Source organism: Capra hircus, chromosome 8 (assembly GCF_001704415.2).
Source record: "Capra hircus breed San Clemente chromosome 8, ASM170441v1, whole genome shotgun sequence".
In the NCBI taxonomy this organism is placed as follows: Eukaryota; Metazoa; Chordata; class Mammalia; order Artiodactyla; family Bovidae; genus Capra; species Capra hircus.
The window spans coordinates 39,467,245-39,611,423 of NC_030815.1; the positions used below are offsets into that span (position 1 = coordinate 39,467,245).

The 144,179-nt window shown below is 41.7% G+C and overlaps 1 protein-coding gene across 1 annotated transcript; it reads right to left on the reverse strand.

The window, feature by feature from the left end:
* Positions 53,127-116,557, reverse strand: RCL1 (RNA terminal phosphate cyclase like 1). Its single transcript, XM_005683699.3, has 9 exons — positions 116,229-116,557; positions 95,589-95,660; positions 93,167-93,342; positions 87,565-87,639; positions 86,522-86,646; positions 72,679-72,804; positions 68,610-68,766; positions 64,687-64,790; positions 53,127-53,898 (listed from the first exon to the last, which is right to left on the reverse strand). Exons 1-9 carry the CDS (start codon positions 116,362-116,364, stop codon positions 53,748-53,750), a joined length of 1,122 nt encoding a protein of 373 aa, XP_005683756.1. The 5' UTR covers positions 116,365-116,557; the 3' UTR covers positions 53,127-53,747.

Consider the following 144,179-nt stretch of genomic DNA (forward strand, 5'->3'; position numbering starts at 1 on the left):
ACCCATGTTTTAAATGAGGCACTCTGATTGTTATGTGGGCAATGGATTGGGAGAATGGGCACCAGGGGCATAGAAGAAGCAAGAAGACAATTTAGGAGAGTATTACATGACTGTATCATATAGCCATGTAGAGGGGCTTCCCAGGCGGTACAGTGGTAAAGAATCTGCCTGCCAATGCAGGAGGTGTAAGAAAGGCAGGTTCGATTCCTGGGTCAGGACGATCCCTTGGAGTAGGAAATGGCAACCTGCTCTAGTATCCTTACCTGGGAAATCTCACGGACAGAGGAGGGGTCACAAAGGATCAGATGCGACTGTGTGCACACACACACACACGCGCACACACACACACACACACCTGTTAGGAAGTAGAAGTCATCACAGTAATATAGTAGTAATATAGTAATTACAGTAGTAGTTGTGGCCACAGTGGTTGGTAGGGAGTTTCCTTAATTCCATGGCACTGGGTTGCCATGTGGTATCTGCATGCTGCTCATCTGCACACGGCTCATCTACATAAGGTCTCCCATGCAGTGAATGTGTCAGACCAGACCTTTAGTGATCTTAGCCCCACACGCAGCTACTCCCATCTCTCTAGGAAATGTTTCCATTTCCTAGTCCAGGGGATCTTCCTGACCCAGGGATCAAACCCACATCTCTTGCATCTTCTGCATCTCCTGCATTGGCAGACAGATGTTGATTCACTCAAAATCAAAAAAGACTTGCTATAAAACTACAGTAATCAAGACAGTGTGGTATTAGTGACAAAATAGACAAATATATCAATGAAATAGGATAGAGAAACCCAGAAATAGACCCACGAAAATAAAGTCTACTAATTTTTGACAAAGGAGCGAGGCAATACAATGGAGAAAAGGCAGTCATTTCAACAAATGGTGTTCGGAACAATTTAACATCCACATGCAGAAAGATGAATCTAGACACAGACTTATACCTTTAACAAAAATTAACTCAAAATATATCACAGACCTAAACATAAATATGCAAAACTATATTCCTAGAAGATAACTTAGGAGAAATGAGGATGAATTTGGGTATGATACAAAATATACAGTTCATGAAAGAAATAATTGATAAGCTGGTCTTCATTAAATTAAAGACTTCTGCCATGTGAAAGACACTGTCAAGAGAATGAGTTGTCAGGCCGCATTGGGAAAATACATTTGCAAAAGGCATAATTGATAAAGGCCAGTTATCCAAAATATACAAGGAACTATTAAATGCAACAGTGTGAACACAGCCTGATTAATAATGGGCAAAAGATCTGCACAGGTGTCTCACCAAAAAATATATATGGATGGCAAAAATGCATGTGCTCAACATTACTTGCCATTAGAGAATAGCAAGTTTAAAAAATAATGAGGTACACTACACCTATTAGAATGGCTAAAATCCAAAAACAAACAAACAAATAAAAAAAACTGGTAATAGCAAATGCTACTGAGGATGTAAAAGGTAACAGGAACACTTATTCAAAATGGTATTTTGGAAGACAGTTTGGCATTATCTTACAAAGGTAAACATAGCTTTATCATAAAATCCAGGAATCATGGTCCAAATTAATTACACAATTTACTTGAAAACTTATGTTCACACAAAACCTGCATATAAATATATATAGGATCTCTATTCATAATAGCCCAAAATTGGAAGCAGTCAAGTTTCCCTTCAAGACACAAATGGCATATCTGTGTCATAAACAAACTGTGGCATATCTAAACAACATAATATTATTCAGCAATAAAATAAGCCATCAAACATGAAGAGACAAAGATGAATTTTAAACTAACATTACCAAGTGAAAAAAGTCAGTAGCAAATGTTATATTCTGTAATAATGCCTTATATGACATTCTGGGAAAGGCAAAACAATAGAGAGGATAAAAATTGTCAGTGGCTCACAGGAGTTTAAGGAAGAGAGGATGGATATCTGAATAGCCAAAGCACAGAGAACTTTTGGGGGCAGTGGGGATTTTGGCTGGTATGGGTTAACAATCCAGATACTGCTATACATGGTAACTGAGCAGTTAAGGAAATGGTTGGCAGACAGAAAAAGTTGACACAGATAAGCAAGCAGAGCAAGCTATAAAGCATGATCCATGCGGTAACAGATATGAGTTAGGGACATAATTATGAACTCATATTTGGCTAAACATAGATATAGTTACATATAGAAATATGTATTATATGTGTATGTATACAGACCATCTATACACGTACAGTTCCTTGTTCAGTCAGCTGAGAGAATCTAGAAACAATGACATCCCGGCGGTAACAAGCACATCTAGTGCTCCAGTGCTGGTTTCTAACACTGTTCTCCAAAGGAAGCAGAGCTCCATAGAGACATGACTCTTTCTAGGAGCAGAAAATATATGGGATGGAACTGCAGCATCTTACAGTGGAAGAAAGTAAGGAAATGCTCACAAAAAATCCATAATGCCACAATAATGAGGATTTGGAAAAGGGACACCAAGGCCAAGTAAAAATATCTTCAAACAGGCAAAATGAATCAATTTAAACAACAAAATAAGTAAGGTAGTACTGGATTATAACCCAAAGTATAAAACAAATATCCATGAGTCCATACTGATATAAATAAAGTACTAAATTAATTAATAAAAAGAGATAAATCTCCCTTGCAGAACAATTCAAAGTAAATTGTAGAGGTATTCTACCTTGAAAGAGGTGAGCATAATTCTGCATTCCTTATGTGTGGGCAGTATTAGCAACTTCCTTCCGCACAGCACAAGGTGAAAGTGGGGAGGAAAGAGTAACTTTACAACTGAGAAACCTGATAGTCCTCAAAACTGTCAAGCTCATCAAAAATAAGGAGAGTCTGAGAAACTGACACAGCCAGGTGAACTTCTGCAGACAAAACAACTAGATGTAATATGGTATTCTAAAACAATAAAAGGACATTAGATAAAAACTAAAGGAATCTAAAGAAAGTATGGACTTTAGTAAATAATGATTCATTAATTATAACATGTATTATATTACTGTAAGATATTAATAATAGGTGGAGACTATATGGGATTTCTGTACTACTTCTGCAATCTTTCTGTAAATCTGGAACTATTCTAAAAAATTAATTTAAAAATTTTAAATTTTATATGTATATAGTTTGAAAATTTTAAATATCCTTCTAAATAACTTGAATAAAAGAGAAAATGGAAAGAAAAATTACAAATAACTTAGAAATATGTAAGTGCACTATACCTGAGAAGTTCTATAATACAGATAAAGCAGTATGCAGAGAAAATTAAAATTTATAGCCTTAAATGCATCTTTTAGAAAATAATAAAATTTGAAATAAATAGCACAAAATTGAAGAAAAACAGTAACATTAAATAATACATAATTTAAAAGTAATAATAAGGAATATAAATAGAAGGAAAGAAAATTTAAATATTTATTAAATTTATAAGATCATTAGGGTTTTCATCAATAAAACCATGTTCCTAAAAACCAGTAATTATAGGAAACTATAATTTTTTTAAGGAATCATTAAAAAATACCATTTAGGGATGAGAAATACTTAACTACAAGGATAGGAGAAATTTTTGAAATTATAAGATATAGAAATAATTGTATTATTTTTATCCATAACTTTGAAAAAATTAGGAGGTTTATTAGTCAAGACTGCTTTGAATGCAAATGTCAGGCACCCATTTCCAATTAGTTGCAACAGGACTTCCCTTGTGGTGCAGTAGATAAGAATTTACCTCCCAATGCACGGGATGTAAGTTCGATCCCTGGTCCTGGTAGATTCCACAAGCCATGGACCAACTAAGCCAGTGTGCCACAACTACTGAAGCCTGTGCACCCAGATTCTGTGCTCCACAAGAGAAGCCACCACAATGAGAAGCCTGTGTACCACAACAAAGAGTAGACCTCACTCACCACAACTGGAGAAAGCTCACACAGAAGCAACAAAGACCCAGTGCAGCCAAAAGCAAACAAACAAATCCATCTGCAGCAAAAGAGATACTGACTGATTCATATACCTGAGAAGCCATAGGAAAGTGCTAGCTCCCAGCATGACTGGGTTCAATAGCTTACTGTCATAAGACTATCTTCCTTCCCACTGTTTTCCCCAGCTCAGCTTATCTCCTAACTCACGTAGGTTCTCTCCATGTATCAGAGAAAATGGGCATCTACAGCCACAAAATTTCATCTCCCCAGTTTAAAAACCAAAGTAGAAAAAGGAAAATCCCCAAACTCTGATGTCTTGTATCAATCCAGGAGAAGATTCCGATTGGCCCTATTTGGAACTTAGGTCCAATCCTATGACTAAGTGTCCTGAGAATGACACTTCCTTAATTTGCTAAAGAGAATCAGAAAATGAAACACCATATTTAGTGATGAATCATTGGAAGCATTTCTGTTAGAGAAACAAGAGGACAAACTCTGTCACCACTATCTTTGAACACTGTACTAGACTTCATAGTCAATGTATAAGACCAGAAAAGGTAAATACCTTGGAAGGAAAAAAAAAAGAACTGTCATTAATTGCAAATATCTAACTTTTAAAAATCTAAGAAAATTAGCTTAAAAAGTTGCACTGATAAAATAATGAAATGACATAGCAAGATTCAAGACAGATAATACAAAAAGCATTATTTTTCCTGTATTAGCAATAACCAGTAAGAATATAAAGTCAATTCTCAAGACTCAGGATTGACCACCAGAACAAAATATAGAGAAATGTATGCTTTATGAAAACTAAGATTTGAAATGGGAGCTTCCATTCCTAGATAACTAGTAACATTCTCTTTGTATTCCATCCCCATAATATTTTGGGTGCAGTAGGCATACTACGATCATCAACTTGAATATAGTCAGAGGGTATGGATAAGAAAAAAGGAAATGGAGAACAATCAAAAAGGAGTAGAATAATAAGTGGTCAGAAAAGATTGGTAGAGAAAAGCCATTTGAGCCTCTATTATGTATTCCTTTCCATGGGTAAATCATCATTATCTGAATTACTTACACTTCAAAAAGATAAAAATTTTAGATCAGAGTATTCAGTATTTGGGAAACTTCTGGTGAAAATATTAGGAAATATTGTCCATACAAAAAAGTCCAAGTATGGAGGGCATTTCTCATTTTTCAAGGACTTAAATTTAATCCTTCTTTTCCCATTCTCCACAAATTCTCCCAAATATCCCTTTCTCTCTCCTTGGCCTCATTTCTATTTTGCTTTTATTTCCTTCTATTTTCCTGTCTTCTTGCCTTTCTTCTGTTCTAAATCTAGATGGTCCTCCCCTTTTTTCTGTTAAACCTGGTGTCAGAGGGGGCTGAGGAGGCCCCAGGTTTTGCATCTAACCTCAGCCATGTCCTCTATGGTGTAGGAATGAAGGAGTCAGAAATGGTCAAATATTTACTGTGTCTCATGCTTGGGAAGAGTGAGCTTTTGGGAATTAAATAGAGTTGAAGTCAGGTTCCACACAGGTTAACAATTTCTGTGCCTTGGTGTTCTCATCAGGGAAACAAAGACAATACAAGCAGCTCCCACAGAGAGTTTCTGGATGAATAAAATAAGATATAATAATATCTATTAGTGAACTATGGTTGAAAAACAAGGAAGGGACTATAAAGGTCATACTCCAATATTTTCTTTCTCCTACTTTCCTGTCCTCTAGCCTAAAATCACAGGAGTGGAAAGAGGAAAGAAGGCTGGGAGGTAAGAATATGGGCAAAGCAATACTAAATCCTAAATCTCAATCCCTAATTTAGCTGCTGAAGCAAAATCAAAGATACTGAGATGACAGTTTTAATTTCATATACCAGATTTATAGTTTATTCCAGAGAACTTATCTAAGCAACAACATTATATTTGGAATACAAATCTCAAAGAGAAAAATACTCTTGGACAAAAATTACAGTGAAACTGACACACCCCAGTTACTCACTGACTTCTCAAGAGAAAAAGAAATCTGGTGATGTCATTCCTGCCTTTGCTCACTCCAATATCAATACAGTTTCAAATTTTCAGAGGGTAATAAGTTCTTGTCTTTCATACAATAAGTAACAAAGCAAACTCCCCCAAACTCATGGAGGTACCGTAGTTGAAGGGGAAGAGCCAATTTTATCTAATTAGTAAATTTTTTAGATATTTAATATTTCTTCTGCATAAAAAATATGAATGTCTGTTGTAGATTACTTATTCCTTGTGGTATGTAACTGTAATTCATTTGGAAAGTATCTTCAAAGTAGGTAGACAAGTTTTTTCAAAACACCAGTTCCTTGTATAATTACTGCTACATTTATAATTACTCCACTGATAAAGAAAAAAGAGGGGAAGGAAGTTTCACCAAAGTCCCCTAAGAAAATGTTTCACTTCTCTCTGTCATCATGTTAGTGAATCTACTACACTTTTAAGTAATAAAGTAAAGAACACATTCCGGTTATTGCTGAAAAGAAATTTCATCAGTCTTCCTGTTAATATGAGTCATAGCAGAGAAGAGGTTGATGATTTGCAAGAAGAAACCACGGTCCACTAAAGCATTCCAAGTCTTCAGGCCACAAGAGAATGGATTGGCAACAAATTTTACTCTAAATTTTTCTTTGAGCATCTATTATGTATAATACTAGCACTCTTCTAGGATTTGTGAACACTCTTTAAAAATACAGGATATAGTGTCTGACATTAAGGAATACTTAACTTGAAATTGTCTTTGAAAGAAATCAGCACTCTTTATGAATCCTCTGATGTGGGGCAATCCAGAGAGTTCAGCCTTCATTCATCATTAGAACAAGGATAATAATAACATTAATATCCACATTTCACCAGCTCTAAGCCTCCCATCAATTTGACCATGGGAAGTCCAAATTCTCAGAATCTCCCTTTTAAAGTCATTTCTCAGAGCCTGCCAAGGTGCCTACAAATACACGCAAATATCCATAAACACAGAGCTAGGGAACTCAGAAGGGAAAGAGGCCTCAGTAAAGTTGCTTGAACCTCACAGTGTGAAGTGGTTAGCCCAGCAAACTCTTTCATTTGTCACCTTATTAGCAGTTTAGGCACTGACAGGCCACCCAGGGGAGCACACCATCCTGCCAATGCAGGACATCTTGTCACCTAAAACTGACCTTGAACAATGAGAAGTTTAGGAGGGGTGGTCCATAATAGTTTTTCAGTGCCTAGTCTTCTCTGACAGCTCACTCACAAGTTAGAAACAGGTATTTTCCTTAGGGCCCTTACTCACCCAGATGGTAAAGTCAGGATGGATTTTGGTAGCAACCCCTACTGTACACCAGGAGCAACCACTCCTTAAGACACCATGGCCTTGCTGCTGGTTTTGGTTTTGTTATGGCAGTTCTTCCCTTATGGTGACTTAGCTCTCAAGAGCCCCAGCACTGACAGGTCACATAGGGGATCACCCGAGCCATTTCTCTCTGTCGTCTGGCCTCTGTGAGAGCTACTCCAGTCCATCAGGCATAGTCTCTGAAGCCAGTGGTATCAGGACTCAAGTCTCGTGTTCCAGGACTCTCCTTGGTCCCTTTGCAAATCAGTGCCAGACTTTCTTATCACAATCACCTGAGCCTCAACTCTGACCTAGCCAAGAAGCTCTGTTACACCAACACTGGGCATTCCACTACTAGGTGAGTGATCATAAATGATGTGACAATGTAACTAGGTAAGCACAGTGAAATGTAAAAGCCTTCTTGGTGCAAAATGTTATTTTTACCTATCAGTTACTCAGTTTAAGGGGGCAGAGGTGGTAGTATGTGATTAGATGGCTATTTAAAGTAAGCAGTAGAAATTCATAATAAATCTACAAGAATTAAGATTTTACATACAGCTTTACCTTTCTCAGAAGTTTAAAATATTTTATTTCAGAATATTATGTGCCCAGAATCAGCAAGCAAGCAGCAACATACCTATCTGTTTAGGGGACTTTAGAGATTGAGTAGGAGAAGGCGATGGCACCCCACTCCAGCACTCTTGCCTGGAAAATCCCATGGACAGAGGAGCCAGGTAGGCTGCAGTCCATGGGGTTGCTAAGAAGTCGATCACGACTGAGCGACCTCACTTTCACTTTTCCTTTCATGCATTGGAGAAGGAAACGGCAACCCACTCCAATGTTCTTGCCTGGAGAATCCCAGGGACGGGGGAGCCTGGTGGGCTGCCGTCTATGGGGTTGCACAGAGTTGGACACAACTGAAGCGACTTAACAGCAGCAGCAGCAGAGACTGAGTACAGCAGATTGGTCATATTTTAGTTTCCAAAGCCCCAGAAAGATGGAGGACTTGATTGGTAATGTTTACTGAGCAGTTACTATATGTCAAGCATTGTCCTAAGTAATTTACATGCATTGTCTCACATGATTAAACAATGCTTTGAGGTAGCTACTATTATAATCTTCACCCTACAGATACGAAAACCAAGATTAAGAAAATGTTCCAATATTATGAGCTATTGAGACACGGAACTGAGAAATGAACACTGGGCCTCTGATTCTGACATCTCTGTGCTCCCTGCTTCCCCCGGGCTTCATCATGGGTTTGGCTGCCAAATTTGGCTTCTAATCCCATTTCTGCTCCTAAAGAGTCACTAAATTTCACTACCTTGTCTATAAAATGGAAGAATGAGGATTCTCTGAGCTAACATTTGCAAAGGCCCCAATGCAAGATTATCATTACCTGAGAGGGCAGAGTTCATCCCTCATGAGAAGGATTAGAGAGCCAGAAGACCCTTCTGTGGCAGAACTGAGCTCTGTGTCGCCAGCAGTAATGTCCGAGCACATTTGAAGAGGGGCAACGCTGTTACCAGGTATAGTGATGATGTGAGGCCTGAAAAGAATGTGGGCACTTTAGTCACACTCCTGACCTCAGACCATCAGTGACTTCTGACAAGGAAGTTCAGACAGACTGGACTTATTTTAATACTTACCTAGACTCCAGTGTTCCTGCCTGGAGAATCCCGGGGACGGGGGAGCCTGGTGGGCTGCCATCTATGGGGTCGCACAGAGTCGGACACGACTGAAGCAACTTAGCAGCAGCAGCAGCAGCAGCAGACTATTTTTGCTTTTGTCCAAAACTGGTCAAGTTGGGAACACAGGGATTATTTGCTTCTTTCATTGTCATGAAAGTTGTCTTAGTTACTAAAGTTGATTATTTTCTATAGATGCTCTCATGCTTCTTATCACCGTGTCTCAGAATACAAAAGCTCAGAGGCCATTGCATGTCTGGGAAACTCTTCCAAAGCTTGGATTCCCCTTTAAATAACAATACAGCTAGTCTATGAACTATTTACTTATTCTCTCTTCAGTGTGAAATTCTTTCAGTTGCAAGTTTGTTATTAGGTTCTCCATCTATACGGCAGCTGGACACAGACTCACTGCAGGTAGCCACTGCTGGACCTTTGTGCTTATGATGAAGTGTAAATAAGGTAAGAGGAAGAGGGAAACAGGTTGAACCCTTAGTCAATGGACTGAGGATTTCAACTAGCTGATGTTTTGTTATCATTTGCCCTGAAAGGTGACTGCAACAGAAGAGAGCTATCTGCTATAGTCTGCCTGTTTCAGAAAGCCCAGTCTCTCTCCATATCTAGTCCATTCTGGGTTGATCAATTAACTGAATATTTATCACCAAGTCCCTATATGCCAGTTAATATTTAAATCCATCATTTGTTAATGATTGCTATTATCATGTCTGTAATAACTAATTGCTATTATCAAGAAGAGGATGACACTGGGTTGACCACTTAACTGAATATTTATCACCAAGTCCCTATATGCCACTTCATATTTAAATCCATCATTTGTTAACTGATTGCTATTATCAACGAGAAGAGGATAACAGAGGATGAGATGGTTGGATGGCATCACTGACTTGATGGACATGAGTCTGAGCAAGCTCCAGGAGTTGGTGATGGACAGGGAAGCCTGGCATGCTGCAGTCCATGGGGTTGCAAAGATTGGACATGACTGGGCGACTGAACTGATAATCACATTTACTGTAAATCAACATTAAGTAATTTCCATATATGGGTTTGTTAGTATCTTATTCATTGTTTGTGGAATTGGAGATCAATGGACACCAACCTCTTTTATTTAATTGTAGGTAGTTTCCACTGACCTCTGCTGGATTTTCAGGGTTCTGTTCACAGGACTGCCTCATTTTCCCTTAGACTAGACTTCCCTGCTGACTATCATCATCAAAATGTCAACATACATTGAGTATTATCCATGCTTGAGATATTGTGTGAAGTGAAGTGAAGTGAAGTCGCTCAGTCGTGTCCGACTCTTTGCAACCCCATGAACTGTAGCCTACCAGGCTTTTCCATCTATGGAATTTTCCAGGCAAGAGTACTGGAGTGGGTTGCCATTTCCTTCTCCAGGGGATCTTCCTGACCCAGGGATTGAACCTGGGTCTCCTGCATTGCAGGCAGACGCTTTACCCTCTGAGCCACCAGGGAAGCAATAACACATGGATACTTCACATGAATGACCTCACTCAATTCTATAGTTTTATCATTATTATTTCCATTTTACAGTTGAGGAAGTTGAGTCATAGAGAAGCTTCTTACCCACAGATCACAAAACTAGGGAGGGTTGCAGCTGGAATCTACACCTGTGTCTGTGTGACTCCAAATACTGAGCCTTCAAGAGCTCCATATTTATACTTCTCTCTGACTAGGATCTGGAAAAAAAAAAAAAAAACGTCATTTCTACCAGTTTCCCTAAAATGGTGGCCCAACGAATGGCTCTCTCTTCGGGCAGGTTACAGTTCATTCACCAAATTATAAGCACATAAATTTAGTCTAAAGTGAATGATAATGACCTGAATGTTGTGACTAAGCAATTGTCTAAATCAATTTCAGGAAAAACTGAGCTGCTTTGTAAGGGAAAACAGTTGGTGTAAGGAAACATGGGCCTCTCCTGTTTTATTCTTTTCTGTGTGCCATTAGGTAAGTCACTTAGCTTCTCTGCACTTCTGTTTCTAGAGTTGGACTGGATATGTTTAAGGCAGTGTTTTTTAAACTGTATCTTACAAGCCGTTAGTGGAAGATGAAATCAATTTAGTGAACCACAATCATTATATTTAAAAAAATCAAACAGGATAGAAGAGTAGAGCATTAATATATTTACAGCATTAAAATTGTGGGAAATAAAAAAGTTACTTACGTGTGGTAAGGTAAGTATTTTTGATCAACCTTTTGTTGCCAGCACGTGGGGTGGCAGGTATATGTGTGTGTGTTAGAACACAATGTAAAATATATTTCTTACAGAGTTTGAATAACTTTGTTATTCAAAATAAATCTGAATAACAATTGACTATGGTTTTCCCTACCTCAAATTGAAGGACTCCATCCAATAGTTATACTTTAGTAACACTCAAATTTGCAGATTATAAGTCACTATACCAGACCACCTGACCTGCCTCTTGAGAAACCTTTATCCAGGTCAGGAAGCAACAATTAGAACTGGACATGGAAAAGCAGACTGGTTCCAAATAGGAAAAGGAGTACGTCAAGGCTGTATATTGTCACTCTGCTTATTTAACTTATATGCAGAGTACATCAGGAGAAACATTGGGCTGTATGAAGCACAAGGTACAATCAAGATTGCCGAGAGAAATATCAATAATCTCAGATATGCAGATGACACCACCCTTATGGCAGAAAGTGAAGAGGAGAGTGAAAAAGCTGGCTTAAAGCTTAACATCCAGAAAACGAAGATCATGGCATCCGGTCCCATCACTTCATGGGAAATAGATGGGGAAACAGTGGAAACAGTGTCAGACTTTATTTTTGGGGGCTCCAAAATCAATGCAGATGGTGACTGCAGCCATGAAATCAAAAGACGCTTACTCCTTGGAAGGAAAGTTATGACCAACCTAGATAGCATATTCAAAAGCAGACACATTACTTTGCCAACAAAGGTCCATCTAGTCAAGGCCATGGTTTTTCCACTGGTCATGTACGGATGTAAGAGTTGGACTGTGAAGAAAGCTGAGCGCCGAAGAATTGATGCTTTTAAACTGTGGTGTTGGAGAAGGCTCTTGAGAGTCCCTTGGACTGCAAGGAGATCCAATCAGTCCATTCTAAAAGAGATCAGTCCTGCCAATAATCTATATTGACACTAAACAATATATATTTTTTTTTAAACTTTATATCAATGAAACTATACAACATATACTATTCTGTATCTAGCTTTCTTCGCTCAACATCCTGTTTCTGAAATTTATTTTGGCACTATATTTTGGTTTGTTTATTCTTTCCAATTAAGGGCCATTACAAACAGTGCTGCAATGAATTCTTATATGTCTGTTGGTACCCATGTATATATAGTCCATTCTAAAGGAGATCAGTCCTGGGTGTTCTTTGGAAGGAATGATGCTAAAGCTGAAACTCCAATACTTTGGCCACCTGATGCGAAGAGTTGACTCACTGGAAAAGATTGATGCTGGAAGGGATTGGGGGCAGGAGGAGAAGGGGACGACAGAGGATGAGATGGCTGGATGGCATCACTGACTCGATGGACATGAGTTTGGGTGAACTCCGGGAGTTGGTGATGGATAGGGAGGCCTGGCGTACTGCAATTCATGGGGTTGCAAAGAGTCGGACACAACTGAGCAACTGAACTGAACTGAACTGAACACATGTATATGCATTTCTGCTGTGTCCTTGAAAGTGTGCTAGTCACTCAGTCATGTCTGACCCTCTGTAATCCCATGGACTATAGCCGCCAGGCTCCTTTGTCCATGGAATTCTCCCGGAGTGGGTAGCCATTCCCTTCTCCAGAGGATCTTCCCAATCCAGGGATCGAACCTGGGTATCCCACATTGCAGGCAGATTCTTTACAGTCTGAGCCACCAGGGAAGCCCACATTTCTGTTAAGTAAATATTAATATATAGAAATGAAATTGCTGGGTCTAGGGCGAGAGTTCTCACAAGATGGTGACCATGCTGGCACCTTGATCTCAAAATTCAGGTCAACAGAACTGTGAGAAAAGTAATTTCTGTTGTTTAAGCCACCCATTTTTGTGGCATTTCATTATAGCAGCCCAAGCCTATAGGGTTTGAATGTCATTTTAATAATTTAATTAGGTTCTAAAAGATAACTGAGAGTTAACTTTCAGAAGGATAACTTAGCCAACTATTTCAAAGCATTTGTTTACTTATTTCCAGGGAAAAAGCATTTCATTTCTGTCTTCATCCAAGAGACAATTCTTCAAAGGTAGGGTTAGGTCAGTCCAAATGCATAGTTTCAGTACCCAGCTTTGGCAATAATGGTGGTTGACGTAGGCTACAGCTCCCGCAAATGAATGATTCTATACATAAAAACTGAAAATGATGAATAAACAAGCTTATGACTCAAATACTAGAGGGCGATTTCAAAACAATACTGACAGTATAATGTGTTTTTTTTTTAACAATAGGTCTAATTACCTATCTATATAGATCTATATGGTCATACCTAAAACAGGAAAAGAAAAGGCCTAAAGGGAAAACAGAGTCTTGTATATGTCAATAGGACTGGAAACTGGTTAACCCTTTGTAGAAGGCAATTTGACCAACAGCTTTCAAATTTTAAATGCATGTGCTCTTTGACCCAGTAACTCTAATACAAGGATTATTCTTACAGATGTATTAATACATGAACCCAATCACAAATGTTCAAAGATGTCAACTGCAGCTTTGCTAGCAATATTTTTAAAAAATGAACATGTATTCCTTCTTTTAAATTGTTTTAATTTTTCATGCATTGTTTTTTAATTAGAAAACAGAATAAATACCATTTTTAATGAAATAAATAAACCCAACAGCTTCCCCTTCAAAAGCCTAGAAATTAGACATACTCTGGGAAAGTGTCTACCTTTGGAACTGGCTAGTGATCTTTAATAATTTATAATGACACTTTACTTATAATAAGCCATTTAAAATATGTGATCATTCAGAGATGGCATGTGATTCTTAGGTTATGAAAACTGATATAACTTGTCTGTTTTCTACCTCACAATAGTAAAGTGAATCTAATCTTAAATTAGTAGCCTTTTTAAGCAGTTATTCAAATTAAAAAGAGTATTCATTTTCAAATGAGTGTTATATTATGCTGATGGTATAAACTGCATACTTTTCCTTAATTTACTAATATTTATTAAGTAATGAGTCTTAATCCCAACACCATTATTATTGTTGAATCATAATTATGAAGACTATTTTTATAAAATTTTATAAAATTATTTTATAAATTACATGAATAGACTTTTTTCCAAGAGATGTACATATAGTTATTAATTAGACAACCCCATTATATTATGAAATCACCTGTGAAGAAGTGTGTTAAGAACTAGAAAATAAAGAGCTTATGATTCCAGCACTTATTTGCTTTGCCTCAGGGTCTGGAGCTCAGTCAGAAACACCCATGAGATTTTTTTACTTCTGAGTTAGGCAACTCCAACTCGAAAAGTTGCTATTAGGCTCCAACTTTTCCTTGGAGCCCATATGAGTGAACTTTGTCAGGTGATGGGTTTGCCAGTCTAGCTCTCAGCAGAGTTCCAGTCTGCATGTAGAGAAGCATAGGGTGCTTTGAACAGAATTTCCTAATGAGGAAATTGCTGCACATTCTGCCATGTGGTTATTTGAAGGATGAAGCAATGACATCCTCCAAAGTGGCATCTCCTTTTTTTTTCCCCTTTTTAACTTAGAAATTGCCCTTAGGGCTGTTAAGAGTGGATTTCCCCAATATAGAAAGCAATCTAAAGTGACAAATAATTGGAAATTTTGAAATTTTTCTTTTTGTGGTCAGTAATCTCAACAGCTTTCTTCCCATTGGGGAGCCACTCATAACTCCTAAGTATTCATTCATTCACTGGAATGTATGAGATTTGGAAATTCCCAACTGCCGTTCCTGTCAGGGATCCATTTCTTCACCATGCCAAGTCTTCTTAACTACAGAAGTCTGCGTTAAGAAGTGGGAAAGTTTTCTATTTCTTTCACACTTCAGGAGCAATAAGTCAAATACTTTGAAGAATGACTATCATCAGAAGATGACGAAGGAGTGGATGCCTTTTAGTATTACCTAATGAGATGTTCTGAATTCTTCAGCAATAGCAGGATTGTACTAAAAAAACATTTCCTTCCCATAAAATTTTAAACTAATATTAGCTGGCTTACATTAGCAATTATCTAAACTTCTGTCTCTATATCCAACTCTACTCAACCTGTGAGGTTAACCATATCTGTCTGCTGCTGCTGATGCTGGTTACTTGCTGGAAAAAGAGAAAGAAGAAATGGCCAATTAATTACCAAGTGACTGAGAGCTACTATTTGTGTTTGGGTTCAATTCTCTTTCATCTTTCAGGTATGAAATCCATCCTATTTCATCCCCAGAAAAAGGAAGCAGGCTTTTTGCTGAGTTCTTTGGCAGGACTGGGGAGGTATCTTGTACTGTTGGATTAGCTGAGGGGGTTCCATGTGGGCAGTCAAGCAGCATGATTTAAATGACAGGGACTGAAAGAAATAGAGGAAGAAGGGTAAGAGGAGGCTGCTGGGCAGTCGTGGGCTGGATGTTGGCTGTTTTTCCTTGTTACATTCTGACAAGCAGTGAGGCTGAATCCCTGCTCACCAACACTATGTAGTCCTTTACAGTTTACCAAGAGCTTCTATATACAGTAACTCATCTGGCTTCCTCAATACTCCTGTGTTTTAGAAATGGCCAGTATACATAGTAGATACTATTTTATATCATACTCCATTAAATTTCCAGGCTTTAGGTCGAACTACTGGGACTCAAATATTAATTCAGTCGGTTTCTGGCTGTGTGACTTTAAGTTATGTGAAGTAAAATATTATGCCAGCCACAGTAGGACAAATACTGCATGATTAGTTGTGTGAGGCATTGAAAACAGTCAATTTCATAGAACCATAGAATCAACTGGTAGTTGCCAGAGGCTAAGGAGAGGAGGAAATGCGAAGATGATAATCGGTGGGTATAAAGTTTCAGTTAAACAAGAAAAATAAATCCTGGAGATCTACTATACAACATTTTATCTAAGGTAACAAACTGTATCATAAAATTAAAACTTTAAGAGGGTGGATCTCATGCTAAATGTTCTTACCACAATAAAATAAACTATGAGAAAGATGAGAATATAAAACATAATACTGCTAAAGCAAATATGAGTGAATGTATCATCTTAGGGAGGGAAAGAACTTCCTAGGCATGATAGCACAGACAGAAACCATACAAACATTACGAGTAAGAGCTAACATCTATTGAGGTCTTACTATGTGCTGGCTATGTACTGAGGACTTGAGTTACCTTATTTAATCCTCAATCTTTTAATCCTTTAGCTACAGTTCAAGCTGGTTTTAGAAAAGGCAGAGGAACCAGAGATCAAATTGCCAACATCCGCTGGATCATCAAAAAAGCAAGAGAGTTCCAGAAAAACATCTTTTTCTGCTTTATTGACTACGCCAAAGCCTTTGACTGCATGGATCACAATAAACTGTGGAAAATTCTGGAAGAGATGGGAATACCAGACCACTTGATGTGCCTCTTGAGAAACCTATATGCAGGTCAGGAAGCAACAGTTAGAACTGGACATGGAACAACAGACTGGTTCCAAATAGGAAAAGGAGTACATCAAGGCTGTATATTGTCACCCTGCTTATTTAACTTCTATGCAGAGTACATCAAGAGAAACATTGGGCTGTATGAAGCACAAGCTGGAATCAAGATTGCCAGGAGAAATATCAATAACCTCAGATATGCAGATGACATCATCCTTATGGCAGAAAGTGAAGAGGAACTAATAAGTCTCTTGATGAAAGTGAAAGAGGAAAGTGAAAAAGTTGGCTTAAAGCTCAACATTCAGAAAACGAAGATCATGGCATCTGGTCCCATCACTTCATGGGAAATAGATGGGGAAACAGTGGAAACAGTTGTCAGACTTTATTTTGGGGGGCTCCAAAATCACTGCAGATGGTGACTGCAGCCATGAAATAAAAGACGCTTACTCCTTGGAAGGAAAGTTATGACCAACCTAGACAGCATATTCAAAAGCAGAGACACTACTTTGCCAACAAAGGTCCGTCTAGTCAAGGCCATGGTTTTTCCACTGGTCATGTATGGATGTGAGAGTTGGACTGTGAAGAAGGCTGAGCACCGAAGAATTGATGCTTTTGAACTGTGGTGTTGGAGAAGACTCTTGAGAGTCCCTTGGACTGCATGGAGATCCAACCAGTCCATTCTAAAGGAGATCAGTCCCGGGTGTTCTTTGGAAGGACTGATGCTAAAGCTGAAACTCCAGTACTTTGGCCACCTGATGCAAAGAGTTGACTCATTGGAAAAGACTGTGACGCTGGGAGGGATTGGGGGCAGGAGGAGAAGGGGAACTACAGAGGATGAGATGGCTGATGGCATCACCGACTCGATGGACATGAGTTTGAGGTCACAAAGAGTTGGACACAACTAAGCGACTGAACTGAACTGAATCCTCAAATCAATCCTGTGACGTATGTATGATTGTTATCACCCTTTCATGAATAACTAAAACAAAGCACAGGAAAGTGAATACTGACGATTGTCTTGCCAGAATCCATTCTCTCCTTCATCATTTCTAAGTGAATTTCAATTTTGTTCAGGTTTGTATCGCTTCCTCATGAATAACTTGTGACCTGAGAGGTGAACTACTTAGTATAAGCCAATCAGTGATTGGTTCAGGAATGAATACATGATTGACTGATATTTGCTATATCTTCAAGTTAACTGACTCTTCTGCCATCTCTAATCTGCTGATAATATTTCTAGTACATTTTTATTTAAGATATTACATTTTTTAGTTCTAGCAGTTCCATTTTGTTTTATAATTTCTATTTTTCTACTGAGATTTTCTATTTGTTCTTCTATAATGAGAATATTTTTATTTCTACTTGTTGTTATAATAGTTATAATAGCTACTTTTAAATATGTATTTTCCAAATCTAATATCTGAGTTATTCGACGGTTAGTCTCCATTAATTCTCTTTTTTTTCTTGAGTATGTAATAAGGTTTTCTTATGTGGCTAAAAATCTTGGATTTTAGGGACTTCCCTGGTGGTCCAATGGCTAACACTCAGTGCTCCCAATGCAGGGGACCTGGGTTCAATTCCTGGTCAGGGAACTAGATTCCACATGCCCCAGCTAAGAGTTTGTCACAATGAAGACTGAAGATCCCATGTGCTGCAACTAAGTGCAGTCAAACAAATTAATCTTTTATTTGGATTTTATATGGACATTAAGAACACTGTAGAGTTTCTTGATTCAGCTATATTCCTCTGAATTTAATTGATTTATTTTCTCAATTAACTTAGCTGAGTGAACATCACTCAGTCATGTCCGACTCTTTGCAACCCCATGGACTATATAGGCCATGGAATTCTCCAGGCCAGACTAATGCAGTGGCTAGCCTTTCCCTTCTCCAGGGGAATCTTTCCAACCCAGGGATCAAATCCAGGTCTCCCACATTGCAGGCGGATTCTTTACCAGCTGAGCCACAGGGAAGCCCAAGAATACTACAGTGGGTAGCCTATCCCTTCTCCAGGGGATCTGAGCCAGGAATTGAACCAGGGGGCAGATTCTTTACCAACTGAGCTATCAGGGAAGCTCTTAACTTAGATGAACTTCGTGTCAAATCTGCCTCTCCTTCACTGAACTGTAGCTAAAGTCTATATTCAGTACTTCTGGCTTCAGCTTATCTGTTTGGAATCTACCTCAAGTGAAAATAGTTGGTTGGATATGTATATTTAGATCTCAGGAGTGAGATTTGGAGTGGAGATGAAATGTTGAGAGGAATAAGCATTTAGATGACAGATGAAGACGCTGTAGTACATAAAATCACTCAAGCATAAAGTGAGAAGAAAAGAGGGGTGTAATGGTTTGTTTCACAGCAACAACCAATTCTCCAACTCTTCAGACACCAACTGGGTGTCCAATGATTCAATTCAATGCTGACACTAAATACCCAGAGTTAACAGCTTTTAAAGGCTCAATCTGCCCCCACTTCAGACACTAATTAGAGTCCCAGGCCTCTCCTACTTCTGACCAACTTGCTATAAATTGGTGATTCCCACTGAACTCCTCCTTAGGTTTGATAATTTACTACAAGGGCTCACAGAACTCAGGAAAGCACCTCATTTACTATTACTAGTTTATTGTAAAGAATATTATAGAGGATACAAACAGACCGCCAGATGAAAAGATAAATAGGTCGAGGTCCAGAAGAGCTCCTAGTACAGGAGTTTCTGTCCCCAGGGAGCTGGTGTGTGCCACCCTCCTGGCACATGGATGTGTTCCAATCTGGAATTGCTCCAAATCCCATAGTTGAGGGGCTTTTGTAGAGGTTTCATTAAATAGGCACAATTGACTTGATCACCATTGGCCACTGGTGATTTAACTCAACCGCTTTCCTCTCCTCTTCTGGATGGTCAGAGAGAGGTGGGGAGAGGCTGAAAGTTCCAATCCTCTAAACATGTTTTGGTCTTTCTGGCAACAAATTTCCATTCTGAAGCTATTGAGAGGGTAACAGGCAGGACGGCCAGGGGTCTCCAAATGGAGGAAATAGGCTGCAAGTATCAGACATTTTTATCTCTCTTAAGAGGCAGGAGGAAACAAACTAGTGATTTATTTTTCTTCTCTATATAAATTTAAAAGGAGGTTTCTCTTAAAATACTGTGTAGCCATAATGACACCTGGTTTCACCTGAAGTTAACTATTCTCAAACCTTGAGTTAACCAATGCATTTTTCTTAAGGAAATGTTTGTCTTAAACTATGTTAATGTACTATGCATTTACCCCAAACTCTGTCTTCAAGTCAGTTTCACCTAATGGCTTAGAACCTACTTGACAAACCAGTATGTTATACTCAGACATTATTCCCCTAATCTATGTAAAGGAAACTGTTTGTATGGTAATCTACCCTTCTACAAGATTCAAGTCAATCGTTTTATGGCCCAGGATGAATCATCTGGTGCCAAGATTATCCCAAAATGCATTTTATGGATGGGGGGCTTGGTGCCATTCTGAGTTTTAAGACATTCCTTTCTTTCATTAACAGAAGGCTAGTGACTATGTAACATCCAGCTGAAGACTAGCAGGGGGGTACTCTTTCTGCCCTCTTCTGATGCCTATGTCAGAAGCTTTCTCTATTTCCTTTATATTTTAATAAAACTTTATTACACAAAAGCCCTGAGCGATCAAGCCGCGTCTCTGGCCCCGGATTGAATTCTTCTCCTCCGGAGGCCAAGAATCCCGGGGTCTTTTCTTTCAGCAACAACCAAAGACAAAAACCAAATAAATATTTATTATACCACAATATGACAACCCATGTTCATGAACTGCAAAATGTAGTCATCATTAAGGCATCAGCCCTCCTCAAACTAGTCAAGAGATTCAGTGCAATCTCAATCAAATTCCTACCAGGCTTATTTTTGTAGAAATTGTCTATCTAATTTCAAAATATATACACAAATGAAAAAAATTCTAGAAAAGCCAAGATAATCTTGAAAGGGAAAAAAAGGCAAAACAAAGTTGGAGGACTACAACTACCAAATTTCAAACTTACTTAAAAAGCAACAGAAATACATTCTACCTGCTGATCTCCCTTACATGCAATTGAGACCGATATACCTGTTCCCCATAATACCAAGATGTCTTTTACGCAGTGAAAGGACAGCAAATAGACATGTGCTAAACGCAAAGCCTTCCTACAGATACAAACTGACTATACACCTTAGTGTCATCATTTGGTCATACTGTCCACAGTAGAGACACAGCCAAAGCAATAAGAAAGGTAAAATGATTGGCCTACCACAGACTGACTTTCGATTCTGTTTACCTTGATCCAGTATTTCCTCAAATGTATTATTTTTACAACCGTGCATCACAGGGAGGGAGGAAGGGAGGGAGGAAGGAGGGAAGACAGGTAAAATTTAACCAAATAAATTTGGGGATTGCTGATTTCAACAAACTTTAATTTTATTTGTTGCAAGACTTTCCAGAAACTTTAATATGCTAATGTGTATTACAAGACTATAAGATCCCAGACACTGGGATTTTGTGTTTGAAACATTTTTTAAAATTAACTAGTGTTCAGTGGAACAACATACTTTGAGAAATGCTATCTCAGGCCAACGCAGAAAGGCTACAAATATAAATTTATTATTTTTCTCTGAAAAGAGAAAAGAACTATACTTCAAGCTTATTAGGGGAACCCTTATATTTTATTTTCTTAGGCTCCAAAATCACTGCAGAAGGTGACTGCACCCATGAAATTAAAAGACATTTGCTCCTTGGAAGAAAGACATTTGCTCCTTGGAAGAAAAGTTATGACCAACCTAGATAGCATATTCAAAAGCAGAGACATTACTTTGACGACAAAGCTCCGTCTAGTCAAAGCTATGGTTTTTCCATATGGATGTGAGACTTGGACCATAAAGAAAACTCAGTGCCGAATAATTGATGCTTTTGAACTGTGGTGTTGAGAAGACTCTTGAGAGTCCTTTGGACTGCAAGGAGATCACACTAGTCAATCCTAAAGGAAATAGGATTTCCTTTAGGAAATCCTGAATATTCATTGGGAGGACTGATGCTAAAGTTGAAACTCCAATACTTTAACCATCTGTTGCAAAGAACTGACTCATTGGAAAAGACCCTGATGCTGGGAAAGATTGAAGGCAGGAGAAGGGGATGACAGAGAATGAGACAGTTGGATGGCATCACTGACTTGATGGACACAAGTTTGAGCAAGCTCCAGGAGTTGGTGATGGACAGGGAAGCCTGGCACGCTGCAGTCCATGGGGTTGCAAAGAGTCAGACACGACTGAGCAACTGAACTATATTTTAAGGGATATGAAGCATCTACTTTGGAACAAAAGAACGATTAGGAGGTTGAAAATGTGCTCTTTTATAAACAGCCATGTGACCTTGGGTTAACTATCAACTTTAATCCTTTCTAATCCAATTTCTCTCCTATAGCTACAAAAGCAGAAATCCCCTGGTCACAGAGGTCTTTGCAGTAGCCAAATATAAATATATTTGAGTAACACAGAATTAAAGAGGATACAAATGTCAGGATGGAAAACCCCAGATTGTCCAGTTAGAAATTCCCTCCAATTTATCCCCGTTTTTGTTCTCTGAGTAGTGACCACAGTTTGATGTTAGGCTTGTTTCCAGTGTCCCCACAGGCAGAGCAATTTCAAAGGTGCACATTGTTGGGCAAGGCCATCATGGATGTCAGTGATGGGTCCACTTTGTAGGCCTTCGCACTTACGGCTGCGTTTATTCAAATGTTCCTTCCCCACCCAGGCCTGTGGTAACAATTGAGTGGAAAGAGACAGGGAGTGATCTTTAAAGAACATGAAGTTATAAAAATGCAGAATAATCCAAATGATCAACTCCAGGGGGCAGGGAGTGTAGTTTGAAAAAAGACTGAAGAGTTTTGGTGAGAATACGTGCTCCAAAACATCTTTCACCATTTTTTTTTTCATTTGTATCTTGTTACAGTGAATTCCACTAATTAGAGACTGATTTACTATACGTTGACTTTAGAAAATTGGAAATACCTTTAGGAGGGTTAAAGAACCAAGAAGCATTCATCTGGGGTGTGAATTTCCTCAATCAGGCCACTTTCCTCTTAATACCTGAAGTTATTTGTACTCAGGGAACAGGACTATGATTGGCATTAAGAGAATCTGGTGGCAAGAGGGTTACTGTACTTGGGAGAGGGCCTGGTGGGGAACAGGCACAGAGAAAGCATTCGTAAATGGCAGAAAAGTGAAAAAGTGGAAGTAAGAAAATAGAAGATGTTAATGATAACTTATTGAATTCCAAATGACTCCAAAGGCCTATCCTTTTTCCATTTCTTTTTTCTTCCTTTGCTGTATGCTCTCCTGCTCAAAGGAACTAGGAAAGCTGAGACTACTGTTAAACTACATCAGAGATGAATTTGTTTTTTATATGTTAGTAGACTATAAGCTAAAAACCACCTATTATTGTGATGGCCAAATATCTTCCAAATTCCACAGGGCCTCCTTATAAGAGAAACTGTTTGGGATATAACTTGTTCATGACTTGGAAGTTTCCAATAATATCTAGTCAGTAAATATTTACTGGGTACCTCTTGTGAGCAGGTATTGCTAGGTTCTGAAGTTACAGTGGAGACTGAGAGACAGCATCTCTGTTTTCACAAAACTTAATCATCATGTTTATATTTCAAAGGTCATTCATGTGCAGAAAGTGGGTTGGAGGAAAACAACATTGTAGCCAGAAGATCATCTTGGAAGCAATTTCAGAAATGTAAGGAAGGAGGAGGTCTATAATCTTCACTGAACATTTCTGAGTGGAAGGGCATTAAAAAGACTTTTTGTTGTTGTTGTTCTTTTGTATTTTCAGCAGAACTTGTATTTTGATTAGTGGAATAATGGGGACTCTTTGCCTCTTTGTAGGTTTATAACTGGTTTGGTTTTAATATTCTACACCAACATCTGCTAATCTTTGGCTGAGGAATGGACAGAGAGAGCCCTCAGGCAGAACATTCAGGTGCTGGCAGTTTGAAGTTCTATCCTGCATTGAAGTGATAAGGGTAAGATGGTATGGTTAGGGCACACATATCTACTGTCCCCTATTGGGGCAGGCAGTGACTTTGAGATTCCCCCTACAAGTTCTGGGAAGATCATGGAAGCAAGGACATTGTCTTAGCCTTGTCCACTTAGACACCTCTCTCAGCCATTTCTAATCAACTGTCTGGGTGTATATCACATGATCTGGTGACCCACATTTTGAGAAACACATCTCCAGTCCTTTGCATAGCATTGGTTGAAATAAACAAACCATCAACATTGATTTAAATGGTAGACATACAGTTTGTTTATGGAACAAGTTTGTTTTCATATTCTTTATCATGTCTGTCTTCATTTCACACTTTTACAAGTCTGGCTTCTCAGACTTAGAGGTTAGTGAACAAATCAGTGGGTACCAGTAGGGAGGGGGAAGATGGGAGTGGAAAAATAGGGAAAGGAGAGTAACAGGCAAAAACTATTAGGTATAAAATAAGCTACAAGAGGGACTTCCCTGGCAGTCCAGTGGTTAAGGCTCTGCACTTCCACTGCAGGGGGCATAGGTTTGATTCCTGGTCAGGGAACTAAGATCCCACATCCCACATTCCATGTGGTATAGGAAAAATAATTTTTTAAATTAATTCATTAAGCTACAAGGATATACTGTATGAGCGGGGAATATAGTGAATATTTTATAATAACCATAAATGGGGTAAAACCTTTAAAATTGTGAATAACTATATTATACACCTGTAACTTATATAATATTGTACATCAACTATACTTCAATTAAAAAAAGAAATCTGGCTTCCTTTAGTACATTATCATTTAGCCATCCTTCCTATAGGTTCTAACACTTTAGAGTATCAGAGATACTTTGATTCAATTTAGAAAATATTCCTGAGCACCTACCTTGTGTAAAACTCTTCCTTGAGTGCTGCGGGGGCCACAAAGATGACCAGGAAGAATGCTGGTCCTTCCTTCATAGCATATTTCTTTTAACCTATTCTGATTTTATTGAAATTTCTTTAATCTTCTCTTATTAATTCCCTAGTTCTACCCTCTCTAGCTCCCTACTGCCTCTGAAATATAAACTTCCAGGCTATGATAGACTGTTACACTAACAGTCCCTGAAGAATCACACCATTACTAGGACAGCCCCCTCCCACACTGATTCTGAGTTTGGCCATGCGACTTAGTTTTAGCCAGTGGACATTATCGAACACAGCGTAAACACAGACTTGATAAGTGCTTGTGCATTTCAATATAGTCTTTTGGAACAGTGCCACTGCCACATGGGGAAGTCTGGTTCAGACTCCTTAAGGACGAAAGCTCCTGGAGAGAGAAGTCCAGCTGAGCCTAGCATCTAGTGGTCCTCCCAAGAGAATGGAGCCATAAGAGAGCCCAGGCAAGATCAACAGAAGAACTTCCCAGCCTTGCCACAGAATCATAAAAAATAACTATTGTTTAAGCCAAAGATTTGGTTGTTTTGTTATGCAGCAATTGGTAATTGAAACACATGCCTTATTTTCAAGGCCGTTCTCTGACTCTGTCATGGAAGAATTCCATTTCAGTCCTAAAGGTCTCCAGCCAACTTTCCAAGCTGCTATACTAAGGTCTATTCTGCAAGAAGGAAGAGCCTGGGCTCTGGCATCAAGTGTTTCTTGGCTATGGGGCTTTGGACAATTTACTTAACCTTTCTAAGCATCAGTTTTTCTGCATTAGAGCAAAGTTTCTTAAAATGCAGTCTACTTGCATCAGAAATACTAAGTGCTTCTATTAAGTTTTAAAAAAAAAGTCTTGGGATTTCCCTGGTGATCCAGTGGCAAAGACTCCATGTTCCCACTGCAGGGAGCCCAGGTTGGATCCCTGGTCAGGCAACTATTAATAGACTCCACATGCCCCAACTAAGACCTAGCACAGTCAAATAGAGAAAATAAATAATTATTTTTAAAAAAATAGTCTTAAGCAGCTACTTTTATAATATCTGGAACAATGGCTATTAAAACAGCTGGAACAATTGCTTATAACTGGAAACAATGTCAACATATATTAACTGGTGAAAGCCTATGATATATTCATATAATGGAATACTCCTCAGCACTAAAAAGGACAGAACTACTGATACATACATGATTGAATCTCTCAAATATAATTTTGAGCAAAAGGAGCCAGACACAGAAGAATATATATTACACAGTTCTATTAATACCTATTTTAAGTCTCAGAACAGGTAATACTGATTTGTGATTATCAGATGAAATAAACTAATGAAATCAGAGTAGTGATCACCTCTGACTGGGAGGTGGGAAGGACTGGCTGAAAAGAGGAACAAGGGGACAAGATGTCATGATGGAAATCTGAATCTTGATTTGGGTGTAGGTAACAAAAATTCAGGTATCTGTCAAAATATTAAACTGTACACTTAAAACCTCTGCATTTTCATATGAAAATTAGACTTCAATTTAAAAAATGGATTGCAGAAATCATGCAGATTTGGGCCTGCTTTTTGGGCTGAATGGGCTTCCCTGGTGGCTTCAATAGTAAAGAATCTGCCTGCAATGCAGGAGACCTCGGTTCGATCCCTGAGTCGGGAAGATCCCCTGGGGAAGAGAATGGCAATGGCAGCCCACTCCAGCCAGTACTCTTGCCTGGAGAATTCCATGAACAGAGGAGCCTGGCTGGCTACAGTCCATGGGGTCAAAAAGAGACGGACACAACTGAAAGACTTTCACTTTCACTATTGGCTGAATATTTAAATGGCTTTCTCAAACTTATTTCATCTCTTCTATGGAGAAGTTGGAAAGCTGAGAATATATTTCCCTGGCATCCTCAAAGTTAGGCTTCTGGGTGTGAATTAGTTGTGTCAGTTAGGTGTATTCATGAGAGATTTGGGAAGTGGAAAGAAGGTAACTCTATTTTGCCATCTTTCCACGGAGCTTCAGGCCAATAAGTGGGCTCCGACAAATGCTGGCAGGGGCCAGACTCCACACTCTACTGTGGCTGGTTAAGGACAACAGTGAGAGCCTAACAAACAATAGGGGCAGACTGACAGGCCAGCAGACCTCTAGATCTCAGCTACACTGGAATGACCTTGAGTCCAAAAGCCAAGCGGCTTCCTCTTCTCCAGCCCTTTCAGTGATTTTGTAAAGTCTTCATTCCTTATCCTAAATCTCCTTCTGCTTGATACACCTGGAGGAGTATTTGCTTCCTGCACTTGAGACAGGCTAGGGCCTGGGACCCTTTGTTGCAGTGCTGCAATGCTTGTACCTGGACAATCCTTCCTGAGCAACAAAATACAAAGCAACTACATGGGACTAAAAATACCTGCATGCAGCTGGGGCAAATTCTGGATAAAAGATACAGAGACTAAAAAAAAAAAAAAACAAAAAAAACCAACTGCCACTTTTGAAGAGCAGGGAACAAAAGCAGGATACAGTGGATGCCCCCTATACACATCACCTAAGGGGTGGGCAAACCACCTAAGCCACCTCTCTGGCCTGACCCCTGGACACATCTCTACCTTCAACCCAAACAAGGAATAAGCTCCAAGCTTGCCCCCACTCAGGGAGAGAGCAAACAAGGGAACCTGTTTGTTCTTATTTCCCCTGCCACAGTAGGGGCCCCAATAAAGCCTGGCCTGAATTTCTTAGGGCCCCAGAAAAGCCTGGCCTGAATTTCTTGTCTGGCCTCTGATCCTTCTCTTAAGGCGGCCAAGAACCCTGGTCAGTAACACACTGAACCCTACTACAGAGCCCTCCACAACCCAGACCTAATAAAGTAATGATGGAACCTAGTGATTCTATCACAGGGAGTGACTGAGGCTCACATGAGATCTTACAGTTTAAAAGAAGGCATGTGACAGAGTATATGCTCAGAAAGTCAAGTAGCAACTAATTATTGGGGTTACGGAGTTAAATTATTGAGATTGTTTAAGTGAGTGAAAGTCACTCAGTCGTGTCCAACTCTTTGCAACCCCATGGAGTGTATAGTTCATGGAATTCTCCAGGCCAGAACACCAGAGTGGGTAGCCTTTCCCTTCTCCAGGGGATCTTCCCAACCCAGGGATCAAACCCAGGTCTCCTTACTGGACAAGAAAAAAATTTAGGAATAAATGGAAGCCTAGGTGCATGGTGCAAACACATACTTCTTTTTGAAACAGGGCAACCAAACTCATTCTTCCCTGCCTAAATTGTCATGGCTTGAGCTACTGCCATCAGGTGAAGCCAAATGTGCTGCCTTAGCCATTGCTCTTTGGACCAGAGACGGGTGAAGGTGCCAAAGGGCACCAGACTAAGGCTGAGCAGAAAGGAAGTTGCCCTAGAACAGTCTGGTTGGATCTCAGCCAACTCTGCCCAACAGCCTTCTGACGTGGTCTCTCACATCAGCTCTCTGCCTAGTACAGTTCCATCACCAAAAGCTTTGAAGTCTCACACCCATGCTTCAGATTAAGCTGGGTTCCTTACTCCCCTTGTGCTTTTTCCTTGGAACCACTCTCACAATTGCAATTGAATATTTAATAATTAGTTAATACTTCTCTCCCACACTAGATGTAAGCTCAGTGAGAGCTGACATTTGTATATATTGTTCATCACTCTATCTCTAGTGTCTAGTTCAGTGCCTGGCACATAGAAGGTGCTCAGTGAATTTTTATAAATGAGCAAACTAACCAATACAAGCTCATAACATCATTGCTAAGCATGGTGGCTCCTTGGAAAAGCATCAACCAGGGCAATCTTAGGTCTTTGTGGTGGCGCATTCCGCTCAGAACTAATTTACCTATTTAACCTGCAGGTTGACAATGTTCAAGATAAAAAAATAAAGTAAGATCCTGGCACTTGTGATGGGCAGACAGGAGATTCTAGAGGTCCTGGGGCTACTGGGCTGAGAGATTAGATTCAGGTGCAGTTTTTGTCTTACCCCCAAAGTAATACTATACATGTTATTTTCACAATGTTTTCTGCACATATCATCCCCACTGTTATGTTAGTATAAAATATATAATCATTTGGTAAATTAGACCAAAGGCAATAAATTGATCATTGTTTTGGAACAATCTAAATTTTATCTCAGTAAAGACTAAATGTGAAACATCTTGGGCAATAGTATGAGCCATATCCTAGAGAACCAATTATGAAAACCTGGGAAAGGAAGAGAAAACCCCTCAAATTTAGAAACATTTCTGTTAGGCTTGCTAAAACTACTTTACTGTGCATAACAACCAGAGGTTGACCTGACAACTGATAACCTTACAATAGAACCTTCTCATTCACATATGTGAGAAGTTTCATCATGAATACCTTACTGACAAATTGTGAATTTAAAACCACATTTCTTATGTTAAAAAGGATCAAAATGTTTTAATATAAATTCCCAGGACTGAAGATTTTAGAAATAATTTTGTATACTCAAAGAAAGGAAAAAGCTATTTAAGATTGCCTAAACTAATTTGGAAAAAAGTACAGTGGGAAATAGAAATTAATTAGCTAGAAGACAATTGCCCTCTGTAATTATAAGACTTAACCTGTTAGGAGAAGGCAATGGCAACCCACACTAGTACTCTTGCCTGGAAAATCCCATGGACGGAGGAGTCTGGTAGGCTATAGTCCATGGGGTCACAAAGAGTCGGACACAACTGACCAACTTCACATTCAAAGTAAGAAAGACCAGAAACAAGTCCTACTTGGTTCTCAAGCTTCCTTGTCCATTCTTGCAGGTACCCTATCTGGTACTTTTCACCCGCACCTCAGGTGGCTGCTGCTACAAGGACTGTGTGAGACACTGGGCACACCAAAGGGTCTGAAAAAAAATTAACCAGTTTCTGGTGGCACGCTTGGTAAAGAATCTGCCTGCAATGCGGGAGACCTGGGTTCAATACCAGGGTTGAGAAGATCCCCTGGAGACGGGAACAGCTACCTACCCCAGTATTCTCACCTGGAGAATTTCAATTTGGGCTTAGTTTGTTATTACAAGTACACATTTATCAAGAACAGATTCAGAAAAATCAAATAAACTGTCACTTTTGTGTGAATGGGAATTTCAAAAGATTTTCATTTACAAGGAAATAGCAGCACCCACATTTTCCACCCAAAGCAAAGTCAGTTCTTATGACAGCTTAGAGCATCCCAGAAAATTCCCTTGGCCCTTCTGAAGTTTCTTAGATAGTAGAGTCTCATCTCCAGTGAAAACACTGGTCAGTACCTTCCTGCAAATTCTATATGCTCCTGCTCTGGAGCCAGAGGAACTAAGTAAGGCTCTTGCTTTCTGTGGGAGCTACTTACATACGACTCCCTTTTCTGTGCATGCTGAGTCTCTAGCCAGTCTCTAAATGGGTGCAAAGAAGAATGAGACCCAATACTCTCTTCAAGAGACCAGTCACTTGACAGGATATTACTGCTCTGGATTAATAGGTTCAGAGCCTGTAGTACCAACTCCCTGGGAGGATTAGAAGAGAAAATGAACTTAGCCCAGAGCCTGGGAGATGATAGCTGTTCCAAAATGTTAGCCATTATCATCATTATGGAGGTTGAAAATTTTGGAACCTTATCTCTGAAATCATTTGTGATGTAACTTTCATCTCAGAAGCTTTATTTCTAATCTTTTAGAATTCACAGGAATAATAAGCAAATAAACTGGTTCTCAAGGAAACTTTTCTTTCCTTCTAAAGAAAGGGTGGCAGTAGAGGCTCACATTTTGTTTTTCTCTTCCCACTCTTTATGGTTTTCCTGAAAACTATTCATTACATGACTGAGCAACTGAACAATTCATCACACTACCACTGTGAGACATTATGCTGAACACAGAATATTACATGGTCTTGGTTCCTGTAGCACCTGTGACTCAAGGGTGGGGAACCTACTGAAGAAATTACACAAACTTTACTAATAATTCAGTGACAAAAGAAGGGCTTACAGAAGCACTATGAAAACACAAAACAGGGTAGGAACTGAGCCAGTTTGACAGGTCAAGAGAACATCCTTGAGCAAGTCATGGTTAAGCAGAATTTTGAAACATGGGTAAGAATTAACTAAACCAAGACTTAGGGAGAGGTTGACGCACCACTGCAAGCAAAGGGAACAATAGGAGCAAGGACTGTGAAGCAAGGCGAGTTCACTGTTTGCCAGTGCTTGTGCGCATCTTTGGTTTTATTTGTTGTTTTTACTTTTCTTTATGGACTAAAATCATGGGGCTTATTAAGTCTAAAGATGTTACAGAAGAAATTAGAATGGAAATTCTGGGCACTAGTCATTATCTAGACAAGTTATTATCACTTCTATGTGTATATATGACATCTTAAGTCTTTAACATTTGGGGGCTCCCATTTCTTCACATGGAAAATGAAGGCCTTAGAATAAATGATTTTTAGGAAGATTCTAGGAATCTTGTACACTCTTAGGGGATTAACAGCGATGGTTTACCATTTGAGCCACCAGGGAAATTGACAGAAATATACTGGGTATTTACTAGACCTTCCTCTCTTGGGTATACTGTGTTTCTAGGGTATGACCTCCCCCAGCCCTCATGAGCATAAATGATTGGTTTGAGGGTGTGAACTTACTCAATTGGGCCAAGCAGATTTTATCACTGGGGAATTTTAAATGAGGCAAGTTCCTGGAATGAAGGAGATAAAAACTGGGAAGCTATAGGGAAACTACTTTCTTCCCACGGGGTAGACTAAGCAGAAAGGAGGATTTCAGAAAGAAAAGAAACATATTGGCAGAAAGAAGCTGTCTGGGCACTCGCCCTAAGGCCAGCTATATGCCTGTCCTTATATTACACGTGATACCTCTATATCCTTTTAATAAATTCCTTTTTTCTCATAAGCTAGCTTGAATTATACAGTGGATCACTGCAGGTATTATGTTTGTCTAACAACGTGTTTCCCCACCCATTCTTTGGATTTCCTAGGGAATTCCTCCTCTAATTTTCATGAGTAGGATAAATCATCATGAATACTCCCTTCAAGGCTGAGTCCATGATAACAGGGTAGCCAATCAGGGCATTCTATCTGCATGGCACAATGATTGGTTGGTATGTGGGCATATGGCCCAGGGAAGGCCAATCAATGTCTTTGATACAGAAAATTGGAAAGTTCTTTCCACTTAGGTGGGTAAACTGAGATGATGTGCATTAGGGACTCAGCCACCATTTTTACTTCTTTGTGAAGAGGCCCTGTCTGCAGAAGGACACACTGAGCAGAGACAAGCAAAACCCAAGAGATGGCAGGAGAGCAAGAGAAAAAGACCTCTGAAACATTGAACCTTAGATACTACCCTGTCTAAAGCCAGATCCATTCCTAGATTTTCCAGTTATGTTAGTCAATTATTGCTTTGTTTAAGCCAACTAGAATTGGATTTCCATCACTTGCAGTCAAACAGCCATGACTCACGCAAGTTCACTTTTATTAACTTGCCTCCAAAATCCTAACTAAAGGAGCAATATAAGAAAAGACAATGTTTAGGAAGTCTTGGATTAAGACAACTGTTTGTAAAGAATTAGAAAGACCACTATTTTGGCAGGGGCTCCCAACCCCATAGCTCCTTCCAGTCCATTTTTGGTCTCCATTATGGGTTGAACTGTGTCCTCCCCCACCACCATCCCCCTCCAAAAAAAGATATGTTGAAGTCCTATTCCAAAGTATCTCAGAATGTGGCCTTATTTGGAATTACAGTCACAGAGGATATAATTGGTTAAGATGTGGTTAAATTGCAGTAGGGTATGCTCTGAATCCATTATGACGAGTGTCCTTATAAGATGGCCATATGAAGACAGAAACCAAGAGAGAATATCATATGAAGATGGAGGATTAGAGTGATGCATTTACATGCAAGGAATGCCTAGGGCCACCTACCTAGCAGAGAGGCATGGAATAGATTCTCCCCTAAGAGCCATCAGAAGGAACCAAATCCGCCAATTTGGTTGGCAATGAGTTTCTGTTATTTTAAGCCTAATTTGTGGTACCTGATCGTAGCAGCTCTAGAAACTAACACAGTCCCCAAATAACGACATGCTATTTGGAAGACAGCTGCAGGTAAAAAAAAGGTGCTGCACTCACTGCCTTCCATCAAGGTTCTAATTTTATGTAGGTCAGAATAACTTGCATGTGTGCTCAGCTGCAAAGTCGTGTCCAACTCTTTGCGACCCATGGACTACAGCCCCCTAGGCTCCTCTGTCCATGGGATTTTCCAAGAATACTGGAGTGGGTTGATATTTTCATCTCCAGGGGATCTTCCTGACAAAGGGATTGAACTTGCATCTCCTGCAATGGCAGGCAGATTCTTTACCACTGAGACAACTGGGAAGTCTTATCATGACAGAGGAGCTTGCATAACTCAATGAAGCTATGAGTCATGCCTTGCATGGCCAGCCAAGACAGATGGGTCATAGTGAAGAGTTCTGACAAAACATGGTCCACTGGAGGAGAGAATGGCAAACCACTCCAGTATTCTTGCCGAGAGAACCCCATGAATGGGATGAAAAGGCAAAAAGATATGACACTGGAAGATGAGCCCCACAGGTTGGAAGGAATCCAATATGCCACTGGGGAAGAGCAGAAGGCAATTACTAACAGCTCCAAAAAGAATGAAGTGGCTGGGCCACAGTGGGAATGACACACAGCTGTGGATGTGTCTGGTGCTGTAAGTAAAGTCCAATGATGTAAAGAACAACATTGCACAGGAACTTAGAATGTAAGGTCCATGAATCAAGGTAAATTGGACATGGCCAAAGCAGGAGATGGTAAGAATGAACATCAATGTTGTAAGAATCAATGAACTAAAATGGATGAGAATGGGCGAATTTAATTCAGAGGACTATTATATCTACTACTATGGGCAAGAATGCCTTAGAAGAAATGGAGTAGCCCTCAAAGTCAACAAGAGTCTGAAATGCAGTACTTGGGTGCAATCTCAAAAATGACAGAATGATCTTGGTTCATTTCCAAAGCAAACAATTCAACATCACAGTAACCCAAGTCTATGCCTCAACTACTGATGCTGAAGAAGCTGAAACTGATGAGTTCTATGAAGATCTATAACACCTTATAGAACTAACACACACACACACGATGTCCTTTTCATCATAGGGGATTGGAAAGCAAAGGTAAAGTCAAGAGATACCTGGAATAACAGGGAAGTTTCACCTTGGAACATACCAGGGCAAAGGCTAACATTTTTGTCAAGAGAACACACTAGTCATAGCAAAAACCCTTTTCCAACAACACAAGAGAAGACTCTACAATGGACTTGACCGATAGTCAACACTGAAATCAGATTGATTATGTTCTTTTTACATATATAAATTAATTTTTAAATTGAAGGATAATTGTTTTACAGAATTTTGTTGTTCTCTGTCAAACCTCAACATGAATCAGCCATAGGTATACATATATCCCCTTCCTTTTGAACCTCCTTCCCATTTCCCTCCCCATCCCACCCCTCTAGGTTGATACAGAGCCCCTGTTTGGGTTTCCTGAGCCATACAGCAAATTCCCATTGGCTATCTATTTTACATATGGTAATGTAAGTTTCCATGTTACTCTTTCCATATATCTCACCCTCTCTTCCCCTCTCCCCATGTCCATAAGTCTATTCTCTATGTCTGTTTCTCTATTGCTGCCCTGTAAATAAATTCTTCAGTACCATTTTTCTAGATTCCATATATATTTGTTAGAATACAGTATTTATCTTTCTGACTTACTTCACTCTGTATAATAGGTTCTAGGTTCATCCACCTCATTAAAGCTGACTCAAAGTCATTCCTTTTTATGGTTGAATAATATTCCATTGTGTATATGTACCACAACTTCTTTATCGATTCATCTGTCAATGGATATCTAGGTTGCTTGCATGTTCTAGCTATGCTTATGTTCTTTGCAGCCAAAGTTGGAGAAGTTCTATACAGTCAGCTGGAATAAGACCTGGAGCTGACTGTGGCTCAGATCAAGAGCTCATTATTGCAAAATCCAGGCTGAAATTGAAGAAAGTAGGGAAAATAACTAGGCCATTCAAGTATGACCTAAATCAAATCCCTCATGATTATACAGTAGAGGTGACAAACAGATTCAAGGGATCAGACCTGGTAGACAGAGTATCTAAAGAACGATGGATAAAAGTTCATAACACTGTATAGGAGGCGGTGATCAAAACCATCCTAAAGATAAAGAAATGCAAGAAGGCAAAGTAGTTGTCTGAGGAGGCTTTACAAATAGCTGAGGAATGAAGAGAAGTGAAAGGCAAGGGAGAAAGGGAAAGATATACCCAAATGCACAGTTACAGAGACTAGCAAGAAGAGATAAGGAGGCCTTCTTAAATGAACAATGCAAAAAAAAAAAAAAAAAGAGGAAAACAAAAGAATGGGAAATACTAGAGATCTCTTCAAGAAAAATGGATATATCAAGGGAACAGTTCATGCAAGGATGGCACAATCAAGGTCAAAAAATGGTAAGGAACTAACAGAGGCAGAAGAGATTAAAAAGAGGTGACAAGGATACAAAGAAGAACTATACAAGAAAGGTCTTAATCACCCAGATAACCATGATAGTATGGTCACACACCTAGATTCAGACATCCTACAGCATGAAGTCAAGTGAGACTTAGGAAGCATCACTACAAACAAAGCTAGCGGAGGTGATGGAATTCCAGCTGAGCTGTTGAAAACCCTAAAAGATGATGCTGGGAAAGGGCTGCATTTATTATGTCAGCAAATCTGGAAAACTCAGCAGTGGCCATAGGACTAGAAAAGATCAGCTTTCATTCCAACCCCAAAGAAGGGCAAGGTTGCATTCATTTCATATGTTAACAAGGTTATGCTCAAAATCCTTCAAGCCAAGATTCAGCAGTATGTGAAATGAGAACTTCCAGACGGACAAGCTGGGTTTAGAAAAGGCAGAGGAACCAGAGATCAAATTGCCAACATTTGTTGGATCATGGAGAAAGCAAGTTAGTTCCAGAAAAATACCTACTTTTGCTTCATTGATGATGTGAAAGCTCTTGAGTGTGTAGATCACAAAAAAACTGTGGAAAATTCTTAAAGACATGGGAATATCAGACCACCTTACCTGTCTCCTGAGAAACCTGTATGTAGGTCAAGAAGCAACAGTTAGAACTGGACATGAAGCAAGTGATTGGTTCAAAATTGGTAAAGGAATAAGACAAGGCTGTATGTTGTCACCCTTCTCATTTAACTTCTATGCAGAGTACATCATGCAAAATGCCAGTGTGGATGAATCACAAGCTAGAAGCAAGATATCCAGGAGAAATATCAACAACTTCAGATATGCAGATGATTCCACCGTAACGGCAGAAAGTGAAGAGGAACTAAAGAGCTTCTTGATGAGAGTGAAAGAGGAGAGTGAAAAAGCTGGCTTGAAACTCAGCATTGAAAAAATAAATCATGGCATCCAGTCCCATCACTTCATGGTAAATAGAAGGGAAAAAGTGGAAGCAGTGACAGATGTTATTTCCTTGGGTTCCAAAATCACGGCAGATCGTGACTGCAGTCATGAAAATAAAAAACACTTGCTCCTTGGAAGGAAAGCTATGACAAAGCTAGACAGCATATTAAAAGGCAGACAACACTTTGCCAACAGAGGTCCATATAGTCAAAGCTACGGCTTTTCCAGTAGTTATGTACAGATGTAAAAGTTGGACCATAAAGAAGGCTGAGTGCCGAAGAAATGATGCCTTCAAACTATGTTGCTTGAGAAGAATCTTAAGAGTCGCTTGGACAACAAGGAGATCAAATCAGTCAATCCTAAAGGGAATCAATTCTGAATATTCATTAGGACTGATGCTGAAGCTGAAGCTCCAATAATCTGACCACCTGATGCAAAGAGCAGACTCACTGGAAAAGATGCTGATACTGGGAAAGACTGAAGGCAAAAGGAGAAGGGGGTGGCAGAGGATGAGATGGTTAGATAGCATTACTGACTCAATGTATATGAATTTGAGCAAACTCCAGGAGTCAGTGGAGGACAGAGGAGCCTCACATGCTGCAGTCCGTGAGGTGGCAATGAGTCAGACATGACTTAGCTACTGAACACCAACAGAATAACTGTCCTTAGACCACTTTCCTATTCCACTACTCCCGTCTCACAGTTTTTCTCTGAAAATAACTGAAAGCCTAGATGGAAATTCTGATAGGGTAGCCTAGACTAAACTCCAGTGGAATTGGGTTCAGAGCCCAGTTTCCAAGAGGTTCAAGTATTTGAAGAAGAGGGCATTCACAGACTGGCTGCAAGGTGGGAAAACAGAGACAATGAGAACCATGTGCCTTGGCAGAGTGGGGAGCATGCCAGGCACCCAACATCTGGCACCCACGGCCCCATTCCCAGCCTTTGTCTGGGCAGTTTGTCTGGTAACCATCCTGGAGAACATGGGACTCATCCTTCTCTATTCCCAACAGCCAACCCCACATTCCAAGACTACCTCTCAGGGCACAAGAAAGGGAGAGGAACAGAGAGACAGACAAGAAGTAAAAGAAACTGACATCTTTGTCTCTAGGATAAGACACACAGACAGAGACATAGCTTGACTGCCTGTTCTCCATGGCAAACTAATAGAAGATGGAGATGGGTGGCACATCACCAGTACTGGATGAAAGGCACCATGCTGAGAGCCACACTGTTTCCTTGAAAGTGCTGTCTCGGAGAACTGGGGAGATGTTCAGAATATGAACTGGAATTTGTTACTCAGATATTTCTCCTCTAGAGGTTTTCTTTAGAAAAGACCATAATCTTCTCTTTCCTTCTCTAACTCCTCATTCTACATGTTGGGAGAATCTCCTGATCTGGACACGATGAGCCCTTCCAGATAATTGTGGGAGCAGCTATTCAGTGTGTTTTCAAGCCTCCTCAAGGGTGGGAGCATGGAGGGAAGACGGTGGGAAGCCACCTTTCCACTGAAAGAGAATAACCCAAAGGGCAACAAGGAACAAGTTGTGGCTTTAGGAAAAAAAAAATCTTCTATTTGAGATGTCAGATACTTGATTCCCAGCAACAGCTCCATTAAATCATCATTTATTGATTTAGCATTCAAATGAGGTCAGCTCTAAGGATTAGATCAAGCTGTTCTAGTCCTTCAGTCCAGATGGTTTTGGTGATTGAGATCCCACAGGAAGTAAGTGAGTCCAGGTCAAGCCTCTCTGCACAATGCGAGTCTCCCCTAGGCGCTGTCAGGGGCCAGCAGCCTCGTCTCTCCTTCTCTCACCCCAACCCAAGCCCGCCCATGCCTCAGGGCCTATCCAGCCCCAACTCCTCCCTCACTCACCTGTAAGCCCAACCTGAGCCCTCAGCTTCTAGAAATCTCTGGGCACCTGGCTATAGGGATGAGGGTGCTGTAGGAGAGGATCACATCACACCAAGTTCTTCAGCTTGAGGAAGGCTGGTGTCTTCACAGTCACTAAAGATGGTTCTTCAGTGGAGACTGTCTTGAGGAGGAGAAATAAAATCCTGGGTCTGGGATTTTTTTTTTTTTTTTTAGCATTACTTTCAGTCTTGGATATACCACTTGAAAGGGTGTCAAGTCTTTTTTCTTTCTTAATTGGAGTATAATTGCTTTACAGTTTTGTGCTAGTTTCTGCTGTACAACATGAATCAGCTATAAGCATAGATATATCCCCTCCCTCCTGGACCTCCCTTCCTCCCAGCTTCCATCCCACCTCTCTAGGTCATAACAGCTGAGCTCCCTGTGCTATACATCAGCTGCCCACTAGTTGTTTTAAGTGTATCAAATTTTGAAGGTGGGGTTATCTTTAAAGATAACCCACTCTCACACCATGCTATGTGCCAGCACTGCTGTAGACCTGTGAAAATTTAATCAAAAGACCCCAGTGGGGGCATGGTAGAGATTTGGCTAGCTGCCCCATCCCTAGCTTACTTTCAAACTTCTGTGCCCACCCATCTGGGCCTCTGCCCACCTCTCCTCCACTTCACCTCCTCCATGGGCATTTAGAGTTTCATCTTATTCCAGGTACATCTCTTCTGTGGTTTTTTAAAGGGTTTGCTTATGGTTGATCAGAAAAACAGGAAAGGAAAAAAATGACTCAATTTTATCCAACTTTACCATTTCTTCCTTTCTTGTAATACAAGAAAAATTTCAGTGGTCCAGAACTACCAGCATCCTTAGATGTACCAGTGCTTCAAAAGGATACCACCATGGCCACTGCCAGTCGAGTCTCTGCAGATTTCACTTGGTACAAGAGAAGAAAGACAAAGTAAAGGTGGGGATAGTCACAGGCCCATTCTGAGAAGCAATCAGCAGAGGGAGAGAAGAGTAAGAAGGACAGTTCCAAGTATAGCTGGGGCCACCAGTCATTCTCAGGCAACAGTGTAAGGTGCTCCCCTGCTTGTGTAAATGAACAGGAGCTTCCCAAAGTAATCACCTGGGAAGGTGAGATCTTTATTTCCACAGAGAAGTCCTGTGTAGTAAATACTTAGGAAACCCTCTTCTGCTATAGGATTTACACAGATTTATATTTTAATATAAAAGTTTCCCTGGTGGTTCAGACAGTAAAAGACTCTGTCTGCAATGCGGGGGATATGGGTTTTATCCCTGGGTTGGGGAGATCCCTTGGAGAAGGAAATGGCAACCTACTCTAGTACTCTTGCCTGGAAAATCCATGGACGAAGGAGCCTGGCTGGCTACAGTCCATGGGGTCTCAAAGAGTTGGACACGACTGAGCGACTTCACTTTCACTATACTTTATTATGCTGGATATCCTTAGCAATGGCAAATCTTTAGCATTTCAGGACACATTTAATGACAGGAGCGAGTCATGTAAAGCCTTACAAAGAAGCTGGGCAAGTCCCTTTTCGGCCAAAATCTAGGTGAGGTTGGTTTAACAATTATCTTTCTCTTATTTGTAAATTCCCCAGAAGTGAGGAGGCTAGGTTGGCTGGACCATGATCACCATTGCTCACCAGCCAATAGGGTCTTAACACTGTCAGGTCCAGTGGACCAAGTACATTGCCCAGCAGGGTCAGTGTCACTGCAAGAGAAAGTTCTTATCTTTGGAACACCTTCAGTTTTCTGGGTCTGTAGCAGACTCAAACATTTGGGTCCTTAATTGTCTCTCCAATCCCCAGATCTCACCCAGTTCCCCATCAGTGGTATTCTGCCAGTTTTCTTCAACCCTGTGTTCAGGGCTAAAAGTGACTCCCCCAGATATCCTACTATGGCTTGGTGCCTCCTCCCAAATCACTTAAAAAGATAAAGCAAAAAATTAAAGTCTCCTCCCCAATCTCACAAGCCTAGGCTACTCCTAGTGATACCTAGCATGTTTCTTCCCACATGGTTTCTTTTTGGGGACTCAAGCATGCTCTTTTAACTAAATCAATGCACATATTTTGAATGACAGGAAGAATACCCTGCAGTGAGCACAGTGACCCACCACCCTCTGCAGAGCCTTAAGTAGGCTATGATTATCTCGGGCCAGGATGGCTTAATTTCTAAGTCTATAGATCTCTCAGTGCAGCTACAACCTATACCAATCTCAGGTCCTAGGTAGGCTGTGGGACAAGACAGGCTGTTCTGCTGGACTGCTCAAGTGACACAGTCAGTGGTAACTTCTGGTCCAGCAGCCAAAGGTCTAGGGCCAGGATCTGATCTGAACTCTGCCCTGTCCTGGATGAGTCCCTCTGCTCTCCAGCTACCTCACCTGGTAAAGACAGACGTGGAATGAGAGGGAGCCAGTTGTTAAGATGCCCAGGGAACTAATCTGTAATGTAATGGAATAGAGAAAATGGTATTAATTAGCACTCTGCTCAGGGAGCATCCTGAGTCTAGTTGAAAGGAATATATTGATAAGCTGCCAGATATTCAGGTGGAAAGTGAAAGTGAAAGTCACTCAGTCATGTCTGACTTCTTGCAAACCCATAGACTATACAATCCATGGAATTCTCCAGGCCAAAATACTGGAGTGGGTAGATTTTTCCTTCTCCAGGGGATCTTCCCAACACAGGGATTGAACCTAGGGCTCCCACACTGCAGGTGGATTCTTGACCAGCTGAGCCACAAGGGAAGCCCAAGAATACTGGAGTGGGTAGCTTATCCCTTCTCCAGCGGATCTTCCTGACCCAGGAATCAAAGCGGGGTCTCCTGTATTGGAGGCAGATTCTTTACCAACTGAACTATCAAGGAAGCCCATTAAGGTGGACAGAAGAACATGTCTATAGTCCATATTTGTTGCTTTGCCTGCCCAGTATCTATCTTCTTGTGTTTTGGCATCAGAAGCAGTATTTTCTGTGATGTACCACCTCCCCTACCCTCAGTGCAAATGGTTTGGGAGCTTGACTCCTTCAGGCTGTAAGAACTGGCATGTGACCCAGGCAAGGACAATCAGAGCAGTGAATTCCTCTGGTTATAATCATTGATTTCTGGTTGGGCAAATGACACAACTCAATTCCATGATGCTCAATTCTTTGGGGACATTGTTGGGAACTGTTAGGGAGACTCTGTTCCAGCTGCTCAAAGGATAAGGATGTAAGCCAAGAATTGACAGCCTTTTGCCACCATCAGTGTGAAGATCCTGGTGAGAATGAAATAGAACAGACATATGGAGCGAACATGATGTGTTTTAATGACATTATTCAAGTCCATGGATCCAGCTATGCCCAAAGTAAGTTAATTCCCTAGAGTTTAACGATTGATACATTCCTGATTTTGCTTAAGCCTATTTTTTTTTCACTTAGTTACACTTACACACACACACACAATCCTAACACCACTTCCAACAGGAATGCTTTGGCAACTAAGATGATAAAGCAGGGCTTTTGTTTTGCTGAGATGAGCAAAAGCTGGGATGTTACCTCTAGAATTCTCCTTTTCCACCCTTTCCTCACAGGAATTACTTCTGTTATTTCTTCAACTCTAAGAACTGGACAAATATTTAAGAATACCCATTTAAAAGGGCACAGAGATATGACTGGCTAGAGACACATGCATACCATGGTTCAGATATAATGGAACCAAATGCTTTGTGTTCATGTTCCAGTTTCTCCACCAACTGTGTGAACTTGATTTAGTCTCACAGCTTCTCTAAGCCTAAATATACGTGCCTGTGAGGATGAAAGGAGATAATGTTCATGGAAGTGTTTTGAAATTCATAAAGGAGTAGGAGTTGTGAGTCAGAGAAATCTGAACACTTGCTACCTTGCAAGGCTGCTACATTACAGAAGAAAACATCCTGAGGGAAGAAAGCAGCACTTTATCTCAAAGCAAGGAGGCTGAGCTGGGACACATTTTAGTATCAGCAGATCATGATGCCAAATGGAACTTCATCTTTTTGAATGAGGATTGAGAACAGCTCAGTAACTGATATGACCTCCAGTCTTCCTGTTACTAGAAAGTAAGTTTATGTGTCCAATGTACAGTGAGGCCAAACAATACCAAAATGTGGGAGTTTGGAACAGAGAAAAGTTTATTGCAGGGGTGTGCAAGGAGATGGTGCTCATGCCTTAAAACTCCCAAATCTTGCCCCCAACAAGAGCTCTCAGCAAAGTCCTCTTCTAGGAAAGGTGAAGGAGTATGGTTAGTTGTTGCAGACTTCTTGGTGTCAGAGCTTTTGTTCTTGAGGCCAGGTTATGGTTAGAAAACAATGTTCCTGTAAATATCTACCAAACAAATGTTATTCTCCATTCTGACAAGAAATGGCGAGGTTCCAAGGCTCAACTTTTCCCCTATGAGGTCCAGGTCCTGGCTGAAAAGCTCTCAGTTGATGGTTTCTTCACGGCCGGGTCCCCAGACCCTGCCCAGCTGTCATCCCTGAGGGAGCCAGGGGCCCGGGACCTCTTGCCTTCAGCTCCTCAGGCCGCCCAAATGGTGGGGGCCAGGTCCTGCAGATGACATTTCTAGGCAGATGGCTGCTGCCATTAGGTCACAGGGGTGGGGACAGGGGAGAGGTTCACTGTAGCCTCAAGGCCTGGGTCCAGCCAGCGAATGGCTTTGGCGAGAGCTCTAGAGCCCTCCAGGACATAGCCCCCAGCCTGTTCTCTGGGCCCCTCCACTCACTTACTGGCCTGAAGTCAGGTAAGCTGGAGGGCCACGGGGGAGAAGGCCAGGGTCCGCCTCTTACCTTACTCTCTGCCTGAGGACCACTCCACTGAAGGTTGGCTGAATGGCCTCACTAAGGTTGCTCCTGGACAGTTGGTCGCTTGTGGGAGGGGCCCACTGTGGCACCAACCAATGACTGAGCAGGATCATTAACAGTCACTCACCGACGGCTGCTTGGGGGAGGGGCCCACTGAGGAGACAACCAATGGCTGAGCAGGACCACTAAAGGTCCTGTGCTAACTGTTGCCTAGTAGCAGGGTGGGCAGGCTGGAAGGAGGATGGTGGTAATGGCACACAGCATCCACAGTTTGCTAAGGGCCACTCTTTATTATATTCCCATTGCTTCTCTCTCCTAACCTACCCCTTCCCCAGACACAAGCAGACAGTCAAGATTTGCGCCAAGAAGTTCAAACATTCCAAATGGGTAACCAACAGGAGACTACCACTGGGGAGAAAATAATTACATTCAATATAACAGTCATTCTAATCTTTTCAAGAGAGCATGAGAACCTCTTTTAAACATCTAAAATTTTCACAGACCTCTTTCCACTGAAGGCATCTGTTCATTGAGAAAATACTTTATGAATTATGAATCCAGTGCTACTTTAAAGTGAATTTGTACATTACTCATAACAGTGGCAGTTCCTAATACTTGGAGTCACACAAGAATATGCAAGTCATATGAGGTGCTTGGTGTTCAGTCCCCTCAGGTCAGGGGCAAACAGATGAGACAACCAGGACAGCCCCTGAGGGACTGACTCCTTGCTGTTCCCCTGGCAGCTCCCTGCCCCCGCCACTGTCTGGTTTCTGTGCCAATGTCGTTTTCTTGGTATTCTTAAGAAGGGCACTTGCCACCTGCTCCCTCCATCTGAGATTTGGTTGTTTTCCACTTCCTTTTGTATTTTTCTTCCTCTCAGGTGGGTGAACAGGAGTTCAAGTTTGTTTTGTTATTTCCTAACCTGGGTCACATTCAGGACTCTGATTAAAGCTTTGCGATTTCACCTTCTGAACTCACAGAAGACAAAACTCAGAACTGCAAATAGTACCCACTCAGGTTGTCAAGAGATGCAAAAGCTTTTCCTTGATGTACAGCATCAACAGCTTTAAAAAGCATCCACTTGGGTATCACACTGATTTTTCTCAATGTCTCTATTTGATCACTATCAATTTCAACTGGTCTACCCGACCATGGAGCATTGTCCAGTGAGAAATCACCAGCATAAAACTTCACAAACCACTTTTGACACATTTGATCAGTCGCAGCACCTTCTCTGTACACTACACAAATCTTTTTCTGTGTTTCAGTTACATTTTTACCTTCCTTGAAATAAAAAAACATAACATGCTGGAGGAAAAAAAAAAGAAAGCTCCTACTTAAGCTGTACATTTTGAAGAAGACACTCAGAGAGTATCCAGGGAGGCTCTTTTCTGGACAGCTTATTAACAGAGGAGCAGGGCCAGTAGGGGCTTGTTGCAAGTGCAATTCAAATGGCAACACACTCCAGTATTTTTGCCTTTGAAACCTCATGGACAGAGAAATCTGGAGGGCCACAGTCCTTGGGTCACAAGAGTCAGACATAAATTAACAACTAAACCACCATCTTTTAAAATGCCCGTTTAAAAAGCCCAAGCCCTCTCCACATTCCCAGACCCACTGCCTTCAGGGCCCTGTTTTCACATCTTGGTGACAGCTGCTGGCAAGTGGTGCCCAGGTCAGAGTTCTGAAAATCCAGGTGTTTGGGGGCTCAGGCTTGAATATGGCTTGAAATCTAAAAATATGGCCAATCATTTAATGATGCTCCTTCCCCAAGGGTTTCTCCTTGACCTATTACCAAGATTTGGGCTAAGCCCTCACAGGGTTCTGGCACTCTCCCTGGGCTCCCAAGTCAGTAGAACATCTTCTGACCCCCTCCTGTTGAGAGCTCAGGTGGGTTCCACTGCCATGTTAAGGTTCTGAGCCAAGAAGGAAAGAACAGTCAATGTGATTCTCAAAGAGATTGTGCTCAGTTGCTAAGTCGTGTCTGACTCTTTGTGACCCCATAAACTGTAGCCACCCCCACCTCCCAGGCTACTCTGTACATGGGATTTTCCAGGAAAGAATACTGGAGTAGGTTACCATCTTGTCTTCCAGGGGATCTTCCCAGCCCAGGGGTCGAATTCACATCTCCTGCACTGGCAGATGGCTTCTTTACCACTGAGCTACTTGGGAAGCCCCCTCAAGAGACTAGGGACATTGTAGTTTATCACAACACACACACAAAATCCCAGCCTAGTCCCGTTTCTGACCTTGTAATTCCCAGAGGCCCAGATAAGAAGGTAAGATGGTATGGGACTAGGTGGGGCCCATAATCTGAAGCTCATGGGCGTGGGTGTCAATGCTGTAAGGGGGGGGCAAGGGTTAGTCACTAAATTCCAACTGCTTGACTTCTTATTCCAACTGCTTGCTTCTTACAAATATTCCAATCACAAATGGCAGAGTTTATCTTTTCTAAAAAAAAAAAAAAAATACTACTAGACCAAGTACCTGCCAATTATGATTTGCAGAGTAACAGCACTATATGCAATACTTTTTTGGGAGTGGGAGATATGGAAAGTTCAATGTCCAAGTCAGTTTGAAAAGCAGTAAGTAAAACAAAGACAGTTTCAGCTACAGGACTCCTCAGGGCCTCTGCTATGTTAGTACTCATTGTGGCCTCCAAACCGGTACTAGAGACTGCAACACTGTCTACACCTGTAGTAAGTTGGCTTTCCAGGGAAAAGGGCTTCCCTGGTGGCTCAGACAGTAAAGAATTTGCCGGCAGTGTGGGAGATCCAGGTTTGATCCCTGGATCACGAAGAGCCTCTGGACAAGGGAACAGCAACCCACTCCAGTATTCTTGCCCAGAGGAGCCAGGCAGCCTACAGTCCATGGGATCGCAAAGAGTGGGACACAACTGAGCGACTAACACTTTCTTTTCACTTTTTCAAGGAAAGCATTCTATGATGTTAGTGTACAACAGAACATGCTCTGGGAAACATTACAGCAGACCTAACGTAATCTAATTAAGAGGTAAAGCAGTGCTCTCACCCAGAATCCTGAAGAGAGGCAAGGGTAGAGGGAAGCCACTTAGGCAGTACCATGAGCAGGCCTTGGAGTCCTCTCCATCTGTGGCACTTCCTTCCACAGGCCCCAACCACATCATAAGTAAGTTGCTTGTGTGTGTCTGTGTGTTTTAAGGGAATGTGTAGAGGAGGAGGACAAAGGGGATGCTTGATCTTTTATTTGCCTTGCAGCTGATGAAAAATAATGGCAGTTGCACCTGAGATTCTTAATATAAGTAAACATATACACACAGAGAAACAGGTATGTAACTATAAAAACAAAATCGTGCAAGTTATTTGGAAATAAGAGGAATACCCATCATGTCCCCATCCTAATTCCTGTCATCACTTATATATGTCTTCAGTGCTCTTCTAGGGATAGCTTTTTATGTCGCTGTCATTATCATTTTAATTCTTGTATTCCTGGCAATGGGAAAAAGCCCTGATTTTCCTCCCCACTTCTGAATTTGTCTTTCCAGAAGTGGAAAAAGACAGAACCACGACAGAAAGCACCAATGGACGTTGCATATCCTCCTTTCTTCAAGCTGGCCCCCTCCTACCCTTCCTCCTGTCCACAGCCCACATGGTGTTCCCATGGCCAGTTCTCCTGTGTTATCATCCTGGTATACTTCTCCTTCCAGCCCAAGAATACCACTAGCTAAAATGATAAACTTTTGCCCAATATTCACATTAACTTTGGCCTTCTAGGTACAAAAAGTCTTGCCTTTTGTCAGGAAACACGTGTTAAACTGAATTCATTCTTGCCCACTCATTCTGTTTTATGGCTGTCCTGAGTCTTCATTGCTGTGCAAGGGCTTTCTCTAGTTGTGCGTTATGGGGGCTACTCTCTAGTTGCAATGCACGGGCTTCTCATGGGGGTGGCTTTTCCTGCTGCAGAGCATAGGCCCTAGGGTGCATGGGCTCAGTAGTTGTGAAGCACGGGCTTAGTTGCCCCGTGGGATGTGGAATCTTCCCAGACCAGGAATCAAACTTGTGACCCCTGCATTGGCAGGCAGATTCTTAACCGCTGGACCACCAGGGAAGTTCTGTCCACCCTATTCTATACCATGATCCTGGAAGATTTTGGATGGTGAAAGATGGCAGCAGGCAAGCAGTAATGCAGGATATTCTCCCAAGAGTATTCAGGGAACTAGGTAATGCAGTCTATAGTAGACAACTGTTATTTCTGCCTTCCCAGTGTCTTTTCTCTTTGTAAAAGCATTCAGATTTTCCTTCAGGAATCACTTTTCCCATTCCTCTCAAACTACACAGTTTGGTTGAGGCTGACATCCCTACCACTCCAGGGATGAGAATAGGACCCAGATCTGGTCATTTTGGAGTCAACCAGAGGGAGACACAATTCTGGAGGATTTTTTTTTTTAAATAATGGGTAGAATCTCTCTGACCACAAGATTGCTAAGAACTGAATGTTAAAGAGAATGCCTGATGGAGAAGAAACACTGAGAGCAATACTGGGAGAAGGGAGATAGTGGAGTTCTGATGACATGCAGGTGCTTACATGGTAGTCTTGTAACACTCTCGCATGATGACACTGGAGCTCTTCATTTGGATTGGTGCACACAGTAGCTGAGCAGTGCTGAGCCCTGAGGCAGCCTGCCTGCTCTCTTCACCCTGACCAGGTGGGTCCTGCTAGAACATGGTGAACTTCACAAAGATGCCTGTAGGCACTCTTTTTAACTCTATAGCATGTCATGGGGCAGTGTGACCCCAACCCATGTACAGGTGCCGCATCTTGCCTCTGGTCTTCTGGCTGAGTCTATCCAAGTATCAGATATAAAGATAAACCCTATGACCCATGGAGACATGAACCTGTTAGGTAAAAGACTGCTTTGAATCCTCATCAGGGGTTTAACAGCTAAAAAGACCCTTAAGCATTTAACACATAACCATTTAATAAGTCCTGTCAGTACGAGGGTGGACAGCAGCTATTTCCCATTTTACAGATGAGGTAGAGGATCTGCCCAATGCCATGTGGCTACAGACTCAGCTATTTAATAAGACGCAAACACAGTCTCATTCCTAAGCCTGTTACTTCCACAGTGCTCTACTGAAACTCAAGAAGCCAAAAGCTTTCCTCACAAATGATGGAATTCATCTTTTTTTTTAATAGTCTTTCAAAAAAACATTTTAAAACTACAGCCACACCAAATTGTAAAAGATTGACCTACTTCACATCAAAACAGGTTAACACAGAGAATTAAGCAATAACTGAGGGTGTGAAGTGTGAAGAAGGCACCCAGGGGTGCATGAGAACCTGTAGTCGAGGATGCCCCATAGGCTGGGGGAGTCCCTCCGGAGATGCTGAGGCTCTAACGTTACAGAGGAGGCTCAGCGAGGGGGGAGGACTTACATGGTTTCACTTTCTAGGCCTCTTATGACAGTGTCACCAAACCACACATGTTGAAATACAGCCATGTGGCAAATTTCTGAAAAGCTCCTTATAATTTTGCCTTTTAAATTGTTTGGTTGGCCAAACAACTGGCCATGTAATATATGACTGGCAATAATTCCTTGCAATTACTGTGTGTGCCTGGAAATATATGTGAAGAAACAAACTCATTTATATTGTTTTCAACATTTTAAATTTGGAAATGCTTCATTTTGTGGATATTTATTTTTGCTCTTTTTCTTTGCCAACTTCAAGGCAGTACTTTTTTTTTTTTTTTGGTAAGCCTTCCCATTGGTTCTTCAAAGCTTACAGATATTAGGCACAATGCCTTTAATTGCTTAACAGGTAAAACAGCAGAGAGGTGGAAACAGAGCATTGACAGAGAAAGGAGAATTTGAGAAGTATGAGGAGCCAAGTGTACTCAGCATTTAAAACCTGAGGTCAGTTGTCATGACCTGAAATTGGATCCCTCCAAGCAAAAAGCCAGGCACCATTTCAAAATATATGGTCCCACCAATATCTTCCCTTAAAGACTAAAGTGATATTTTCAGGAGTCCTACCATCCAACATGCACCAGGAATAGGCACCTGCCTCGAACATTCCTCTTCCTCTGGGGCAGCATGCACTCCCAAGAGACCAGTTATCCAAATGGCCACCAGTGAGTCCAACAGCAGGTCCACCACCCTCAGGACAGTGTGGTGACAGGGTGTTCACAGAATAGACACATGAAGCTGCCAGATGTGTCATTGTTGGGCTACTTCATTTAAGTCAGTCTCTGATTTCTAGAAATTCACCTACCTTCATCAGTTTGAATACATGATTTCACAAATCATAGTAGAAATTATTAGCAAACTAATCAACCTGAAATTTTTAGATGTAAAGCTCTTTAAGAGGGTTGGGAATGGGGGGAAAACACAGGAATAAACAGTGTCTAAGAGATCTCAGCAAAACATCTTGATGTTATGAGGATGGGAGTGGCATGGAGGAGGCAATGGAGGTCATCTTTCTGGTTTTGGGGGCACCCAAACCAGGAAACTCTGATGGAGTGTAAATTACTTCTCCCCTACTCTGGAGTCAGGTGAGGAACAGCAGAGGTCCAGGCTGGGTACAAGGCCTCATATATCCACCCTGATTTCTCAAAAGCAATCCGAGTGTGCGGAAGTGAAATACTTATGCCATAACAGCTGGTCAGTAGCTGAAATGGGCCAGAAAGCAAGCTGGGCCTCTAACCTCCCAAGATAAGCATCCCCACCCCTGTAGACTTAACACAAGGGCATCAGCAGAGCAGGATCCACATCCAGAACCACCAGTATCAGAAGAACCAGGAAGACAGGAAGTGGCCCATGTGCCAAAAGCTCTAAGCTCTGCCCCAGTCCTTCTACAGATGCTGACCAAAGGCCAGTGCCTCAGGCATGGAGTCAGGCTATCTAACTATTAAGGGCCAAATGAAAGACTTGGATTAGAGGAGCCCTGGACCTAGGCTGCTCCTGACAAATATGGCAGCCCTATTTGCTTAAGTAAAGGAGTGACGTGGCTTGGCCTCTGTAAGAGGTCAAACGCTGATAAATTTCCCACTCAAATGGCTTCCTAGACCTAGTCAACTAGAGTACAGAAAAACTGCGCTTGCCTATTGACATTCCTCTTAACTACTGGTCACTTCTAAAGAACAGGCCAGGGTGATCTAAACATGGAAACTGATCGACGGCAAGTTACTTCTCCACTCTGGAGTCAGATGAGGAACAGCAGAGGTCCAGGCTGGGTGCAAGGCCTGTGATGCTGCTTTTCTATCCATCACAGACTGTTATAATCACCTACCAGCACATTCACATGTCTCCAAAAAAGCACCAACAGGTAAAGTCAATGAGGCCCCACATTCTAATCCACCCACCATAACCAATACCCTGGAAAATCCACTTCTGCACCCTGCTTTGGCCCCCTGACCTCACCAGCTGAATCCCACCCCCACCTCAGGCATGGCCAAAATTAAAGTAATCCCTTAGTTCCCTGGTGTCTTCTTTTCTCCATCTACCTACGATTTTGTCCACTTCCTTAGGCCTCCACTACTCCAATCGTCTACTTTCTTCCCTGCCTTTTCATACCCTTATCTCTTCCACTTGGCCACCTCGAAACTAACTGTCAGCACTGGCCTTACGCAGGAGCCTCCCAACATAGAAGACCTAGCGGGATGGCTACCTCACCATTTTTCACTGTGGAGTGACCATTAGAGGACAGGCACCACAGTGCAACCTAAGTTTGGGGGCTTTTTGGTTGGGTGTGTAATCAATAATGTCCTTCACCACTTTTTATCAGAAAAGATAAAGACACACAAACAAACCACAAGGTTCAGCTGCCCTCTGAGGGCAATCTGGATTTCAGCAGTGCCTCCTGCTCTTTCCCCATCCACACATCATGTTGCAACACCCTAGCTTCCCCCCCATCCTTATCAACTGTCTTGTTGAATATGGTAAATAATCACGATGGAAGGAGGCTGGCTGGTGTTCACCCAGAATGTAACAGAGAAGGATGATAGAAGACAGAAGCAAAGCTTGGAACATGATAGGAAGGCAAGGCCATGATTCTGTCATGATCCCTAAAACGTGTATATGCCTTAAAAAAAAAATTACTAGTCTTATTGAATTCAGACTGATCTGTCTCTGTCTACAGAGGGAAGTAAAGGGGTCAAGATAGAAAGCTAAGCTCAAAGTACTAGAATCTCTCATCAAACTATACTAGGGGTAGCTGCACCAACCAGCAGCTAAGCTAAGAACAAGGCAGAGACTGCAGGAGCAGAATGTCACTAAGAAGTACCAGTAACCTCTGCCCAAGGAGAGCTGTTGCTTCTCTCCGGCACAGAGAAGGAGCCTGTGAGAAGGAGCCTGCAGCAGGCTGCTTAAATAAATATTAATATTAAATGTGTCTTCCTATTGCCTACAGCATCACTACTACCACTCCAGAAGCAGCTGTACCAGTCAGAGGGTTGGAGACCACCAGACATTTTCATGTTGACAGCAGATGGAGGCTCACATCCCTTATACTAGCTGTAATGTTCTGCCTGGTGTCTACATGTCACCCTAAACTGACCAACAGGACCCATTTCCCAATCTTGTCCCAAGGGACAGAAAGTTCCTGCTGGACACAGCCAAAGCCATGTGGTTCCTCAGTTCTATATCTGAGCATGGGTGGATCTGGGTTCAAACGTCAGCAGCATTAAATTACTTTGCCAACAAAGGTCCATCTAGTCAAAGCTATGGTTTTTCCAGTAGTCATGTACGGATGTGAGAGTTGGACTATAATGAAAGCTGAGCACCAAAGAACTGATGCTTTCGAACTTTGGTGTTGGAAAAGACTCTTGAGAGTCCTTTGGACTGCAAGGAGATCCAACCAGTCCATCCGAAAGGAAATCAGTACTGAATATTCATTGGAAGGACTGATACCGAAGCTGAAACTCCAATACTTTGGCCATCTGATGTGAAGAACTAACTCATTGGAAAAGACCCTGACACTGGGAAAGATTGAAGGCGGGAGGAGAAGGAGATAACAGAGGATGAGATGGTTGGATGGCATCACTGACTCGATGGACATGAGTTTGAGCAAGCTCCAGGAAGGAGCATGACAGGGAAGCCTGGCATGCTGCAGTCCATGGGGTTGCAAAGAGTCGGACATGACTGAGCGACTGAACTGAACTGAACTGATGTGTGGTAGGCATAATTTTCAGATGTCCAAGAGCCCTGGCCCTTGCTATTCAAACACTAACCTAGGTACTTCTATGACCAGATGACCTTAAGATAAGTTATCACAAGAAGTCAGATTCAAAGCATGAGAAGGATTCAATGCACCGTCGCTGGCTTGAAGATGGAGGGAGCCAAGTTACAAGGAATGCAGGCAGCCCCTACGTATAAGCTGAGAGTTGCCCGCAGCTGACAGCCAGCCAGAAACAGGAACTCCAGTTCAACAATTCTGCCAATGATCCAAATGTGGTTGGAAATGTATTCCTGCCCAGAGACCAGCATCTTGGCATTAGCCTTGTGAAGCCATAACCAAAGAATCCAAGCAAGCAGGCCAGGACCTCTGACCTACAGAATTGTGGATGATAAATGGTACTACTTTAAGCTACTAAGTTTGTGGTAACTGGTTATGCAGCAACAGCAATCTAATACAGCATGCAGAGCTCTCAGTAAGTAGACAACCACAGTTCAAAATGGCTTGACCTGTCAGTGTTAGCTCCCCACTCCACATCCTCCCACACCCCCAGACACAAGAGCACAAACTTCCTCTGGACCCCCTTTACTGAAAAAAGAAAAGGATACCAAGAGACCTGGGGAGGTAAAGACCATGCTTTACTTCAAAAGCCCACCCTAGGTAGACAACATCATTTGGAATCCTAATAGAAAAATCAGATATTTCCCCTACCACCAATAACTCTGAACCCCCTATACACACCACAGGTAGCCTCTACTAGCAGCAGGTACAATCGCCACAAGTCCTGAGTGTTCCTGCACATTCCTGCTGGGGAGGCTTTTATCCTGGCCCTTTCCTATCACGTGTTCACAGCAAGCAGTCTTGAGAGGTGAAGTAATGTCCCTATCTGGAACAAAGAGCAGGCTTGTAAGAGGTGGAGCTCCCACATGTGCATGCTCCTTGCCTGTGATGCAAACCACCGGTGTGCATGGCATACCTGCAGACTCTCCACATCTTGTGGGACTTGGAGAAAGAAACCAGTGAAGCTCATGCTGCTTCCTGTGCTCTGAGTAATAAAGCTTTTTGTCTATGACATGAGATTTTCATGTTTTCTGCTAGCATCCGTGAAACAGTAATAATCTAACTTACTAGCTTGCAAGTAGCATAAAACTTCAGACTCTGATACTTAGATCTTGAAATCAAGAGAGCTAATATCTCTATATTATCAAATTTCAAAAGGAACAAAATGTCCTTTTTGAATTTCTCTTGTGGGGATAATCAAATCTACATCACCGGGCTATCGGGAGAATTAAATGAGAACATGCATAGCACACCCGAGATATGGAAAATTTTCAATAACTTTAGTTGGATCCTTGCACTCCCTAGTCATTCATTCCCCTAAAATCCACATACAATGAACCAGATGGGGAGCAGTGTATCTCCAAGATAGTAGTCCATTCAGAAGACAAGGGATAAAAAGTTCTAACACACCAATTTCTGACATTTGCATTACATGGCATTATTCATAAAGGGATACCACTCATAGCATCTCATTTAATCCCTACACAGAAACCAAGATTCAGGGGGGTCAGTCCTTGCAGAAGGAACTGTAACAAACTCCAAAGGTCTGGAAAATAGCCAGACGGCGGAAGCCCAGGGATGTGGGGTCAGGAAGCAGTGCTAAAACTCAGCTGTGATGCTGTAGCAGTCCAATTGGGTCCCGAAGGCACACCCTTCATCCAGGTAAGCCGAGGGAGCTCCCGCTGTGACTGGGCCTCCCGAGGAATGTCTGCCCTGGAGAAATGGCTAAAAACCACAAGGTAGAGAGACGTCCTTTGTTTGGATATCCTGATTGTTTTCAAATGGGAAGCTGGAAAGTCCTGGATGAATCTGGTCCCTTTGGTTCCTTGGCAGCTTCTGCGTTGTCTAGAAGCCTTTGGGCCTTTCATCTTCTGACAGTGTCACTTGAGGGTCTTGCTAAGGTTGGAGAAGCCAATGCCAACACAAGTCATCAGCACTTTATCCCCTCCCTTGAGTTCTTCACCACACGGTTTGGTTTCGATTTTAAACATAATCTGGAAAAAGCTCTTCAAATGCCGCAAAAATTCTATCCTAAAAAATAAAAATTAAAATTTAAAAAAAAGGGAGGGGGTAAAAAAAGGAGGGAAAAATGAAAGAGGAATTCGATTTTACAAAAATTCTCCTCCTCTGCCAACTTAAAACTGAATTTCCCGGATCAGGAGGAAAGATTGAAATTAAGAAATTCTCATCAAAGCCGATTAAATAGCATTTATTTACAGCCTGCTAGATTCCAAAGATGATTTTAGACAGCTTGCAGAGATGTACACTAGACAAACTCAGTAAATAAATGAAAAGTAGGGAGGTTAGTCCTACAAGCACATTAGAGTAGACAGGGATATGGCATTAATCTTCAAGTGGTTCATACAGAGAAACACATGCTTTGATGATTCACAGTATCATGAAGCTAAAACCAAGCAGAGTGACTGCTGCTGATGCTGAAAGAGAGAAGCTACCCTCTCCACTGTTTGATCTTGACAGGCCCTTCATTCATTCAATAAATATTTACAGAGTGCCTACTATGTGCCAGGCACTGTCCTTGGTGCTGGAGACATTGCCGTCAACCAAAACTCCCTTCTCTCATGAAGCTTTCAGGCTAGTGGGGCAGACAACATAAATATCCTTGAAATATATATATACACACATATATATATACTTTTCCCATAATCAGAAATTTAAATAAACAAGGCAAATGAGAAGGAAATGTAGGTATAAAATATTTGTGTGAATATGGCAGAAAAAGTGAAAATGTTAGTCTCTCAATCATGTCCAACTCTGCAAGTTCATGGCCTGTAGCCCACCAGGCTCCTGTCCATGGAATTCTCTTGGCAAGAATACTGGAATGGGCAGCTGTTCCCTTCTCCAGGGGACCTTCCTAACCCAGGGATCAAACCTGGGTCTCACCCATTGTGGGTAGATCCTTTACCCTCTGAGCCACCCAGGAAGCCCATATATGGCAGAAGGCAACAAATTAGGTGACCAGGGAAGTGCCCACAGTAAACATGGAGAGGAGTTCCAAGCAGCTCTCTCTTGTCATCTCCCGCAAGACAGAGTGATGGCTTCACCCCAAGAACACTGTGGGAGCAACAGTTCTGTGGAAGGACCCTGGTTCAGGTATGCAGTCTTCTACTGGTCTGGCCTAGCAGATCCGGCATCACTCCAGCAGACTGATCATAGGACTGACCATAGTTCACTCAACGAGCAACTTCCTGAAGGTTTCAATCAAGTGGCAATTGGTGAAGAGAAAATGTCCATGTTGGAGAGCCCAGAAATACAGGCCACATGTCCCCCTCCATCCTGAACCAGGCCTTGTCTCCCCAGGTAATTCCTCATCCCTGGTGACCCTTACCAGCCCAATTTGGGAAACTCTGGTTTAGTTAAGAACGGACAATCTGCACGTCTTTCATGAAGCACTTCAGCAACCTTGCGTTGTGCTGCCTCCTAATCAAACTGTCCAAACGCTCGCCACCCAGAATGTATGTGGAATCACCCCAGGAGCTTTCAAAATACTGATCCTGACATGTAGGACCAATGGAACAGAACTGAGAGTCAAGAAATGAGCCCACACATTTATGGCCAACTAATTTTCTAAAAGGTGCCAAGGTAATTCAATGAGGAAAGAATAATCTCAACAAATGGTGCTGTAACAACTTCACACACAGAAAGACGAAGCTAGGCCCTTTCGTCATATCACACACAAAAATTCACTCAAAACAGATCAAAGACCTGCATGCAAGAGCTAAAGCTATGAAACTCACAGAATAAAACATCAGTGAATATCTTTATAATCTTGGGTTAAGCAATGATTTCTTAGATACAGAATCAAAAGCAGAGTGATAAAAGAAAAAATAGATATACACTGAACTTCATCAACATTAAAATCTTGTCTGGACATTATTAAGAAAGTAGAAAGACAATGTCCAGAAAGGGAGAAAATATTTGCAAATCATTTAATTCATAAGGGTCTGGTGTCTAGAACATATAAAGAACTCTTACAACTCAATAACAAAAAACCAAATAACCTAATTTTAAAATGAGCAAAGGATCCGAATAAAAATTTCTCTAAAGAAGATATACATATAGCATTAAGCATGTGAAACTCAACATTAGTTATTACAGAAACACAAATAAAAATCACTATGACATACCACTTCACAAACCAACAGAAAGGCTGAAAAAAACAAGGTAATAACAAAAGTATGGGTGAGGATATGAAGAAACTGAACCTTCAAACACTGCTAGTAGATATGTAAAATGGTACCACCACTGTGGAAAACAGTCTGGCAGTTTCTCAGAATGTGAAACAAGGAGTCAGTTGTTTGATCCTGCAGTTCCACTCAGGTATATACACAAGAAAAATGAAAACATATATCCAGACAAAAACTTGTACACAGCATTAATTCATAACAGTCTAAAAGTACAAACAACCTAAATGCCTATCAACTGATGAATAGACAAACAAATTGTGGTTTATGGAATATTATTCAGCCATAAAAAGGAATGAAGTATTGATATATGTGATAATATGAATGAACCTTGAAAACATTTGCTCAGTGAAACAAGCCCGTCACAGAGAATCACATATTGTTTATGTCTATATGAACTGAACAAACAAATCTATTACAGCAGCAGAAAGCAGATTAGGAGTTGCCTGGGGCTGCAAAGGTGGGATGAGAGGAATTGGGAATAACTGTAAAGAGGCAAGACTTTCATTCTGGGGTGGTGAAAATGTTCTAAAATTAGACTATAGTTACATTTATATATCTCTGTGAATAAACTAAAAACCCACTAAATTGCACATTTTAATAAGCTGTGTGGTATGTGAATTATATCTCAGTAAAGCTGGTTACAGGACTGGAAAGGTCAGTTTTCATTCCAATCCCAAAGAAAGGCAATGCCAAAGAATGCTCAAACTACCGCACAATTGCACTCATCTCACACGCTAGTAAAGTAATGCTCAAAATTCTCCAAGCCAGGCTTCAGCAACATGTGAACCGTAAACCAAGATGTTCAAGCTGGTTTTAGAAAAGGCCCAATCGCCAACATCCACTGGATCATCAAAAAAGCTACAGAGTTCTAGAAAAACATCTATTTCTGTTTTGTTGACTATGCCAAGACCACCTCACCTGCCTCTTGAGAAACCTGTATGCAGGTCAGGAAGCAGCAGTTAGAATTGGACATGGAACAACAGACTGGTTCCAAATAGGAAAAGGAGTACATCAAGCCTGTACATCGTCACCCTGCTTCTTTAACTTATATGCAGAATATATCATGAGAAATGATGCGCTGAAGGAAACACAAGCTGGAATCAAGATTTCCGGGAGAAATATCAATAACTTCAGATATGCAGATGACACCACCCTTATGGCAGAAAGTGAAGAGGAACTAAAGAGCCTCTTGATGAAAGTGAAAGAGAAGACTGAAAAAGTTGGCTTAAAGCTCAACATTCAGAAAACGAAGATCATGGCATTCAGTCCCATCACTTCATGGGAAATAGATGGGGAAACAGTGGAAACAGTGGCTGACTTTATTTTTCTGGGCTCCAAAATCACTGCAGATGGTGACTGCAGCCATGAAATTAAAATATGCTTACTCCTTGGAAGGAAACTTATGACCAACCTAGACAGCATATTAAAAAGCAGAGACATTACTTTGTCAACAAAGGTCCGTCTAGTCAAGGCTATGGTTTTTCCAGTAGTCATGTATGGATGTGAGTGTTGGACTATAAAGAAAGCTCAGTGCCGAAGAATTGATGCTTTTGAAATGTGGTGCTGGAGAAGACTCTTGAGAGTCCCTTGGACTGCAAGGAGATCCAGCCAGTTCATCCTAAAGCAGATCAGTCCTGGCTGTTCACTGGAAGGACTGATGTTGAAGCCGAAACTCCAATACTTTGGCCACCTGATGCGAAGATCTGACTCTGGAAAAGACCCTGATGCTGGGAGGGATTGGGGGCAGAAGGGGAAGGGGATGACAGAGGATGAGATGGTTGGATGGCATCACCCACTCGATGGACATGAGTTTGGGTGAACTCCAGGAGTTGGTGATGGTCAGGGAGGCCTGGTGTGCTGCGGTTCATGGGGTCACAAAGAGTCGGACACAACTGAGGGACTAAACTGAACTGAACTGAAAGCTGGTTAAAATTTTGTGAAGTTAAGAAAAAAAAAGAACTGATCCTTGGCTCCCATCCTCACATGGTATTCCAAGCTGAGTCTAAAGTCTACTGTATTTTCCACCATCTCCTACCCCTCTGTCCTCAATCTAGACAAAAGAGGGAAAAGGCAAAAAGGGGAAAAGAAAGCCTGAACAACTGCATATCCTTTCTGCTTGAGACAGGGGTTACAAAACGGAGTAGTAACCACCCTGGAGAGCAGGGTGATGAGTGCACACTCACAGAATAATTCCACACTCCTTTACTCTCTCTTCCATCTTAAATCGTGCTATTTCATTTCCATCCTAGCAGCAGCAGCAGCAGCAGCATTCTTCCCCTGCTGGCTTTCCCATTTTACTGCTAAGTCACTCAGTCGTGTCCGACTCTGTGAGACCCCATAAACTGCAGCCCACCAGGCTCCCTTGTCCCTGGGATTCTCCAGGCAAGAACACTGGAGTGGGTTGCCATTTCCTTCTCCAATGCATTAAAGTGAAAAGTGAAAGTGAAGTCGCTCAGTCGTGTCCGACTCTTAGCGACCCCATGGACTGCAGCCTACCAGGCTCCTCCACCCATGGGATTTTCCAGGCAAGAGTACTGGAGTCGGGTGCCATTGCCTTCTCCGTCCCATTTTACTAACCAATTGAAATTTTCAGATTTTTGCTCTCTGTCCCAGCCTTACAACCTCAACCCTGCCCTAGGGAAAAAAGAAAACAAAGACATCAAAGCCACAGATAAATAGTCCACATCTGTGGGCAAAGCTTCCAGCTGGCAGTAATGAAGAAAAAGCCAGCTATCTCACCCACTCGTCTACATTCTAAGAAGCAAACAGCCTGTTCTCTCTTGCTGCTGCCTCGGTTCTCACACAGGCCCGAAAGCCTCCCCAGGCTACTTCATTCTTCCACCTGAATCACTCAACTGTGCTAGAAAAACCAGACACCCTCCCCATCTGGCCGAATTCCTAAGAGGCCACAGCCTGCTTCTGATTTGTTGGAGAAGGACGGCAGAAACACAGGCTTGAGTGTGCAGGCCTGCATAGTTGCATGGGGTATTTGTAGCCTTTGGAAGTGTTAGAAAAAGCAAAGTCGGTTCCACTTCTTACATAATGTTCTGCCAACCCTCCAGCCAGTCTGAAGAAGACTGTGTAAGGGCTGTATTAAGGTATGTCTTATGATCCCCTTCCCCTCCAGGCTCATTATCCCTAAGTCGCTTGCTGCTTGGGATAACAAAATGCAAATATAGCGTTTTTTTGCTATGAGAAATAACCTCAGACAATATGGAATCCTAACATTAAGAAAATCAAACAGAATAAATTCACCCACCTCTACATGCAGTTGAACAAAGTCACCTTCAGGGCCGGCCCACATCCTCCTCCACAGCCCCACAGCTCAGCATGGCCACAGCCACATGTCAGCCCTTAAGGCACCACTCCCCTTTCCTTCTCTTCCAAACACCATACAATAGACCCACACCTCCTGGATATACACCCCAGCCACAGAGCCAGGCAGAAGAGGTACCCAGGGGATACGGAGGACAGCCCTGCTCCTCTACAGATAACCCCCACATGGTGTGACTGGCAGCTTCTCAGATTAACCATTTTAGGCAACTGGGACTATGCAACTGCTGTGCAGAGAATTTAAATCCTGACTCAGAGAAGTATCCAGAGTGAGCTTCCCCTACCCCAGAACAAAGTGATTTGGCTCCAGTCCATCTGACAAGCAGGTTTCAGAGACTCCTAGAGCACAGAGGTAATTTTTCCTGGGTATTTTCCAAGAGCAGGTTGTTCCCACCACCACTACTGGTCAACAGGTGAAGGCCACTGGGCTCACAGTCATCTGCCCATTTGATCCCAATTGCCTGGAACTTGCCAGGTTGCCTGGCACTGCCCCTTAAAATACAGCCCCTCCTAGCAGGTCCCCCTCTAAAGCCTGCTAGAGCATGGCAGTGAGAGTGAGCTCCCTCTGGCAGCTCCACAGACCAAACCATGCCAGAGGGTCCTGCCTCCTGCTCCACCAAGCCACTCAGACACTGGAATCACCTACCTCTGGGGTCTAAGGAGTTGATCTGCAAGCTGAGGGGTGGGAAGAGAATCTGCTCAATGGGGCCCCCTGAAGTCACTACATGGCAGCTTTTAGATGTATTGGTGGTACTTCTTCTGCCAAAGAGCAACTTTCCCAAAGCCCCACTGACCTCTGCTCCAGGAATGAAGTTATTAAACTCCATTATAAGGCAACAGGAAACAAGAGAGCCAGGTAGGCTGCACTCTCATGAGATGGGGGCCCCAGGCCAAGTTCAGCCAACAACTAACTATGAGCAGGTGACCTCTTTTTCATCTGAAAAGTAAGGATATCACATGTTTTTACCATATTCCAAATGTGTTCTGCGGCTCAAAGAGTATAGTAAGTTGGCAGGGCTTTGCAGCATTTAAACCATTCCCAAGATGTAAATATAGCGGCAAGTGTTGTACTGACTCCTAGAGAGCAGTTAGGCAACGAACCCAAAGAACAGCAGGCTCGACCAGCAGCTCCCAGTACTCCTGTGCATCACTCGCCTTGATCTTCACATCGCTGTGCTACATGCTGGGTGAGCCAACGACGCCCATCAGTCAGCGTCTGACAAGGACACTGAGCTCTCACTCCCCAGCACTTCAAAAATAGTATAAGGACGTCAATTATTAAAACTGGCATAAAACAAAGTGACATGGTTTACTTTAGACTTCCAAAGAAAGACAGAAGGAAATTATCTTATGACAATTTGAAACAAGGACTCTGAGAAGATATAGAATGGCACATTTGCCCAGGCAGGGAGGTACCTGGAGTCCAATAACATGTATGAATCCCAGCTCTACTGAAGAGCACAGTGGGTCAGGGACAGGACGTCAGAGTTCAAAAACCTCAGTTGCTGACTGTATGAGTGACCCTGGGCATGTGACTCAACCTCTCTGTGTCTCAATCCCCTCACTTGTAAAATAGAGTGTGCAACAGTACCTGTCTCTATCTAAACCCTTGTGGAATTATCATGAAACCTGAATGAGTTTGTATTTGTAAAGCATGTAAAACAACACCTGGTGAATGTTGTTAAATAAACTTACAGAATTCTTGGGAATAGTAAGTAAAATATGTGTAATCTGTTTATTAATGTGACTGAAGGAAGCTAAGTCATACATTTTAAAAATTAGTGGACGCAGATCTAGAGATAGACAATTTACAGCTGACTTCAGGCCTGAGATCACCCAAAGCAACTCCTGGCGTTCAAAATAACCTAAACAGGAGACTGGACTTCCCCGTGCGTCAACCACTGATGGAGCTTCACCAGGCATGCTATTTGGAGTGCTAAGTACCCAATCTCGTCTAAAAGCCTCACTCCACCTCCACAAGCCCATGACTTCAGGACCAATGACTATCTCTATGGATGAGACTGAGGCTCAGAGATGCCAAGGACCTTGTCCACGGTCTCCCAGTGCTGCAAGGTACAGCCAGAACTGAAATCCAGATAGGCTGGGCTCCAATACCAGTGCACTGGAAGAACACAGAGAACTGTGGTCACTGCAGTTTCCGATCATAAACATTTTCTAAAAGCTCTAATTAAGACGCTCATTGATATGTACCCATAATTTTAAATGAAGTACAAACTGTCCCTAAACTGTAAAACTAAGCTTTTTGAAGGGAATGTAGAATCACCATTACCAATTGTAAACCACCCAGAACTCCACAAACTGAAAAGAAATAAGATTCTTCACATTACCACCATGTCATCCAATACTATTTCATTTTACTGGGGGAAAAAAAAAAAATCTCTGGCTTTCCCAAAGAATTTCATACCTATTGACTTACTTTCTCAAGTAACACAGAAAATCATTACCAGTCACATCCTGCAATAAGAGAAAAGATGAAAGTAGAAAAACAAGGGACCCTTATTTTCCAGAAAGGGTTTTTGAAAGCAACACTGCTAGAAAAAAAACTATCCTGCCTAATCCCAGTGCTCTGTAAATACATTTTTAAAATTATTTATACAAATAAAAATGTGAAAACTGCCAGAAGAAATACATTTCTTTAAACCAAGGAGGATCTTGCTTCTGATTTTCTTTAGAAATCTGAGGTTACAGAAAGCAGATTTTTACTATTTTAACCTCACATAAAAATAAGTGTGATAGTTTGGTCTCCAAAGTTCCTGAATCCAATTAGGATAAGCTGTCCCCTCAAGCCATCTACCTGACAGTGGATTCTATCCTTTTCACCATTAACATAATGTAAGTAATGCCTGTATGTAAACAGGTGATGATAACTTTGTCTGCCCTGCAGCTCATGTATTTTTCCCCACCTTTGCCCTGCATCACTTTGGGCTTCTGGAGCTTTCCATGATGATTAAGGGAAGAAGGGCCCCAAATAGAAACAGTTTTCAAAAAAACACCCCCTCCCACCACCACCTCATGCTAGTTTACTGAAAGATGAGAGGCTGCCCTTTCCAAGCCCCTGGCCACTCCTCTTGCAGGAGGCCCTGGGAGGCGGGTAACCCAGAGGAACATATCCTGCGAGCTCCAGCCCCAAGGCTCAAAACACAAAATTTTGCAATTTGTCCCACTTCTGTAAAGCTCCATTCAGAGCAGACTACTTTGTTTTCCAGGAGATGTGTAATTTTAGGCAAGGTTTCTGGAAGACAAGACACTGCAATTAATGTTTAGTGAGGGAGTGTGTCAAGGACACAGGAACTTTAAAAAATGTCCAGTCACATCTTCACCATCTCCACAGAGTTTGCTGACTTAAAAAGACTATACAAGGCTCTGTAGCAAACTGAAAAAAATAAAACTCTAAAAGCAAGAGAAAATAAAAAAGTGTCAAGGAAAAATAAAAATATACATTCCATTTTTCACATAATGTTCTGCCAAACCCCATGCCCCATGACCACACACATTTCTAGACGCTGCCTCAGGCTGGGTGAGCGGCCAGGCCCCGAAACCAAGGCTGGGAAAGCAGCAGCGATGAGACTGGCTAAGAAGCTGGAGTGGGCTGTGATGGTCACACAGCTGCCAGTCACTTCCAGCAAACCATCACCGGAAAGCCAATCTCTGCACTTAGGGTGCTGTGCTAACTGTAAAGTCTCTCTCAGCAATGTTGATTCCTCATGTCAGCATGTCATTTAGGATTAGTCAATTTCAGATTTCCTGTCCTGTGAAACATTTACTTTACACAAGTTATCAGGAGATAATGTGGTCCTCACCAGTTTCCTGCTTATCTGTCTTTCCACACTGCTAACAGAATGTATTCTCTTCCATTTCCTTGTTTCAGAGAGCCTTCCACCATCAACTTACAGGGAAAAAAAAAAAAAGCCTCCAGAAGAATCTTCTGGTCTCTGCCCACACCACCATGGTCCAGTGGTGCACCAGTCCCTCTGCAGTGCACACCCTTTCTCAATGTGATGGCACCACCATTCTTCAGTTATCACAGTACTGTACCTTTCAGATATACAGCATCGGTACCATGATAACCGAAAAAGGACAGTTCAGTCTCATATCTACCTGAATATTCCCTTGCACCCAAGGCCCACTCCTCCCAAGCTACCCACCCATAGGTGGCTACAGAACGATCTTCAAGTACACAGACACATGTACAGAGATATCAGTGCTCAGAGGGGCTGTTCACAGCAACCTCACTCACTTTCAGTAATGCTTTTTTTCACTGTGCTGCTTAGAATTCAAGCCTTCTGAGGATCTGCTCTTTTTGGATCTCCTACTTTAATAACCCAGCAGTCAACTTCTGATAACAACCCCTTGCCCTCAAACTCACTTCTGCATTTCCCTCCTAGTCCAGTGGTATTACTATGAACTTTGTCTTTTGAACAAAAAGGCAGTCCTTTTTCCTATAGCTAGAGAAAAGAGGAATGTTGATGTATGGCAAAACCAATACTATATTGTAAAGTAATTAACCTCCAATTAAAATAAATAAATTTAAAAAAAAAATAATTTCATGACTGCAGTCACCATCTGCAGTGATTTTGGAGCCCAGAAAAATAAAGTCTATCATTGTTTCAAAAAACTAAATAAATAAATAAATAAAATAAAAATTAACAACAACACCCAAGCTATATATAATAGTATACCTCCAAAATGGAAATAAGGTCTAAAGCACAGACAGAACTGTCAAATACTTATCACACAGCTTTAAGGACATGGGAGTGACAGATGGACAGGAAGAAACTGTAGGAAAGAAAAGAAGGCCGAATCCTTGAGACACCAGATGAAAACGACAACCTCCAGCTCATTTATGGATTTGTACAATCAAGTGTCCACAGGACAGTGTTCAGTATAACACTTTCGTGGTTTTGTGCAACTGGAGGACAGAAGTGAAGTGAAAGTCGCTTAGTCATGTCCAACTCTTTGCGACTGTCCATGGAATTCTCCAGACCAGAATACCAGAGAAGGTAGTCTTTCCCTTCTCCAGGGGATCTTCCCAACCCAGGGACTGAATCCAGATCTCCCACATTGCAGGCGGATTCTTTACCAGCTGAGCCACAAGGGAAGCCTAAGAAACTGGAGTGGGTAGCCTATCCCTTCTCCAGGGGGATCTTCCTGACCCAGGAATAGAACTGGGCTCTCCCACATTGCAGGCAGATTCTTTACGAACTGAGCTACTAGGGAACAGAAGTGGACAGCATAAGGAGGCTGAAAGAAAACAACTCACGTGTAGGGAGAGAGTGGTCCGAGCAGGACTTTGGAAACATCCTGCTGTCCAAGGGTCATGAGTAATAGAGCCAGGCTCTGGTTGGTCGAGTCCACGCATCCACCCTGTAAATAAAAACACTTTAAAGATTAATATTGTACCACTCAGATAATGGAAAACCAATCAAACAGAGGGAGGAAAAAAAAGACACAGATGCCCAGGGCAGACACACAGAAGAGCAAGCTGCAAAGTTCGAGCAATAATAAAACTGAGTAAGGGTTTTTTAAAGAGTTATCCTCATATTAACAACTGTAGGGGGTTAAACTAACAGTTAATCAAAATAATTGTAAGAGTTGAGACTATCAGAATCAATAGACATTGAAGTTCACTGAGGTATATCTAAGGAAAAATGAAACTTTCCCTTCATAATTAAACCCATAGCAGTACATACAAGCAAAAAGGCAAAATCATTTATAGGCAAAGCACAGGTAATTAACACAGGTTAAGTGAATTACATTTTTACTCATTAATATCTTTCAGAGAACACCACATCTAATCTGACATGAAAGGACCCTTCCCTTTCAAAGGTCTTACCTGAAACACTTAATTAATTACATTCAGAAACTCCATGCCATGTCCCATTAGATTCCCCTCTTCAGCTCTTCCTGTGTGCCTTAGAACTGGAGAACCTCCCAAATCCAATCCCTCCACTCTTACTATTTATGCATTATCTTTCATTTTCCCTGTTCCTTCAAATCAAGAAGCAGAACAGAATTCTTTTCAAAAATTTCTCCTGAAGTATAACTGCTTTGGTTGCCTTTCTTTTTTCATTCTTGAATTTCTCAACCACTTTAGCCATCCTTACACTCGATGTGTGCATTCCTGCTGTTTCCATTTGTGCGTTAAACAATGTCTTTACTTCAGATCATTCTTTCTGGGATAACTCTATTTAAAGCAATTTCTTTAGTCAGTTCGATAGCTCTATTTACTCGTTTATTCGGCTGCACTGGGCCTTAGTTGCAGCATGCAGGATCCTTAGTTGCAGCTCATGGGCTCTAGTTCTCTGCTAGGGATTGAACCTGGGCCCCTCGTGTTGGGAGGATGGAGTGTTAGCCACTGGACAACTTCCCTTGTTCCTAAAACAATTTAAACGTGCACTGTAAATAGTGAAAGCAGGATGGCATCAACATATTTTGCACACATCACAAGAAATCTAGTTTTTCACCATGACACATCATCGTTCAAGGCTAGAATCTCCCAGACTTTGAACAGGTTAGGTGGTCGCCTACTGCTGCTTATGTGAGCACAGCTCTCTCCTTTTTCAGTGTGTGCAGGGTAGGAAGTAAGTCAATTCCCTGATGCAGACACTCATTCTCTGCCATTAAGACTTCCTACATTGGAGTAAGAAAATCAGGAAGTGGATCCTCCAGCCAGGCTTTATGAAAATCTGCTCTTCTTAAATCTACCTGAGTTGATAAAGGACAATATTTATCTCCTTTAGTAAATTTTAGAACAAGAGTTATAGCACATATATTTCCAACTAAAAGGAAAACCTGACCCCATGGAGAATATATGGACCAACAACACTATTTCTGTTTTACAGAACTCACTCGTTTCATAAAATTAAAACTGTTCTCTTTAGTCTCTGCTTCCTATCACTATAGTGCTATTCTGCCATTCTCAACTGATTTTTATTTATTTTACTAATTTATTTATATTTGGCGGCACTGTGTCTTCACTGCCGTTTGTGCAGGCTTTCTGTAGTTGCAGCTAGCCGGGGCTTCTCTTCCTTGTGGTGTGAGGGCCTCTCACTGGAGTGGCTTCTCTTGTTGAGAAGCACAGTTTCTAGAGCACAGGCTCAGTACTTGTGGCACATGGGCTTAGTTATTCCGAGGCACGCGGGTTCTTCCTGGACCAGGGATCGAACCCGTGTCCCCTGCATTGGCAGGCAGATTCTTATCCACTAGGCCTCTAGGGAAGTCCCTCAACTGATTTTTATTATGTGCTGAACCAACACTTCACTGCAATAAATATATTAGGGTCTGTGTACAGGACACCATGGACGGAGTGGTGGGGCCACTCCAAAAGCAGAAGATACAATCCTTATGGCAAGTAGCTTCAGTCTCACTATAAAGATGAGATATGAGCAGGAACCAGTAACAGTTCAAGGTGAAGATGAAGCTATGCTGTTGAGGGCACCAGGACTGCCAAGGTGGTGGGGTAGGGGTAGTCATTCACCCGGCACCAGAGAGAGGCTTTGTGGAGGTGGGGATTTGAGCTGGCCCTGGAGTGATGAGCAGGATTTGGAGAGGGAAGAAGAACAGGAGGATGGGGGAAAATATGACCCAGGGCCAATGAGGAACAGCCAGGAGGCCAGCCTGAAAGTGGCTGAGTGTTCTCTTAGGAGAACTGTGTGAAACTGCAGGGACAAGGCGGAGCAGGGAGGCTAAGGCAGGGCTTTTCTCATTGGGTCAAGGGTTTTGATTTTATCCTGGGAAAGTGAGAAGCTGGTGAAGGTCTCTGAGCACAGGAGTAACAAGATCAGATCACTGTTTTAGGGGGGGAGACTTAGACTGAAGAGGATGTTGGAGAGAATGTGGAAAGGATTTCCTCTCTGCAAGAAGGGAAAGCTAGTACGTCTAATCAGAGGAGGTTGGTGTGGAAGGGGAGAGGGTAGTAGATGGTGCCAGAGAGATGGATAGGCTAGGGTAGTTCCAGAAAGTCTGGAATGGAATCAAGAGGGCTTGGTAACTAATGAGACATAAATGGAACAAGAAGAATTAGATCAGAGGATTAAAACTTTGGTAAAAATAAATGGTACCAAAGGAGATGGATTTTTATTACTTATTTAAACCATGTCACATCACAGACTTACAAAGAATTATTATAAAAACAAGAAGCATCTTGATCCTTTTTAGCAATTAAAGATCACAGACCCACACAAAAGAAGTTTTCTTAATGATTTTAAACAAAAAAACGCAGTCCAGCCACAATTAAATGGCTTAAGGTAGAATTTAACTAGAGTAAAGAAAAAAAAATAATAACCTAATCCAGACTGCATGTTTTCTGTCTTGTGGACTGGTAGACTGTGCTTTCACCCTGAGGCTTATAATCTGCCATTTATGGAGATATAAAACCCACATTCCAGCTGTGCCTGTGGGCTCCCACTGGGCTGTTCTGTAATGAGATACATCCACTTCCCAGGTCCACTGGAAAGAGACAGGAGCGTCGATGAATGTCTAAGCAAAATGACCAGCGGTGCAGGCTTGTCTTCAGTATCCTGTCACCTTTTCTTTGTCTCACCTTCCCAAGCCCCTGCTGTGCTCTGACACAGGCCTGCCTTCCTTAGACAGTCGTCAACACTCCCAAACACTGTGCAAAGTTGAGCCTATTACGCTGTTTTTTATCTGAATTAACTGTCACATACAAATCCAGCTTTCCAGTTTCTCTTGAAAAATCTGAGAAGAACGAGCCCTCACCCATGCCGTGGTAACGACTGGGGGTCTGAGAGAAGGTGCCTGCTCTGGGCAGGGCAGTGCGTGCCCTTCAGTTGGCCAGTCGCTGCCTAACCTGCTTCATTTTTCATCCCCTCCCTCGTGCATGACTCTGTTCTAGTTCTCTGCCCTCCCGATCGTTAAAACTTACCTGCTGTTTGTATCAAACCAATGGGGCTGAGTCTCTGCTCACTGCTGCTGCTGCTGCTGCTAAGTCACTTCAGTCGTGTCCAACTCTGTGCGACCCCATAGATGGCAGCCCACCAGGCTCCGCAGTCACTGACTAGTTAGCTAACCCACTAAGCTAGTTAATGCTGAATTGTCTAAAGGGTAGGAAGAGGTTAACTCCTTGACTGAAGCCCTTAAAAGAGAAAGAAAGTTGCTAATGAAGAAACATGGGAACTGCTTCCAGGTGCTCCTCTCCCCGACCTGCAGAAGCTGAGGACATACCCGGTAGATCTCTTCGAGCAGCAGCCTTGCGCAGTTCCTGCCGAGATCTTCAGGCAGCATTGCTGTGCCCTGGCCCTGTGGGTTGGAAGCCAGCTCAGCACTGAGAAAAGTGCCATTGGTGGTCTCGGCAACCAGGGACAGCCCAAAACCCGGAGACCTGGAGGTTCAAAGGCACAGACACTGAGTAGCGTATGAAGCAGGGTTTGCATTCACCAATCAAAAGAGAAGACAAACATCTTTTGATGGCACTCTGTCTGGTTATATTAGGCCTTATTAGAGTTCCTAGCAGCTCACACTGGGAATACACATGACTCAGTGAGGGCACACACATGGCAAAACCACTGCTTTCCCTTTCAGCCCTCGCTTCCCCGACACCGTACACTGTGAGAGTTTGTAACACTCCATGTGTACAGCCACCCTAACAGCTACCAGATATTGAGTTCTACTCTCAGCCAGTTTCTGAGCTAGGGGCTTGACATGACTCTGCAGAGTAAATATTACCATCCCACCTTAGAACTGAGGAAATGGACAAATCAAGCAACCAGCATCAAGTCCACATGGCCAGAAAGAGATTGATATGCACTTCAAACATAGGTGTTCCAGAAGCCAAAGACCACACAAGTTCTCCACTTGCTTGGCCCTCACTCAACCACCCCAGAAATGCAAGCAGCCTGGGGAGCACCTGATTACAGCTCTTCTTGAGAAACAGCAGGTTGTTGCTCCGTAGCGACGAAGACCACCCAAGGAGAAAGGGCCTAGAGAAGCTACACCTTTATGGTTTTGTCCCCACGGGACATCGGTAACTCAGAATTCAATGAATATAATCCAGAAACCAGTACCATATTCTTGCCCAGGTGTTTTGACCACCAGCAGCCAGAACCTAACACCCTTACCAGTCCAGGACCACAAATGCCTTGTGCACTCCTGCACACAAAAAACATTTAGGAGAAAGTTTCCACATACCCAGGAACTGGGGCACACACAGGCCCCTGCTCTCGTGAGGCTTAGTGACAACCAGTTTGATGTAAAACAAAATCAGTTGACAATAATAAACACAAGCATCTCCCCACAAAACTTCTAAATGTGACCCCTCACATCTACCTTGCTCAGTCCCTTTTAAACAAATGTAATTGATCCTTGAATAACACAGGTTTGAACTGCTCAGGTCCAGTGACACAGATCTTTTTTCACTAAATACGGACCCCAGATACAGAGGAACCAAAGATGGAGAGCTGACTGCTGGTTTCAAGTACAGGGAAGTTCAGCACTCCTAATCCAAGCGTTGTTCCAGGGTTAGCTATATACAGCTCCCAGCAGTCACTCCACATGCAAGCACGATACAGCCCTGCCTCCTTTAACGCAATTCGACATACATGCTCATGAAGCACCTTCTATGTATCTAGCACAAAACTAGCCAAAATACTTGTTTCAGAAAAACTACATGTAAAATTAATAATGTACTATATGAGCTCACAACAAGGGGGAACTATACTGGTTGGTCCTTAACTTCTTAAAAAAAAAAAAAATTTGATTGTCTACGCAGCCAAGGGTTAATAACACCTGCCAAGGGAAGAGGGAGCAGTGAGAACACAGGTTCCAGGGCACTTTGAGTCACACTCAACAATCTAACACTATACTTCCCAGCATCATCATGGGACATTTAGAGAACAATCTCAAGATGCCTATGACTCACTTGACCAGGGGCACCCAGCTCATCAGCAGAGGTAGTGGCACAAAATGACAAGGAGAAAACGGAGGGAGGAAGGGCCAGGAGACAAGCCACCATCACCGCTCTAACCCACTTAACTTGTAGTTCCTAAGCACTTCCAAACTTTTCCATCTGTGTGAAATTTTTGAGGTATGTGTACTTATTACAATGAACTTCACATTTAATCAAGATTGTTCCATTTGATATCGTATTTGTTTTAAAGAAAACAACACGATAACATATTATGCTCTATGCATGTTATGCCGACATCCCCCACCCCCCAATTTGGGGTATGTATATTATCAGGCCTATTTCAAGTTATGCTGACAAAGCAGCTAATCACCAAGTGACCTCACTTAAGATGGCATTAGTACAGTTTATAGATAACGGGCTCCAAAACTTTCTAATTGATAAAGGGTTAGATTTTTCAAAAAGTCACTTTGGGAATCAAAATGGGACCACGCTGGACAAATGTGTACCAGACAAAGAACTGACACAGGCCACCAAGAACTGCTGGCTCCCAAAGCCCCAGGGCATGGCCACATAGGATTCTCACTCCCAGAGTTCAGCAAGCTTAACTTACAAGGACATTTCACTGAATTAGGAAAGGAAAATACCTACTCATGACTATAATTTAATAAGGGAGAAGGAAGATCACTGTTTGTCAACCGTAACTTGTTATTTAGAAAGCAGAATGCAAATTTAACATCGTGCATTGGTTTTATAGGTAAATTTTACCTGTAAAACAAGGCTATATTATGCCTACATCTCCATACACATGTGAGCTTCCTACTCATTATTCGCAAGTATGGGCCTTGCGCAGCCCTAGGGTTGGCTGCTCAATGACGGCATTATGAAAAGCCACATTCTAGCTGGGAGCACAGCCTTTTGGTCTGCTCTGCTTCTTTGTAGAGTGAGAGGCCAGATGACAAGGCACCACAGAGATCAGGCCACTCAGACAGCTGCTGGCACCACCTATCCTCCCCGATCCCTTGTAATTCCCTCCCCCCAGAAAACAGCTGACACATAATTCCAGACCTGCAGCCAAGAAGGGAGGAAAAAGGCAAGAACGGCATTAGCAGCTACCATTTCTGCAGCACCTACTATGTGCCCAGCATTGCATTAGGGGCTTACATATGGGATCTTTTCATCTTTACAGTAACAGTAACCTAGGCATTATCACTCACATGTTAGGAATGAGGACACCACCAATGGTATTTGAGCAATACACCAAAAGTTTGGGACCATCACTGACCTTTCCAATTCCCAAGGAAACAGCCAGCTTCGCACACAAATCCTTTCCCAACTCTAAGCTCTGACACCACCTCCTCTGTTGCTCTGGACAAAGAGCCACCACTGCATTTGTGAAATCTCCTTTATCTTTTAGTTAGGCCTCATGAAGGTCAGAGATCCCATAACATACTTGCGCCCTTCTTTCCCCTCTCTTTCCTTCTTTTCCTGAGGTTAAAGAAAGCTCAGAGGAAGGACTATGAAAGGATGAGTTGTGGTACAACTTAGGAAAAAAACTGATTTCTTATCTCACAATTGTCAGTCTCTAATGTTCTTACTTTTATAAGACACAACCTGAAAAGTTCAGGTCCAGAGTGTAAAGGTACTGTCATTCACACTAAAATGGCTCAGCAAAAACAGAGAAAACTCACATACAAGGAAAGCAAATTTGGCAAAATAATCTCTACCTACAAGTAAGAAAAATATACAGATGTACACTGTATTATCCTTCCAACTTTTCTGTACGCTTAACATTTTCATAATAAAAAATTAGTGGTTTCTAAATATATAACAAAAGCCTAAAACAGTTTCATTACATAGATCATCATTATTAACTTTTTATGTTCTAATGTGAGGTTTTCCACAAAGGCTCTAACTAAACCAAATTAAAATCTGCAATAACAAGTTTCTCTGGCTCCAAGGGTGTCGTTCCCCTTGATGGAGAGAGACGCCGACTGGCACTTAGACCAACAAAGGATTTTTTTCCCTAAATTGTTATTTACTCAGGATGGGAGAACTTTGTTTACTTTACTTTTTAGTGGGAACAGAGTGCAGATGGGATTTAAAGCTGGAGGCACTTTTATTAATAGCTGGGTTTTAATTCCCTGAGGCTGGTATTTCAAACCCTCATCACCCAGCACTGGGCACGGTGATGCTTTCCATGTGATAGGTGCTCAGAATATACTTGGTGGTGACAATGGCAGTAAGTCAGGAGGAAAAAAAATGTGAATCATTCTTCCTCTGGTTGCCCAACCTCAGAGCTGGCAGCTTAAGCTTCAATCAGAGACCAGGAGGATGAAAAATGCTTAGGGAGGCTGCAGAATTAGGCTCCCCAAATGCACAGACACTTACTTCCCAGAGTTGATGCCTTTCATGTGGTCTGTGTAAATATAGATATCGGGTAAAAACTTGTTGAGGATGCTCCTTGCAGAATCCACAATCCGGTTTGCCATCTGAGGTGATACACGTACCGAATACCTGCAGCTCAGAGTTAAGGGTGTCATTCTGCTTGGACTCCACAGCAGAGAAAAGTCAGTCATAAAGCTAGCAAATATTTGTAGTACTGCCATTAAATGATGCTTCTAATTTCATTCTATTCTCCACCTGTATTTAATTACTTAACTTTGTAGTGTCACAACTCAATTTTTACATTATTATTTTCATTATTATATAATTTTTGTATTGTTATAAAAAGTCCTTGATGAAAAACATCCTAACAATATAGACACTTGGAAAGTATAAAATAAAAGCTGCCAACCCTGCTCTAGATTGCCTACCCATTCCCTCTCCCCTAGAAATTGTTCACCTCAATTCTGGAACAAGTAAAGGCAATTGCCCCCTGTATGGCATGAGCCAGACTCCCTTTGAAGTATTCTCTGAACATCCCCACTGCTGTTCTCCGTTAAGTCTTTCTCTTAGAACTAAGATCAGGACAGATACCCCACTGGGACTGACCTGGGCCCCTGGGTGATCCAATCCACCCCATGGTATGCTGACAAAAGAAGCAGAAAAAACATTAGTAAAAGAACATAGTGGGGCTATCTATATAGGTCTAAACAGGTTTTTAGCTTAAGAGCCTATTTTCAATTATTTAAGTGCCGACAATGCTATTTATGGATGATACAGGCTCCTTGCAACTGCTACCTAATGGTCCAAATAGTGATAATTAGCACTTTTACAACAGGACAGCCTCAGACAGGAAAGATATTGGCAACTCAAATCAACTCAAATTTAAAAAGTGCTGCTTGAGGAACTGGAAACTACTGCCTCAAATTAAACTTTATTACAGAGACTGGTTCTCCCCAAATCAACCAACCAAATAAAAAATAAGTATGTACTAAGCACTTCCAATGTCCGATGTATGGTTAGGGGCTGGCTGTGCGTGTGGAACGAGGGGCTAAAGAAACGAAGAAGTAACAACACACAATCTTCCCATTACTCTGATCCAAACCCCAGGCACAAAGTTCCTCAGGAAAAACCAGGCGTGTGGTCTCCTCAGCCCAGCCCAACTGTTCAAAAATTACTGTCAATAACACATTTAATTTTCATTTGAGCTGTAGAAACAAAAAGCAAAGAACCTAACTGGCATCAAGCTCCCCTTTCTGACCCATGCTGGACATTCACCAAAAGATCCAGCTCCCACGTGTGAGGGAGAAGCTCCCAGTAACTCCAGGCCCTCCTAGATCTTGAGATCAGACCCCTAGTCTGCTTGGTTCATCCCCAACCCAACACCACCATCCCCAGTTCCATGAACCGAAGTGTCCAAATCCCTCAGCCTGATCTACCTGCCTCCATTCTTCCAACCTGGAGTTTCCCCTCTCTCCTGAAATCAACCAGGATGCCCCAACTGTGGTCTGTACTTGAACTTACCACACATCTCCCTTCATATACACTCAGGCCGTCCTTGCTCTCCGATAACACTGCACGCTTCATAACGAAAGGGGCTCTACCTCTGTATCCCTCACAAGTCTCTCATACACTACTTTTGTACTCAGAAATACTCGATAAATATTTGACTTGACTCAAAGGACAAACCCCAAATGAGGAAAGAGTAAAGAGGGATTTTTCAATACACACACACACACACACACACACACACACACACACAGCCCAGTTACATCACCACCTCCTCTGTCCAGAACGTACTTTTGACCACAGACAGCTTCGACAAACAGTCCCAGGTCTCATACCCTTTGGACCAGGAGGGTGCTGTCCCTCTGAGGCCTGAAGTGCCCATATTCTGCAGGAAAATAACAGATGTCACTATTCTGATATATAATCCCATGGTGCTCGTGGCTTTCAAAGTTATTTCAGGTACATGATCATCTTATTTTATGCTCATAGTAACCTTGAGGTAAGGCCATGGGTTTCTGCTTCAGGGCTCTCACTGAGGACAACAAAACCAAGATTTAAAATTAAACAGATGCGACTTCCCAAAGGCAACCTTCTTCCCGGATCCCTCCAGGGATGTGGAAATTCAGTAGGTAAAAGTGCTAATCAGGGCCAATGGAAGCGTATACTAGAATTCAGGCACTGGAGTAATAAGGAAAGGAACTGTAAAGCTGGCTGCATCCCAGAGTCATTATGGAGCTCTCTAGCTTGTTATGGAGGTCCTACCAAGACTGGCTAAGAGTTCTAGAATCGGACTATCTGTGTTAAGTCCCAGCTCCCTTAAACTGCATCATTCTGGAACCAGTGTGCTATTCCTGGTGCTTCCAGCCTTGCACAGTGGTGGTATCATAGCTAACAAGTTTTATCCAAGGTGTGATTATTGCTACTTGAAAACCTGGTGCCTCCGCATCCTCATTGTTACAAAAATAATCATAATACTCTCCTTCACAAGGTCTGGAAGCTCAATTGAAACAATGCATGTCAGGTGCTCAGCCATGCCTTGTGTGTAGTCGGAGCCCAGTGAATGTCAACTACTGCTTTTCCTACTGGTAGTCCAAGGTTCAAACCCCAAAGCAGAGGTTCTTTCCTCTCAGGAGTAAGAGACCTCTCTGAGAATCTGGTAAAAGCCATGAACCCTGTCTCAAGAAACACGTGAACACACAATTTTGCAGACGATTTCAGGGGCCTTTTATGAGTACCATACTAAGAACTCATATCCATGAAAGATAAGTTCATGGCTACAGGGCATATGGAACTCCTACCCTTCACCCTCCCTGGTGTTACAAGTCAGAGAAGGCTAAGGAGGTAGGGTACGTGTGAACACAAAGAAAGAGACTCACTCTCTCAGTACTCTCCCTACAATTAAGAGAAAGGAAACCAGATCATCCAACAAACTCCACCTCACGCCCCTCTCTTGCCTCCACCCCAGCTTCTTCTCTTGACTCTTATACATCCAATCATGAACTACTGGGACGGCATCACAAAACTGAAAGACAGTGTTTCTTTCTCTCTCAGGCAGTGGGGAGAATGAGAGTGGGTGGCAGTAAGTAAACGGCAACCGCACTGTCCAGTCACAGCTGCTGGCAGGAATGCCACCAGCTCCCCCCCAGGCCCTGGCCAGTCAGTCAGAGAGACGCACTCTGCAGGGATGGGGGTAGCGGAACCACACAAGAGAATGGGGCTACTTCTCCCAGCTCGAGCCCTCCTACAGGGAATATAACCTCCAACCTCAGCCTTGCAAGTAACAAACCCCTGCTAAAGCTTTTTCCAAAAGCAGCTCTTTTTTCCCAGGCTCCAAAGCTGGCCAAGAAAAGTGATCTCAATTCAAACCCACATTCCTTTGGGGTATCTGTGAAACGGGCAGCTTTGCAGACCAGCAGCTGGAATGTCTGGTTTGCAGACAGGGATCTGGGCAAGGATGCTGTGTCGACTTTCATGGGGAGTTTAGAGGTAGGACTAGAGTTAAGGCTAAATGGGGAAAGGCACAGGTGTCCTATCCCCAGCCTCAAGGAAGGGGAACCGCCTGGGACCTCACCAGCATCCTTCTGGCTCAGAGCCTACACAGGGAATGTTCGAAGAACACCAGAAAAAAGCAGAGGAGGAACAAGGTTACATCCCACATGCCTAGGGTACAACAGCTGCTTCAGCTTTTATGTAAAACCCTGTACAATCCCAGAGCTTTCCCTGTTTCCTGGCATCTTCATCAAAGGCATCAAAAAACTTACGAGGCTTTTGTACACCTGGTAGAGAGTACATGTGAGACCCCAGTGTGACAGCCTCCATGCAACCCATGCTGTTACCACAGGACTGTGGTAAACAAAGAGAGCACACCCTGGAAATCACATTTCCAAACTAGCTAGGATGGACTCCAAGCAGAGTTCACTGCCATGACACAGCACTGAAGAAACAAACCTCTAAATAGAAAAAACAAACTGAAATAGTTCTGAAAGTGTGTAGGACTCTGTGTACAAGGCCATTAACCACAACATTTTTGGCAACAGTGAAGAACAGAAGACATCCCAATGGCCATCAACAGGGTTTAACTTGGAATTTGTACACAGTGAAACTCAATGTTAAGGAGAATGAGGTCGAGCTGTTAGTAACTAGGGGGGCTTCCCTGGTGGCTCAGGCAGGAAAGTATCCGCCTGCAATGTAGGAGACCCCAGTTCAATTTCTGGGTTGGGAAGATCCCCTGGAGAAGGGAATGGCAACCCACTCCAATATTCTTACCTGGAGAATCCCATGGACAGAGGAGCCTGGCTGGCTGCAACCCATGGGGTCACAAAGTCGGACACGACTAAATGACTAAACATGCACATAAGAAACTAACGCACATCAAGCAAAACAGGTATCTCTGGTTTTTAAAAAGAAAACCCACCTACTAGCATCACCAGGCTTCCCAGGTGGTACCTGTGGTAAAGAACCTATTTGCCAATGCAGGAAACATAAGTTCAATCCCTGGGTCAGGTAGATCCCCTGTGAGGAGGAAATGGCAGTCCACTCCAGGATTCTTGCCTGGAGAATGCTATGGACAGAGGAGCCTGACTGGCTGCAGTCCACAGGGTTGCAAGGAGACGGACAGAACTGAAGCAACTTAGCACACACTTGCATCACATTTCCATTCCTCTATAACCTGTTTCTATCTCCTAAGAGTCGGAGGATATGAGAGTCGACCATTACCTTTAGACGTCAACGTAAGCATCCATCAACCTGGGGGTTCCCTGGGAAAGGTACCATTTCTCCTCCACTAGCCATTTTCCCCCCTACGCACACAAGTCTTGGCCCATGGTTGGGCCCAAGGACAGTCCTGCAGAGAACAGACATTAATCCAGGGAAGCTTTATTACAAGTTCCTCTGTTCTTGATGATTCCTAAAAAGAACTTCAGGCAGCACCCCAAGTTTGATCTCTTATCTCAGCAACAGCTCTCTCTGTCCTGTGGCTCTGCAATCCACCCTACATTGCGCCTTCACTACTCACCATGCAATCTAGTCAAGGCCTCTAAAAAGGCAATCCACTCCACAGTTCCTTTCCTCCAAGTAAGACCACCCCAAAGCCTCTTGAAAAATACAAAACTTGACTTTAAGCCCCTACCACCCCTAGAAGACACATCCTTTCTACTCATATCAAATCCCCACCAGGAAAGCCATCATCCAACCCCATCTGGCCCCCCACCTCCAACACTTGCCCTTACCATGATCTTGTTGGCACCTAGAATTCTACCACTCTTAACATCTGAAACCCCGAAATACGACTCCCTAAACACAATGTCAAGTTCTTCTACACAACATATACATCTATATCCATTAAAACTGTGAAGGAAAAAAAAAAAAAACAACTGTGACGGTTTCCAACCCCATGACCACGTGCTTTCTCCAGGCTAGCGTAAGGAGTGCACCAGCCATCGCTCCAATGACACGCTCACCAATACGCCCTGTAATCCACCCTTCTGCACATCTCACTCACCTGGTCGGTCCACACCCAGTCCTGCATGAAGACGGCCCCCTGCCTCCTCCACTCCTCCTTCTAGGCTGCCAATTGCTGCTAGACTAACCATACACCACACAGCTAGCACCATGAAAACACCTCACTTCAGCTGAGCCCTTACTGCAGTCCCACAGCCTTTTTCTTATCCCGAGTTACTATGCCCCACTGGACACACCCCTCACAATGCCTAAGTGGCCCACATCTTCGCTGCCCTTGTCACATTCCCTTATCACACCCCTGCCAGTCCCCTCACCCTGGAACCCATCCTAACTCAGTAAAAATTGAAAATGCCTCCTACCCCTTTCCAATCATCATCAAAATGCTCCATCTAGAGTCATTTTTACCATATGCCTGCATTTTCAATACATCTCCTCTTAAATAATAATAATAAAAACAAGAGCAGCCACCATTTACCAAATACTTACTTATACCAGCCCAGTGTCTCATACTATACATCTATTACTCCATTTAAACTTCATTAGAGCCTGGCAGACTAATGGGGTCACAAAGAGTCAGACAAGGCTGAGCACAGCACAGCATAGCACCAACAGCCCCACACAGCAGTCATAAACGGGCCCAGTGATAAACGTGTCAACCAAAGTTTGGGGCCAAAATCCCAACATCGGTGAATGGCAAAGCCAAAATTAGAACCCACATCTGACTGACTCTAGCACCTGTGCTTTAGCTTTAATCACCTGTTACCTTGCTTTGTCAGTCTCCCTCTCTCATGTATAAATCTACTTAACCTACAAAAATACTCAAATCATCAATCTTTTTGTTAAAAAGAGGGGATGTCCTCAATTCTTTTCCTCAAGTTATCACCATATCTTTCTTTCCATTCTCTTTCCTGTCAAAGTTCTTGAAAGAGTAGCTTCTGCTTGCCACCATTTCCCCCCATCACTCTGCAGCCCAGAACTGGTTATCTGGCCTCTGACTCCAACACCCGCTGGAAAGAGCCCTCCAGGTTATCAGCAGCAGCCTCCTGTGAATCCCTCAGCTTGGCCTAATGCTCACTCCTCTGGGCCCTTTAAGGCACTGATTTGGCTTCTAATAAGCTACATTTTCTTTTCTCTTTTTTAAAGAAAAAAACCACTTGCAATTTATTCATAAACAAAGAGTCAATACCTTGATACATAGAGACTTTCCCTCATCAACTTCCCTTTATCAGTTTGTATAGGAAAAGCAGAATAAATGATTGACTTTTATTACCGATTTTCAAAAGAATGGGTCGATTTCCAAGGATGATCAATACAGGGTTTTTTTTAAGTATCAAAATAAATTTGTGGATGTAACCTTATTTAATGTGTAATCAATCGGTCTGTAGTTATTTTTATTGGTAGTTAGACTGTCCCATCTTTGGCTAGTAGGAGCCACCTCCAGTTGGCTTCTGTATCCTTTTGACATGACTTTAGTAGCCTTTGACAGCTTCCTTGATGTCTGGGAATTTTACTAGATACTGTTAAATTCTTAATCATAGTAGTTACATTGTCTCACCTTCTCACCAACCTTTCATCAGAATATGATGTCAAGCTTTAGTTTCTTTACCAATCTAACTAGTGAGAGATGGCATCTCAGTGTAGTTTTAATGTATTTATTTTTAATTGAAGTATCACTGATTTCTTTATTCCCCATTCAACTCTGATTTTCCCTAGTCTCCCTTCCTGGAAGAACTTTGCTTTCTGCTTTCAAATCTTAGTGACCTTTCAGGGTCCCACCCTCTTCTCTTTGCCTTCTACATGGTGGCTGATGCTTTCCTTGTCCCTGAGTTCTACATCTCCTAGGAAGTTCTACATTCCCAGCTTCTAAGTCCTTTCTGGACTTATCCATGTACTTACCTGGAATCATAAAACCCAACATGAATAAAACTAAACTTATTTTCACTGCCAACCACATGGCCACAACCCACCCCAAACATTTGCAGCTTCTATCTGAACAAATATGTCTATTCAGGGGTATAAGTGAGAAGCATCAAAATCATACTCAAGGACTCCCTATTCCTCTAGCACAGACCCAGGTGATCACTGCATCCTATCCATCCTGCCTCTAGGAGACCTCCATAAACTAGCAGCCCTCACCTGTCCCCAAGCTACAACCCTCACCAGCTCTCTTTAGGGCATGATAATTCCCTACTATCTCTGCCTGTAAGTGAGTGCAGTGAAGAGGTGCTTTTGTTTTGTTTTGTTTTCCAACTCATACCTACCAAAATTTCTACAATGAGCCAAAAACAGCCAAAAGTTCTTTCTGTACCACTGGAGTTATTTGGTTAATGTGCAAATTCTAAATTCTCTCTCCTAAAGAAAATTACTGATTCTGAATGACGGTCAATTCCTCAGCACAGCCTCCAGTCTTCACAGGCTCCTGCTCTCACTTTTTGTCCCATCTTCCACTACCAGACATCCTTGAGTGACCTGCATTCAGGCCACACCACATTGCCTGCCGCTCCCCAGAACGGCTGGGCACTGTTCCCTCCACACAGGCCCACATTTCCATCCGCAGCACTCCTCCTTCTTTGTCCCGCTTTACAAGCCTCTATTCTTCAAGCTCAGTCCAAATGCCCTGTCCTCTCTATAGGAAAAAGCAGAGGTTAAAGGCATGGGCCACAGAGACAGGGTTCAAATCCCAGCTCTACCATTACTAACAATGTTATATGGGAGTAAATTCCTTAAGCATTTGAAGCCTCAGTTTCTACATCCACAAAATAGGATGGAAGTGAATTCAGACTCACTTTGAGGTTAAGAATAAAGTATATAAAATATAAATGTATTAAACTCCACAATCAAAATACATAGAGTGGCTGAATGGATAAAGGAAGATCCAACAAGAGACAAATGAAAATGAAAACAGAAGGTACCAAGATTTACGAATGCACCAAAAGGAGTACTAAATTTTACACTGATAAGTGCTTTCCTGGGCGCCTGATGTCCGCTGCCAGCATTCAGAAGTTGTTTTGTGGAATTTACTCAGCGTTCAAATGTTCTTTTGATGAATTTGTGGGGGAGAAAGTGGTCTCCCTGTCCTATTCCTCTGCCGTCTTAGGACCGCCTGATAAGTGCTAACATTCTTCCTATGAAAGGAAGATCTCAAACAACCTAACTACGCTAGAAAAAGAAACCAAATTCAAAGTTGGCAGATTAGACATAAATAAAACAGAAAAACAATAGAAAAAAATTAATGAAATAGTTGATTTTTTGAAAAGATAAAAACTGACAAACCTTTAGCTAGACTAAGAAAAGATAAGACTCAAGTAAGGAAAATCAGAAATGAAAGGAAACATTACAACTGATGCCACAGAAATTGGAAAACATCGTGAGGGACTATTATAAATGACTATATGTCAATAAACTGGACAACTTAGAAGAAATAAACTCCTATACACCTAAAAACTTTCAAGTCTGAATCAAGAACAGAGAGCTTGAACAGATCAGTTACATGTAAAGAGATTAAACCAGTAATGGTGAATTCTACCAAACATTCAAAGAAGAATTAATACCAATGCTTAAACTTCTAAAAAAAATCTAAGAGGAAACACTTCCAAACTCATTTTATGAGATTAGGATCACCAAAGCCAACGACAATACAAGAAAACTACAGGCCAATATATCTGACAAACACGGATGCAAAAAAACTCAAAAAAATTAACAGAGTTCAACAGCACATTAAAAGGGTCACACAACATGACACAGTTGTATTTATCCCTGAGATGCAAGAATGGTTCAACATATGCAAATCAAACAATGTGACACATCACATTAACAGAATGACGAATAAGAATCACATCATTGTCTCAATAGCTGCAGAAAAAGCATTTGACAAAAAACACTCTTTCATGATATAAAAAAAAAAAAACCAAAACCCTCTCAACAAATTAAGCATGGAAGCAACTTACCTCAACACAATAAAGGCCATATATGAAAAGCCCAAAGCTAACATTATCTTTAATGGTGAAAAACTGAAAGCTTTTCCTATAAAATTCAGAACAAAGCAAAGATACCCACTCTTGACATTTCTATTCAGCATAGTACTAGAAGTCCTACCCAGAGTAATTAAGTAAGAAAAAGAAAATGCATTCAAATTGGAATGGAAAAAGTAAAATTATCTCTTTTTGCAGAAGACGATCTTATATGTAGAAATCCTAAAGAATAGCATCGAAAAAAACAACAACAAACTGTTAGAATAAATGAATTCGATATAGTGGAATGACACAAAATCACCATACAAAAATCAGTTGAGTTTCTATACACAAACAACAAACTACTTGCAAAAAAGAATCAAAGAAACAATCCTATTTACAATAGCATTTAAAACAACCTAAATTCTTAGAAATAAACTTCAACAAGGAAGTGAAAGACCTACACACTAAAAACTACAAAACACTGATAAAAGACATTTTAAAAGACTTTAAAGGAAAAGACAGTCCATGTTCACAGACTGGAAAAATTAATACTGTTAAAATGTCCATACTTTCCAAAGCAATCTGCAGATTCAAGGCAATCACTATCAAAATCTCACATTTATTTTTAATAAAAATAGGAAAAAATAAACCTAAGATTTATATGAAACCACAAGGACTCCAAATAGCCAAAGAATTCTGAGCAAGCAGAACAAAGCTGAAGGCATCACAGGTCCTGATACCAAAATATGTTACAAAGCTACCAAAATTAAAATGGTATAGTACTAACATAAAAAAAAGAAAAAAAAAGAGACAACAGAACAGAAAGCCCAGAAATAAACCTATACATATCTAGTCACTTGACCTTCAACTAGGTTGCCAAGAATATACAGTGGGGAAAGGATATCCTCTTCAATAAACACTGTTGGGAAAACAATACCTATATGCAAGAGAATGAAACAGGATTCTTATTTCACACCAGGTACAAAAATAAACTCAAAATGAATTAAAGACAAATGTAAGAATTAAAACTGTAAAACTCTGAGAAGAAAACAGTGAGGAAGACTTTTAGCTTCAGCAATGATTTCTTGAATACCAAAAAGGGAGGGGGGGGAAAGGAGGCAAAATAAACAACAAAGTGAAAGGCAACCTATGTAATGAGAGAAAATGTCTGAAATTCATATACATGATTAACACTCAAAAGATACAGGACACCTTATCTTACAATTTAGTAGCAAAATGAACAAACAAACAACTCTACTTAAAAATGGGCAAAGGGCTTGAACAGACACTTCTCCCAAAAGGACATACAAATGACAAACTAAAACATGGAAAGGCACTCAATAATCACTAATCACCAAGGAACTACAGATTAAAACTACACTGAGCTATCACCTCACCCCATTTGGATAGTGATTATCAAAAAATAAACAAGTAAATTTGGATAGTGATTATCAAAAAATAAACAAACAAGTAAGAAATGTTGGTGAGGGTATGCAGAAAAGGGAGTCCTTGCACACCGCTGGTGGGAACATGCACTGGTGAAGCCGCTATGGAAAACAGCACGGTGATTCCTCGAGAAATTAAAAATAGAACTGCCATCTGATCCAGCAATCCCACTTCTGGATATATATCTAAAGAAACTTACATTAGGATCTCAAAGAAATACATTCCTATATTCTTTTCAGCATTATTTACAATAGCCAAGGTAAAAAGCAACCTAAATGTCTACCAACAGACAAATGGATAAGGAAAATGTGGTATATGGATGCAATAATGTTATTCATCCTCAAAAAAGGAAATATTATCATTTGTGGCAACATGGGTGAACCCGGAGGATATTATGCTATGTGAAATAAACCAGATACATAAGAACAAATACTACATGATCCCATTTATATGAGGAATCTAAATAAGTCCTGCTGCTGCTGCTGCTAAGTCACTTCAGTCGTGTCCAACTCTGTGCGACCCCATAGACGGCAGCCCACCAGGCTCCCCCGTCCCTGGGATTCTCCAGGCAAGAACAATGGAGTGGGTTGCCATTTCCTTCTCCTAGACACTTACTATACACTGTAATGCCTATATTGCATACTTAAAATTTGCTAAGAGGGTAAATCTTATGTTAAAAGTATTCTTATCACAAAAAATTAAAATAATGAAGAAGAAGAAAAGAAACTTTTGGAGGTGATAGAAATGTTTATGGCACTGATTGGGTTGATGGTTTCACAGGTGTATATATATATATCTCTCTCCAAACTCCTCAACTTGTACACATTAAATATATACAGTTTTTTGTATGCCAACCACATCTCAATAGTTTAAAAAATAAAAATACCCGTGGTGGAGTCATGTCAATGTATGGCAAAACCAATACAGTATTGTAAAGTAAAATAAAGTAAAAATAAAAATTAAAAAAAATAAATAAAAATTAAGTATATAAATTATCATAGTTCAGAATAAGCAATTACTAAATGGTAGATATTATTCATTATTACTCAGCTCTCTCACATCTTTCACTCTACTCTTAGTTCCTCCAACCCACTGAACATCATCTACACTACTTTATACATTATAGCAGAATTATGTATCTGTACATTCATTTTCTTCACCAGACGATGAGCTCTTCTGAAGCAGGGACTACAGTGCATTGGTAGCCCCCATATCAAAGCCCTCAAGAGAGTGTCAGAGACAGTGGAACTGTTTGCTTACGTTTTAACCGAAGAAAATAAATGAATCAATCAGTCAATCTAGTTTATGATGAGGCAGATAATAAAATACCCTATCTCAGCCAGTAATTACAAGTTCACTGTTAAGATTTTTCCAAGACTGTTGTCTGGAATGTGAAGCCAAGTGGGCCTTTGGAAGCATCACTACAAAAAAAGCTAGTGGAGGTGACAGTATTCCTGTTGAGCTATTCCAAATCCTAAAAGATGCTGTTAAAGCTGCATTCGATGTGCCAGCAAATATGGAAACTCAGCAGTGGCCACAGAACTGGAAAAACGTTAGTTTTCATTCCAATCCCAAAGAAGGGCAATGCCAAAGAATGTTCCAACTACCACACAACTGTACTCATCTCACATGCTAGTGAAGTAATACTCAAAATTCTCCAAGCCAGGCTTTAAGAGTACATGAACTGAGAACTTCCAAATGTTCAAGCTGGATTTATAAAAGGCAGAGAAACCAGAGGTCAAATTGCCAACATCTGCTGAATCACAGAAAAAGCAAGAGAATTCCAGAAAAATATCTACTTCTCCTCTATTGATTATACCAAAGACTCTGTGTAAAACACAACAAACTGCAGAAAATTCTTAAAGAGATGGGAATACCAGACCACCTTATCTGCCTCCTGAGAAATCTGTATGCAGGTCAAGAAGCAACATTTAGAACTGGACATGGAACAACAGACTGGTTCCAAATTGGGAAAGGAGTATGTCAAGGCTATATATTGTCACCCTGCCTATTTAAGTTATATGCAGAGTATATCATGCAAAATGCAAGGCTGGATGAAACACAAGCTGGAACCAAGGCTGCAGGGAGAAATATCAATAACCTCAGATATGCAGATGGTAACACCCTTATGGCAGAAAGTGAAGAGGAACTAAAAAGCCTCTTGATGAAAGTGAAAGAAGAGAGTGAAATAGCTGGTTTAAAACTCAACATTTAAAAAATGAAGATCATGGCATCTGGTCCCATCACTTCATGGCAAACAGATGGGGAAACAATGAAAACAGTGACAGACTTCACTTTCTTGGGCTCCAAAATCACTGCAGATGGTGACTGCAGCCATGAAATTAAAATACGCTTGCTCCTTGTAAGGAAAGCTATGACCAATCTAGACAGCATATTAAAAAGCAGAGACATTACTTTGCGGACAAAGGTCAATCTAGTCAAAGCTATGGTTTTTTCCAGTAGTCATGTATGGATGTGAGAGTTGGATTATAAAGAAAGCTGAGCACCGAAGAATTGATGCTTTTGAACTGTGGTATTGGAGGAGGCTCTTGAGAATCCCTTGGACATCAAGGAGATACAACCAGTCCAAGGAAATCAGTCCTGGATATTCACTGGAAGGACTGATGCTAAAGCTGAAACTCCAATACTTTGGCCACCTGATGCGAAGAACTGACTCATTTGAAAAGACCCTGATGCTGGGAAAGATTAAAGGCAAGAGGAGAAGAGGACAACAGAGGATGAGATAGTTGGATGTCATCAGTGACTTGAGGGACATGAGTTTGAGCAAGCTCCAGGAGTTGGTGACAGGGAGGCCTGGCGGACTATAATCCATGGGGTCGCAGAGTCAGACACAACTGAATGACTGAACTGTTGTCTGAAATGTAAATAACCCTGGGAAGAAGTAAACTGTTACGAGTCATTCTTATCTTACTGAGGCAAAGAAAAAAAAGTAAGATATCTGAAGCGAATGCAAAGGATACGCCATTCCTCTGATACGTTTGATCTTTCCTGGATCTATGAGTTGAATAGGCTTCAGGATCTTCCTCACAGGACATGAAAAAAACACTTCACCTCCTCCTCCAGGAGGCATTCCCCGTCGTACAACCTGCAGGCATAGTGAAAAAGAAGAGGTCAGGATTCAACAGAGTGGATGACACCCAGCCAGGCTGGTGTACACCAAGAATGAAAACCAATATTAGAATGCAGAAGGCTTTCGAACCCAACTTGTCCATCTCTTTAAGATCAACAGCACCTAATGTTAGCTCCACAGGGGCACGTGCTGAGCAAGGGGACTATGTGGTATGTCAGAAAAAGCAGTAGGCACAGAGTCTACATGTTCCAGTCAAAGCCAGATAGGTCACTTCACCGCCAGAACTTGTTTCCTCAACCTTAAAATGAGGAACTAGTCTAGCTCATCAGCTTACCCACTTCTTAACCACCAAGAACCCTTTTCTCCTCTTCTGGAATTAAATGGTCTATCAAAACTCAATAGTTTTGAGTTATTAAATAAAAACGAAGTCATTTCCCTTCAAAAAGCAGAGACGCTAAACAGCTTAAGATATCCAGTGTTATCACACTGGATTGATACAATTCCCTTAAATAGCAAACAAACAGATGCTTAAATTACTTCAACTAGGTTTTGAAAGTAAAGTACTAAAAAGTCTTAGGGACATTCAGATTGGTAGGCTCTGGACACAAATTAAAATAAATGATCCAGATCAGAGAGGTAGCATGGTCAGAATCTCAGCTCCATGACTTATTGGCTGAGTTGTTATGAGTCAAGGAGTTAATGTATGTAGAATGCTGACAACATCTACTACCACTAAATAAGTACAATATCAATTACTCTTGTCATTAGTAAAGGGACCCTTTCAGCTCAAAGTCTACAATGCTAGGTTCAAGAATTCTTATAATGATGACTTCAAACGTGCCATACACACACTGAGCCATACAGCTCCTCCAGTGAGCTGGTAAGAAAATATTTCATACTGATTTATGCCACCAACAATCTGGACATTTGTACCTTTAACTCAAAAGATTCACCATCAATCCCAAACTGTTTCAGTAGAGGGAGTGCTGTTGCCTTCAGAACATCAACCTGTAGAATAATTTCAGAAAAAAAAAAAGTTTAGTTAAACCTTGAGATGGAAAGAAGAAAGAATCCGCAAAGCAGGTTAAGGCTTCATCCAGGTAGATGAAGGAGTCTGGTAAAGAGAAAAGAGGCTGGCTTACAACTGAGGGCATGGGTTGGCTCTGCTCTCGACTAAAGACTATGATTTTATAAGCCACTGGCTTCTCTGAGCCCCTTTTCCACATTTATAGTAGTACACACCTACCTTATGAGTCATCATGAGCATCACATGCTATCGTGCAAAAAACACCAAGAAACTGCTGGGCTCCTGCAGAAAACAAACTGAGACCTCTGCTCATTTTTACAGGTATAAACACTAAGCAAAAACATGGCCTCTCTAAGTATTTATTTCACGTTTAGAGCTGGTGGCTCTCCAGGCTAAAGTGAATCAACTATTCAGCCTATGAGTTCTACCTAAGAATGCTGCTGACACCCACACACAGGCAGTTAAAGGTGGCGGTGATTCTACAAGGCAGCGGGGGCTTCAGAGGAAGGACAGCCTCAAACTGCAGCAAACAACGCAGACCCCTAAGAGCAAGGAAGATATCCACAGGTGATGGCAAGACACTGTCAAGTACAACTGTTATCACCTCCTCATTCAAAACTCCTAGGAGGCCTGCAATCCTTCCTTATTCATTTGCAGATTCCTCACAGAGGATAAGGTGATATTCAAATCACGTTATCGAAGAAGTCAGTGACCGCTATCTCAGCAGCAACTAGGGAAACAAGAGCAATCCCTTGCTTATTCCCAATGGAACAAGACATGTTTCTCAGCCCTGTGCGGGCTGATCCTACAACGGGAAGCACTGAGGGCAAGCAGCACAAGCAGAGGCTCTCGGAAAAGCCCTGGTCCCAGTACAGGCTCTAGTTTGCTGTGTGGCCTCAAACAAGAATATCTCAACTTCTAAATTCCCTTGCCTCCAAGGTAAGGAGCTCAACCTGCCTGTCTCCAAATTGCTAGCAACTCTTACATGCTAAGACTCAACAGGACAACACTCCAACAGGGCTTTATGGCAGAGAACAGTCCCCAACTAAATATTTGTATATCGGAACATTAACCAGAGGTAGAAATGACCTACGTAGCCTAGGAACACGTTCAGCATGATCAGGTGGGTCAGAAGCAGTTACTGGGAAAATCCATTAAAGATTAGCTAATTTCAATTAAATATTAAAGGTACACACAACTCAGAAACTTAAAATAGGCATTTGGAATTGCTAAAACCAAGAAGAATTCAGTCAAGGCTAGTACGAAGGGCAGCTGGGGAGAAGACCAAACCAGATTCTGGAAAAGGTGGGGGCTGCAAGCGTGCCAGTTACTCCGTAAGCGTGACTGCTGGAGCTAGGCGCCCTCCAGCTCTCCCGGGGAAGAGAAAGGCAAGAGGACAGAACACCCCTGCTGGTTCATCCCACCCACACCTGGACTCAAATAGGAGGAAGTCAAACTGACTGAGGGCCAGTCAGGGGCCCAAATAGAACTCCAGGTGTGGCCCCGCCTCCTGGGTCACTCTCCATCTGACACGAAGGGCAGGCCCCTCGCTGTGGTGGGACAAGGGCTGGAAAGGCAGCTGTGGGCTGGAGCCCCACTCTGCCTCTTACAGCCTCTGAGGCCCGGATGCTCTCTCCTCAGGGCTTTGGCTGCCTGCTGTAGAAAGAGGGGCCAACTGGAAAGTTCCATAACCTCCTCAGGCTCCACACTGGATCTAGCAAAGTGGGGGTGGTCTGTGGGTTCTGCTTCAAGGAAACCTATCTGTTACTCTGCAGTCAGAGACAAAAGGCAAAAGTCTGACGCAAGTGGAACCTCAGGGCAAATGCATCACCCTTACAGTCCAATCAGTCAACAGGTAGAAATATGATCAGACCCATAGCTTCCCAGATGGCCCTAGTGGTAAAGAACTTGTCTGCCAATGCGGGAGACATAAGAGACTCAGGTTCAATCCATGGGTCAGGAAGATACCCTGGAAAAGGAAATGGCAATCGAGTATTCTCCAGTATTCTTTCCTGGAGAATCCCATGGACAGCGGAGCCTGCCAGGCTACAATCCACAGGGTCGCAGAGAGTCAAACATGGCTGAAGCAACTTAGCACACACCACAACAAACAGAAAAAGGGAAGAAACCTGTTCCCTTCAGTTCCCTTGTCTGAAACAGTGATAAGAACATCTACCTAACCCTCATGAATCAAATAAATACAGATACTGACAGAGGTCCACCTGAACAAGCGGCCAGGACACAGCAGACTTCACTCCACTTCTTTTCCCTGCTAGGACAGCCCTGAAAGAGGGCGGACTCTTCACTCACCATCTGGCCAACTGCTGGCACCAGTAAATATCAACGGGGGGCATAGGGGGCACTAGTATCAAATCACTGAGACTCAAAGGAGACCTTCTAGAATTTTTCTTCTCAAAATTTCCCCTCATTTCCTTCCATTTTGTCTCCAAAATGTCCCTACCCCTTTACAAGGCTCATCCCATCACTGCTCCTTCTATCCCCTGGATATCTGTAGGTGGCCTTATTGAGCCCTTCTACCCTTCTCATTTTAACTTTTTCCTTCTCCATTATAGCCTACAAACAAGTGCAAGTTTCTCTCACTTAAAAATCCCCAACCTCAGCTCTTAAGGAGACATCCTATCTAGCGTTCTGGAAGAATCTCCCAACCTTCTATGGTTCTATTTCTTACTCATTCTGAACCTGTGTGTGATCTTGCAACCTAATGATACTGTTCTCTTAAAGCTCAACAGAAATTCTCACTGCTGCATCTCCCTACCCAATCCCAAGTCAACTCCTGCAAGGAATGACTCTTGGATCATCCCCAGCTTTTCAGAACTCAGCTCCTCCTTGGTGTCTCCAAATCCTTCTATTTCCACGGTCACTGTCTCCAGCTCCTCTTCCCCAACTCACTCTTTACACATTTATTCCTCTTCTTCATCTATTCTCAGTCCCTGGAACCACAAGGCCAAAACTCTACTGGCCCACTGAGGCCAGAAAGGGATGTTAAATCAATGATGAAGTCAGTTAAGACCTGTGTCCAAATGGAACTCTCACGCCTCTTCCCAAGAGGGCAGGTGCTACTCAGCTCTGATGGACTGCTGTTGTGGAGAAACAGCCACGCTGACCTACTGCAATGAAAAACTCTGGGGTTTCAAACAAGAACAACCAATTCAGACACACAAACCAATACCAACAGCACCCGCACACTATGCAGGCCAAGAGAAAAACACCTGTCAGACTTACTGAGCCAAAAAGCCCCCAGTGATCAGCCTCGGTATGCGTCAACCTCTTTCTCCTACAGAGTGAAATATCAGTAGGTAAGATCCTGATGATCTGAGGCTCCAAACAGTAATTCCCAACTGGACATCCCCCATGGATAGCCCATCAATATCCCAGAGAACAGGACTAAAATCAGACACATCAACAATCACCCCATCACAATTTTCCTCTTCCCCGTGTCAAACTCTTTCTGATCACTATCCTTTCAAGTCATCCGTGACAGAAATCATAGAGTTACCTGTGACCCCTTCCTCCTATCCCATCTCCAATTAGTTATCGAGTTATGAAGCCCCTCCCTGCACACTGCCCTTTATATCTGTCTACCCTTCCACTTCCCTCTGCATCAAGTTCATACTGGTTGACAACTTGGCAATTCACCCTTCTCTCAGCTCTACAGTTATCTTCCTAAAACCATGACTGACTCTGGGGCTTCCCTTCCTCTTGAAAGCCCTCCCCAGCCCTCAGCACTTGGCTTGTACGTCTGCCAGAGCCCAGAGGTATCCAACCTTGTGGTCTCCCTGGCTGTATTCACAGCTGTTCACCCCATGAAACCACATTCCCTACGGGCAGAACTCATCGTATTCATCCCTATGTGCAGACAGTAGGTGTGGACATAAATTGATGGGAAAACTACACATTAAAGAGAAAGTTCAAAACGAAGAAGCCACAGGCTGAAGAAGTTACTCTTTATCCAGGATTAGGTGTATTTACTTTATCCTGGACCGGAGCCAGGTACTAACCAAGGTCATTTTAGTCCTGTAGCATGTGAAAACTACAAGAAAGCCTTTTAATATGCTGCTAGAAAGAATAAAATACTATTTCTAGGGAATCTGTTAATTAATCTTTGTCATTGTTAATATGTAAATATGTAAATTTTTAGTATTGTCAGTGATAACAGCTTTTAAGATCACTGGCAATTATAGAAAGAGAGTACATAACTGGGATACATGGTGCCAACATCTCCTTTCTGCTTCAGGGACTTTTCGCAAGAGTCAAGGCACTTTCCCCTCCCCCTCCCAATCTGAAATAGTAGAGGTCTCCTCTCTTACTTTTAACTGAAGAACCCATTTCCTAGAATCTTCTGGAAAAATGCAAGAAATAAGCAACCACTTGAAATTACTTTGAAATTCTAAACAGTTTATGCAGCATTCGTATACAGTTAAGAATATCAGATCTTGCACTCTACTTTGGATCCTGGGAAGAGTTTATGTACCCAAATCCTAAGAATTCAGGAATAAACCTTTTATTGCCCAAGAACATATTAATCATGTTTATAACCTCATCAGCATCCCGGTGAATACCAGCAGTCTCTGCTTTGGGGTTCACTGCACCACCTAACTGGTCTTCCCTGGTTAGGGATGCCACACACGTCTGCCTCCGAAGCCACCCCTTCAGTGGTCTTGTTCTAATGTCTGCCGAGGTTAAGACAAGCATCCTCGGTTAGAACTTCACATCATGGCCCTCAGCTTGAAGATACCTTCTCTGGACAGCAGAGCATCCAAAGGTAGGGATCGTTGCCTCACTATGAAAGGTCTAAGGAAGACCTGCTCCAATCCATCAGTCTCCCTCTCCCCAACCTGTCTGTCTCTCTCTCATACACACACACAATAAAACCCATCCCAGACTGGCACTAAGACAGCTGTGGTAGCCACAATGAATATCCTAGTTGTACATTTTATCCTCCCCACAAACGGAGCATGCTTATTAAGAAGCTTGCTGATGCTCATACACTGGCAAAGCTCATATATACCTTCCTTGGCCTTATGCCCTTTCTCTAAATCTGCAAACTCTTCTCAGAAGAAGAAAGTTGACGCCTAAGTGAAGATTATGCTGCAGCATGCCAAGAAGATATTATTCTCTGCCTAAAATTTTGATCTGCTGCCTTTCAGCCTCAACCATCACATGACCTTATGAAAACTCCACTCTCACACACTTCAGTTAACAGAACCATATTTCATGTCAAACACGATGAGATTGCAAGCATCTGTTCAGAAGGTTCTTAGACATAACAATGAAAGGCACCTTGAAGAAGATTAACAATCGTCACTGAATCTGATGATTATGAGTCTTGGCTCATCTGCCTTCTGGAGTGATTAATCTCTAAACTTCAAGGTAAATAACAAAACAAATACACTCAACAATAAACTGTGTTTTATCAGGAACTAGTTTCTCAGAAGTTAGGTGTGACAGGAGACAAAAATCACAGTGTGGTGTGGCCTCGCTACTCACCGAAGGGTCAACCTGGTCATTGGTCACTCCTCGCAGAACTATTCTCAGCGGGTGCTTCATAAATGGAGCCAGGCAGAGCAGGCTTTCCAGATAATACCCAATGCCGCGAAGAACGCTGCAGTCATGCTCCAGGGACCCACCATACAAGAGGCCAGGCTGATAATATAAGGTCGTTCCTTACAACAGAGGAAAGAAAGTGAGCAGAAGGAAAAAAAAAAAGAGTCACAAAGGCAATGAAACAGTCAGTCCCAAGGGGAAAGTCTGGCAAGGGCATCCAAGAGTTCAAAATGCCATTCCTGAGAGCCCACATACTTCACTCCAAAAGCTGACTCATTACTGTCAAGTCCTTGTAACAATAATAAACTGTGAGTGTAATTTAATAAACAGTAATAAATTAAACCCCTCCCTAAGCCATTTGAATTGCCAGAGTCACGGCAGGGCACAGAAGAGATATATCCTAACAGGCACCCTAGTCTCCCAACAGCATGCTCTCAGATTGTGCCAATGTTGGGGTTTACAAATGATGTTCTGAAATCATCATGCCAGCAATCAGCTTCTTCAAGGCCCAGGAAATCAGATTTCCCAATACCACAGTCACCAAACTAGGTACCTAGAGAGGGCAAGTACTTATGGCACTCACTTCCATTAATAGTAACTATTTTAATTTAATAGTAACAAATGGAAATGTCTAAAATCATTGAACTGCTTTAGTGGAAACACTTTATCTTTCTTTATTCTTTCAAATATGCATATCATCCAAAAAGTTTCTTACTAGGTTTACATATTAGAGGAAAAACCAAGTAAAATATGCTAGATGATTCAGGGAATATGAAGAAATGAACACACTATATTTTTGATACTAATAATCCCTGGCCAAGTTCTCCTGGCACAACTTACCAATAAAGAAATCTAACATTAGAGGAAGGAACTATGTTCAGTCACCAAACGGAAAGCAGTGCTTGGGAGTTTGACACAAGAAATACAGGTTTCACCATATTAAAAAATCAAAATCACAATAATCACAATCAGAATCATATTCTAATCAAAGTTAGAAAACTCTACTTTAGTTATTCTAAATACTATTTATGACACAAAACAGTCTTTTAGGTCCAAAAGCCCCCAACTCCCAAAGACTCTATAACCACAAAACTCTGCACTAAAATCTGTCTATGCCAGCAAATTAACAAAATAAGAAACTAACCAGATCATCAAAATGAAGGCTGAGGGGGGTGGGGCGGGCGGGTAGACACAAGAGGTAGAAGGAAGCAGGATCATATAAATATCTTATTTCTCAACTAAGCTGTAGATATGACCCCAAAACAACAGAATTTCTTGTCCTCTGAATCACCAATAAAAATCACTGAAAACATTCCCTGCAATTTCAAAGTAAAGGAGTCAAGGAAGACTAAAGGAATCATAGCTTGCAAAGAGTATCCGATGTTTTACTTCTGAAACCTGTTCTCTGTGAGGTATGGCTGAATGCAGCTACAGATCGTCCCATGGCCACTTATAAAGCCAAGCTTGTCTTCTCCCTTAACAGAGCCAACACACAGAAAAGTTCAGTTTCCTCTGTTGAATACATGTGCAAAGGCACATAGCTCATGGAGACAATCAAAGCATGTTTGCCATGATCATCTATACAATGTAGCTAACAGTTTCTAATAGCAAAAAACAGAAGGAAAAAAAAACAACTAGACAAAAAGCTAGAAACAACCTAAATGCTTATCAGCAGGGAACAGTCAAATAAGTTACCATGTATCCATACAACAGAATACAATGTAATGTCACTGAACAATTGAGATGGACCTGCATGTGCCTGGCAAGCAAATTCCAAGACATCTGTGCTAATAAAAAACAGCTGGCTACAGAACAGTATGAACAGCCTGATCCTGTTCATGGTTTGAGATACAAAAATGCCCATGGAAGCAAATACATATAAAGGAGACCAGGACAAAGTCCCCATGGCTGCCCCAGGGAGAGTGAATGGAAGGGGAAACAGGTGAAGGGATTTTCACAATTTTTGCACATACTTGTATAAACTTATTTTAAAAGACAAAATTAAAAAATTAAAATTCATCATATACAGCTACCTCAGAGTTTGTTGTAAGATTTTATTATGACAACATAAGCTACATGGACATTGAAAAGCTGTACATAAAGTTAGGTATAAAACACTTCTATTGTTTAAAAGAGAGGAGGTGCTTGTCTGTTTATCCAAAATTTTCACTGTTCTCACTTCCTTAAGTATATGTCCCTTAAATTGGCAATTTCACATATTATCTTCAGACAATCATATCACAGACAGGAAACTGGGTCTTTCCATTCAAATACAATATTTATACCATCAAAAAGAGTGAGTAACAGAGGAATATTTAAGTAGTACATGTAAGTGCTTTCAGGAATGGGAAGAAAAGGAGCTTACCTGTTTGGTTTATTTCAATTCGAGAACCATTAGTTACTTTGTCCAACAGTCTTATGAAGCTGGCTTCAAAATCTGTGGGGAGGAAAGAAACCTGATTGGCCTCCAATTAGGTCATCATTTCCAGACAGCACATCCCATCCAAGTACTGCAGCGCAGGGTAGGTTACTTCCTGCATCACACTGGGTTCTTCACGGGACCTGGGTGAGCACACTGGCTAAGGAATCTGAAGCAGCTGAGAAGCAGTGACTAGCATTTGTATGTCTTGCTGTTGCTGTTGTTCAGTCGCTAAGTAGTGTCCAACTCTTTTGCAACCCTATGGACTTGGCCCACTAGGCTCCTCTGTCCATGGGATATCCCAGGCAAGAGTACTAGAGTGAGTTGTCATTCCCTTCTCCAGGGGATCTTCCCAACCCAGGAATCGAACTCTTGTCCCTTGCCTCTCCTGCACTGGCAGGCAGATTTTTTACCACTGAGCCACCTGGGAAGCCCATAGGCATGTTTAGTAGAACTATTAAAAACAACTCAGTTTTTGTATTCCACCAAAAAATAGGAACTCTACCAGCAATCTAATGGGATATTAATTTCAGCAGCATAACACCCATTTGTTCTGATCTCAGGAGTGTGTGCCAGATGAGAGAAAGAACAGAAAGCAGGAAAGAGTTTTAAAGTCAAACTCTTACTTGCTGCAGAATACCCTTCAATCTCAGAGACAGTAAAAGGTCACTGCCTCTCTCATTCAACAAAGTGCCCCTTCTCCCTTCCTCTATCATCTTATTGATCTAGAACTTTCTAATCAGTTCAATTTTTAATTTTATTACAAGGTGCCTGAATATATAGTATTATTGTCACTTTTTTAATGCATGAAAAAGATTAGAAGAAAAAAACACCAACTGTTAATAAACAGGTTTCTCTTTACAGTAGCATTTTATATGAACTTTTCTTGTTTAAATTTTAATGTTTAAATTTGCTTCAGTTACTTTTATGAATAAATTGTTAACAAAGCTGTTGAGTTTGGCAGAAAACAAAATTCTGTAAAGCAATTATCCTTCAATAAAAAAATTAATTAAAAAAATACAAAAGCTGGTTATTCTCTAAAACGTGAGGGGGTAGACTGTAAATGTGAAATATGAAAAGACAGAGAGAAGAATCAGAAGTAAATGTTCTCTGTTCTCCTGAATTGATATTATATACATACAACCCACTGCAGTATTCTTGCCTGGAAAATCCTGTAGACGGAGGAGCCTGGTGGGCTATACAGTTCATGGGGTCACAAAGAGTCAGACATGACTGAGTTACTTCATTTTTTCTTTCTTTCACATACACATATACACAGAGCTTTAGCTTCAACATCCCTCCCATGAATGGAAACAGGAAGACCAAGTTTTCTGTACTGAAGGCATGGTGACTGCCTGATGCTTTCAGGCAGTTCCTGCTGCTGCTGCTAAGTCATGTCAGTCGTGTCCGACTCTGTGCGACCCCATAGACGGCAGCCCACCAGGTTCCTCTGTCCCTGGGATTCTCCAGGCAAGAATACTGGAGTGGGTTGCCATTTCCTTCTCCATCAGGCAGTTTCTGCTGCTGCTAAGTTCCTTCAGTCGTGTCCGACCCTGTGAGATCCCACAGATGGCAGCCCACCAGGCTCCACCATCCCTGGGATTCTCCAGGCAAGAACACCGGAGTGGGTTGCCATTTCCTTCTCCAATGCGTGGAAGCGAAAAGTGAAAGTGAAGTCGCTCCGTGTCTGACTCTTAGCAACCCCATGGACTACAGCCTACCAGGCTCCTCCGTCCATGGGATTTTCCAGGCAAGAGTACTGCAGTGGGCTGCCATTGCCTTCTTCGTCAGGCAGTTCCTACTCCTCTAATAAACTAGCACAGTTTGAGAGCATAGACCTTAACAGTAACCTAAACTGATCCCAAAGGGTGAGCAGATCAGCGAAGCAATTCCCATCCACCTGTTGTTACTTAACGCTGTCCCATAACTCCTGTCACAGCAGATTCTGCAATCTGTACAAAGAGCACTAGGCTAGAAGTCAGAGAAGCTCCCTTAAGTCCTGAAACAAGGCATAATGGCTAATAACAGCAGCTGTGTATAAATGCTTACCTTAAATAATCCTCATAACCACTAAGCAGGAAGTGCTTCCAGTTTTGCAGAAGGCTGAGGCCCAACTGGCAGAGGGAAGACTTGAACCCAAGTCTGCCCTTCTCTAGAGTCCATGCTCCAAACCAAACCAGGGCTGGGTTTGCCTCACTCAGTTTAATCTCTCAAAGCTAACCTCCTCCTCTAGAAAATACCTTTCAATTGATTTACTGAAGGTCCTGCAGATGACTTAATGAGTCCCCAGTCAACATTTATCGTTAATGAAATTAGAACAGAAAAAACACTATCAGTTACATAGTAAAGGTGTTGTTCATGAAATTTTAGTCTCAGTTCAATATATACTTGTATATGTATTGGGTTACACAGAAGTAGCACCACGAAAGTTCAAAGGTTAAGTCAGCTACAAAATTGAACTACATATTATTTCTATGGCCTTTTATATAGAATATTGTATGTTTTTAATGTAGGCAGGATGTATTAATGCCATGCCACTGTCTACCTATGTTTATAGAAAATGCAAGGTATTCTGCACAAAAAAAGAAAACTTGACCTGCTCAAGCTTTCAGGCTGCCTAAATGGGTGAGACAAACAAGCTTTATGAATAAAGTCCAAGATTATAAACTCCATAGCTTTTATAAATTAGTAAAGAAAAGAAAACAAAAACTTACTTTGAAAGTAGGTTTTTTTTTGCAATCCACAGGGGCTCTTGAGCATGAACACAGTTTAAAATGTCCAGCGGAGGAACACAGTAGGAAGAAAATGAGCACTTAAGAAGACCCCCAGACAAAACCATCGCCGGGTCACAGTAAACAGGTGCTTTAGAAGCAGTACCTCAAAGAACCAACGCAGAGCTAGTTCCTGAATCCTAGTAACAGTGAAGATACAGCTCCATCACCTGGTACGAAAAAGATCTCAAGTTCGTCTAATAATAGTCAGACTGAAGCCTCAAACTTCATTAAAACAAGATGTGTAGGATTCCCTGCCACCTCACTTCTTCAAGACTGCTCCTAGGAGTACAGAATTTCAGATATCTAGCATTAGGGAGGAAGTTCCCCCCAAAAGCACAATTTTACTAGATGGTTTAAGAATACATAATTAGGTTACACAGCTCTAAGGAGAATCAACAAGAACGCCACAATGGTCAGGAGACTAGCTACCACTGGGTACATGGAAACTGAAAGTGAAAGTGAAGTAGCTCAGTCGTGTCCGACCCTCAGCGACCCCATGGACTGCAGCTAACCAGGCTCCTCCGTCCATGGGATTTTCCAGGCAAGAGTACTGGAGTAGGGTGCCACTGCCTTCTCCAAATAAATTATGACACATTTATATACCAGAACACTCTGCAGCTATCAAATTAATGTGATTTTTCATACACTGATATGAATCATCTCCATAGTATATTGACTGGGAAAAAAGTAACATGCAAATAGCCTTTTTCTGAGAAAGGAAACAATCTATTTGCTTACTTATAGAAAAAAAAGAGCCCTGAAAAGAAACACAACAAACCAACAACACTGGTTGCTTCACACGGAAGGAAGATTGGGAAAGAAACAGAGACAGACTCTGTAAACCGCTTTGTTTGTTTTGAATTTCCTGTCATGTGTACCCATTTTTTAAAAATTACATAAAAATTAAATTGAAAAAATACAAATAAAGGTACTGTAACACAATTTAAACAACCAGTAAACACTGCTCTCATTAACTAGCCTATGAAAGGTCTTTATAATAAATTCAGCCATCTTTTTTTAAATAACTGCTTAATTACAAAAGAAAATGTTCACGCTATTTTGAGGAAAACAAATTTTAAGTAATATATACAATGTGATTACAATTTTGTCAGAGACAGAACTAAAAGAAAAGACAGCAAACTATTAACACATGAAATTAGGAGTTACTATTTTCAAAATTTAATCCTAAAAAGGTAGAAATTACAAATACATACCCAAGTTTCAGAATAAATTAAAGGATATTCACTCACTTGGAAGTAATATATATAAAGCATTTACATATTTTATATAATTACGCAGAATGTGACAAATAATAAGTTATTTGAACTTAAATACATCTCATCTTTCCTAAATTATAAATCACGTCAGTTCAGTTCAGTGGCTCAGTCACGTCTGACTCTTTGCAGTCCCGTGGACTGCAGCACGCCAGGCTTCGCTGTGCATCATTAACTCCTAGAGCTTGCTCAAACTCATGTCCATCAAGTCGGTGATGACATTCAACCATCTCATCCGCTGTCATCCCCTTCTCCTCCTGACTTCAATCTTTCCGAGCAGCAGGGTCTTTTCAAATGAATCAGGTCTTCGCATTAGGTGGCCAAAATATTGGAGTTTCACCTTCAGCATCAGTCCTTCCAATGAATATTCAGGAATGATTTCCTTCAGGATGGACTGGTTGGATATCCTTGCAGTCCAAGGGACTCTCAAGAGGCTCCTCCAACACCACAGTTCAAAAGCTTCAATTCTTCGGTGCTCAGCTTTCTAGATAGTCCAACTCTTACATCCATACATGACTATCGGAAAAACCATAGCTTTGACTAGATGGACTTTAGTTGGCAAAGTAATGTCTCAGCTTTTTAATAAGCTGTCTAGGTTGGTCATAACTTTTCTTCCATGGAGCAAGCATCTTGTAATTTCATGGCCACAGTCACCATCTGCAGTGATTTTGGAGCTCCCCAAAATAAAATCTGTCACTGTTTCCATTGTTTCCCCATCTATCTGCCATCAAGTGATAGGGCCAGATGCCATGATCTTTGTTTTTGAATGTTGAGTTTTAAGCCAACTTTTTCAGTCTTCTCTTTCACTTTCATCAAGAGGCTCTTTAGTTCCTCTTCGCTTCCTGCCAAAAGGCTGGTGTCATCTGCATATCTGAGGTTATTGATATTTCTCCCAGCAGTCTTGATTCCAGCTTGTGCTTCATCCTACCTGGCATTTCGCATGATGTACTCTGCATATAACTTAAATAAGCAGGGTGACAATATACAGCCTTGATGTACTCCTTTTCTGATTTCAAACCAGTCTGTTGTTCCATGTCCAGTTCTAACTGTTTCTTCTTGACCTGCATACAGATTTCTCAGGAGGCAGGTCAGGTGGTCTGATATTCCCATCTCTTTCAGAATTTTCCACAGTTAGTTGTGATCCACATAGTCAAAGGCCTTGGCATAGTCAATAAAGCAGAAATAGATGTTTTTCTGAAACTCTTGCTTTTTCTATGATCCAGCAGATGTTGGCAATTTGATTTCTGGTTCCTCTGCCTTTTCTAAAAACAGCTTGAACATCTGGAAGTTCACGGTTCATGTACTGTTGAAGCCTGGCTTGGAGAATTTTGAGCATTAACTTTGCTAGTGTGTGAGAACCCAATTTATAAATCTTTCTGTGGCCTTTTAAGGAAATCTTTGCCTTCACCAAGGTCATAAAGATGTTCTCCTTGAACTTCTGTTTTCATATGGAAACTATTACATTTGATTCTTCATGGTTTTTGAAACAGTTTACTGAAAGATGGATGTTCAATTTTGTCAGGTGTCTTTTCAGTAGCAATTAAGTTGGTTATGTGATTTTTTTTTCTTATTTTTGTGTTTAATCTTACATTTAATTATGTTATACTTTTCCATGTGATTTATCTGTAGCCAATTCTTGGGATGTACCCTTCCTAATAATAGTGGGTAGTTTAAAAATTTGTTATGATCTATTTTTAAAAGATTTATTTAGGGTTTTTCATTTGGCTTCATTAAATGAGGTTATTTTGTAATTCAATTTTTGTGTGTGTGGTGTTCTTAAGTACCCTACAACTGAAATCATCTCTATACATTCTTTTTTGTTCTTTGGAATGTGTAAAATAATAATTATTTTTCTTTGAATATTGGGGGGAAATTTTCTAGCAACTTCAGTGATCTTTTCTACTTATTACTTGGTGAATTTTTCTATTCCTTTTGTTTTGGTTTTATCTTTCGGTGTCTTTAAAAATTTCATTTTATCTATTTTGATTTGTTATCTTTTTACATAACTATGTTAATTCCAAATGTATCAGTAAATAATAGAGAATAGTCTATCACAAATGTTCTTGATCTTTTACATTAATTACATTTTTTATTTTATTAATTCATACTTTCTTTCCTTTTACAAATGAATGAGTCTATTGATTTGTCTTTTTTTTTAATGAATTAACTTGATGTCTTTTGCTATTTTCCATTTTGTTTATCTCTTCCTTTAAAATATTTTCATTTAGTTTTTGGCTTGTAAATTTGTTCCATTTCTAAATATCTCAGTTCATTGTTCTGTTGTTTTTCTTCTTAATTACCAAAGTGTTTAGATTGGTAAATTTTTCTTTGGTAGGCTCCCATATATTTTGATAAAATTGATATGTCTCTTAATGTTCTTCTTCCAACAACACAAAAAGACGACTCTACTCATTGACATCACCAGATAGTCAATACTGAAATCAGATTGGTTATATTCTTTCCAGCCAAAGATGGAGAATCTCTATACACGCAGCAAAAACAAGTCGAGGAACTGACTATAGTTCGGATCATGAACTCCTTATTGCAAAATTCAGACTTAAATTGAAGAACGTAGGGAAAACCACTAGATCATTCAGGTATGACATAAATCATATCCCTTACAATTATACAGTGGAAGTGACAAATAGATTCAAGGGATTAAATCTGATAGAGTGCCTGAAAAACTATGGACAGAGGTTCATGACATTGTGCAGGAGGCAGTGATCAAAACCATCCCCAAGAAGAAGAAATGCAAAGAGGCAAAATGGTTGTCTGAGGAGGTCTTCCAAATAGCTGAGAAAAGAAGGGAAGCAAAAGGCAAAAGGAGGAAAGGAAAGATATATCTATCTGAATGCAGAGTTCTAAAGAATAGCAAGGAGAGATAAGAAAACTTTCCTAAGTGATCAGTGCAAAGAAATAGAGGAAAACAATAGAATGGGAAAGACTAGAGATCTCTTCAAGAAAATTAGAGATACCAAGGGAACTTTTCATACTAGATGGGCTCAATAAAGGACAGAAATGGTAGGGACCTAACAGAAGCAGAAGATATTAAGAAGAGGTGGCAAGAATACATAGAAGAATTATACAAAAAAAAGATCTTCATGACCCAGATAATCACGATGGTGAGATCACTCACCTAGAGCCAGACATCCTGGAATGTGAAGTCAAGTGGGCCTTCAGAAGCATCACTATGAACAAAGCTAGGGGAGGTGATGGAATTCCAGTTGAGCTATTTCATATCCTAAAAGATGATGCTGTGAAAGTGCTGCACTTAATATGCCAGCACATTTGGAAAACTCAGTAGTGGTCACAGGACTGGAAAAGGTCAGTTTTCATTCCAATCCCAAAGAAAGGCAATGCCAAAGAATGCTCAAACTACCGCACAATTGCACTCATCTCACACGCTAGTGAAGTAATGCTCAAAATTCTCCAAGCCAGGCTTCAACAGTACATGAACCGTGAACTTCCAGATGTTCAAGCTGATTTTAGAAAAGGCAGAGGAACCAGAAATCAAATTGCCAACATCCACTGGATCATAGAAAAAGCAAGAGAGTTTCAGAAAAACATCTATTTCAGCTTTCCTGACTATGCCAAAGCCTTTGACTGTGTGGATCACAACTAACTGTGGAAAATTCTGAAAGAGATGGGAATATCAGACCACCTGACCTGCCTCCTGAGAAATCTGTATGCAGGTCAAGAAGAAACAGTTAGAACTGGACATGGAACAACAGACTGGTTTGAAATCAGAAAAGGAGTACATCAAGGCTGTATATTGTCACCCTGCTTATTTAAGTTATATGCATCATGTGAAATACCAGGCTGGATGAAGCACAAGCTGGAATCAAGACTGCTGGGAGAAATATCAATAACCTCAGATATGCAGATGACACCAGCCTTTTGGCAGGAAGTGAAGAAGAACTAAAGAGCCTCTTGATGAAAGCGAAAGAGAAGACTGAAAAAGTTGGCTTAAAACTCAACATTCAAAAACAAAGATCATGGCATCTGGCCCCATCACTTGATGGCAGATAGATGGGGAAACAATGGAAACAGTGACAGATTTTATTTTGGGGGACTCCAAAATCACTGCAGATGGTGACTGCAGCCATGAAATTACAAGACGCTCGCTCCCTGGAAGAAAAGCTATGACCAAACTAGATAGCATGTTAAAAAGCTGAGACATTACTTTGCCAACAAAGGTCCATCTAGTCAAAGCTATGGTTTTTCCAGTAGTCACGTATGGTTGTGAGAGCTGGACTATAAGAGCACCGAAGAACTGATGATTTTGAACTGTGGTGCTCTATTTAAAACAACCAACACTGAAGAATACCTTTTTTGCCTCCTACCTTCAAATTTTCCTAGATATTTTATCTTGCTTATATAAAAAACCTTTGAAGAAATGAAATCAACAAAATACAGCTTATTTTTCTGATTTATGCTGTTTTTAGCACCTTCAAGTATTCTATTTGTATCCAACCTCCTCAGTTTTAGTCTTTTTCTTCAAACAGATTGAGAGGAGGTGACCCTTCTCTCACACACTGAGCAACTGAACTGAACTGAACTGACCCCTCTCTAACCCTAATGCACTGAAATATTTCCTCCACCGTAGAAAATTACTCAAAGCAGAGTAGGACAACACTGCATAATACTAAAAGGGTCAATCCACCAAGAAGGCAGAGAAAACCTACATGTACCAAGCAACAAAGCTGCAAAATATATGAAGCTAGAACTGTTCTAAGTGACAGAAGAAAGAACTCAGCAATTCCACCAACCAGTAGGATCTAATCAACATCTACGTGTCACCCAACTCACAGAACAGAATATACATTCTTTCCAAGTGCGCACTGAACACATGCCAAGATCATGGTATCTTGGGCCTTTAAGAAACCTCAAGAAATTTAAAGCAACTGAAATATACAGAGCACATTCCCTAAACACAATGGAATCGAACTTATATCAATAACAAAATGATAACGGGAAAATACTCAACACTTGGAAGTTAAACAATACACTTATAAATAATCCATGGATCAAAGAAGTCTTAAAGGCAAGAAAAAACATAATGAATTAAATGAAAATTAAAATATGACACATTGAAAATTCATGGGACTAAGCTAAAGCTGTGTTGAGAGGAAAGTTTATTGTACTAAATGCCTATATTACAAAAGAGAAAAGGTTTCCAATAATCTGTCTCACCTCAATTTAGAAAAAGAACAAAATAAATCCAAAGCAAATGAAGGAAACCATAAAAATAGTAGAGGCAGATGAAATTGAAAACAAGAAAAATGGGGGGAAAAAATTAGTCAAACAGCTGGTTCTTTAAGAAAATAACCCCAAATCTCTAGCACCACAGGGGGAAAAAAAAAAAGACACAAATCCATAGTTTATCAGGAAACAGGGAATATCAATGCAGAACCTCCAGGCATCAAAAGCACAATAAGAAAGAACTATGAACTCTACATATATAAAACAATTTAGATGAAATGGACCATCTCTCCAAAAAACACAAACTACCACTACTCATCATACGAAATGGGTAATATAAATGGCCCTATAACCATTCAGGAAATTGAAAATATATTCTTTAAAACTCCCCCAAAAGAAATCTCTAGGCCTTTATGGTTTCATTGGATAATTCTACCAAATGTTTAAAGAACTAAAATCAATTCTACACAATCTCTTCTAGAAAACAAAGAGGAAACCATTTCCAATTTATTTTAAACTAGTATATTCTTATTTAAAATATCAAAATCAGACTAAGAGTACAAATATAGGAAACTACACGGACTGTAGCCCACCAGGTTCCTCTCTCCATGGAATTCTCAAGACAAGAATACTGGAGTGGGTTGCCATTTCCTTCTCCAGGGGACCTTCCTGACCCAGGAATCGAACCTGGGTCTCCTGAATTGCAGGCAGATTCTTTACCATCTGAGCCATCAGGGAAGTCCAAAAATGAGTATCGTTTATGAATATATATGAAAAAATCTGTAACAAAATATTAGAAAATAAAATCCAGTAATATAAAAAAGAATTACACATCATGACCAGTAGGGTTTATTCCCGTAATGCAAGGATGCTTCAATATTTGAAAATCATTCAATGAAATAAACCATATTAACAGACTAAACAAGAGAAATCACATGATCACATCATTGGTACAAAAAGTGCGTTTGATAAAATACAACACTCATTCATACACACATACAAATCTTAGAAAAATAGAAGAGAACTTTCTCAACTTGATTTTTAAAAATCTGAAAAAAATATAGAGCTAACATTACACTTTGTGGCAAAACAGTGGGTGCTTTATCCCTAAGACAGGGAACAAGGTAATGAAGTTTGGTCTCATTACTCTTATTTAACATAGTGCTAGAAGTCCTACTCAGTGCAATAAGGGAGTAACAAAAGGTATAAATTTCAGAAAAGAAGAAATAAAACTGTTCCAAGTTACAGATGACATGACTGTCCGCATAAAAAAATCCCAAAGAATCTACCAAAAAAGAAAAACCACTACACATTTAGAACTTATAAATGAATTCAGCAAGGTTGCAGGGCTAGGAATTGAGTTATTCAGTAGTGTCTGATACTTTGCAACCCCATGGACTATACAGTCCATGGAATTCTCCAGGCCAGAATACTGGAGTGGGTAGTCTTTCCTTTTTCCAGGGGATCTTCTCAACCCAGGGATCAAACCCAGGCCTCCTGCATTGCAGGCAGATTCTTTACCAGCTTAGCCACGAGGAAAGCCCAAGGTTGCAGGACACAAAACAAACATGAAAAAAAAAAATTGTATTTTTATATACTATTGATGAACACATAGAATTTGGAACACAGCACACAGCAAATCTGGAAAACTCAGCAGTGGCCACAGGACTAGAAAAGGCCAGTTTTCATTCCAATGCCAAAGAAAGGCAATGCCAAAGAATGCTTAAACTACCGCACAATTGCACTCATCTAACACGCTAGTAAAGTAATGCTCAAAATTCTGCAAGCCAGGCTTCAGCAACCGTGAACTTGCAGATGTTCAAGCTGGTTTTAGAAAAGGCAGAGGAACCAGAAATCAAATTGCCAACATCTGCTGGATCATCGAAAAAGCAAGAGAGTTCCAGAAAAACATCTATTTCTGCTTTATTGACTACACCAAAGCCTTTGACTGTGTGGATCACAATAAACTGTGGAAAATTCTGAAAGAGATGGGAATACTAGACCACCTGACCTGTCTCTTGAGAAACCTATATGCAGGTCAGGAAGCAACAGTTAGAACTGGACATGGAACAACAGACTGGTTCCAAATAGGAAAAGGAGTATGTCAAGGCTGTATATTGTCACCCTGCTTATTCAACTTCTATGCAGAGTACATCATGAGAAACGCTGGGCTGGAAGAATCACAAGCTGGAATCAAAACTGCTGGGAGAAATATCAACAACCTCAGATATGCAGATGACACCACCCTTTTCGCAGGAAGCAAAGAGGAACTAAAATGCCTCTTGATGAAAGTGAAAGAGGAGACTGAAAAAGTTGGCTTAAAACTCAACATTCAGGAAACGAAGATTATGGCATCTGGTCCCATCACTTCATGGCAAATAGATGGGGAAACAGTGGATACAGTGTCAGACTTTATTTTTGGGGTCTCCAAAATCACTGCAGATGGTGACTGCAGCCATGAAATTAAAAGACACTTACTCCTTGGAAGAAAAGTTATGACCAACCTAGACAGCATACTGACAAGCAGAGACATTACTTTGCCAACAAAGGCCCGACTAGTCAAGGCTATGGTTTTTCCAGTGGTCATGTATGGATGTGAGAGTTGGACTGTGAAGAAAGCTGAGTGCTAAAGAATTGATGCATTTGAACTGTGGTGTTGGAGAAGACTCTTGAGAGTCCCTTGGACTGCAAGGAGATCCAACCAGTCCATTCTGAAGGAGATCAATCCTGGGATTTCTTTGGAGGGAATGATGCTGATGCTGAAACTCCAATACTTTGGACACCTCATGCAAAGAGCTGACTCATTGGAAAAGACTCTGATGCTGGGAGGGATTGGGGGCAGGAGGAGAAGGGGATGACCGAGGATGAGATGGCTGGATGGCATCACGGACTCGATGGACGTGAGTCTGAGTGAACTCCAGGAGTTGGTGATGGACAGGGAGGCCTGGCATGCTGCGATTCATGGGGTTGCAAAGAGTTAGACACAACTGAGCGACTGAACTAAACTGAACTGAACACATAAAGGCCAAAATTCAAAATCAGATATCATTTACAACTGCTCAAAAAAGTGAGACATTTAGGTGTAAATCAACAAATCATGTACAGGACTTAAATGCTAAAAACTACAGAATGTTGATAAAAGAAAACAGACATCTAAATAAACGGAAAGATACATTATGTTTATGGATTAGGAGACTCAACATAGTAAAGATGATAACTCTCCCTATACTATCATACAGGGTTAACACAGTTCTTTTCAAAATCCTAATATGATTTTTTTAAAAGAGAAAATTATTCTAAACTTTATATGAAAAGGCAAAGAACTAGAATAGCTAAAACACTCATGAAAATTAAGACTAGAGTTGAATGGACCAGCCCACCCAAATATTATATACATAACAATGCCAGAAAAACATCTACTTTTGCTTTATTAACGACGCCAAAGGCTTTGACTGTGTGGATCACAACAAACTGTGGAAAACTCTTAAAAGATGGGAATACCAGACTTGCCTCCTAAGAATTCTGTAGGCAGGTTAAGATGCAACAGTTAGAACTGGACATGGAACAATAGACTGGTTCCAAATTGGGAAAGGAATACATCAAGGCTGTACATTGTCACCCTGCTTATTTAACTTAAATACAGAGTACATCATGTGAAATGCGGAGCTGGATGAATCACAAGCTAGAATCAAGATTTTCAGGAGAAATATTTATAACCTCAGAAAGGAAGATGACAGCACCCTAATGGCCGAAAGCAAAGAGGAACTGAAGAGCCTCTTGACAAACGTGAAAGAGGAGTGTTTAAAAAAAAGGTCACTTAATACTCAACATTCAAAAAACAAAGATCATGGCATCCAGTCCCATCACTTCATGGCAAATAGACCAGGGGGAAGTGGAAATGGTGACAGATTTTATTTTCTTGGGATCCAAAATCATTGTGGATGGTGACTGCAGCCATGAAAATAAAAGACACTTGTTCCCTGGAAGAAAAGCTATGTCAAACCTAGACAGTGAATTAAAATGCAGAGACATCACCTTGCTGAAGAGGTCTGTATAGTCAAAGCTATGGTTTTCCCAGTAGTCATGTATGTATGGATGTGAGAGTTTGACCATAAAGAAGACTGAGCTCAGAAGAATGGATGCTTTCAAATTATGGTGCTAGTGAAGACTCTTGAGAGTCCCTTGGACTTCAAGGAAATCAACCAGTCAATTTTAAACAAAATCAACCCTGAATATTCATTGGAAGGACTGATGCTGAAACTGAAGCTCCACTACTTTGGCCACCTGATGCAAAGAGCCAACTCACTGCAAAAGACCCCGATGCTGGGAAAGACTGAGGGCAGAAGAAGGAAGCAACAGAGGATGAGATGGTTGGATGGCATCATTGACTCAATGAACATGAATCTGAGCAAACTTCAGGAGATAGTGAAGGACAGGGGAGCCTGGTGTGCTGCCGTCCATGGGGTCACAAGGAGTCAGACACGACTGAGGGACTGAACAACAAAAATCATGAGAGTGTGGTACTGACAAAGGGGCAGACATAAAGGTCAGCGGAACAGAACAGAGAACCCAGAAAGAGCCCCACACAAATGCGTCCAATTTTTTTTTCTAACAAAGTGATTTGTTAAAAAGGGATTAAATGGAAGATAGCTACTTGTACAAATGGATGGTGCTAGAGCAGTTGGACATTCATAAGCAAAAAAATGAACACTGACCTAAGTTTTAAACCTCATACAAAAATTAACTTAAATATAAAATGTAAAACTATAAAACGTACAGGAAAAAAAAAAGAAAATCTTCAGGTCTAGGGCTAGGCAAACAGTTCTTAAACTTTTCACCAAAGGTATATGCAGTAAAAGAAAAATTTGATAAACTCTATTTCATTAAAACTTTCCCTCTGCAAAAGACCATGTTACAGTATAAAAAGGCAAGCTGTAGAGTGAGATAAAATACTAGGAACTAGGAAACCACATATTTGACAAAGGACTAGAATATGTAAAGAACTCTCAACACTTCACAGGAAAAAAAAATCCTACTAGAAAATGGCAAAAGACATGAAATGTTCAATATCATTAGCCATTCAGTTCAGTTCAGTTCAGTCACTCAGTCGTGTCTGACTCTTTGCGACCCCATGAATCGCAGCACGCCAGGCCCCCCCTTTACATCACCAGCTCCCAGAGTTCACCCAAACTCATGTGCATCGAGTTGGTGCATCAAGTGCATCGAGTCGGTGATGCCATCCAGCCATTTCATCCTCTGTCGTCCCCTTCTCCTCCTGCCCTCAATCCCTCCCAGCATCAGAGTCTTTTCCAATGAGTCAACTCTTTGCATTAGCTATTAGGAATGTGCAAATTAAACTACAAGACAGCACTATACACTAATCAGAATGGCTACAGTCAAAAACAGTGACAACACCAAATGCTGGCAAGAATGTAAAGAAACTAAATCATTCCTTCACTACTGGTAGGAATACGAAATCTACGCTTATCATTAGTATAGTGGCCAGGCCTCCCCCGATTCCAGTTACCTATCAACAACTTTGAGTCCCAGACCATACTGAAATAAAGTATAGGTACATCCTGTGGTATAATAAGAAATATAGTTAGTCTTTGTTCCCAGCACAGAGCTCCTAAAAAAAAAAAAAAAAAACCTTGGAAGTTCCAGAGTGACAGGGGTCTACTTTAAAAGCTATTTATACAGAGTCCCTTTTGAGCACACCTGAGTTTATGCTGCTGAGGTGACTTAAGGTAGAGCCCCTAGACAGCCTCAGGATGGGGCTGGTCACCAGAAAAATCAAAAGATTAGACGGTTAGAACTTTCAGTCCTACTGACTTCGGGGGCTGGTGTGGTGTGGAGGTGGGCCTGGAGATCAAGCCCTGGTAAAAATTCTTGAACAAGGAGAAAACTTCAGGTTAGTTTAAAACAAAACAAAAAAATCCACATTCTGGGAGAATAACAAACCCCCACTGTTCCAGAGGGATGGAAGCCCCTACTTCAGGACTCTTCTGGACCTACTCTATGTATCTCTCCATCTGACTACTCATTTTTATCTTTTATATCCTTTATTATAAACTGGCAAATGAAACTAAATATTTCCCTGAGCTTCATGAGACATAATTTTAGCAAATTATTAGACCTCAGGAGGGAGTTTGGTAACCCCTGAATTATAACTGGTTACTACGAAGTATAAATGGTCTGGGCTTGTGACTGAGATTTGAGATTAAGTCCTTAACCTGTGGGATTTGATGCTATCACCACCGAGGTAGTTCACAATTGAGTTAAATTTGTAGCACACCCAGTGAACGTCCCGGAGAAGGCAATGGCAACCCACTCCAATACTCTTGCCTGGAAAATCCCATGGATGGAAGAGCCTGGTAGGCTGCAGTCCATGGGGTCTCGAAAAGTTGGACACGACTGAGCGACTTCCCTTTCACTTTTCACTTTCATGCATTGGAGAAGGAAATGGCAACCCACTCCAGTGTTCTTGCCTGGAGAATCCCAGGGACAGGGGAGCCTGGTGGGCTGCCGTCTATGGGGTCACACAGAGTCGGACACGACTGAAGTGACTTAGCAGCAGTAGCAGTGAATGTCCACTGGGAACTGGACAACTGCCTGGTATGGAAAGGAAACCCCACACATCCTTTTACAAAATCCAATTCATGAACACCCAGATTTATCCCCCAATGTATCAGTTTGCCAAAAGACATTTTACCTTTAAGGACCTCCATGTGGCATGTTTCCTCAGCACATTTTAAAGGATTCTTTTTATTAAAATTTCACTTACCCCTCCTTTTTCAGAAACTCATCTGGTTAAGCCACGTGCAGCACTCCCTGAGGACCAAATAACTCCTCTCTCCAGTTTCACAGCAAAGCTTAAACATGTGACCTACTCAGGGACATGGGTAGCAACAATCCCGTGTCCTAAGTGCTAAATTAGGGCTCTTACCCAAGTCCATCATTTCTGTATTCCCACTTTTAAAAAATCATCATTCTTGTGAATTCTTTCCATATGGACCTCACCTTTACCCAGAAAATGTTAATCAACTGAACCTTGCAGGATACAGCCCTTGTGAAATCCAGAAACTGAGGCACTTTGGACAGCTGCTTTATAATCCGAGGAACACTCAAGCCCACCAAGCAGTCGGTTGGGAGAATAGGCCTTGCCGACTGGAGCTGGCTGCCGTCTGCTTCTGGCTCTGTTACTGAGTGGATAGTTAACTTCACCAGCTCTTACTTAACCATATTTTGCCTTTTTTAGCTTTAGTAAAACAGCAACAGAAGAATATTTATTTCCTCCTCACTGATGGAAGAATCTAATGAGGCAATATAATCGTTCATGTTCCTCAAAAGTGAAGTAAATATTACACATCGTAGCTGCATAATTAATAAAAACTATTCCAGGATCTTCTTTCTTTGGGATTCAAATTCTTTTCATTGTTTACAATTCCTCATTCAGAGGAGACAAATATTCTATTTAAGAGATTAACAAATCCAGCTGAAATCACAACTTGACCTGTGTCTCATCCCCTTCTGAATCTGTTTGCAATTTTCTTGGTACCTCGTGCTGCTATTCCCAGTCATTACAGACACGAAGAAAAGAAAAAGCTTAACAATTAAATTCAGTTGTTGCTGTTGTTTAGTCACTAAGTGTGTCTTATTCTTCTGGGACCCCACAAACTGTAGCCCGCCAAGCTTCTCTGTCCATGGAATTTCCCAGGCAAGAACACTAAAGTGGGTTGCCATTCCTTTCTTCAGATCTTCCTTACCCAGGGATTGAACCTACATCTCCTGCATTGGCAGGTGGATTGTTTACCACTGAGCCACCTGGAAAGCCTAATTAAGTCTGGTAGAGCAGGGTTTTCCAACAGCAGCACTGATATTTTGCACAGAATAGTTCTTTGTGTGGGGAGCTGTCCAGTGCACTGTTGGACGTTTAGGAGCATCCCTGGGCTCCACCCACTAGGTGCCAGGAGCAGCCTCTCAGTTGTGACAACCAAAAATGTCTCCAAACACTGCCGAATATCCCCGGGGAGCAAAAGTGCTCCTGCCTAAGAACCACTACATTATACATATAACACACAAATATTTGGAAGCTATCACTTAAAAGGAAACCTTTAGACTGAAAAGAAAACAGAGAAGGTACACTTAAATATTTGAAAATTTTCCATATAGAAGCAGGAACAGATTTTGAGTGCCAGGCAACAGAACTATACCAGTGAAGAGAAGTTACAAAAAATAAAACCAGCTAATATTTACTCTTCCTACACACCAGGCTCCGTTGAGCGCACTTTCAAGCACTATTTCATTTAATTCTCACATGACTCTCTGAAGTTGTAGTAATGGCCTCACCTTACAGATGAAAAAAACAGGCTCAGGAGCTCCACTAGCTAATAGCAAAAGCAGAACCCTATTTCAGACAGAGATCTAACTGAGCCCAAGCTCTCAACTCCCACCCTACCATGACATGACAAATGAAGTGTGTATATCATCTTTGTGTGCTCAGGCATGTCGACTCTTTGCAACCCCATGTATTGTAGTCTGCCACGCTTCTCTGTTCACGTAATTTCCCACTAGAGTGGGCTGTCATTTCCTACTCCAGGGGATCATCCCAACCTAGGGAGAGAATCCACCTCCCTTCCGTCTCTTACACTGGCAGGCAGATTCTTTACCACTGTGCCACCTCGGAGGGTATACACCTCCAAAAAATAAAGAAAATGAAGGACTTTTTGACTTAAAAGCTGTTTCTTTCAGCAACAATTCCCAAAGCCACCATCTCAGTCCTATCCAGTCAGATCAGAAGATCCAGAGAGTCTTCATCATAACCTCTAGGCAAGCCGCTGCTCTAACTCTGCGGAGCCCCATTACAACTTCCTACCTCAAGTTACTCAGGATACTCACTCTCTCGGCTCTTCCTCAGAAATCTCCTTGAGAACAGAGCAATGAGCTTCTCATGTTTACACCTCCACAAAGCTGTGCTTGACCTGGAGCTCAATGAACCTTTTATGAATGACTATTCCAGAGATGCCACCTCCACCCTCCAAAGCTCACACCTTCAGGAGATATAATTCTTGCACTTGAGCTGCAAAATTTTATTGGAGATGCTGAGTTTTTTCTAACTCTCAGAATCTAAGTCAGGAAGAGTCAGAAAGGGACAGATGACAGATAAGACAATCGTTGGCTACATCCCCACTGAAGCTACTACAGACTCATATGACTATGATCACATCATGTGTCAGGGGCTACATGTATTTATATGTGTGTATGTATATACACCTACATATGTATGTATGACATATATATATGCATGTCTATGAATGCATGTATATACGTATATCTTAGTTCTTTCCTTAGAAATTAAGTACATGTCTACAGAATTTCTGAGGCCTTGAATCCAGCCAAGAAGGTTTAAATTAAGGGTCTCTTTTTACCCCCCAGTATATTAATAAGGTAAGACAAATAAGGCTATACAGAGTGCTCCTCATATAATACCAGCACTTCTGCTAACCAGTACTACCATCCCCAGGTACCAGAGTCTGGTATCTCTTCAGGAAAATGCCAAGTGCCCAAGCTCCATTCATGTGTGTGGCAGTGAAGAGATACTCACAAACAGTGCAGGAGGGAGAAAGGGAAACATCACTAACTTATATCTCACGGGCACGATATTTCCATTAGAAATCCCAGGTCTCCAGGCTAATGTATGAATGTACGCTCAGTCACTCAGTCTTGCCTGACTCTTTGTGACCCTACAGACTGTAGCCTGCCTGGCTCCTCTGTCCATGGGATTCTCCAGGCAAGAATACTGGAGTCGGTTGCCATTTTCTCCTCCAGAGAATCTTCCCCATCCAAGGACTGAACCCACGTCTCCTGAATTGGCAGGCAGATTCTTTACCACTGAGCCACCTGGGAAGGTTAAGTACTTCTATTTAAAAATGCTATCCCCAGTGTTCCTAGAACCCTGTCTTCATACCACATCCAGGTAGCTATGTGTTCTCTAGGCTTTTATAGGGGGCTAATGGGAGAGTTGATAGGGAATGCCAGAGTAGAGCAATCAAACAATTGCTTCACCCAAGGGTCAGACTCAAAATGAAGGTAAGAAATGTTGAGAGGAAGAGCACCTGGCAAAAACCATGCCAGCGGCCCCTCAACTTCTTCAGGACAGTGAGGGCACTGATAATCATGCACCAACAGAAGCCTTTCTCACTGTCGCCAGGTTCCTCTCCGTGGTACAGGGTTCACCTGGTTCTTTCCTTACAAATCTTCTGTCTCCATCAATGACATGGCATTTCCCCTTACGTGCAACCAATCCCCCTTCAAGAGAGGCAGAAATATCCAGAAAGTGCATTCAGACAGATGATGAAATGGGCTGGCCACCGAGCATAGGAGCCAGCGCAAAATTAAACACACCAACAGGGCCCAGAAAGCTCCCAGGACCAACCACAAACCCTCTTCTCCTTCAACATGCAGAGAGGTTTTCTTTTTTCCTTGAAGTGATTTTTCCAATTCGGAATAACCAGACAGAAGCTTTTAAATATATGAATCTTATTCCAAGGGACCAGTTGAAATTCGGACACAGTTAACCTGACATGGGTTTAAATGGGGCCTTATTTTTCACTTATTCACCTTTGCAGGGCAAAAAGAAAGCTCTGAAGCCTATAGTTTAGCACTTGTCACCAACCCTTTACTAAAGTCAAGGCAATTAGGCCCATGACTGTTAAACATTTATCTCAAAGCTTCTGTCCTGCACAAACCAATTACAGTCACGGCTGAAAACAAACACAGAATTTTTAAAAATTCTTTAATCCACACGCAAGGAGATGTGTGAGGGCGGCCGAGAAATCATGGCGACAGGAACAGCCGGTGGCAACCAAGGGGACATCTGCTTCTGAGACCTGTTTTGGGACAGGGGACAATACCAACCCGTGGTACTTCGCTCTCTCCACATCGCTCTCCGTCTTTACATCTGCCCATTCACCACATTTCGGTCCAACAAACTGTTTCTCTCTTTTGAGAGGTTAATAGCGAGAGCAAGAGGGACTCAAGACAAACGAGGGGGCGATGCCTGGGATATGTTGCAACACGTAATGCTGGAAAACGTGTAGCTGTTTACTACCAGCGCCTGGGAGACGCGGAGCGCCGCGCGCACCAGAGCTCAGTCCTCGGGGCGCGACCCCGCCTCCCCACAGCCTCAGGCGCGTTCTGGTGCGGGGGCGACGCGCTGCGAGCCCCCCACGCGCCCACGGAACCCGGAGGCTCACTGCCTACGGGCCCCCAGGGCAAGAGCGCGGTCTCCCCTCGGGCCCTGCGCCCACCCTACGAGCTGCGCGCCCCGGAGTTACCTCGGAGGCCGGGGTTGTCGTCTCTGGCCCGAATCTTTCGGATTTTGACTGGGCGCCCGCTCAGAGTGGACAGGACCAGACGCTGGCGCAAGAAGTTGCAGCCTGAGTAGCTGAGGGAGTGAGCCTGGGTCGCCATGTGCACGCCCTACGCAAAGGCGCGGGCAGCAGGGATGAGGCGACTTCGGATGGGCGAAGGGGTCGCGGTACTGGCAGTAGCGGCGACAGCGGCAGGGGCGGCCTGAGTTCCCTCCCGCAGCCCCCGGCGCGTCCACGTGGTTTGGAACAGGAAGAGAGAGAGACGAGACACCGGGTCAGAGGGGAGTGAGGCGGAGCCGGTGACCGCCTCTCCACCTACCCGCCCGGCTGGAGGCAGGCCCCCGCACCGGGCCACGCCGCTATTGGCCGGAGGAGAATCAGGGCGGTGCCCGTGCCGCGCCGCCATAGGCCTTCACTGTGGCTGGGCGGTGCCCAGGCCGCGCTACCATTGGCCTGCGCTGGAGTTGGGCGGCGCCCGGGCCCCGGCAACAGCTCTCGGCTGGAGGAGCTTCAGGGCGAGGGGTGGATTGCGGAGAGGCCTGGGAGCGGACGCTCTGTAACACACCCTCTCTGCCAGTTTCTTCGGGTCTTTCCCCCGTAGGGGTAAGGGGAGTGGACAGCATTCCCGGTACTTAGGCTCACCACTAACGGCAATCTCTGGGATGTGGATGGTATAATCTCCCCCCGCTTTTTCTTAATAGAAAAGAAAACAGGATTGGCGCGCTTTACCCTGTTGCAGACACAGTGCTGAGCACGCAGCCAGTTTTATCCCCTCGCTCCCCTCTGTGACCCTGCGAGGTAGTGTCATTCCTTCCCTACACTTGGGGAAGACACCAGCAACACTGCGAGACTGGCAGTAGCACCATGCCCCGAAACCGAAGTCTTCAGATACCAGGCCATTGTTTACTAGACACGAAGCTTTGCCACTTTAACCTCAGTGGCTTCCTTTACGGTCACTGTGCTTCATGCCAAGTCAGGTCCTCCCGCCTCTCGTGCCTCAAAATGGGTAGCTGTAATACCTTGGACACACACACAGCTTTTCCCTCTTTCCTGTCATCTTCTAATCTTGCACACCAAAATCTTTGCAAAGATTGGAGTATGTCACTCTGTTGAAGAATCTTCGAAGATAACACAGTTAACTATAAAATTAACTGCAGTTAACTGCAGACTTGGAAGTTCAGTACCATAATACGGTTGGTTTGCCGCTATTCTCGGGAAATATTACCACATCATGAGTTTCAGAACATATGAGGAAAGAGGGGCTTCTGGAAGAGGTCAGAGTTTGAGTAAGATTAAAAGAAGATGGTTAGGCTTCCCTGGTGGCTTAGACGGTAAAGCGTCGGCCTGCAATGCAGGAGACCTGGGTTCGATCCCTGGGTCAGGAAGATCCTCTGGAGAAGGAAATGGCAACCCACTCCAGAGCAGTACTCTTGCCTGGAAAATCCCTTGGACGGAGGAGCCTGGTACGCTACAATCTATGGGGACGCAAAGAGTCGGACACGACTGAGCAACTTCACTTCACTTCAGCCTTAATCTGGGTTAAGAGTTGAGGAACCACTGGAAGGTCTGAACTCCTATAGGCTATTAGAGGTGTTAAGTTCAGTCCTTCAGTCGAGTCTGACTCTTTGTGACTCCATGGACTACAGCACGCCAGGCTTCCCTAACGATCACCAAATTTCTGAGCTTGCTCAAACTCATGTCCATCCAGCCAGTGATGCCATCCAACCATCTCATCCTCTGTCGACCCCTTCTCCTACCGCCTTCAATCTTTCCCAGCATCAGAGTTTTTTCCAGTGAGTCAGTTCTTCGCATTATGTGGCCAAAATATTGGAGTTTCAGCTTCAGCATCAGTCCTTCCAATGAATATTCAGAACTGATTTTCCCTAGGATTGACTGATTTGATCTCCTGGCTGTCCAAGGGATTTTCCAGAGTCTTCTCCAACACCAGAATTCAAAAGCATCAATTCTTCAGTGCTCAGCTTTCTTTATAGTCCAACTCTCTCATCCATACATGACTACTAGAAAAACCATAGCTTTGACTAGACAGACCTTTGTCAGCAATGTCTCTTCTTTTTAATATGGTGTTTAGGTTTCTTATAGCTTTTCTTCCAAGCAGCAAGTGTCTTTTAATTTCATGGCTGCAATCACCATCTGCAGTGATTTTGGAGCCAAAGAAAATAAGCTCTCTCACTGTTTCCATTGTTTCCCCACCTATTGCCATGAAGTAATGGGATTGGATGCCATGATCTTAGTTTTTTGAATGTTGAGTTTTAAGCCAACTTTTTCACTCTCCTTTTTCACTTTCATCAAGAGGCTTTTTAGTTCCTCTTCACTTTCTGCCATAAGGGTGATGTCATCTGCATATCTGAGGTTATTGATATTTCTCCCTGCAACCTTGATTCCAACTTGTGTTTCATCCAGCCCAGCACGTCACATGATGTACTCTGCATAGAAGTTAAATAAGCAGGGTGACAATATACAGCCTTGACATACTACTTTACCTGTCTGTTGTTCCGTGTCCAGTTCTAACTGTTGCTTCTTGACAGCATACAGATTTCTCAGGAGGCAGTTAAGGTGGTCTGGTATTCCCATCTCTTGAAGAATTTTCCATAGTTTACTGTGATCTACTTCCCTGACAGAACAGTTGGTAAAAGAATCTGCCTGTAATGCAGGAGACCCTGGTTCAATTCCTGGGTTGGGAAGATCTGCTGGAGAAGGGATAGGCTACCCACTCCAGTATCCTTGGGCTTCCCTTGTGGCTCAGCTGGTAAAGAATCTGTAATGCAGGAGACCTGGGTTCATTCCCTGTGTTGGGAAGATCCCCTGGAGAAGGGAAAGGCTACCTATTCCAGTATTCTGGTCTGGAGAATTCCATGGACTGTATAGTTCATGGGGTCACAAAGAGTCGGACACAACTGAGCGACTTTCACTTCACTTCACACAATCAAAGGCTTTGGCATAATCAATAAAGCAAAAGTGGATGTTTTTCTGGGATTCTCTTGCTTTCTCCATGACCAAGTGAATCTTGGCAATTTGATCTCTGGTTCCTCTGCCTTTTCTAAATTCATCTTGAACATCTGGAAGTACACAGTTTACCTACTGTTGAAACCTGGATTGGAGAATTTTGAGCATTACTTTACTAGCATGTGAGATGAGTACAACTATGTGATAGTTTGAACATTCTTTGGCATTGCCCTTCTTTAGTATTAAAATAAAAACTGACCTTTTCCAGGTCTATGGCCACTGCTGAGTTTTCCAAATTTGCTGGCATTTTGAGTGTAGCACTTTCAAAGCATCATCTTTTAGGATGTGAAATAGCTCAGCTGGAATTCCATCACCTCCGCTAGCTTTGTTTGTAATGATGCTTCCTAAGGCCCACTAGACATTACATTCCAGGATGTCTGGCTCTAGTAAGTGATCACACCATTGCAGTTATCTGGGTCATGAAGATCATCTGTGTATTCTTGCCACCATTTCTTCATATCTTCTGCTTCTGTTAGGTCCTTACAATCTCTGTACTTTATTGTGTCCATCTTTGCATGAAATGTTCCCTTGGTATCTTTAATTTTCTTGAAGAGATCTCTAGTCTTTCCCATTCTATTGTTTTCCTCCTTTTCTTTGTGTTGATCACTGAGGAAGGCTTTCTTATCTCTTCTTGCTATTCTTTGGAACTTTGCATTCACATGAGTATATCTTTCCATTTCTCCTTCACTGTTAGCCTCTGTTCTTTTCTCAGCTATTTATAAGGCCTCCTCAGACAACCATTTTGCCTTTTTATATTTATTTTCTTGGGGATGGTCTTGCTCATTGCCTCCTGTAAAATGTCACAAACCTCCATCCATAGTTCTTCAGGCACTCTATCAGATCTAATCCCTTGAATCTATTTGTCACTTTCACTGTATAATCTTAAGGGATTTGATTTAGGTCATACCTAAATGGTCTAGTGATTTTCCCTACATTCTTTAAGTCTGAATTTGCAATAGGGGGCTTCCCTTGTGGCTCAGCTGGTAAAGAATCCACCTGCAATGTGGGAGACCTGGGTTTCATCTCTGGGTTGGGAAGATCCCCTGGAGAAAGGAAAGGTTACCCTACCCATTCCAGTATTCTGGCCTGGAGAATTCCTTGGAATGTATAGTCAATGGGCTCCCAAAGAGTTGGACACAACTGAGGGACTTTCACTTTCACTGTTCACTTGGCAATAAGGACTTCATGATCTGAGCCACAGTCAGCTCCCAGTCTTGCTTTTACTGACTGTATACAGCTTCTCCATGTTTGACTGCAAGAATATCAGTTCAGTTCAGTTGCTCAGTCGTGTCTGACTCTTTGCGACTCCATGAATCATAGCACGCCTGTCCATCACCAACTCCCGGAGTTCACTCAACTCATGTCCATCGAGTCAGTGATGCCATCCAGCCATCTCATCCTCTGTCATTCCCTTCTCCTCCTGCCCCCAGTCCCTCCCAGCATCAGGGTCTTTTCCAATGAGTCAACTCTTTGCATGAGGTAGCCAAAGTACTGGAGTCGCAGCTTCAGCATCAGTCCTTCCAAAGAACACCCAGGACAGATCTCCTTTAAGATGGACTGGTTGGATCTCCTTGCAGTCCAAGGGACTCTCAAGAGTCTTCTCCAACACCACAGTTCAAAAGCAACAATTCTTCTGTGCTCAGCTTTCTTCACAGTCCAACTCTCACATCCATACATGACCATAGGAAAAACCATAGCCTTGACTAGACGGACCTTTGTTGGCAAAGTAATATCTCTGCTTTTCAATATACTATCTAGGTTGGTCATAACTTTCCTTCCAAGGAGTAAGTGTCTTTTAATTTCATGGCTGCAATCACCATCTGCAGTGATTTTGGAGCCCAGAAAAATAAAGTCTGACACTGTTTCCACTGTTTCCCCATCTATTTCTCATGAAGTGATGGGACCAGATGCCATGATCTTCGTTTTCTGAATGTTGAGCTTTAAGCCAACTTATTCACTCTCCTCTTTCACTTTCATCAAGAGGCTTTTTAGTTCCTCTTCACTTTCTGCCATAAGGGTGGTGTCATCTGCATATCTGAGGTTATTGATATTTCTCCCGGCAATCTTGATGCCAGCTTGTGTTTCTTCCAGCCCAGCGTTTCTCATGATGTACTCTGCATATAACTTAAATAAGCAGGGTGACAATATACAGCCTTGACATATTCCTTTTCCTATTTGGAACCAGTCTGTTGTGCAAGAATATAATCAATCTGATTTCAGTATTGACTATCTGGTGATGTCCATGTGTAGAGTCATCTCTTGTTGGAAGAAGGTGTTTGCTATGACCAGTGCATTCTCTTGGCAAAACTCTGTTAGCCTTTGCACTGCTTCATTTTGTACTCCAAGGCCAAATTTGCCTGTTATTCCAGTATCTTTTGACTTCCTACTTTTGCATTCCAGCCCCTATGATGAAAAGGATATCTTTTTGTGTGTGTGTGTGTGCTAGTTCTAGAAGGTCTCATAGGTCTTCATGGAACCACTCAACTTCAGCTTCTTAAGCATTACTGAGTGGGGCATAGACTTGGATTACTGTGATACTGAATGGTTTGCCTTGGAAAAAAACAAAGATCATTCTGTCATTTTTGAGATTGCACTTCAGACTCTTCTGTTGACTATGAGGGCTATTCCATTTCTTCTAAGGGATTTTTGCCCACAGTAGTAGGTATAATGGTCATCTGCAGAGTCTATGAAGACCTACAAGACCTTCTAGAACACCAAAAAAGACGTCCTTTTCATCATAGGGGATTAGAATGTAAAAGTAGGAAGCTCAAACTAAGAGATATCTGGAATAACAGGCAAGTTTACCCTTGGAATACAAAATGAAGCAAGACAAAGGCTAACAGAGTTTAGTCAAGAGAACACACTGGTCAGAGGAAACACCCTCTTCAAACAACACAAGAGACGATTCTACATATGGATATCACCAGATGGTTAACACTGAAATCAGATTGATTATATTCTTTGCAGCTGAAGATGGAGAAGCTGTATACAGTCAGCAAAAACAAGATCAAGAGCTGACTGTGGCTCAGATCATGAATTCCTTGTTGCAAAATTCAGACTTAAAATGAAGAAAGTAGGGAAAACCACTAGCATATTCGTGTATGACCTAAATCAAATCCCTTATGATTATACAGTGGAGATGACGAACAGAATCAAGGGGTTAGAACTGGTAGACAGAGTGCCTGAAGAACTATGCACAGAGGTTCATAACATTGTATAGGAGGCAGTAACCAAACCATCCCAGAGAAAAAGAAATGCAAGACAGCAAAGTGGTTGTCTGACGGCAAAGGCTTTACAATAGCCAGGAAAAGAAGAGAAGTGAAAGGCAACAGAAAAAGGGAAAGATTTACCCAACCAAATGCAAAGTTCCAGAGCATAGCAAACAGAAAGACTTTTAAATGAACAATGCAAAGAAACAGAGGAAAACAATAGAACGAGAAAGGCTAGAGATCTCTTCAAGAAAATTGGAGTTACCAAGGGAATATTTTATCCAATGATGGACACAATAAAGCACAGAAACCATAAGGACCTAACTGAAGGAGAAGAGATTAAGAAGCAAGAATACACAGAAGAACTGTATGAAAAAGGTCTTAATGACCCAGATAACCATGATGGTGTGGCCACTCACCTAGAGCAAGACATCCTGGAGTGTGAAGTCAAGTGGGTCTTTCGGAAGCATTACTGTGAACAAAGCTAGTGGAGGTGAGGAATTCCAGCTGAGCTATTACAAATCCTAAAAGATGATGTTATTAAAGTACTACACGCAATATGCCAGCAAATTTGAAAAACTCAGCAGTGGCCACAGGACTGGAAAAGGTCAGTTTTTATTTCAACCCCAAAGAAGGGCAGTGCCAAAGAATGTTCAGTCTACCACCCAATTTGTGCTCATTTCACATGCTAGCAAAGTAATGCTCAAAACCCTTCAAGCTAGGCTTCAGCAATATGTGAAGTGAGAACTTCCAGATATACAAGCTGGATTTAGAAAAGCAGAGGAACCAGTGATCAAATTGCCAACATTCATTTGGTCATGGAGAAAGCAAGGGAATTCCAGAAAAACATCTACTTTGCTTTATTGTCTATGCTAAATCCTTTGACTGTGTGGATCCCAACAAACTGTGGAAAATTCTTTAAGAGATGGGAATACCAGACCATCTTACCTGTTTCCAGAGAAATCTGTATGCAGGTCAAGAAGCAGCAGTTAGAACCAGACATGAATCAATGAACTGTTTCAAAATTGAGAAAGGAATAAATCAAGACTATTAATTGTCACCCTGCTTATTTAACTTCTGTGCATACTACATTACATTTCTGTGCAAAATGCCAGGCTGGATGAATCACAAACTGGAATCAAAACTGTCAGGAGAAACACCAACAACCTAATATATGCAGATGATACCACTCTAATAGCAGAAAGCAAAGAGGAAATAAAAAGTTTCTTGATGAGGGTGAAAGAGGACGTGAAACAGCTGGCTTAAAACTCAACATTCAAAAAAGAAAATCATGGGATCCAGTCTCATCACTTCATGGCAAATAGAAGGGGTAAAAGTGGAAACAGTGACAGGTTTTATCTTCTTGGGCTTCGAAATCACTGCAGACAGTGACTGCAGCAATCAAGTTAAAGATGCTTGCTCCTTGGAAGGAAAGCTATGACAAGCCTAGAAAACATTAAAAAGCAGAGACATCATTTAGCTAACAAAGATCCCTATTATAGTCAAAGCTATGGTTTTTCCAGTAGTCATGTACAGATGTGAGAGTTGGACCATAAAGAAAACTGAGCACTGAAGAACTGATGGTTTTGAACTATGGTGCTGGAAAAGATTCTTGTGATTCCCTTGGACTGCAAGGAAATCAAACCAGTCAGTCCTAAACGAAATCAACCCTGAATATTCATTGGAAGGACTGATGCTGAAGCTAAAGCTCCGACACTCTGGCCACCTGATGCGAAGAGCCAACTCACTGGAAAAGACCCTGATGCTGGGAAAGATTGAAGGCAGGAGAAGGAAGCAACAGAGAATGAGATGGTTGGATAGCATCACCGACTCACTGGACATGAGTTTGAGCAAACGCCACAAGAGGGACAGGGAAGTGAGAGACAAGGAAGCCTGGCCTATTGCAATATATGGGGTCACAAAGAGTCAGAATCAACTTAGCTACTGAACAACAACAACAATGCAGAGTTTAACATGATCAGCTGTGAAGTTCACTGAGGGAAGTGGTAATCCATATACATTAATGTCATTTGTTGAGACTTACTTTTAGGAAGTTGCTGCTAAGTCGCTTCAGTCATGTCCGACTCTGTGCGACCCCATAGATGGCAGCCCACTAGGCTCCCCCGTCCCTGGGATTCTCCAGGCAAGAATACTGGAGTGGGTTGCCATTTCCTTCTCCAATGCATGAAAGTGAAAGTGAAGTCGCTCAGTCGTGTCTAACTCTTTGCGAACCCTGGACTGCAGCCCACTAGGCTCCTCCATCCATGGGAGTTTCCAGGCAAGAGTATTGGAGTGGGGTGCCATTGCCTTGACAGTATTCAAAGTTCCAGGACCTCTGAATGCCTCCCCTGAATCCTGATGTGCAGGATCCCAACGCAAAAACTAGAACCATCACACCAGTAGAGGATGTTTTGTGTATTATCGCATTTTAGTTATTCAACGACCTTAAAAAAACAACTAATATCCTTTGTATCAATCTCTGTTGGTGCCCTGTTCATATCCCTTCAGTTATTACTATTTTCAGTGCAAACCTGCTTAATTTTTTTCCAACAGCACCTTTATCTCTTTGTCTGAGGGTTTTTCTCACCTGTGTAACTTAACAGGGCAAGAGTGCTGGGAATTAATTCTCCCTCAGCCACCTCCCACTCCCCACCTCACTCCCTCACCCTCCAACTCCGCCCAGTCCTCACCCAATGGCTGATTTGAGTTGATACCCTAGTTCTGAGACATAAGTTCTATAGTGGTTCCCCAGAGGTTTTAAGCTTCCATGCCTGAGGGGTTACTTGCTTAAATACCTTTTACTGGCTTCCTTACAAGCTTCCCAGCTCCCTTCTGATATTTCCTGGGATTAACTTCCAAATAAACTACTTCACTCATATTTTTGCCTAAGGGTCTTCTCAGCAACTCCAATATAAGTTTTGATTTTTAATATTTGAGAACTGAGGATCAGAGAGAATAAATGCTTTAAGTGACACTTGCTTAAAGTGATACCGCTAATAAATGGCAGAACCAGAACAAAAACTGTCTGCCTGTCACTGTTTGTCTGCCTCTCTCATCTCATGTCTTTGGAACTCTGAACTCTAATAAGAAGTCTGGCTACCATGAAGCTGCCATGCCAGAGAGACCACACAGTCAGAGCACCAGCTGTTCCAGCTGCCAGCATCAACCGCCAGGCATGGGAGCGAGGGAGTCTTCAGATGATTCCAGTCCCCAGCCAGCCTCTGACAAGTCTTTGGAGCCATTCTGGCTGACACCATATGGAGCACAAATGAGCTGTCCTCACTGAGGCCTGCCCAAATTGTGTATTTCTGAGCTAAATAAATGATTGCTACTATTTTAAGCTATGGCTCTGGGGGTAGTTTGTTACACAGTAATTAATAACCAAAACTACATGTCCCTGAATCCCCTTCTGTGCATAATTCTCATTTGTGTGTGTGTGTGCTCAGTTGTGTCTGATTCTGTGACCCCATGGACTGTAGCCTACCAGGCTTCTCTGTCCGGGAATTCTCCAGGCAAGAATACTGGAGTGGGTTGCCAAGCAAACTGCAAGGAACACCTTACATGAGATTTAAAAGGCAAAAGTGAAGTCACAGCCCCACTTTTTATGTTTCAAAGGTCACTACAAGGTACCAGGCTCCCTTGCAGCTCACATACTTACCTTGTTGGCATGTAGCAGCAGCCAGGGTCACCGGTCCTCTAGTGTTGGGGTCCTTTAATGGACCGGAACCTGGTGAAAGAAAGAAAGAGGCTAATATTCCCTGGGTTGTGCTGAAAACCAATAAAGCCCTTGGACAGACCTTGTACCACTCACGTAGGTGCAGGGTACCCTCTCAAGAAGTCTTAAGAGGTCTTGGAGGCCCAGGCAGGAAAACGAACTCGGAAGGCCTCCACACTCCAGGAAATCAGCCAGAAAGACAGATAGAGAGAGAGAAAGACACGGGGACCCAAGTCTCTGGTGAAACAAGGGTGCTTTATTGAATTCTATGTGGATATATATACCATATTACAAGGTAGCTTCTTCAGATAAAGATCAAAAGACCAGACTTTACAAGCTACCAAGGAAACAAGGAGTAATAGAGGCCTTAAAGCCAAAAGACAATCCATATCAAAAGAGGGTCGTAGATAATCCCTTTCACCATATGGAAAAAAATGGCACCCCACTCCAGCACTCTTGCCTGGAAAATCCCATGGACAGAGGAGCCAGGTAGGCTGCGGTCCATGGGGTCGTGAAGAATTGGACACGACTGAGCGACTTCCCTTTCACTTTTCACTTTCATGCATTGGAGAAGGAAATGGCAACCCACTCCAGTGTTCTTGCCTGGAGAATCCCAGGGACGGGGTAGCCTAGTGGGCTGCCGTCTATGCAGTCACACAGAGTCGGACACAACTGAAGTGACTTAGCAGTAGCAATGAAGGAAATCCTATGCAAGAATCCCATCTCTTTGATCTCAGTCCTAGGAGTGGCTTGCCATTCTGCTCGCTCCTATCAGGAACTGATAAGAGGGCTCAAGAGAGATAGGAAGCATCACACAGGACTCCTACTGTTAAACATTCCCTGACACTCTAGCTCCTACCTGGTCCTAGCAGCCCCAACTGTCATGGGCTCCATGATAAAGGACCGTGTCTTCTGCTGGTCATTAGAGACTTGGAGTCAGTGAGTGACTGATGCAGCTTCCAGCTCATCCCTGTTGATTATGAGCTCTTTCACAAAGTACAAAGACAAGAGCCTCATATAGACTATGAAACTAGCCCCCACACTTGATAAGGTCAGATCCCAACAATTAACCACTTTTGCTTTTTTGCTTAAAACCTGACTGGTACACAAGCCATTACTGAAAGCCTCTGCCTAGTCAATTCAGTTCAGGTCAGTTGCTCAGTCATGTCCAACTCCTTGTGACCCCATGCACTGCAGCACGCCAGGCCTCCCTGTCCATCACCAGCTCCTGGAGTTCACTCAAACTCATGTCCATTGAGTCAGTGATGCCATCCAACCATCTCATCATCTGTCGTCCCCTTCTCCTCCTGCCCTCAATCTTTCCCAGCATCAGGGCCTTCTCAAATGAGTCGGCTCTTCTCATGAGGTGGCCAAAGTACTGGAGTTGTAGCTTCAACATCAGTGCTTCCAATGAACATCCAGGACTGATTTCTTTTGGATGGACTGGTTGGATCTCCTTGCAGTCCAAGGGACTCTCAAGAGTCTTCTCCAACACCACAGTTCAAAAGCAACAATTCTTCTGTGCTCAGCTTTCTTCACAGTCCAACTCTCACATCCATACATGACCACAGGAAAAACCATAGCCTTGACTAGACGGACCTTTGTTGACAAAGTAAATCTCTGCTTTTGAATATGCTGTCTAGGTTGGTCATAACTTTCCTTCCAAAGAATAAGCATCTTTTAATTTCATGGCTGCAATCACCATCTGCAGTGATTTTGGAGCCCAGAAAAATAAAGTCTGACACTGTTTCCACTGTTTCCCTGTCTATTTGCCATGAAGTGATGGGATGGGATGCTATGATATTCATTTTCTGAATGTTGAGCTTTAAGCCAACTTTTTCACTCTCCTCTTTCACTTCCATCAAGAAGCTCTTTAGTTCTTCATTTTCTGCCATAAGGGTGGTGTCATCTGCATATCTGAGGTTGTTGATATTTCTCCCAGCAATCTTGATTCCAGCTTGTGCTTCATCCAGCCCAGGATGTACTCTGCATATAAGTTAAATAAGCAGAGTGACGATATAGAGCCTTAAGGTACTACTTTTCCTATTTGGAACCAGTCTGTTGTTCCATGCCCAGTTCTAACTGTTGCTTCCTGACCTGCATACAGATTTCTCAAGAAGCAGGTCATATGGTCTGGTATTCCCATCTCTTTCAGAATTTTCCACAGTTTATTGTGATCCACACAGTCAAAGGCTTTGACATAGTCAATAAAGCAGAAATAGATGTTTTTCTGAAATTCTCTTGCTTTTTTGATGATCCAGAGATGTTGGCAATTTTATCTTTGGTTCCTCTGCCTTTTCTAAATCCAGCTTGAATATCTGGAAGTTCACGTATCGCTGAAGCCTGGCTTGGAGAATTTTGAGCATTTACTAGCATGTGAGATGAGTGCAATTGTGCATTAGTTTGAGCATTCTTTGGCATTGCCTTTCTTTGGGATTGGAAATAAAACAGCTTTTCCAGCCCCGTGGCCACTGCTGAGTTTTCCAAATTTGCTGACATATTGAGTGCAGCACTTTCACAGCATCATCTTTTAGGATATGAAATGGCTCAACTGGAATTCCATCACTTCCCCTAGCTTTGTTCGTAGTGATGTTTCCTAAAGCCCACTTGGCTTCACATTCCAGGATGTCTGGCTCTAGGAGAGTGATCACACCATCATGATTATCTGGGTCGTGAAGATCTTTTTTGTATAGTTCTTCTATGTATTCTTGCCATCTCTTTTTAATATCTTCTGCTTCTGTTAGGTCCCTACCATTTCTGTCCTTTATTGAGCCCATATTTGCATGAAATATTCCCTTAGTATCTCTAATTTTCTTGAATAGATCTCTAATCTTTCTCATTCTATTGTTTTCCTCTATTTCTTTGCATTGATGGCTGAAGAAGGCTTTCTTATCTCTCCTTGCTATTCTTTGGACCTCTGCATTCAAATGGGTATATCTTTCCTTTTCTCCTTTGCTTTTTGCTTCCCTTCTTTTCACAGCTATTTGTAAGGCCTCCTCAGACAGCCATTTTGCTTTTTTGCATTTCTTTTTCTTAGGGATGGTCTTAATTCCTGTAAAGTCTAGTCAAGGCTATGGTTTTTCCAGTAGTCATGTATGGATGTGAGAGTTGGACTATAAAGAAAGCTGAGCCAGAAGAATTGTTGCTTTTGAACTGTGGTGTTGGAGAAGACTCTTGAGAGTCCTTTGGACTGCAAGGAGATCCAACCAGTCCATCCTAAAGGATATCAGTCCTGGATGTTCATTGGGAGGACTGATGTTGAAGCTGAAACTCCAGTACTTTGGCCACCTCATGAGAAGAGCCGACTCATTTGAGAAGGCCCTGATGCTGGGAAAGATTGAGGGCAGGAGGAGAAGGGGATGACAGAGGATGAGATGGCTGGATGGCATCAACAACTCGATGGAGATGAGTTTGGGTAAACCCCTGGAGTTGGTGATGGACAGGGAGGCCTGGTGTACTGCGGTTGATGAGGTTGCAAAGAGTCGGACATGACTGAGCGACTGAACTGAACTGATATTAAGGCTCTGTATAAAGGCTTTATACACATGATCTCATTTGGTCACAACAACTACCTCAAAAGTTGGATTATACATACATAGAGGTTTTATGATACAATTCTCTATACTTTTATTTTCAGAATTGTCCATTATAATTTAAAAAATCTACTCATATATTCTTCTTTTGCACTGATATATATCACAATGATAAATGATATATATCTTTTCTTATAATTACTTTCATGATTACTCCCATTTCAATAGTGATAAGTGTACTTGGCTAAGCAACGGATTTAGAGGCGAAAGTAGAAACACATTCTTCCCAGTTTATAGAGAAAATTGCTCAACACCGCACTTCCACCAACTCTGCTATCTTATCATCTTCTTTATTCAAATCATAATGGTTCAATGGGCTTTTTCTCAACTCAGTCTGGAACTAATGCTTACACTGCTCCAATTTTTGGGTGACTTTTTATTTCCAGCGTTGCTTCTCTTGTTGTTGTTCACTCACTAAGTCGTGCCCAACTCTTTGCAACCCCATGGACTGCAGCATTCCGAACTTCCCTGCCCTTTACTACCTCCTGGAGTTTGCTCAAACTCATGTCCACTGAGTCAGTGATGCCACCCAACCATCTGATCCTTGGTCACCCTCTTCTCCTGTCCTCAATATTCCCCAACATCAGATTTTTCTTCCACTGAGTTGGCTTTTCACATCAGGTGGCATCAGACTTTCCAAAGAATACTCAGGGTTGATTTACTTCAGGATTGACTGGTTTAATCTCCTTGCAGTCCAAGGGACTCTCAAGAGTCTTCTCCATCACCACAGTTCAAACACATCCATTCTTTGGCACTCAGCCTTCCTTATGGTCTGACTCTCACATTCATACATGACTACTGGAAAAATAATAGCTTTGACTATGTGAGCCTTTGTCAGCAAAGTGATGTGTCTGGTTTTAAAAATGCTGTCTGAGTTTGTCAAATTTTTTCTTCCAAGGAGCAAGCATCTTTTAATTTCATGGCTGCAGTCCCCAACCACAGTGATTTTGGATCCTAAGAATATAAAATCTGTCACCATTTCCACTTTTTCCCCATCTATTTCTCATGGGCACTTAATGATGGGATGCCATGATCTTCGCATTTTGAATGTTGAGTTGCAAGCCTGCTTTTTCACTCTCCTCTCTGCACTCCCACAATGACTAGTCACAAGTACATTTCTACATATATACCCTCTTATCACCTCTTGAAACCTGTTTATGTGGCAGCCTTCCTAACCACACTCTGTGATCCAGTGTGCCTGAGGACTGGGTCTTATCATTTAGAGCAGAAGTCATCTCACAGTATGTCCAGTGCTTGGCATCTAATAGGTGTTTAATCACTGTGACTACAGTTGATTAATCAATTCACTGAAACACACATGGATAGCCTGTATTAATAAATTATAACTGGCTAAAACATTGGTTCTCAAACTTTATCATGCATTAAAACTGCCTGGAGGGCTTATATTCCTGGGCCTCTTTCCCAGGGTTTCTTCAGTACCTCGGGATTGTGGCCTGAGAATTTACATTTCTAACAGTTTCCCAAGTGATATTGATGCTTCTGGCCTAAGGATCACACTTTGAGAAGCTTAACAAAAAATTAAAAAGAGGGTAATTCCCTGGTGGTCCAGTGGATAGGATTCTGCACTTCCACTGCAGGGGGATGGGTTTGATTCCCTGGTCAGGAGCTAAGATCCCATAAGCAGCACAGTGTGGCCTAAAAAAAAAAAAAAAAAAAAAAAGGCATATGTTTACATACACATAATGGGAGTCTCACAGAAGAGGAGAGACAGGGATAGAGACAGGGAAAGAATATGTGAGCCAAAACTTTGCAAGTTCGATGAAATACATAAAGCTACACATCCAAGTGAAGTCACTAGTTTAGAAGTTGAAGTTTTAGAAGTAGAACCTCCAAATAAGAACCTAGTCCAGGTTGAGAGTCTCTGAAACAAAGAACCCAATGAAGCCATCCCTGAACTTCTGACCCACAGCAACTGTGAGATAATTAGTGCATGTTCAAGCAACTAAGTTTGTGGTAATTTGTTACATAGCAATGGAAAATTACTACACTGGTTTTCAAACCCAGATCTGTATGACTTCCAAAGTCTGTGTTCTCTCCCACACCTGATTAAATGTCTTATGAAAGGTGTTAAAGGTGTTGATGGAGACTTTCTGAGTTTCAAGAAATACAAGTCAAATGGTCTGTCCTTCTATGACAAATGCCTCTCTCCTAAGCGAACATCTGCCGCCCCTGACCTCGGACGCAGGGTAGCTCCTCCGGGGCACCGCCCTGACCTCGGACGCAGGGTGTCTCCTCTCGGCCGCCACTGGCCTGGGAGGCGGGGTGTCTCCTCCCGGCCGCCGCCCCTGACCTCGGACGTGGGTAGCTTCTCTCGGCCGCGCTTAGTGGGCCGGCTCTCGCAGCCGCCGGCGGTTAGAAGGAGCCACCTTGCGCCTGAGGCCAGGGACGGCAGGTGGAAAGAGCCACCTGGAGGGCCTAGAGGAGCTATCCCACGTTGAAGGTCAGGAACGGTGGCGGTAAGGAGATACCCCTCATCCAAGGTAAGGAGCAGCTGCTGTGCTTTGCTGGAGCAGCCATGAAGAGATACCCCCACGTCCAAGGTAAGACAACCCAAGTAAGATGGTAGGTGTTGCAAGATGGCATCAGAGGGCAGACACACTGAAACCTTACTCACAGAAAACTAGTCAATCTAATCACACTAGGACCACAGCCTTGTCTAACTCAATGAAACCAAGCCATGCCTGCAGGGCAACCCAAGACGGGCAGGTCATGGTAGAGAGGTCTGACAGAACGTGGTCCACTGGAGAAGGGAATGGCAAGCCACTTCAGTATTCTTGCCTTGAGAATTCCATGAACAGTATGAAAAGGCAATATGATAGGATACCAAAAGAGGAACTCCCCAGGTCATTAGGTGCCCAATATGCTACTGGAGATCAGAGAAGAAATAACTACAGAAAGAACGAAGGGATAGAGCCAAAGCAAAAACAATACCCAGTAGTGGATGTGACTGGAGATAGAAGCAAGGTCCAATGCTGTAAAGAGCAATATTGCATAGGAACCTGGAATGTCAGGTCCATGAATCAAGGCAAATTGGAAATGGTCAAACAAGAGATGGCAAGGGTGAATGTCAACATTCTAGGAATCAGCTAACTAAAATGGACTGGAATGAGTGAATTTAACTCAGATGACCATTATATCTACTACTGGGGGCAGGAATCCCTCAGAAGAAATGGAGTAGCCATCATGGTCAACAAAAGAGTCCGAAATGCAGTACTTGGATGCAGTCTCAAAAATGACAGAATGATCTCTGTTCGTCTCCAAGGCAAACCATTCAATATCACAGTTATCCAAGTCTATGCCCCAACCAATAATGCTGAAGAAGCTGAAGTTGAACGGTTTTATGAAGACCTACAAGATCTTTTAGAACTAACACCCAAAAAAGATGTCCTTTTCATTATAGGGGACTGGAATGCAAAAGTAGGAAGTCAAGAAACACCTAGAGTAACAGGCAAATTTGGCCTTGGAATGCGGAATGAAGCGGGGCAAAGACTAATAGAGTTTAGCCAAGAAAATGCACTGGTCATAGCAGACACCCTCTTCCAACAACATAAGAGAAGACTCTACACTTGGACATCACCAGATGGTCAACACTGAAATCAGACTGATTATATTCTATGCAGCCAAAGATGAAGAAGCTCTATATAGTCAACAAAAACAAGACCAGGAGCTGACTGTGGCTCAGATCATGAACTCCTTATTATCAAATTCAGACTTAAATTGAAGAAAGTAGGGAAAACCACTAGACCATTCAGGTATGATCTAAATCAAATCCCTTATGATTATACAGTGGAAGTGAGAAATAGATTTAAGGGCCTAGATCTGATAGATAGAGTGCCTGATGAACTATGGACCGAGGTTCGTGACATTGTGCAGGAGACAGGGATCAAGACCATTCCCATGGAAAAGAAATGCAAAAAGGCAAAATGGCTGTCTGGGAGGCCTTACAAATAGCTTTGAAGAGAAGAGAGGTGAAAGGCAAAGGAGAAAAGGAAAGATATAGGCATCTAAATGCAGAGCTCCAAAGAATAGCAAGAAGAGATAAGAAAGCCTTCTTCAGTGATCAATGCAAAGAAATAGAGGAAAACAACAGATTAGGAAAGACTAGAGATCTCTTCAAGAAAATTAGAGATACCAAGGGAACATTTCATGCAAAGATGGGCTCGATAAAGGACAGAAATGGTCTGGACCTAAAAGAAGCAGAAGATATTAAGAAGAGGTGGCAAGAATACACGGAAGAACTGTACAAAAAAGATCTTCACGACCCAGATAGTCATGATGATGTGATTACTAATCTAGAGCCAGACATCTTGGAATGTGAAGTCAAGTGGGCCTTAGAAAGCATCACTACGAACAAAGGTAGGGGAGGTGATGGAATTCCAATTGAGCTGTTTCAAATCCTGAAAGATTATGCTGTGAAAGTGCTGCACTCAATATGCCAGCACATTTGGAAAACTCAGTAGTGGCCACAGGACTGGAAAAGGTCAGTTTTCATTCCAATCCCAAAGGAAGGCACTGCCAAAGAATGCTCAAACTACCGCACAATTGCACTCATCTCACATGCTAGTAAAGTAATGCTCGAAATTCTCCAAGCCAGGCTTCAGCAATACGTGAACCGTGAACTCCCTGATGTTCAAGCTGGTTTTAGAAAAGGCAGAGGAACCAAAGATAAAATTGCCAACATCCGCTGGATCATGGAAAAAGCAAGGGAATTCCAGAAAAACAGCTATTTCTGCTTTATTGACTATGCCAAAGCTTTTGACTGTGTGGATCACAATAAACTGTGGAAAATTCTGAAAGAGATGGGAATTCCAGACCACCTGACCTCCCTCTTGAGAAATCTGTATGCAGGTCAGGAAGCAACAGTTAGAACTGGACATGGAACAACACACTGGTTCCAAATTGGGAAAGGAGTACGTCAAGGCTGTATATTGTCACCCTGCTTATTTAACTTATATGCAGAGTACATCATGAGAAATGCTGGACTGGAAGAAACACAAGCTGGAATCAAGATTGCTGGGAGAAATATCAATAACCTCAGATATGCAGATGACACCACCCTTATGGCAGAAAGTGAAGAGGAACTAAAAAGTCTCTTGATGAAAGTGAAAAAGGAGAGTGAAAAAGTTGGCTTAAAGCTCAACATTCAGAAAACGAAGATCATGGCATCTGGTCCCATCACTTTATGGCCAATAGGTGGGGAAACAGTGGAAACGGTGTCAGACTTTATATTTTTGGGCTCCAGAATCACTGCAGATGGTGATTGCAGCCATGAAATTAAAAGACGCTTACTCCTTGGAAGGAAAGTTATGACCAACCTAGATAGTATATTCAAAAGCAGAGACATTACTTTGCCGACTAAGGTCCGTCTAGTCAAGGCTATAGTTTTTCCTGGGGTCATGTATGGATGTGAGAGTTGGACTGTAAAGAAAGCTGAGCGCCGAAGAATTGATGCTTTTGAAGTGTGGTGTTGGAGAAGACTCCTGAGAGTCCCTTGGAATGCAAGGAGAGCCAACCAGTCCATGCTGAAGGAGATCAACTCTGGGATTTCTTTGGAAGGAATGATGCTAAAGCTGAAACTCCAGTACTTTGGCCACCTCATGAGAAGAGTTGACTCATTGGAAAAAACTCTGATGCTGGGAGGGATTGGGGGCAGGAGAAGAAGGGGACGACCGAGGATGAGATGGCTGGATGGCATCACGGACTCGATGGACGTGAGTCTGAGTGAACTCTGTGAGATGGTGATGAACAGGGAGGCCTGGCATGCTGCGATTCATGGGGTCGCAAAGAGTCAGACACGACTGAGCGACTGAACTGAACTGATTGGAACATCTAAGAAGGTTGGAACTATTGAGCTATGTAAGCCCGAGTCCCTTTTATATTTGGATGATAACTAGTTGTTGTTCAGCCGTTAAGTCATGTCTGACTGTTTAACCCCATGGACTGCAGCTCACCAATCTCCTCTGTCCTTCACTATCTCCTGGAGTTTGTTCAAACTGATGTCCAGTGTATTGGTGATGCAATCTAATCATGTCATCCTCTGCCATCCCCTTCTCGTTTTGCCTTCAATCTTTCCCAGCACCAGGGTCTTTTCCAGTGAGTTGGCTCTTCATGTCAGGTGTCCAAAGTACTGGAGATTCAGCTTCAGCATCAGTCCTTTCAATGAGTATTCAGGTTGATTTCTTTTGGCATTAACTGGTTTGATCTCCTTGCTGTCCAAGGGACTCTCAAGAGTCTTTTTCAGCACCACAATCCAAAAGCATCCATTCTTCAGTGCTCAGCCTTCTTTATGGCCAACTCTCATATCTATACATAAGTATTAGAAAAACCATAGCTTTGACTCTATGGACCTTTGTCAGCAAAGTGATGTCTCTGCTTTTTAATATGCTGTCTAGGTTTATCATAGCTTTTCTTCCAAGGAGCAAGTGTCTTTTAAGTTCATGGCTGCAGGCACTGTCTACAGTGATCTGGGATCCCAAGAATACAAAATCTGTCACTGCTTTACACTTTTTCCCCATCTAGTTGCCATGAGGTGTTGGGACTGGATGCCATGATCTTGCTTTTGTGAATGTTGAGTTTTAAGACAGCTTTTTTACTTTCTTTTTTCACTCTCCTTAAGAGGCTCTTTAGTTCTTCTTTGCTTTCAGCCATTAGAGTGGTATCTTCTGCATATCTGAGATTGGTGATATTTCTCCTGGCAATCTTGATTACAGCTTGTGATTCATCCAGCCTAGCATTTCACATGATGTACTCTGCATATAATTTAAATAAGCAGGGTGACAATATACAGCCTTAACATATTTCTTTCTTAATTTTGAACCAGTTAGTTGTTCTGTATAAGATTCTAGCTATTGCTTCTTGACCTGCATAAAGGTTTCTCAGGAGGCAGGTAAGGTGGTCTGGGGTTTCCATTTCTTTAGAAATTTTCCCGTTTGTTGTGATCCACACAGTCAAAGGTTTTAGCATAGTTGATAAAACAGAAGTAGATATTTTTCTAGAATTCCCTGGCTTCCTCTTTAATCCAACAGATGTTGCCAATTTGATTTCTGGTTCCTCTGCCTTTTCTATATCCAGCTTGTACATACGGAAGTTCTTGGTTCACATACAGTTGAAGCCTAGTCTAAGGATTTTGAGCATTTTAGATTAGATCTGGTAGACAGAGTGCCTGAAGAACTATGGACGGAGATCCATAACATTGTACAGGAGGTGGTGACCAAAACCATGCCAAAGAAAAAGAAATGCAAGAAGGCAAAGTGGTTTTCTGAGGAGGCTTTATAAATAGCTGAGAAAAAAGAGAAGCAAAAAGCAAAGGAAAATGGGAAATATATACCCAACTGAATGCAGAGTTCCAGAGAATAGTAAGGAGAGATAAAAAAGCCTTATTAAATGAACAATGCAAAGAAATAGAGGGAAACAATAGAATGAAAAAGACTAGAGATATCTTCAAGAACACTGGAGATACCTAGGGAACACTCCATGCAAAGATGGGCACAATAAAGGACAGAATGACAAGGATCTAACAGAAGCAGAAGAGATTAAAGAAAAGGCGGCAAAAATACACAGAAGAACTACACAAAAAAGGTTTTAATGACCCAGATAACTAATGGTGTGGTCACTCACTTAGAACCAGACATCCTGGAGTGTGAAGACTAGTGGGTCTTAAGGAAGAATTACTATGAAAAAAGTTAGTGGAAGTGATGGAATTCCAGCTGATTTATTTCAAATCCTAAAAGATGATGCTATTAAAGTGTTGCACTCAATATGAAAAACAAATTTGGAAAACTCAGCAGTGGTCACAGGACTGGAAAAGGTCAGTTTCCAGTGCAATTCCAAAGAAAAGCAATGCCAAAGAATGCTCAAACTACCATGCAATTGCATTCATTTCACATGCTAGCAAAGTAATGCTCAAAATCCTTCAAGTGAGGCTTCAACAGTACGTGAATGGAGAACTTCCAGATGTATAAGCTAGATTTAGAAAAGGCAGAGGAAATAGAGATCAAGTTGCCAACATCCACTGAATCATGGAAAAAGCAAGAGAGTTCCAGAAATCCTGGTTTTTAATTGCAAGATACTAGGAGCACTACCTCTCCCAACTGAGACAACCAAAAACAATCTCCAGGTATTGACAAATGTATCCTAGAAACAAAAACATTGAGAGTAACTGATATTAGAGGACTCATAAGATTCAGGATCAAATATGGGGTAATGGGGCACTGGGGAGCAGAAGGCATACTCTATACGATGTACACCTGTCATGAGGCATAGAATGTCTAGACGGCTCTTCTTTTTCATGTTGGCAGCCAGGGATGAGCATTGCCTACCTCCATTAATTCATCAGGAGGGGTTGCACAATGGTAATTTTCAAACTCAATTATTTCTTTTGCATTTATTAAGTCAAATATCTGCATGAAGACAAACTTCTTCTCATCTAGTATCTGGTTACCTGAGTATTTCACAGAGGAAATGTAAGATCTGTGTTTGTTCCTTTTCATTTATCTACCAATTTTCAAAATAATGAGTTCTGCAAAGGTGTCCTTTGGGGATTTGGGAGTATGTGAGCTTTTATGAGATCATTAATTTAAACATATTTGATATGACTTAAATCACTGCAATTAATATTCTTAATAATAATCAAATTATCCCCTCTCTCTAAGAAGTGACTCTCTTTCCTTCTTTTAAATATTTATTTATTTTATTTAACCATACTGGGTTATAATTGCAGCATGCAGGATCTTTAGCTGTGGCATGTGAATTCTTAGTTGTGGCATGTGGGATCTACTTCCCTGACCAGATTGAACCTGAGCCCCCTACATTGGGAGCACAGAGTCTTAGCCACTGGACCACCAGGCAAGTCCCAAGAAGTGACTCTTTACTTTGTTGCTGAACTTTTTTGCCTTATTCAAGTGTATCCTAATAACATCCTTACTTTCTTGGATGAGATGGTGTTCCAGAATCAACCTGCATCTTTTCTGTCTCTCATCTAGAATCAATCATTTTCCTAAGAAGTTCTGACTTCTTTTAGTGGGAACTGGAGGCCACTAAGTAGATCTGGGTAATCTACTGCATTGTGCTTGTTTCTAGTCTTTTTCAGGAGACAAAGCAGAGAAATACTTTTTCTTTTTAAGATAAAAATATACTGTGAATTTGTAGTGGTACTTCCATTCAGGATTCAAGGTATTTAAGTTAATTCCATTATTCTTACATTTGTATCTCTGCTTCCATTGTCCTCCCCATCTCAAAAAAAAAAAAAAAAAAACCTGGTTCCCAAGGACCCCAACATAATTACTCATTTGCTTTATCCCACAAAACACAAAACTAGTGTCAGAACAATAATTTTAACATCAACAATACAATTATAAAAAAGAACTTACAGCATTTGTTTTTGTCCCCAGAGTATACACCAGAAGGGATGTATAGGGAATTCCCTATGTTTTAAAAGTCTTAAAATAGTTCCACTCTCTGTAGTTATGCCATCTACTCATTATAGACTTAAGCTTATTTGTTTCATTTGCTTCCAATTTTAGGGATTTAAAAAATGTTTAACTTTGTTTCACAATTAGGTAAAATTTACAAAACACCAGTATATGCAGAAAAATGTAGCTAGTGTTTCCATCCTTTCTATCCTGTCCCTTCCCTCTCCCATATAGGTGACAGATTTTTTAAAGTTTTTAGTTTATCCTTATTTTATAAAATATAGTTTTAGTCACTCTTCTTTCAGTTTTCTTACATAAGCAGTATCATATTACATATAACTTTCTTCATGTCAGTTTTCAACTGATAAATATGTGTTAGAAATCACTTCACAAAAGAACACACAGTTCTTTCTCATTTCTTTTTACAGCTTCGTTTGTGTGGATGGGCCATTTTATTCAACAATCCACAACAATTTCCAATGTTTTGCTATGACAACACTGTAGCAATTACGGGGCCCACTGGGTAAAAGAATGCAAACAACTTCAGTATTCTTGCCTTGAGAACCCATGAACAGTATGAAAAGGCAAAAATATATGACACTGAAAGATGAACTCTGCAGGTCAGTAGGTGCCCAATATGCTACTGGAGAAGAGTGGAGAAATGACTCCTGAAAGAATAAAGAGACGGAGTCAAGGCAAAAGCAACACCCAGTTGTGGATGTAACTGGTGATGGAAGTAAAGTCCGATGCTGTCAAGAACAAATTTGCATAGGAACCTGGAATTTAGGTCCGTGAATCAAGGTAAATTGGAAATGGTCAAACAGGAGATGGCAAGAGTGAACACTGACATTTTAGGATTCAATGAACTAAAATGGATTGGAATGGGTGAATTTAATTCAGATGACCATTATATCTACTACTGTGGGCAAGAATCCCTTAGAAGAAATGGAGTAGCCCTCATAGTCAACAGAAGAGTCTGAAATGCAGTACTTGGGTGCAATCTCAAGAATGACAGAATGATCTCTGTTCATTTCCAAGGCAAAGCATTCAGTATCACAGTAATCGAAGTCTATGCTCCAACCACTAATGCCAAAGAAGCTGAAGTTGAACGGCTGTATAAGGACCTACAAGACCTCCTAGAACTAATACCAAAAAAAGATGTCCTTTTCATCATAGAGGACTGGATGCAAAGGTAGAAAGTCAAGAGATACCTGAAGTAACAGGCAAGTTTGGCCTTGGAGTACAAAATGAAGCAGGGCAGAGGCTAACAGAGTTAGCCAAGAGAACGCACTAGTCATAGCAAACACCCTCTTCCAAAAACCCAAGAGATGACTCTACACATGGACATCTTCAGACGGTCAATATCGAAATCAGAATGATTATATTCTCTGCAGCCAAAGATGGAGAAGCTGTATACAGTTAGCAAAAACAAGATCGAGAGCTGACTGTGGCTCAGATCATGAACTCCTTATTGCCAAATTCAGACTTAAATTGAAGAAAATAGGGAAAACCACTAGACCATTCAGGTATGACCTAAATCAAATCCCTCACAATACAGAGGAAGTGAGACATAGATTCAAGGGATTAGATCTGATAGACAGAGTGTCTGAAAAACTATGGACAGAAGTTCATGACATTGTACAGGAGGCACTGAGCAAGACCATCCCCAAGAAAAAGAAATGCAAAAAGGCAAAATGTTTGTCTGAGGAGGCCTTACAAATAGCTGAGAAAAGAGAAGCGAAAGACAAATGAGGAAAGGAAAGATATACCTATCTGGACGCAGAGTTCCAAAGAATAACAAGGAGAGATAAGAAAGGCTTTCTCAGTGATCATTGCACAAAAATAGAGGAAAACAACAAAATGGAAAAGACTAGAGATCTCTTCAAGAAAATTAGAGATACCAAAGGGACATTTCAATCAAAGAAGGGCACAATAAAGGACAGAAACAGTATGGACCTAACAGAAGCAGTAAATATTAAGAAATGGTGGCAAGAATACATAGAATTATACAAAAAAGATCTTAATGACCCAGATAATCATGATGGTGTGATCATTCACCTAGAGCCAGACATCAGAGTGTGAAGTCAAGTGGGTCTTAGGAAGCATTACTAAAAATAAAGGTAGTAGAGGTGATGGAATTCCAGCTGAGCTATTTCATATCCTAAAAGATGATGCTGTGAAAATGTTGTACTCAATATGCCAGCTAAGTTAGAAAACTCAGCAGTGGCCACAGGACTGGAAAAGGTCAGTTTTCATTCCAACCACAAAGAAGGGCAATGGCAAAGAATGTTCAAACTACTGCACAATTGCACTCATTTCACACGCTAGCAAAGTAATGCTCAAAATTCTCCAAGTGAGTCTTAAACAGTACATGAACTGAGAACTTCCAGATGTACATGCTGGATTTAGAAAAGGCAGAGGAACCAGATATCAAACTGCCAACATCTGCTGGATCATGGAAAAAGCAAGAGAGTTCCAGAAAAACATCTATTTCTGCTTTATTGCCTATGCCAAAGCCTTTGACTGTGTGGATCACAATAAACTGTGGAAAATTCCGAAACAGATGGGAATACCAGACCACCTTATTTGCCTCCTGAGAAATCTGTATGCATGTCAGGAAGCAACAGTTAGAACTGGACATGGAACAATAAACTGGTTCGAAATCAGAAAAGGAGTATGTCAAGGCTGTATAGTGTCACCCTGTTTATTATATATGCAGAGTACATCATGTGAAATGCCAGGCTGGATGAAGCACAAGCTGGAATCAAGACTGCCAGGAGAAATATCAATAACCTCAAATGTGCAGATGACACCACCCATATGGCAGAAAGTGAAGAACTAAGAAGTCTATTGATGAAAGTGAAAGAGGAGTGAAAAAATTGGCTTAGAAGTCAACATTCAAAAAACGAAGATCATGGCATCCGGTCCCATCACTTCATGGCAAATAGATGGGAAAACAATGGAAACAGTGACAGATTTTATTTTGGGGGCCTCCAAAATCACTGCAGATAGTGACTATAGCCATGAAATTAAAAGACGCTCCTTGGAAGAAAAGCTGTGACAAACTTGGGCAGCAATTAAAAAGCAGAAACATTACTTTGCCGACAAAGGTCCATCTAGTCAGAGCCATGGTTTTTCCAGTAGTCATTTATGGATGTGAGAGTTGGACTATAAAGAAAGCTGAGCACCGAAGAATTGATGCTTTTGAACTGTGGTGTTGGAGAAGACTCTTGAGAATCCCTTGGACTGCAAGGAGATCCAACCAGTCCATTCTAAAGAAGATCAGTCCTGGGTGTTCTTTGGAAGGACTGATGCTGAAGCTGAAAGTCCAATACTTAGGCTACCTGATGTGAAGAACTGACTCATTTGAAAAGACCCTGATGCTGAGAAAGATTGAAGGCAGGAGGAGAAGTGGACAACAGAGGACAAGATGGTTGGATTGCATCACTGACTCGATGCACATGAGTTTGAGCAAGCTCCGGGAGTTGGTGATGGTTAGGGAAGCCTGGCATGCTGCAGTCCCTGGGGTCGCAAAAAGTTGGGCATGACTGAGTGACTGAACTGACTGAATTTGGTCTATTTCTCAATGTCATTATTTCCAGACCATTCTCTTCCCAGTCCCTCACCTCTGGACCATTGTTCAGTCTAATAAGCTGGATGACTCTGAATTTGACATGCACCAGTCTCTACTCCCTTCCCTGCCCTCTCCTCCCCACCACCACCTTCCCAAGTTAAAGCCATAAAAGACACTTTTGCTGGGGACAGTCCTCTAAGAGATCAAAACCACACAGAGAATAGCTCATAGTTAGGCCTGGGACTATAGTTTATTATTATTTTACAGAAAGGACAAACTCCTGAATTTTGCCTTCCAGGATAAGTACTGGAACAATGGACTTATTATATAATTCTAGCCCAGTGACTTTGGGGACCAAGGCTGTCTAAAACCAGAGAAGGGAAACCAGCTGCAGGGAATTCCAAGAAACATCAACATGTGTGTACTTCTTGGAGGGAAATTTCTGGGAACATTTAGTAACTTCTGTGCTTACATATGTTTGGTGTATAAAGGCAAGTGCTCACCCCAAGGATAGTCAGCAATAGACATAATGAATCTTTATTTTTTAGTTTAAAACGTTTCCCCTTTCCCTCTAATTTATAAAACATTATATATTGTCATAAGTAGAAATTAAACCATATATGACTGGTACTCATACAATAAAATCTTTCTATATTCAATAGCCAACGGCATACCTATTGATGGTCGTGCTTTCTGTAACAAAATCATGGCACAAAATTGTCTCCTTAAACACAGGATTCAGAATGTTAAAGTTTTAACTCTCTCCTTTCTGCTAGAATTAAAGAATTTATTGTAATTCCTTAACTTTTATAAACTCAATAACTACCTCATGGCTGACTAAATTGTCAAAGAAGTTTCCCTGTTAGGCTGTTTTCAGTGGCCCATAAGAAATATTTATAATCATCTCAAACTCAACATGTCTAAAAGCTAAACTCATCTTCTGCTCAAATCTGAGGTTTTTTTCCAGTCATGTCATCCCTTTTCTTTTTAAGAGAGGAAGTAATGATAGTTTTCTGGTTCACCAGACTTACAACATCAATGCCCCTCTCTTTTGTTCTCCACATATTTACAAAGACAGAAATTCTCCTTTTATCTCATAAAGGGGAGAAAATTTTTTTCCTTTATTCTTTTCTTTTTTAAATTGCATCTTTATGAGAAGATGGGTATGAGTCAAACCTATTGTAGCTATCACTTTACAAAATACGTAAATGAAACCATCTTGCTCTGCATCTTAATTATATAGTGACGTATATCAATGATTTCTCAATAAAACTGGGGAAAAAAGATTTCTCCTTTAAACTGTCTCCAGAATTCTGCCTTGAATTTCGCAACACCAGACACTTTCAGATCAGTTCAGTTCAGTTCAGTT

Bases quoted from the DNA above. Each gene is read 5' to 3' on its own strand.
- RCL1 (XM_005683699.3), bottom strand. From the start codon at position 116,364: ATGGCGACCCAGGCTCACTCCCTCAGCTACTCAGGCTGCAACTTCTTG. The intron at 87,640-93,166 runs GTGAGTAGCGAG...ATTATTCTACAG, and splicing joins ATGACCAGGTTGACCCTTCG to GTTGATGTTCTGAAGGCAAC. The intron at 53,899-64,686 runs GTGAGTTGTTTT...TTTATTTTTTAG, and splicing joins GGACCACTCTCTCCCTACAC to GATAGAATTTTTGCGGCATT.